The 134,214-nt window shown below is 49.8% G+C and overlaps 1 protein-coding gene and 1 long non-coding RNA gene across 27 annotated transcripts; one reads left to right on the top strand and one right to left on the bottom strand.

The window, feature by feature from the left end:
• Positions 1 to 58,274: 58,274 nt before the first annotated feature.
• On the bottom strand, positions 58,275 to 61,510 carry LOC109278793 (uncharacterized). Of its 2 annotated transcripts, XR_008424969.1 has the most exons (5): positions 61,375 to 61,510; positions 60,768 to 60,932; positions 60,388 to 60,424; positions 59,988 to 60,145; positions 58,275 to 59,724 (listed from the first exon to the last, which is right to left on the bottom strand). It is a non-coding gene; the product is annotated as an uncharacterized LOC109278793 (long non-coding RNA). The 2 variants fall into 2 exon arrangements; XR_008424967.1 differs by lacking the exon at positions 60,388 to 60,424 and having other exon boundaries at positions 61,375 to 61,504.
• On the top strand, positions 60,928 to 116,627 carry BIN1 (bridging integrator 1). Of its 25 annotated transcripts, none has more exons than XM_053909910.1 (20): positions 60,928 to 61,283; positions 87,941 to 88,021; positions 94,061 to 94,115; positions 94,349 to 94,443; positions 94,819 to 94,914; positions 96,004 to 96,111; positions 96,973 to 97,065; positions 101,504 to 101,589; positions 101,790 to 101,865; positions 103,200 to 103,282; positions 104,784 to 104,828; positions 106,401 to 106,545; positions 107,882 to 108,010; positions 110,838 to 110,945; positions 111,448 to 111,471; positions 112,435 to 112,542; positions 113,465 to 113,554; positions 113,808 to 113,918; positions 114,222 to 114,323; positions 115,873 to 116,627. In XM_053909910.1, the coding sequence occupies exons 1-20, from the start codon at positions 61,200 to 61,202 to the stop codon at positions 115,978 to 115,980; spliced, it is 1,827 nt and encodes a 608-aa protein (XP_053765885.1). In that variant the 5' UTR covers positions 60,928 to 61,199; the 3' UTR covers positions 115,981 to 116,627. The 25 variants fall into 25 exon arrangements, with proteins under 25 accessions (XP_053765885.1, XP_053765888.1, XP_053765903.1 ...); XM_053909908.1 differs by lacking the exon at positions 60,928 to 61,283 and adding an exon at positions 69,848 to 69,958; XM_053909917.1 differs by lacking the exon at positions 60,928 to 61,283 and adding an exon at positions 82,306 to 82,417.
• Positions 116,628 to 134,214: the final 17,587 nt, after the last annotated feature.

Here is a 134,214-nt window from a genome sequence, read left to right as displayed (position 1 = left end):
TACACAATATACATTGTGTATATATATATATATGTATACAATGTGTGTGTGTGTGTATATATATATATATATACATATATATATATATGTATACAATGTGTGTGTGTGTGTGTGTGTGTATACACACACACACACACACACACTGTATATACAATATATATATACACCGTGTGTGTGTGTGTGTGTGTGTGTGTGTACCACATCTTTATCCATTCATCTGTTGATGGACATTTGGGTTCTTACCATACTTTGGCTATTGTCAATAGTGCTGCTATAAACATTGGGGTGCATGTGCCCCTTTGAAACAGCACATCAGTATCCTTTGGATAAATACCTAGTAGTGCAATTGCTGGGTTACAGGGTAGTTCCATTTTTAATTTTTTGAGGAACTTCCATACTGTTTTCCAGAATGGATGCACCAGTTTGCATTCCCACCAGCAGTGCAAAAGAGAGCCTCTTTCTCCTCATCCTCGCCAACATCTGTTGTTGCCTGAGTTAATTTTAGCCATTCTGACTGGCGTGAAGTGTGGTATCACTGTGGTTTTGATTTGTATTTCCCTGATAATGAATGATGTTGAGCATTGTTTCAGGTATCTGTGAGACATCTGGATGTCTTCTTTGGAGAAATGTCTATTAATGGCTTTTGCCCATTTCTTCACTGGATTATTTGTTTTATGGGTGTTGAGTTTGGTAAGTGCTCTATAGATTTTGGATACTAACCCTTTATCTGCTATGTCATTTGCAAATATCTTCTCCCATTCCATCAGTTTCCTTTTAGTTTTGCTGATTGTTTCCTTTGCTGTGCAGAAGCTTTTTATTTTGATGAGGTCCCAATAGTTCATTTTTGCTTTTGTTTCTCTTGCCTCCAGAGACGTGTTGAGTAAGAAATTGCTGCGGCCAAGATCAAAGAGGTTTTGCCTGCTTTCTCCTAGGGATTTTAATGGCTTCCTGTCTTACATTTAGGTCTTTCATCCATTTTGAGTTTATTTTTGTGTATGGTGTAAGAAAGTGGTCCAGGTTCATTTTTCTGCCTGTCGCTGTCCAGTTTTTCCAACACCACTTGCTGAAGAGACTGTTTTTATTCCATTGGATATTCTTTCCTGCTCTGTGAAAGTTTAGCTGGCCTCACATTTGTGGGTCCATTTCTGGGTTCTTTATTCTGTTCCATTGATCTGAGTGTTTTTGTGCGAGTACCATACTGTCTTGATGATTACAGCTTTGTACTACAGCTTGAAGTCCGGGATTGTGATGCCTCCTATTTTTTTTCCCTCAAGATTGCTTTGGCTATTTGGGGTCTTTTCTGGTTCCATAAAAATTTTAGGATTATTTTTTCTAGCTCTGTGAAGAATGCTGGTGTTACTTTGATAGGGATTGCATTGAATATGTAGATTGCTTTGGGTAGTATCAACATTTTAACAATATTTGTTCTTCCTATCCAGGAGCATGGAATCTTTTTCCTTTTTTGTGTGTGTCTTCTTTGATTTCTTTCTATAGTTTTCAGTGTATAGATTTTTCACCTCTTTGGTTAGATTTATTCCTAGGTATTTTATGGCTTTTGGTGCAATTGTAAATGGGATTGATTCTTTGACTTCTCTTTCTGTTGCTTCATTATTGGTGAATAGGAATGCAACTGATTTCTGTGCATTGATTTTGTATCCTGCGACTTGGTTGAATTCATGGATCAGTTCTAGCAGCTTTTTGGTGGAATCTTTTGGGTTTTCCATATAGAGTATCATGTCATCTGTGAAGAGTGAAAGTTTGACTTCCTCTTGGCTGATTTGGGTGACTTTTATTCCTTTGTGTTGTCCAATTGCTGAGGCTAGGACTTCCAATACTATGTTGAATAACAGTGATGAGAGTGGACATCACTGTTGTGTTCCTGACCTTAGGGGGAAAGCTCTCAGTTTTCCCCCATTAAGGACGATATTAGTGGTGGGTCTTTTTATATGGCTTTTATGATCTTGAGGTATGATTCTTCTACTTCTACTTTCTTGAGGGTTTTTATCAAGAAAGTTTGCTTTATTTTGTCAAATGCTTTCTCTGCATCTATTGAGAGGATCATGTGCTTCTTGTCCTTTCTTTTATTGATATGATGTATCACATTGATTGTTTTGTGGATATTGAACCATCCCTGCATCCCAGGTATAAATCCCACTTGGTAGTGGTGAATAATTCTTTTAATGTATTTTTGATCTAGTTGGCTAGTATCTTGCTGAGGATTTTTGCATCCATATTCATCAGGGAAATTGGTCTGTAGTTCTCCTTTTTAGTGGGGTCTTTGTCTGATTTTGGAATCACCACTTTAACCAGAATTCTAATCAAATCACAAGGTCACATCCAGTCAACAAAGACCAGTGTCTGTTGTGTGGGCTAAGGTTTCCAAGTGTGTAGCAGCTAGAAGGCTAGTTTCACAGGCTGTCTGTATAACCTTGTTAATGTATCAGAGTTATCTATGATCAATTACATTTGGGGAACAATCAGGTTTCTTTCCTGCAGGACTTCTCAAGGCCTGAATATGTTAGCATATTAGTAGGCTTTGTGAATCTCTAAAAGTGAGATATGTCCAGATGTATTTGACCATGTAGTCTTTTTTTTTATAGAACATCTCAAGGAGAGATGGGCAACATCTTTTTAAGCTTCCTGCCATATATATTTTATGTGTATATATAATATACATATAATATATTTATATACAGACATATATGTGTACACACACACATATATATACTTTGTGTATGTTAAAAGAAATTTATTTTTATTTTTTAAATGTTTATTTTTGAGAAAGAGAGAGAGAGAGAGAAAACAAGTGATTAGGGAAGGGGCAGAGAGAGAGGGAGACAGAGGATCCAAAGTAGTCTCTGCTCTGACAGCAAAGAGCTGGATGCAGGGCTCAAACTCACAAACTATGAGATCAAGACCTGAGTTGAAGTTGGACTGAATCACCCACGCGCCCCAACAAAAATTTAATTTCTCTTAGATGAATGGTTAAAAGAGGGATTTCAAGGTCTTATGGTAATTACAATTTTAACTTTATAAGAGACTACCAGACTGTCTTCCAGAATGGCTGCACCAGCAAAGTATGAGAGTTCCAATTTCTCCACATTTTCTTTTTCTTTCTTTCTTTCTTTCTTTCTTTCTTTCTTTCTTTCTTTCTTCTTTCTTTCTTTCCCTTTCTTTCTTACTTTATTCATTAAATATTTATTTAGCACTCCACAGTGGAGCCATGTTTACCAAGGGTGGGGTCTCATAGACCATCAGCACCAGCATATCTGGGAATTTTTTTTTCCTTTATAGTAAGTGCACTCCTTAATCCCCACCGCCTGTTTAACCCACCCCCCCCACCCACCTCCCCTCTGGTAACCATCATTGTTTTCTATGGTTAAGAGTCTATTTCTTGGTTTACCTCTCTCTCTCTTTTCACCCATGCTACTATGTTTTGTTTCTTAAATTCCACATATGAATGAAATCATATGGTATTTGTCTTTCTCTGACTGACTTATTTCATTTAGCATTATACTCTCTAGATCCAACCACATTGCTGCAAATAGCAAAGATTTCACTCTTTATGACTAATATTCCATTAGTATGGAATAATATACTAATATATTAATATTCCTTTCATCTATACACCTTTCATGTATACACCTATACATTTTTCTTATCCATGCATCTATTTATGGGCACTTGGGCTGCTTCCATAGTTATTATTCATAATGCTGCAATAAATATAGGGGTGCATGTATCCCTTTGAATTAATGATTTTATATTTTTAGGGTAAATACCCAGTAGCTGCAATTATTGGATCATAAGGTATTCTTAGTTTTAATTTTTTGAAGAAGCTCCATACTGTTTCCCACAGTGGCTGTACCAGTTTGCATTCTCACCAACAGGGCAAGGAGGTTCCCCTTTATCCACATTGTCGTCAACGCTGGTTGTCTCTTGTGTTGTTGATTTTAGCCATTCTGACAGGTGTGAGATGATATCTCATTGTAGTTTTGATTTGCATTTCCGTGCTGATGAGTGATGTTGAGCATCTTTTCATATGTCTGTTGGCCATCTGGATGTTTTCTTTGGAGAAATGTCTGTTCATGTCTTCTACCCATTTTTTCACTGGGTTGTTGTTGTTGTTTTTTGAGTGTTGAATCATACCAGTTCTTTATATATTTTGGGTACTAACCCTTTATCAGATATGTCATTTGCAAATATCTTCTCTCATTCAGTAGGTTGCCTTTTAATTTTGTTGATTGTTTCCTTTCCTGTGCAGAAACTTTTTATTTTGATGTAGTCTCCTGTGATTTATATTAGTTATTTAAGAATCATAGGCATGCCTTGGCTTGTCTTTATTTCCCTGGTCACACTGGTTTGGGTTTAACAAGTTAAAAGCAGTTTATGCTCAAATGAAAAGATCGTCTGTGGGGGCAGCTGGGTGGCTCAGTTGATTAATCATCTGACTTTGGCTCAAGTCATGATCTCGCAGTCTGTGAGTATGAGCCCCATGACAGGCTCTGTACTGACAGTGCGGAGCCTGGAGCCTGCTTTGAGTTCTGTGTCTCCCTCTCTCTCTGCCCCTCCCCTGCTCACATGCACACTCTCTCTCAAAAATAAATAAACATTAAAAAAACAACAACAAAAAGAAAGATTGCCTATGAATATGAGTCTTAAGGTACGTTAGATTAAATATCCCAAATTTGTAGAATGATGCTATATTAGGGCTAGAAGACCCAGAGGGGATGCCTGGTTCCACCTCTCCTCTTCCGGCCCTCCTGAGCTTAGGCACATGGCTTGACTACCTCCTTCCCATGACCCGTGGTTGTGCAGAGAAACCAGCTCCTTCACTGGGGACCAACTGTTGATAGACAGTCTTTCCTTACCCAGGCCAGGTGTGTATCTTGGAGCATGTCCCATCCTTTCCACATGGCAGCCCCTCATTCAACACGTGTGGATGCTGCTTCTGTCTCCGTGAAGTCTTGTCTTTTCCAGGTCTTCTCTCAGCCATGACTCATGCTGTGGCTTTCAACTCCCTTGCCACCATGGCCCCTTCCTTCTTCCTTCGGATGTGCTCCATCTGATGTGTTCTTAAAGCATGATGCTCAGAGCTGGGTCCAGGACCCAAGGGAAATGCTGAGGTGGGCTTGGCCAATGCCTCCTTTGTTCAAGGTGTTGTCCACCTACTGAGGCAACCAAGATGTGGTCAGCCCTCTGGAAACCTGGCAAAGGCTTAGCCCCATCTTTCCTCCCACACGAACCACCCTTCACCCTGGGTCCTCCCCCCACATTCTGTCCCTGCCAGATTTTACCTTTGTTGGCTTCAGCCTGTTGGGCCGATGGGATCACTTTTATATCCTGGTTTTGTTAACTCAAGCGCTGCATGGCTCTGGCGGGCCCTGTGTGGGTCACAGTTTTGGCAACCACAACCCTTATGTCCATGCAAGTCCTTGACAGAAACATATGGAACTGATGGCCATAGGCTCTCCAGCCTCTGCGTGGGTACTGGGTCCTGTTGCATTGCTCTCCACTCTTCACCGCTCGGAGTCCCTGTGACTGAGGGCGTCTGCCCCCTCCTCTGTCTCCCAGGTCGGCTCCCCCTCCCCGCCACCGTAGCAGTTCTCTGGGGTTACTGCTCTTCTCGAACCCCCTCCGGATGCTCACCAGGCCCTGGCTGCTGTGGCCTGCATGGCAAACCCCCTGTCTGCCTCATATGCCCCCTCTCTTGCTGCCTGAGCTTCAAGACCCTGCCTGACATTCCCACTCTCCCTTTCTGTGGAGCTCTGCCAGGTGCAGTGTGGACAAGGGAGAAGCCACCTCTCCCCCACTCTGAGCCTCTCTTGGCCCCTCACTCTGAGTCTTTGCAGATGGGGCACAGACGTGGGGCTCATGTCCCCACCAGGGACTCTGTGCAAAACTTTCTCCTTACCTGCCTGGGGGGTTCCTCTGGCTGCGTTTAGTTTGGGACAATCATGGCTGGAGAATTGTTGCCTTTTCCCACGGGCTTTCTTCTTCTTTCTCTTAGTCTTCACCACCTGCCTCCTGGAATGCGTTTATTATCCCCAGATTTCAGATAAGAAAACAGAAGCTCAGAGATTAAATAGCTTGCTCAAAAATTATAATGACGGTAAATCGCAGGTCTAGGTTTGAATCCAAGTTGCCCACGCAGTCAGCAGATATTAACTGGGCACCTACTGCAAGCTGTCTGCTTCCAAAGTGCATGTGTTTTGTATGTAGTGAGCTGCCTCTCAAACTGCGAAGTAGGACTCGACGGAAGGAGAGGCCTGGGGCGGGGGCCAGGCCGGCAAGGGAGGCACTGCCCCAGTCCCACCACTAGGTGGAGCTGCTGGCCCGACCGTCCCAGGCCTGCGCGGGATAAACTGCCAATCCCCACTCAGCCCCTCTCGGGGCCCACGTTGTTCCTGGAAGAGGGGGAGCTCCAGTCATGCCAGGAGAGTACTTTCAAGCGGCCAGGAAGCCACCAAGAGAGTTACTGCATCACAGAAATCTGGAGCCTGAGGGGACTTGGAGATCCCAGTCTCAAGACGTGCACTTTGATTTCTCACAAGTTGCAGCTCTAGAAGTGTCCAGGAAGCTCCAGAAGACTCCAGAAGGCGGGTGGGGCCAAGAAGAAGATGTTGGCGGATAGACCTTTAGCCCCACTTCTACTGGCAGGAGGTCGATGGAGATGATCCTGGAACTGTGGAATTAATTTTTAGAGTTTCTTCTTTTTTTTCCTGCAAACTTAATTTTGAAAAATTTCAAGCCTATAGAAAAATTGAAAGAATAGTACAGGGAACACCTATTTCTGTCTCACCAAGATTCACTACTTGTTAACATGTGGTCATGCCTGACTGGTCTCTTTCTCACACTCTGTGTGTGTGTGTGTGTGTGTGTGTGTGTATAAAACATAACAGTTGCAGACATGGTACTTCTCTTCTGAACATTTCATCGTGTCTCCCTCTTTTTTTTAATAAGAACTCTATTTTACTATATATATATATATATATATATAGTTTCAGGAGGAGGACCCAGTGATTCATCACCTACATATAACACCCAGTGCTCATCCACAAGTGCCCTCCTTAATGCCCATCACCCATTTAGCCCATCCCCATACCACACTGCCTTCCAGCAACCCTCAGTTTGTTGTTTATTTAAGATTCTCTTATGGTTTGCCTCCCTCTCTGTTTTTATTTTTCCTCCCCTTCCCCTATGTTCATTTGTTTTTTTTCTTAAATTCCACATATCAACATGCCTCTCCTAAAGACAAGGACATTCCCTGACACAGCCCTGATGCTGTTCTTGGTGGTATTGCTTTTTAAGAAGGGAAAATGTACTTGGCTTAAGAACTTGAAAAATCCCCAGTGAGATCTGGTTGCCAAGAATGAAAACATTAGGAAGCCAGTTTAAAAGATTCATCCCTCCCTCATGTGTTTTGAGAGAAATTTTAGGCTTGGCAGCAGATTCGGCTGGGTGCCCCTGAGGATAGGCTTGTGTCTGACCACCACCCGCCAAGAGGTGGATTTACAAAAGATAGAGCTCCTGGGGCCTTGGCAGGCAGGGGCTCTGTGCATGGCGGATAACACAGGCATGGCGGAAGACACAGCATGGCGGCCACCCTGCCTTGGCCCAGCACCAGGCCAGTGGGCCCAGAGGCAGCGCTCACAAGGTTCTGAATGCAAGGACATAGCCCACCGTGGGGTCTAGGAGCAGGAAGAGGCTCAGCTGCCCCCAAAAAGGGCCTGGGGGAGTGATTCTCAGAGAAACATTGGCTGGGGCAGAACACTGAAGAAATGTCTTTTTCCAAAGCAGAGAACTGGGGTAGGGGCTAGTGATCAGCATGGGGTGCTAGCATTGCCCTTGCTTAAAGGAAGCAGGGAGTGGGAGCTTTGGAGAGGGAGTTTGACACCACATTTCCTCTTGGACTGGATAGGGGAGAAGGCAGAGCACAGAGCTGGGCCGAAGGCCCACTGTTCCAGACCCAGCTTGAGCTGGTCGGCACATGAGGGGCAGTGAGGAGCTGCCATTTGCTTTCTGGGAAGGAAACTTCCTTTGAGACATGTAGCCCCAGCCTGAGTGGAAGGTTCTAGGGACTACTACCCTAATCACTGCCCTGGCCAAGAAGGCTCTGTGTTATAATAGCTGGGCCTTGTTGGAAGACAGGTGGACCTTTGGGAGGTCAGGGACCCTCTCTAGGTTGCTGCTTGCATGTTCTGTGACCTCTGGAAGGATCTCTGAGTTTCTGTCCACACCCTTCAACCTGTCCTGGGCAGTCTGTCTTGATTGCACGCCATGAGATCAAGCTTGGTTTTCAGGCCTCTTGACATTTGAATGCAGATCAGGGAAGGAGGACACACATTCAAATTGTTCTTAAAATAAATATGTACATAGATATACTCAGCCAGGAATCAATCCAGACTAATTGGGCATTGTTATTCGGCAAAGGTCCCACACCGCAGAGGTGGGAAGGGGCCTAGGTGATGTCTGTTCCCCAGCACGCACAGGCAGCAGGGGCCTGGGCTCGCTGGGCTCTCAGTGCCCTGGGGTACATGGTCCATGTGCTTTGATGTCCCGGCCTGCCTTTGGTGGTCTGCTTTCCACCTGGTGTTCTCCTGGCAGATGCCATGTCTGGACAGAGGCCACGTCTCTTGGTGTGTGCTATTTCAGCAGAGGCACCCGTGTTCTGAGGGCAAGGCTGTTTCTGGAGTCTTTTATCTAAGAAATCTCCCTGGGGACTCAAAGCAGCTGGTGTCTCCCCTTCTCTTTGCAGCCCATCCCTAGCTTCTTTGGAAACACGCTACTGTTCCCTTTTGCCCTCCTCATGGGATGGACACACCAGCAGGGAGCTTGCACACAAACTTTTCTGCGTCCGTGTGTTGGCGGGCCCAACAGTGATGGAACTTCAGGGCCAATGGAGGACCGACCACTCCTACCGTGGGAACAGCCGACCTCCCGCTTCAGATGCTGGATGTGAAGCTGGTGGGTAATCATGGCTCCAAAGTGAGACCTAGGGATGCCTGGCCACCGCCACGGGGGAGTGGTTTCTCCCACTGTGTGGTCTTCGGAGCTCATTAAACTCTTGAAAGTGCTAAAAGTCCTAAAGAGCTTTAGCTCATGTTGATCATATTTATAGATATTTAGGATATTAGAAATTAAAATGAAAAATAACTAGAAAACTTAATCTTTTCATTGAGTACTTTTATTCTCTGGCCCTTAGTATCCTCAGCTGCTTCAAAATGTGCCCTCTGCCATCTGTCACCTCTGCTCTCTGCTCAGAGGCTGCAGGCTTTCGTATGACCTACCCCTTCTTTGCAGGTGCCCCGGCAGCAGAAGTCTCAGCCAGTGCAGCTGGTCTCAGGGAGGAAAAGTAATAGGTGATCTCAGTATGTCTTACTAAGGTGTACATGACTGCTAGCCTCATCTCATCTAGGAAAAACCTCATCAGAAGAGGAGTCAGATTAATACAAATAATCCCCTCCCTCTTTGGCTTTTCCAGCAACATGACAATAGAATGAACATTCTACCCATCTGTGTGGGAGTCTTTAGCCTCCAATTTCCTAGGCCCTGTCTGCTCTGCAGAGCTGCCCCTGCTCTTCCACTTTAAGCCCTTCCAAATGATTTCCCTGCCTTGGAGCCCTGCACGGTGTCTGCTCGTGAATGCATGTGCAGCCATGGGCACCATGCTTGGCACAAGGTCGGCACCTAACACCTGAGCCCTTGAGCGAATGAGCAAACTGCCTGCCGCGCATCAGGACGTCCATGAGGGCACAGCTGGGCTTCACATCTAGCCTAATGGAGTTTGGTTTGCATTAAAGCTGCAGGTCTCAAACTTTTTGGTCTCGGCTTCCTTTTCTTTTCTTTTTAAAAAAAAATTTTTTTTTTTAATGTTTATTTATTTTTGAGACAGGGAGAGACAGAGCATGAACAGGGGAGGGTCAGAGAGAGGGAAACACAGAATCTGAAGCAGGCTCCAGGCTCTGAGCTGTCAGCACAGAGCCCGATGCGGGGCTCGAACTCACGGACGGCGAGAGCATGACCTGAGCCCAAGTCGGCCGCTTAACAGACTGAGCCACCCAGGCGCCCCTCGGCTTCCTTTTCAATGTTCAGAATGACTCAGGAACCAAAGGAGCTTTTGTTTGTGTGGACGATATCTATCGATATTTTTCCTCTTCAAACCTGAGAACGTTTTAAATATTTATTTATTAATTCATTAAAAAAAATAAAGCCATTGCATACAACATACATTGCATACAACATAAAAAGCGTATTTTTTATGAAAAATAACCACGTCTCCAAAATAAATTTAGTGTCATTTTTTACAGTTAATATTTGGTTTAATATCTGGGGTGCCTGGGTGGCTCAGTCGGTTAAGCCCCGACTCGTGATCTCTGCTCAGGTGATGATCTCGCAGTTCTTGAGTTCGAGCCCCACATGGGGCTCTGCGCTGCTGGTGTGGAGCCTGCTTGGGATTCTGTCTCTCCTCTCTGCCCCTCCCCTGCTTGTACTCTCTCTCTCTCAAAATAAATAAATAAACATAAACACACAAAAACTATCTGGCTTAATGGGAAACAGTTGGGCCCTCCTGCCTCTGCTGGCAATACATCGTTGGAGGTTGTGCTGGTTGAAGTGTTGGGGAAAATATGCTGCTGGAGTAGGGGGTAGATTTTCTTTCATAGCCTTTCAGGTACTTGGAGATTGGCTTCTTTGTTACTGCACTGAAATGTGACATGTGGTGGCTTCTTAAAGGTTAATTTCCACGTGGAATCTGAAACCATTCATCCTGTTTGTCCTGAAGCCACTGGTCTAACTTGCCTTTTGAACAATATCTTTTCTCCCGACGTGTGCTGTCGTGCACGGGTCCTTAGGAAGATTCACAGAGTTACCCAGTGTTTTCCCGCTTCTGGCTCTCCTCTTCATCACACAGTATCACAAATCAAATTTGCTAACAAGGCCACCAATGTCAGAAAAGTCTCCAAATATCCGGAGGCTTGCCAAGCCTAGGATGGCAGGTACAGTTTTCACAAGATTCTAATTTTTGCCTGAATGCTCAGATTTTATTGTTGGCAACAAACACCGTCATGGTTTCCGTCGAAATGACAGGCTCACTTTGTTCATTTTCCAAGAAATGTCTGTCAAATACCCAAGTCCAAATAATCATTGTTTGTGAGATTTCGTTCTCTCAAGTAAAAATGGTATTCTACACAAAAAACAAAACAAAACAAAACAAAAACAAAAACAAAAGTGGCCAGATCGACTTGCAGTGCAAATAGTCCCACAGGTGATTTCTTGGCGACAACTGCCACACTTGGGCATGCAATAAATGTTCTATGCCAACTAGAATTTAATGCAATGAATATATTTTACTGCTTCCTCAAGGGCAATCTCAAGGAGAATGGGGACTCATAAAAATTTGCGAGTGTGCGTGGTGGAGAAGCAAAGCACTATGATTTGGAGCTGTTGCCCGAGTTGTGCAAAGCCTCAGCATCTTTACCCACCAATGTGTGTGACCTCCAGTGCAAGTGACGATAACATGAAAGAGGCAGGTTACGCTCCAATATTATTATTATGAAAATAATTCTGACCTTGTGCACACCTATAAAGGTCTCATAGGATTTCCAGCCTGCCTGAACTATACTCTGAACACCTGTAAATGGAAGCATCTTCAAGCCAGTATGTTCCCTCAATTTCTCTTAGCATGGCTTCAGGTTCCCGTGGGGGCTGGGCACCCAGCAGAAGTTCATAAATGTTTGCTGGCTGAATGCTTGGCGTCTCTGGGATGTAAATTCGGGAAATAGAGTCTGTAAAAGTACTTGTCATAGGGTATGTGTCATTAATGCCCAAAGCCTGAGAGATACCCCCTGGAGACTGGTTGGTTTGGGGCAGTGCCTGGGGAATTGGTATTTTTAAAATATTTAAAGTATTTGGAAATCCTGCAACAAGAGAACTAGCCATAGGACCATCAGGCCAACAGCAGAAAGGCAACCCAACTATAAGGGGCAGAAACCCACAGGCATGTCTTCCTTTCCTTGGCTTCTGCTGAAAGCAATCAAGACAGAACACCTTGACCTTGGACCATGCAGGCTTGGACATTGTCAGGTGGTTTCCAGGGCCTTCCTGCAGAATGGGTTGAAAGTGGTAAGGGGAGAAGTGGGCTCTCACAGGCACTGGAGGGGCTGGGGTGCTATCAGAATCACAGGGGAATGGGTTTTTGAACCAGGAAGGGATGGGGCCCCCGGGCTGATGCTTTGGTTCTGCTACAGAGTTTTGGAGCCATGCTGGGCAAGGTGCTGTTTGTGCAGCTCTGCCCTCCTGCCTTCCACTGGGGGTCTGTCTGCTTTTCTCACTCTGAGAGCATCTCCTGAATGTCCAGGAGTCCTCGCTAGCCCTGCTCCTTCCCGAGGGACTCTTAGCAAGTCACTACTGTTCCCAATTGGGAGTGATACTAATTTTGTGCCCACGTCCCACCTTGGGGCAGCCTCCTTACTCTCCAGCCCTGGGCACCCTCTGTCCAGCCACAGGGCTTAAGGCCTGGATCCCCGTAGGCTCGACCACTTCTCTGTGTGAACATCCCTCCTGTGCACATTTCTGTGGCTGTGAGGAGGCAGGAGGATTTGAAATCCTCCAAATCTGGCAGGAGGGGCCAGTGAGAGCAAGGCTATTCTTGTTCCTGGTGGTGCTTATAATTTCTTTTTTTGCAAGTGTCTTTTTTAAAAAATATTTTAAATGTTTATTTATTTTTGAGAGAGAGAGTGCAAATGGAGCAGGGGCAGACAGAGGGGGACAGAGGATCCAAAGCGGACTCTGTGCTGACGGCAGTGAGCCTGATGTGGGGCTTGAACTTGTGAACTATGAGTTCTCGGTCTGAGCCAAAGTTGGATGCTCAACTGACTGAGCCACCCAGGTGCTCCTCTTGTTTTGCAAGTGTCTTATGCCCTCCAGAAAGCAACTCAGGGTTGCGTGTCTAAAAACCTTCCCAGGTGGTTCTAATGTACAGCCAGGGGGAGAGCCTGGTTTTGTTCATTTGTTTGTTTGTTTATTCTTTAATATTGATTATTCAGTAAGGAAACCAGGGAAGATATTTTGAGATCCAGGTGGAAACCAGAGATATGTACCCCAAGGGTGGTTATGCAATTGGAAAAAAAAAGAAAGCAGTATGTTTCTGTGGAGTTTACATATATAGATTATTAAGCCAGAACTGTAGTTGAAGTTTGGTTAACCCTTTCATTGATTATGTTTGTCTCTCTGTGATCAATACCAGATAAGTGTATGAAATCTTGAGGACCAAGTTTCTCAACAGCACTGTAGGCTTATAAGAGAAGTAGTATTATTTTGTAACATTGTGGAATGTAGAGGAAACATGTTTGTGTTTCTGCAGGCTTTCTAGACAAATTTTGCTGAAACTTGGAATTTGGTTGTCTTAGTTGGCTCAGGCTGCCATAACGGAATACCACAGGCTGGGTGATTTAAACAACAGAAATGTACTTCTCACAGTTCTGGAGGCTGGGAGTCTGAGATCCAACTCGGTCTCTGGTGAGGGCTCCCTCCCTTCTTGTAGACGGCCGCCATCTTGCTGTGTCCTCATAGCACAGAAGCGAACTTGCTGGTGTCTCTTCTTCCACAGGCACTAATGCCATCATGGGGCCCCACCTGAATGAGCTCATCCAGCCCTAACAACCTTCCCAAGGTCCCATCTCTAAATATCATCACATTGTGAGTTAGGAGGTTAACACAGGAATTTTGGGGGTAGGCAAGCAGTCCATAATACTGGGCTAAAAGCAAGTTTTAGAAGTTAATTTAGTGTGAAGGTAGTGAGAGAACTCTAGAGAAGTTTACCTAAGCTGGGGGTATGTGTTTACACTTCAGCCTGCAGTGAGGCCTGGGGCTTGGACATAAGCCAACAGAAGTTACCTATCCTGGAGGGGTAAGCAGTTGGCCCTTGAACAATACTGGTGGGAACTGTGTAGATCCACTAATATGTGGATTTTTTCCCCCAGAACTACAGTACAGTTCTATAAACATATTTTCTCTTCCATATGATTTTCTTTTCTTTTTTAATTTTTTAAAAATGTTTATTTACTTTTGAGAGAGAGGCACAGAGTGCGAGTGGAGGAGGGGCAGAGAGAGAGGGAGACACAGAATCCAAAGCAGGCTCTAGGCTCTGAGCTGTCAGCCCAGAGCCCTATGCGGGGCTTGAACTCACAGACTGTGAGATCATGGCCTGAGCTGAAGTCGGACGCTTAACCAACTGAGCTGCCCAGGTGCCCCCCCCACCATATGATTTTCTTAATAACATCTATTCTGTAGTTTATTTTGTTTACTATATACTGCATATAGTGTAATTACTGTGTATCTACTATATAATGTATATAGTGTATTTACTGTATATTTAGTATATGTTGTATACAGTGTGTAACACCTCTGACATGCAACGTAGGTAGTAATCAACTGTTTATGTTATTCATAAGGCTTCCAGTCGACCATAGGCTGTTAGTAGTTAAATTTTGGGGAAGTCAAAAGTTATATGGTAATTGTTAACGGTGTGGGGGTGAGCATCCTTAACTCTGGCTTTGTGTAAAGTTCAGCTGTATTTACACTCCAGAAAGTAAGAGTAAGGATCCAGTATCCCTGACATACAGTCTAAGGAGCAAGGGTGTTCTGCTTCTTCTAGGAGAAGAGGGCCTCGAATACATCATTCTCCATCCCTCGGCCAAAGAATATTGTCTGCTCTTTGGGGTTCTTCCATCTGGCTCTCTTCATGTCGCCTGGCTAGAGCCAGGAGGGGCCCCAGGCTTCTTATTTACTGTAAGATCATAAGAAATCTGTCTCAGATCCAGGACACCTCATACATGCGTTTAGAATAAAATTAATACAGATGAATGTTAAAACCCCAAAGTGTTAAGTGAAATATACTGAATGTTGGCAACTAGGCAAAATACCTTCTAAGTAGAAAAAAGAAAGAAATAGAATCAAATGATTAATATGATGGCAGTTGCATGGTGACAAATGTGGTGATTTTAATTTGTCTTTCCTCCTAAAATTGTCTTACAGAGTATATATTAATTTGACAGCGGAAAGAATTAAAAAAAATTTTCTTTTGCAAGATGGTCATAATAGAGAGTACCTCTGTATTAGCCATCTATTGGTGCATTACAAATTAAGTCAAAACTTAGCAGCTTGGGGGTGCCTGGGTGGCTCAGTTGGTTAAGTGTCCGACTTCTGCTCAGGTCATGATCTCTCAGTTTGTGAGTTAGAGCCCCACATCGGGCTCTGTGCAGACAGTGTGGAGCCTGGAGCCAGCTTCGGATTCTCTGTCTCCCTCTCTCCCTCTGCCCCTTCCCTGCTCACACTCTGTCTCTTTCTCTCAAATATAAATGAATGTTAAAAAAAAATTGCGTTGTTTAAAAAAAAAAAATAACGCCCTGGCAGCTTAAAGCAACCCACCTTAATCATCCCACAGGGCCTGTGGTCAGGATCTGGGCCTGGCTGAACCAAGTCCCCTGGCAGCTCCATTCTAGGCCCAACCCCCTTAGCAGCACAGTAGGTAGATATGTCAATATTGAACTTGTAAAGAACATTATATTAAATCATGAACTATGTTTGAGGGCCTCGCTGTTTTTTCCTGTTCTTCTATTTTGGGGTTTCGTATAAGATTTCTAGAATGTGTCATTGTGACTGTGCTACCCCTCCCTTCCCAAGGCCTCCTAGCTTGGGCCCTGCTGCCTAGACGCGCTTGTGCTAACACAGCTCTCATGGGCGTTGGAGGCTGGTGTGGCAGTGCCTGGCCTTCCTGGCAGAGTTTGTTGTGTGTTTGGAATCAGTCACAGTAGTAGCTGGAGAAGCAGTTACATAATATGTTGGCAGCGCGTGTCTTCATTGGCGATCTGCATAATCAGGCATGATTACGTGAGTGGGGGGACGGTACTTTGTGGTAAGGCCAAAGATGCACATGAAACAGGAAAGCCGCTGTCAGGAAACACAGATGCTAACTACGCAGAGGCAGTGCCCTTTACCTGAAATCTTGGTGACTGGAGCTCTCCCAGCCTCCGTGCCTCACCTCCCTCTCCAGAGACCAAGGCCTTCTGACCTCCACCCACAGGAGAAGCCCTTGGGAGCTGCTCCAAGTTCCCAGCAAGGCCTTGAGGGACTCACAGCTCCTGGCCTCCCTCCCCATTGCTGGCTGGGCTGACCTGCCCCTGACCTAGACCCCAGTGGGCAGTGGGGGCGGGACCATGAATGAGCTCATTTTCCCATCATCGGCTCCTTTCCCCTTTGGGGAGCGCCATGCCCAGCCCTTAGGGAGATGCTTCTTAATGCATGCAGGAAAACAGCATGGTTCCCCCGAGGCCCCCCCTGCATACTGCCACCTTAGCAGCACGAGTATCACATGTGCACAAGTGTAGTTGTGTCTTTGAGGCCTCGACGAGGTTGACTTACAAGTCAGTGGGGAAGATGTGGGAGAGGGTCAGAAGGAATAAGGACCTGCAGAGACTGATGACGCCAGCATTTGGGGTCCTGGAAAAGCTTCTGGGATCCAGAGGATACCTGTGTACATAGGAGTTTATAAACAGAAATGAGTCATGAGCCCATCTTCTCCAGAGATCGAAATGCTACTGCTTAGATTCGGGACCAGTGGGTTCTTGGTTCTTAATTGTTAAGAAAATGTACAAGACTGTTAGGGTGGCCTGGTCACCACCCAGGCTTTGACCCAGAAGCCATCTGGGGATGGTGCCACCCTCCCTGGGTCCTCAGCTCCTCTACTGGAATGTATGGTGTCGCTGGCTCAGTGACCCTGGCAGACACAGCCAGTCAGCTGAGCCTGCGTCTCGTAACCTTCCCTGGCTACCAGGGAGGGAGGAGGGAGAGGGCCTGGCCTCCTTCAGCCACACAGTGGGAGGCAAAGCCTGGCTTCCACCAGACAGATAAGAAGACTACTCCCCTGGCTGGGTATCCCCAAATATCAGATGTCCACTACAGTGGCCAAGAAATTGTGGTACTTTAGTCAGGCATTTGAAATGACTGGTAAACGAATTCTGTATGTATATATGCTGTTGAATATTACATGTATATATGTAATTTATATATACTATATATGCTGTAATTATAGATAACAATATATAACACTATACTACTTGATTTTATTCACTTTGAAAGAAATTTCTCTCTTTTGGTGGCATCAGAGGCTTCTAACCTAGAATTTCAAGACCGTGATTCCCACCAGGAAACCTTTTAGAGCCCATGGCAGAGAACATACAGTTTGGGAATGACCAAGGTTTATGTCTGAGCTTGGAGTAAGTACTGAACTAAGTCTGTTTGGGTCATCTGGGCATTCTCCCCAGGGGTTATTGGGTTATCCTGTCCAATGTTGGGACATTCAGATAAATAACAACACGGACTATTAATTTTGGATCCACATTTATAATCGCCTTATTTCAAGTTTTGTGATAGGAATGGTTGACAGCAATGAAGGCTACTTGGCTCTGCAGCAGGGAGGTTACAGTCTGGTACAGCAGACCACACATAATTAGAATGTTATAATGAGTGATACTTGTTAGCAGTATGCTGGTGGGTGTGAAGTCCCAGAATAGACTACTCAGTGTATCTTTTTAGAGATTTGGTTTCATTTCATGTTAAATAATTTAAAATCAAATGCTGTTTTATTAAAACACTTGGAAAAAACACTTGGCTATATTGTGGAGTTGAATGCAAAATATGAAGTGAATGTTGGTAAAAATGGAGTAAAGACCTCTGACATTTCTCTCTATAAAAGCAATGAGAAAATTGGCAAAAATGGTCAGAATCAGTTTTTTTTTTTTAGAACCCTGGAAATTAACTACAAGCTTGCAGAAATTTGGGGAGCATTTATTAAAACAAATGCCTGAATCTTGGAAAGAATGGTAAGTTTAGTGGCATTTTATTTTGTCCTATGTCCTATTCCCTCCCCACCCCCACATGAAGGCCTTGAAAAATAACACCCGCATTTGGTGTGAAATTCAGCAGCCTGGCAGCCACCGAATGGAGCAGAACTGGCTTGGAGCACTTCCAAAGCCCCGTTACCAGAAAACTGTCATGATTTGCCCTGCTGGTGGTTTCTTGGAAGACCCTATTTGCTAAGCTGTCTGTATTTGACTTGACTGTGACCACTCTGAGCACACACAGTGTGAAAAGCCTTTTCCCAGGGAGCATTTGTTAAAAATAATTACAGGCAATTGATAACAGTTGGGTCAAATAACAGACTAATCAATAAGCTTAAGAGGAAAAGCTGGGGAATGCAATCTCCATAGGATATTGAAAAGCTCTAAAATGTTCCTGGGAATCTAGAAGGCCATGCTCATGAATAGGGCTGTAAGCATGCTAAGGGCTGTATGCACCCTCCAGAAAGACCTGAAAAGGCTCTAAGCCCTCACTTCTGGCTGATCTTGAGGCTCTGTGCAATCAGGAAGTAAAAGTTAGAAGAGTTGTAAACTGAGTTTTGAAGGCATGCCCAGCACACACAGAGCCCCTCAGCAAAGGCTGTGAGGCTCATTGGTTCCAGGTCTTTAGGGAGATTTCTCTGCAACCATTAACTGACCACTAGACTAACTAGACAGAAACTTCATTGTCCATATAAGACAAAGAATACCTACTCTCCAGAATTGGTTCAAAAAAGGCACTAAAACAAAACAAAAACCAAGTATAACAAACAGGAAAAATAAACTCTGGAGAGAGGGAGAATCTGATTTTCAGAGTTGCCATAGAATATTATTTGAAGTGTTCAGTTTTCTTTTTTTTAAATTTATTTTAACATTTATTCATTTATGAGAGACAGAGAGCACAAGCAGGGTAGGGGCAGAGAGAGGGAGACACAGAATCTGAAGAAGGCTCCAGGCTCTGAGCTATCAACACAGAACCTGATGTGGGGCTCGAACTCACAAGCTGTGAGATCATGACCCAAGTGAAAGTTGGACACTTAACTGACTGAGCCACCCAGGCGCCCCTGAAGTGTTCAGTTTTCAACAAAAAATTTGTGAGACATGGAAAGAAATAAGAAAGCATGACCCAGTCACAGGAAAAAACAAAAACAAAAACAAAAAAACAAATTATAAAAACTGTCCCCGAGGATGCCCAGATATTGGACTTACTAGTCAAAACTTTAAATTAGCTATTTTAAATACGTTCAAAGAACTAAAAACACCATATCATACTGAAAGAAAATATATATATTACTAATATATAATTTCCATCTCTTTATTGGTGCCCTATATTTGTAGTGCCATCATCATCCTCATATTTCATTTTAATACGACATGGCCACCCATACACACACACACACACACACACACACACACACACATATATATATATAAATTCTGCAGTTGAAAAGTGCACTTTTATAGTGGGGCACCTGGGTGGCTCAGTTGGTTAAGCATCGGAATTCAGCTCAGGTCATGATCTCGCGGTTTGTGAGTTCGAACCCCAGGTCGGGCTCTGTGCTGATGGCTCAGAGCCTGGAGCCTGCTTCAGATTCTGTGTCCCCCTTTCTCTGCCCCTCCCCTGCTCATGCTCTGTCTCTCTTTGTCTCCCCAAAATAAATAAACATTTAAAAAAAAGGAAGAAAGGTGCAATAAAAGGAGTGTCTGAGTGGCTCAGTTGGTTAAGTGTCTGATTTCAGCTCAGGTCATGATCTTGCAGTTCCTGACTTTGAGCCCCATATCGGGCTCTGTGCGGATGGCTCAGCCTAGACCCTGCTTCAGATTCTTTGTCTCCTTCTCTCTCCACCTCTCCCCCACTCACACTCTGTCTCTCTCTCTCAAAAATAAAATAAACATAAAAAAAGAAAAGTGCAATAACTAAAATGAAATCTTCACCAGAAGTGCTCAACACCATACTTGAGCAGAGAAGAAAAAAGTCAATGAATTTGAAGACAACTTAACTGAGATTGTCCAGTCTGAGAAACAGAAAGAACCTTTGGGTACCATCAAACATACCAAAATATGCATAATGGGAGTCTCAGAAGGAAAGAAGAGAGAAAAAGGGGCAGACAAAATAGTTGAAGATCTATTGGATGAAAACCCCAAAATTTGGTGAAAAATATAATTTGATATTTTACATGAAATATGTATAGGGACTCCTGGGTGGCTCAATTGGTTAATTATCTGACTCTTGGTTTTGGCCCAGGTCATGATCACATAGTTTGTGGGATCAAGCCCCATGTCAGGATCTGTGCTAACATCACAGAGCCTGTTTAGGATTCTCTCTCCCTCTCTCTCTCTGCCCCTCCTCTGCTCTCTCTCTCTCTCCCAAAATAAATGCTTAAAATATATAAATAATAAATTATAATACACACACACACACACACACACACTTAGATTTATGAGTGCTCAACAAACTTCCAAGGGGTCAACAAACTTCAAGTATGGCGAATTCAAAGAGATCCACACCTATACACATGATCATCAAACTGTCAAAAGAAAAAGACAAAAAAGGAAATCTTGAGAGCAATAAGAGAGAAGCAACTCATTATGTACAAGTGATCCTTAATAAGATTCAAAGTTTATTTCTCATTAGAAACAATGGAGACCAGGAAACAGTGGGATGATATATTCAAAACTAAGAAAGAAAAAAAAAGTCAAAGATTCTATATCCAGCAAAATTGTCCTTCAAAGATGAAGAAGAAATTAAGATATTCCCATATAAACAAACACAGGGAGAATTCGTCACTAGGAAGTATGCCTTACAAGAAATATTAATGGGGTTGCTTTAGGCTAAAATAAAACACCAGCAGTAACTTGAATCTGTATGAAGAAATAAAAAGCACTGGTAAAGTAACTACATAGCCACATAAGAAAGACATTTTAATATATATTTTTAGTAACTCTTTTTTATCATCCGACCTAAAAGACAACTGCATAAAGCACTAATTAGAAATCTGTGTCAATGGTCACAAAAATGTATAAAGATGTAATTAGTATGAAAATAAAATCACAAAGCAGAAGGAAGGGAATGGAGCTTTCTAGGAGCAAAATTTTATATATTATTGAAACTAACTTGGTATTAATTTGACCTAGATAGATATAAATTAAGATGTTAATTGTAATCCCCTGAGTAACCATTGAGAAAAAACTTGCAAAATATATAGTAAAAGAAACACTAAGAAAATAGAAATGGTACACTTGGTAGTATCTATTTAATACAAAAGGAGGCAGTAGCAGAGAAATGAAGGAACAAAAAATATATAAGAAATAGAGGAAACAAAAAAGGGCAGACATAATTCCAAACATATCAATGATAACATTGAATGTAAATGGATCAAGCAATCCAATCAAAAGGCAGAGATTGTCAGACTGGATTGAAAAAAACCCCAAAAAACCAAAAAACAAGATTCAACATATGCTGTCTACAGGAGACATACTTTAGATCCAACAATACAGATTGATTAAAAGTAAAGAAATGGAAAAAAAGATATGTGATGAAAACAGCAAAGATTAGAAAGATGGAGTAGCTATTCACTGGACAAAATAAATTTTAAAAATGTTAATGGAGTTAAGGAGGGACATTTTATAATGAAGGTAAGGTCAATTCATTCATAAGATGTAACAATTATAAACATATATGTAACTAACTGTAAAGCCCCTAAATACATGAAGCAAGACAAAATTGAAGGGAGAAATGAACAATTCAACAATTCATATGCCATACTCAAAAATAGATAGGACTATGCAAAAAGTCAAAAAATGAAAGACAAATATCACTATAAACCAAAGAATGGACATCTACAGAACTTTCCATCTGACAACAGTAGAATATACATTCTTTTCAAGAACACATGTGGCATTCTGAAGAATAGACCACATGCTAGGCCATTAAACAAACCTAAATAAATTTTTAAAGATTTTTTTAAATTCTTTAAGCTTTATTATTTTTTTTTCTTTTTAAAATTTTTTTTAACGTTTATTTATTTTTGAGACAGAGAGACAGAGCATGAACGGGGGATGGTCAGAGAGAGGGAGACACAGAATCTGAAACAGGCTCCAGGCTCTGAGCTGTCAGCACAGAGCCTGACGTGGGGCTCGAACTCACGGACCACAAGATCATGACCTGAGCCGAAGTCGGCCGTTTAACCGACTGAGCCACCCAGGCGCCCCTAAGCTTTATTTTTTAGAAAGAGAGAGAGACAGAGCATGAGCAGGGAAGTGGCAGAGAGGGAGGGAGACAGAATCCGAAGCAGGCTCCAGGATCCGAGCTGTCAGCACACAGCCCTACGCAGGGCTCGAACCCACGAACTGTGAGATCATGAAATGAGCCGAAGTCGGCCACGTAACCAACTGAGCCACCCAGGCGCCCCTAAATTTTTAAAGATTTAAATAACACAAAGTATATCCTCTCACCACAATGGTATACAATTGCAAATCAGTAACTGAAAGAAAGTTGAGAAATTCACAGATGTGTAGAAATTAACAATATACTTCTATACACTCAGTGGCTCTAAGAAGAAATCACAAGGGAAATTAGAAAATACTTTGAGATAAATGAAGTTAAGATGCAACATACCAAACCTAAGAGATGCAGCTAAAGCAGAGCTGAGGGGGAAATTTATAGCTGCAAACACCTATGTTAGAAAAACAAGAACTCTCTAAAATCAATAACCTAACGTCTACTTTAAGATGCTAGAAAAAGAACAAACTAAACCTAAAGAAAGCACAGGAAGGTGATAAAGGATAGAGTGAACATAAATACTGCAGGGTACAGGAAAACAATAGAGAAAAATCAATACAACCAAAAGTTAGTGCTTTAGAAAGATCATCAAAATGGAAACATCTACCTATTTTGGCCAAGGGGGAAAAAAAAGAGAAAATTCAAATAACTAAAATCATAAATGAAATAGGGGATATTATTGCTGACTCTACAGAAATAAAAAGGACTATAGAGAAATATTATGAACAATTACGTGTTAATCAATTAGTTAACAGATGAAATGGGTAAATTTTTGGAAAGATACAAATCACCAAAACTGACTAAACAAGAAATAGAAAATCTAAATAAACTTAAAACAAGAAAAGACTGCAATAATTAAAAAAAAAAGAAAGAAAGAAAATAAAAAAGAATAAACAACAACAACAAAACCCACCCAACTGTCCACACAGAAAAACACAGGCCCAGATGGCTTTATTGGTAAATCCCAGCAAACGTTTAAAGAAGAATTAATATCAATTCTTCACAAACCCTTCCAAAAAAATAGAATAGGAAGGAACTCTTCACAAATCATTCTGTAAGTTCAATATTATTATGATATTAATACAAGACAAGGACATCACAAGAAAAAAACTACAGACATTATCTCTTATGATGATAAATGCAAAATTCCTCAACAAAATACTAAGAAACCAAATTGAGCAACACATGAAAAGATTTATACAATTTAACCAAGTGAGATTTATCCCCAAAATGCATGATTGGTTTAATATGCAAAACACCAATTAATGTAATGCATTGTATCAATAGATTGAAAACAACAATCACATGTTTATCTGCTGTTAATAGACCAGACAGCAGAAAAAGCATTTAACAAAATCCAACAGCCTTTAATTATAAGATATTTAACAAACTAGGAATAGAAAGGAACTTCCTCAACCTAATAAAGGGATCTACAAAATGAACAAACCCAAATCTATAGTTAACATCATACTTCATAGTGAAAGATTGGATGCATTTTCCCTAGGATCAGGAACAAGACAAAGATGTCTGTCTTCACTATTTCTATTAAAAAAAAAAAAAATATATATATATATACACACACACATATATATATACATACATATTTGGATATATATATATACACACACATATATTTATACATATTTACATATATATGTAACATTTATAGTGTGTGTATATATATATATATATAGAGAGAGAGAGAGAGAGAGAGAGGAGAGAGAGAGAGAGAGAGAGACTCCCAAGCAGGCTTCATGCTGCTGTGGGGCCCAATCCTACCAACCTGGGATCATGACCTGAGCTGAAATCAAGAGTCAGATGCTGAATTGATTAAGATACCCAGGAAACCCACTATTTCTACTGAATATTGTAATGGAGATTCTAGCCAGGGAAATTAGGCAAGAAAGGGAAATAAGTGGAATCCAGATTGGAAAGGAAGAAGTAAAAGTTTCTCAGTTCACAGATGACATAACATTATAAGTAGCAAATCCTAAGTAATCCACCAAAAAAAATTGTTAGAGCTAATACATGAGCTCATCAAGGTTGCAGGATACCAGCACAATATACAAACAAAAACCAAACAGGTGTATTTCCATACCTTAGGAGTGAAGATACAAAAACAAAATTAAGAAAACAGTCCACTTACTATAGCATTAAGGGGAATAAAATACCCCAGAATAAATTTAACAAAAGAAGTAAAGCCTTGCACATGGAAAACTACAAAGTATCATGGAAAGAAATTACATAAAACTTAAGTGGAAAGACATTCCATGTTCCTGGATCAGAAGACTTAATACTGTTAAGATGACAGTGTTCCCCAAATAGATTCACAGATTCAACACAATCCTTATCAGAATCTGAACTGGATTTTTTGTAGAAATTAACAAGCTGATCCTAAAACTCATGTGGAAGTCCAAGGGACCCAGAATAGCCAAAATAATCTTAAAAAAATTTTTTAAAGTGTATGTATATATGTATGTATGTATTTTAAGTAAGATCCAATGCAGGGCTTGAACTCATGACCCTGAGATCAAGACCTGAGCTGAGATCAAGAGTCAGATGTTTAACTAACTGAGCCACCCAGGTGCCCCTCCAAAATAATCTTTAAAGAAAAAAAGATCAGACTACTGACATTTCCCAATTTCAAAACTTACTACAAAGCTGCAGTAATCAAGACAATGTAGTATGGGTACAAGAATAGACATATAATCAGAATAAATGAGAATCTGGAAATAAACTCTCACATTTACAATTAGCTGATTATTGACAAAAGTATCAAACTAATTCAATGGGCAAAAAACAATCCTTTCCACAAATGGTGCTAAGACAACTGGATACCCACATGCAAAAGAAAGAAATTGGACCGCTACCTCACATCACATACAAAATTAAGTCAAAATGGATTGAAGACCTAATGTAAAAACAAAGGCTATAAAAATTTTTAGGAGAAAGCATAAGGGTAATATTTATAGCTTTTGATTTGGTAATGGTTTTTTAATATGATGTTGAAAGCACATGAAACAAAATAAAAAGTAAATACATTTAACTTCATCAAAATTAAATACTTCTGTGCTTCAAAGAGCACCATCAAAGAAAGTAAAATCCAGGGCGCCTGGCTGGCTCAGTTGGTAGAGTTTGTAACTCTTGATCTCAGGGTTGTGAGCTCAAGCTCCATGTCAGTTGTAGAGATTACTTAAAAAAAAGAAGAAAGAAGGAAAGAAGGAAAGAAAGGAAGGAAGGAGAGAAGAAAGAAAGAAAGAAAGAAAGAAAGAAAGAAAGAAAGAAAAAGCCAACCCACAGAATGAGAAGAAATATTTGTAAGTCAGATATGTAACAAGAGACTTGTAATTAGAATATAAAAATAACTCTTATGACTCAGTAGTAAAAAGACAAATAACCCAATTAACAATGGGCAAAGAATCCTGTAACCCATGTTGGAAGTTAGGTAAGTCCGGGGTCCCAGGCAAAGTTACTGTGATAAAGATTAACTTGCTAGCGTTGTGTAGTCCGTTGGGGCAGGGTTCCTTCCAAGTTGTCAGGATGCTCCATCCTTAGATCAGCTCCATCCTTTGGGCTTTAAGAGTTCTGTCCATTGGACATATTTCCAGCTCAGGCATGCTCAAGAAACGTCTCCTGTAGCCCCTCGGCTTTAATCCTCAGTTGCAACGTGAGTCAAGTTCATTCTGCTAAGCTCATGAGCTTAAGCAGGGCAGCACAGCTGAGGGGCCAGCTCATCTTTCCCCCAGGCCGTGCAGCCACAGGGATCCTGATCCCTTCCTGGACCATGGCATGCTGCTAAGAATAGTGAGAGTACAGTATATGTGCCTGTGAAGATCTTCCCAGGGAGTCATGAGTGTTTCAGCTTTTCCTGGAATAAAGAGATCCTCAGCCTGCAGTACTGCTTTGAGAGTGCCCTGTGATCTTTCTCTTCAAAATCCAGCCTTAAATCCCCCTCCTCCAAGAAACATATCTTGATTTCACCAAACCTCTCTAATTGAATTTCTGGAATGATGAAACCTAAATCTGGCTGATGAATAGATCAGTGCTGCTTGAAAAGTAGGTCTGCTGGGCTATGAGGGAGAACTCTGGCCCCAACATTTCTTTTTTAGCCTATTTATCCTCTTTTTGGATAAACTGATATATGACATGAATATTAGTTATCACTCTTTGGTTGCAAGTGACAAAAACCCAACCCAAACTAGAGAAGTAGCTACAGTGCTGTGCTACTCTCCTTTGTGACTTCTGCTTCTCTTTTAGGGTTGCCTTCATTCTCTTCCATGGCACACTGCTGTTCTTTCAAAGCATGGCCCTAGAAACCTCCATTGCTGCCTCACGTATCTGCCAGCTGGCAGGAGTGCTCTTTCTTTCTGGCTCCCAGTTCAGAAAATCACTAAGAAGGGCTCTGATTGGCCCAAGCTGAGTCAGGTGTCACCAGTGAACCAAATACTGTGGCTGGGAGATGGGTCAGACTACATGGATAAAGGGAGGGGCAAATCCTCCAACGAAGGAGGTACAATAAAACCTTGGGTTGTGAGCATAATTTGTTCTGGAAACATCCTTGTAATCCAACAGACTTGTATATCAAGGCAAATTTCAAGAACCATTGGCTCAGTCGTGATCACGTGACATTCAGTGTCACCTACTACTCGTATTGCAAGACATTGCTCTTTTATCAAGTTAAAATTTATTAGAAATGTTTGCTCATCTTGCTGAACACTCAGAGAACAGGTTACTCACAATGCAAGGTTTTACTTTTTAAATGTTTATTTATTTTTGAGAGAAAGAAAGAGAGGAGGAGGGGCAGAGGGAGAGGGAGGCATAGTATCTGAAGCAGCCTCCAGGCTCTGAGCTGCCAGCACAGAGCCCTACGCGGAGCTCAAACTGACAAACCATGAGATCACGACACAAACTGAAGTCGGACACTCAACCAACTGAGCCATCCAGACGCCCCTGAGCATCTATATTTTTAATTAGTTCTCTAGTGATTATGGATGATTGGGTTTGGATATCATTGCCCCTCCATGTTTGTATACAGTAGGTGCTTTATAGCTGTTGGTGTAATGGCAAGGGTGGAGTCAGCTTCCCAGGTGTGATCATACTAGCTATCGTTGAGTTTCCCATGGAAATAGAGCTTCCAGGACTCTCCGTGTGCATTTTGAGGTGGTCCTGCTACTTTTGGTTGGTGATCCAGGCCCTCCTTGTTTGTGACATGCCACTTGCTGATGGGAACAAGGCCTCCCAATTCCAGGAGCTGGCAGAGCCCCCGAGGTCTGGGACACTTGAGAAGACAGCCAGCTTGAAATGGGCTTGCTGGTTTAGTTCCAATCAGGCCACTTCAGGATGACTCAGTTTGAATGTCAAGACCTTCTAAAATTAATCTGCAGCCACATCTAAAATCAGCACCTTGTATAAAGTCACCAGCTCCCTCCTTGCCCCATGCAGGATTTGGGAACCTGGGGGTGGGGCTGAGACGGGACCATCTCTATCTTTCAGCCCCTCAGACATTTGTCTGAATTTAGACTTGCTAACAGACAGTTTTCCTTCTGCTTTTTCTTTTCTTTTTCTTTTAAAATTCTTTCCCTTCCAATTGCAAGCAAAGGCTATTTTTATGGTCAGGGGTTTCATTTCTCAAAAGGAGGATGACGGGCAGCAGATATTTTAGTATTGCGTCCTTCGTTCTTGTTAATGGAATTAAGGTACAAATTTAAGCCAAAATATTCAGAGTTTTTTTTTTAATTAAAAGAGTTGGATATAAACATTGTAAAAAATTCAGATATCACAGAAAGTTCTAAAGAAGAAAGCAATAGTTATTGCAAATTCAGCATCCAGAGATAAATGATTGCTGGCATAATGCTTTTTAACAAATCCTTAAATTCCACAAATTAAAAAAAATAAAAATACATAATTTGCATAAATAGTAAGCCCAACAAAATCCTTGGATTCTTTGTTCAAGACAGTCCCCTAGAGGGAAGAAATCAGATATGTAGAGACCCTACATCAATGTTACATTTAAACTTTCACTTTCATAGTCTGTTGGCTAATTATAAATGAGAACCTTCTGAAGGCAATTAGGCTTATATATTTAAAAAAACAGTCCTTGACACAGCACATGAATTGTAGGAATTTATGCAGAGCTTCCCAAGCTGTCTTGGTTCTTGGTGCCTTCAGTGTCTCAGCAATGTTTTCACAGCTCCTCCTAGGCCAAAAGAAATGCGTCATAGGCCCACTTATTAAGTACTTAGGCCCAAGCAACTTAAGGATTTGTGGCCTAACAACTTAGAAGTCTACACGATTTCAGTCAGATTCTCCCTCACCGGTTCAGCTAAGTCAATAGACAACAGGAATAATGATTATATCTATTCTCATAGTGAGAATTAAATGAGTTTGACAGCATCCTGACATTTGATTAGCATTCGATAAATATTAGTTATTAATATTAGTGGCTAATCTCTTAGAACCACGTTTTGAACATGTAGTTCAGAGTAAGAATGGGAGAGGGCGCCGGTGGGCACGTTGTGAGCTGGGGTGCCTAGGAGCGCGTATCTCTCCTCCCGCCCCTGCCTCGCCCAGCGGTGGGCCAACTCCTTCTGTTCCCTCTGCTCCTCCTCTTCTCCTCCCTGTCTCCCTTTCTACATCATCTGCCACCATTCTGTTTTTCACTCCAAAGAGGAACAGGAAGCATAAGCAATAAAAGACAAATAAGAAAAGCACTTTTTTTTTTTTTTTTTTTTTGTGGGTAAAGATGTCTCCTGATTCAATGGGCTCCCATCCATCCTGATCTTGGATTTGGGCTCTTTGAGGACAGCTAACAGGCCTTCCTGTGTTCCGTGTAGAATTACCTGGAGAGTATGCTTAAGGCTTGAACTAGCTCTTGTAAGATTCTGGTCCTGACATGCCTTACTCATTCTGGAGTGGAGGGGTCTGACTGCCCACCTCCCTGCCATGCCCAGACTGCCCACTCCTGGAAATCTGCCAGGTTGCTCCTTGGCTGTGGGAGGGAACAGGAGATGGTGGCAGGGGAAAGCTAGTGACAGTGGATTCTCCTTAGCCTAGAGCTGGCTCAACTTGTATCATCCCTGGGCACGAGGCTCAAATAAGCTAATTCCTTTAGGATGACTTGAAATAGACCTGGGGTTCCCATTTACACTAGGCAGGGCTCTGAGGAGATAAAGTGGCAAATCTAATCATCACCATCACACCAGCTGTTAATTTAGCACCTACAACGAATCAAGAGCCATACCAGGTCTTTTATGTACCTTATCTCATTTAATAGTGAGAAATATCATGTGCAATGGATGTCATTTATCTCATTTTGCAGATGAGGAAACTAGACCCAAAGAGAATGAAATTTGTTCAAGTTCACACAGGAGGCAAAGCTAATATTGGCCACCATTTGTCTGACTTGGAGATGAGTATTATGAGATGTGAAAATATTATTTGAAAGGTTGTTGTATAACCATGAAAAATTGGAAATCAGCCTTAATTTCTAACAATAGGGTATTGACTACATAACATGTAATACACCCATACAATGGAGTATTGCATAGTAATTAAGAATGACAGTGTGGTATTTATTGATGTGGGGATGTTTGCACGGTATATTTTTAAAGAAGAATATATGGTGGGATTCCATTTTTGAAAGCTAAAACAAATGTTCTAAGACCTTACAAATATTGTTAGGTAAAAAAAAAAATTGTGTATGTGAAGAAAGATATCTAGAAGGATAAATGCCAAAATGTTAGTCTTAGACCTTTGCAAGGTGAGATTATGGGTGATCTTTACTTTCTTCTTCATTGTTCACATCTATTTTCTAATTTTCCAAAATACCCATGTATTACTTATTTGAAAAAGACAGAAGAAAAGGGAATACTGGTCTGGAAATAAGGAAATTCTGTGTTCTGATGCCAGCTCTGCCTCTGACTTATTTTAAGGAAGTCCTTTTCCTTCTGGGTTTTGGCAGCTTCACCTGTAACATGAGTGATTGCTTAGTAGACAGAAAGAGTAGGAACCATGTCTATTTTGTCCCAGAAGTGTTTGTAACAGAGGCTGTATTCAGTAAATAGGGAATTAATGAATAAATGAATGAATGATATGAGATTCAAGACTAAGGGGCTGTGGTGGCTGGAAGAGTTTCAGAGACATGACATACAGTCCTCAAATTCGGTCCAGAGGCAGAAGTCCTGGAGGTTGTGGGACTTCTTGTGCACACCATGAATAATAGTGAGACTGGTCCCTGTTACATTCAATTCACCAGCGTGGGAAGTTGGTTCAGAGCTCTCGGCTTAGTGTTGAACGAACTTGGGTTCCAGTGTCAATACTGCTCTTTGCCAGCTGTGAAATCTTGAGGAAATTATATATCTTTTCCTGAGCTTGTTTTCTCATCTGTAAAATGAGAGTAATAATTAACACTTAGCTCATAGGGTTGGTCTGAGCATTTAAACAGTGTGTTTAGAAATTAGTTCAAAATGGTAGACTGAATCTCAGCCATTTTTCCTATCCCCAATCCTTGGAAACACCAGAAAAGATAAATATATATAATCCATAAATGTCCTGGCAAACAAGAGGAGGCAACCTCAGTGGATTTGAAATTGTGAGGAATTGATGAAAGCAAAAAAGATAGTGGAGTTGGAAGAATGAAAGAACTGTCTAAAACATGTGCAGGAGATAACTCTATGAAAAGTGGGAGTGGCTTTGGAGGTGCTTCGAGCTTGAAGACAGTGGATGTGGGGGTGGTAGTAACTGACGGGGTAATGGGCTGGGATGTTGCAGTAGGAACAATTCGAGACAACCAGCTACTTACTCCTCTCACTCCACCTTCCCTGCTTAGCCAAACAGCAGCAGCAGCAGCAGCAGCAGCAGCAGCAGCAGCAGAGATATCTGCCTTCGTCATGTATATGTGGACACTCAGGCTGGAGAGGCAAGGCAATACCCAGGAAGAAAGGGCATTAGAGACTGGCACACCTTTTCCATCAGTTTGTTTCTTACCCTCTATCATCCCTCCCATACAATGACTGGAGACATCATCCATAGATTGGGTAACAAAGACTCTCAAATTCAAGATAAGCACACAACCAAGAGCCATTGGACACTGAGAAAGACCATTATGATGAAATAGGCACAGAGTACAATAAACAGAAACCCTGACACCCAAAGAAATAGAACCAGCAGAGAAGACATATTAAACATTTAGAATGAGCATAAACATCCTCAGAAAATTATTAGAGAAAATAGTCTGAGATCTCAGAAATAAAAAATAAGATTCTCAAAGGCATCCTCAGTAAATGGGCTACAAACAGGTTGGACAGAGATGAACAATAGCATATAAGTGAGCTGGGAGATCAAATTTATGAATTCTTTTACAATACGTTGCAAAAAAAGCATAAAATAAAAGTTAGAATATGTGAAGAGTAGATTCAGAAGTTTCAATAACCATCAAATAGAGGTTCCAGAAAGAGAAACGGAGAAGGGAAGTGAGGAAGACTAAATTAAGCACAAAAGGAAATTTCTCAAGTTGATGAAAGGCAAAGTTCTCATACTGAAGGGGTCCACCACATGACAAGCAGAACAGAAATCAACATGACAAATAGACATGCGATGGTGAAATTTGGAACATGAAAGATAGAGAAAAGGAAAACAGATTACTCATAAAGGAAAGCAGATAAATGTCAGATTCAGTTACAACACTGCATGCTGGAATATCGTCAGAGATCCAGGAAAAAAGGATTTGAACCAGCCTAGCTATCATTCAAGTATAAGGGCTAAAATATATAAAGACAATTTCAGACTTCCAAGGATGATAAAATAAATCACCTTCAGTTTTACTTGTAAGAGGTACTCCAATATGATGAAAAGAATCCAAGAGAAGCAGGGATGAATAAAGAAATCAGTAGAAATTGTTGATGTCTAAATAAGTGTTAACTGAAAAAACAAAACAAAACAGAACAGAACAACAACCTTGCCATCTGAAACTGAAAGCCTAAAAAGAACCATTGTAGGTGAGGAGAGAGGGAGAGGAAGGAAGCGTGAGTGGAACAAGGTCTATGTGGTGTGCAATGGCTGATCATGACAGGCACTACACTTATATGGACCATGAAAGGAAAAACAATAATGATCATATATTGGAGTTAAAATTTAAAAGTAAGCACTTGAACATCATAAATTAAATCAAGAAGGGGCGCCTGGGTGGCTCAGTTGGTTAAATGTCTGACTTTGGCTCAGGTCATGATCTCACAGTCAGTGGGTTCGAGCCCCACATTGGGCTCTGTGCTGACAGCTCAGAGTCTGGAGCCTGCTTCAGATTCTGTGTCTCCCCCTCTCTCTCTGCTACCACCTCCACCCCCCCCCCCACCCCTGCTCACAATCTGTCTCTCTCAAAAATAAATAAATATTTAAAAATTAAAAAAAAAAAGGAAATTAAATCAAGAAGATCTAATCTATCCACAAAAAGGAAAAAAAGTGGGGGAAAAAAAGAAAGCCTAGTAAATACAAACACAAGATAAGATGGCAATAACAAGCCTTCACATATCAGTAATCACAATAAACGTGAGTAGCTTAAATTAATTTGTGAAAAAAACAAATCAGGAGGAAATCTCGAACATGTAGCTACATGCTATTTCTAAGAGACATAGCTAAAACAATGACAGAAACATTGAAAATGAAGGAACAGAAAAAATTATGGTGAATATATGCTGATAAAAAAAGAAGAATGTTGGGGTGCCTGGGTGGGTCAGTCAGTTGAGTGTCCGACTTCGGCTCAAGTCATGATCTCATGGTTCATGGATTTGAGCCCTGCATCTGGCCCTGTGCTGACAGCTCAGACCTGGAGCCCACTTCAGATTCTGTGTCTCCCTCTCTCTTACCCCTCCCCCACTTGTGCTCTGTCTCTCTCTCTCTAAAATAAATAAACATTAAAATACTTAATAAAAAAAGAAAGAATGACTAATGAATTTGACATCAGAGAAAAAGTAGAAGATGGGGCAAAACAAATGTTATAAGGAATAAGGAAAAAAATTCATAATGATATAACAATTGTGAACTTTTATTCACCTAACAACCTAACATTAAAATATAGAAAGTACACATTAAAAAAAAAAAACAAGCCATATCCAAATAGGGTTTATTTAATAAATATATGTTAATAGATCAAAAGTTCAGAAGATTACAAGACATTTCTTGTAGATTCTTGGAAAGGTATTCGACAAAATTCAGTGTTATTAATAGAATAATGTAATGAAATAAGAGTTGATGGATTCCTACTTAATATAAAATATATATTATATATATTATATATATTATATATATTATATATTTATAGTATATATATATAATAAATATATATATTTATATATTATATATAAATATATAATATCACCACCAAGAAGAGAAAGCACTAGATATGTTCCTGCTAAGATCAAGAAGAAGAGAGGCTGGTCCTTATCACCAGTATTGTTTAACATTGTTCTAGATATATCAGTCAACATAATTGAACTGGAGACTGAAACAAGAGCTCTAAAAATGGGAAAAAAGTAATATTATTCTTACTTGTAAATATTATGGTTGATTACTGGGGAAACTCAAGATAATTTATTGGAAAGTTATAACACATGATAGAGAGTTCAGTAAGTTTGGGTCTGTACAAAATTAATACGTGGAGCCCAATAAACTACAAATATACAAACAATTATAACATTATAACAAACATTATAACAATTAAAAGTTATAATGGAAGAAACTATTCTACATCCAAGAGCAATAAAAGAGATGAAATGCTAAGGTAGATAGTGTCAGAATTGAGTTAAATTTGGACACACAGCTGGTGTTACAGGATTGCTTTGTGTGTGGAAAACTCACACATCTTGTGTCTGAAGTGAGGTAGTGTAGTTGTAGCAGATTAAGGGTAAAGGAGACATACAAGAGTAGTAAGTTTTTGCTTTGTTTTGTTTTTCGGGTGGAAAACAAAATATTCCATTAAAACTCTGGTTGGAACTAATAAATTCAACGAAGTTGCAGGATAAAAGGAAACACACAAAACCCAGTTGTGTTTCTATACACTAATGAGTAATCCAAAGAGGAAATTAAGAAAACAATTCCAATTCCAGAACCAAAAAAATAAAACAAAACACTTGTACCCTGAAAGTTACAAAACATTGCTGAAAGAATTAAAGAAGACACAGATAAGCAAACAAACAAGCAAACACATAAATTACCCCTGAGTCATGGACTGGAAGACTTAATATTAAGATAATGACTGTTACCCAAAGGAATCTACAGATTTAATGCAGTCCCTATCAAAATCCTAACAATGGCTTCTGCAAAAACAGAAAATTCCATGCTAAAATTCATATGGAATCTCAAGGGACCCTGAGTAGCCAAAACAAAGTTGAAAATGAACAAAGTTGGATGACTCATACATTTTGATTTCAAAACTTACTACAAAACTACAGTAATCAAAACAGTGTGGTGCTGGTACAAAGACAGACATATAGCTCAATAGAATAGAATAGAAAGCCTAGAAATAAACCCTTGCATTATGGCCAATTGATTTGGACAAAGTTGCCAAGACTATTGTGTAGGGCAAAAGACAGTCTTTTTAACAAAAGTGCTGCAAAAACTGGATATCCACATGCAAACAATTGATGGTGGACCCTTACCTTACTTATACTACACACCAAAATTAACTCAAAATGAGTAAAAACTTAAATGTAAGTGCTAAAACTATAACATATTTTAGAAGAAAGCCTAAGGAAAAAAGCCTCTTGACATCGAATTTGGCAATGATTTCTTAATATGACACTGAGAGCACAGGCAAAAAATGCAAAAACAGATTAAGTTGGATTACATGAACCATAAAAATAAAACTTTTGTGAATCAAAGTTCACAGTCAACAGAGTGGAAAGGTGACCTACAGAACAGGAGAAAATATTTGCAAATTATATATCTGATAAGAGGTTAACATCCAGAATATATATATATATAAACCTCATACAACTCAACAAAAACAAAACAAACAACCTGATTTTAAAAATGGGCAGGGCACCTGGGTGGCTCAGTCAGTTGAGCATCTGACTTTGGCTCAGGTCATGATCTCGTGGTTTGTGATTTCCAGCCCCACATCAGGCTTGCTGCTGTTAGACTGCCAGTGCAGAGTCTGCTTGAATCTTCTGTCCCCCCCTCTCTTTGCCCCTGCCCTGCTTGCGCTCTCCCTACAATAAATAAATATTTTTTAAAAATGGGCAAAGGCTTGCATAGACATTTCTCCAAAGAAGATATACAAATGGCCAATAAGCGCACGTAAAGATGCTCCACGTCACTAAATGGTGAGAGAAAGGCAAGTCAAAACCACAATGAGGTACCTTCTCATACCTATTAGATGGCTACTATATAAAAAAGCAAACAGAAAATAACAAGTGTTGGTGAGAATGTGAAACGATGCAGCAGCTGAAACTATGCTACAGTGGTTTCTCCAAAACTTTGAAAAGTAGACTTACCATTTCATCCAGCAATTCCACATCTGGATATATACCCAAAAGAACTGAATGGAGAGTCTCAAAGAGTTATTTGTACACTCATGTTTAGAGTAGCATTATTCACAATAGCCAAAAGTTGGAAGCAACTCAGTTGTCCATGGATGAATGTATAAACAAAATGTGGCATCTACACACAGTGGAATATTATTCAACATTAAAAAGAATGGAAATTCTGATAAAATCTACAACATGGATGTTGTACATTGAGTACATTATTCTGTGTGAAATAAGCCAGTTACAAAAAGACAAATAGTGTATGATTTCACTCATATGAGGTACCTAGAGTAGACAAATTCATAGGGACAGAAAGTAGAAGGGTGGTTGCCAGAGGCTGGAGGAGGAGTGAATGGGAATAATTCTTTAATGGGTACAGAGTTTCAATTTTGCAAAACAAAAAGAGTTCTGGAGATCTGTTATACAACAGCATGAGTGTACTTACCACTTACTGAACTGTGCAATTAAAAATGGTTAAGATGGTAAATGGTATGTCATGTGCATTTTCTTACAAGTAAAAATAGAAAAAATAAATGAGAATGAAGAACTTTTTCATCTACCATATTGGTAAGAACAAGAACCCAGGGGTGTCTGGGTGGCTCAGTCAGTTAAATGTCTGACTTCGGCTCAGGTCATGATCTCACAGTTCATGGGTTTGAGCCCCAGGTTGGGCTCTGTGTTGACAGCTCAGAGCCTGGAGCTTCAGATTCTGTGTCTCCCTCTCTCTCTGTCCCTCCCCCACTCATGCTCTGTCTCTCAAAAATAAATAAACATTTAAAAAATTTAAAAAATGAAGTGAATAATAATGAGATAGCATTATACCTTTGGTGGTTTAAACCCATAGCTACAGATTTTTGAACATTCCTCCCATTAAAAGGTGAAATCTATGTCCCACTTTGTGAAACAGGGCAGCAGTTTTTGACCATCTTGACCATAGTGATTTTAGGTGATTTCTGTCATAAAGAGTCATGCAATTTCTTCTGCTTTCCTCAATCTGCTTTTGGAGACCTGAGGCCTCCATGCTGTGAGGAGAGACCACACATGGGACACCTGGTCAAGAGTCCCGAGTGAGCACAGGGGCTAGCGAGGGAAGAAACCTCCAAGCAATTCCAAATCCCAACCTTTTGGGTCTTTCCAGTTGAGATCCTAGATGTGGTCAGAGCAGAGGAAAACCATTCCCCTAGAACCCTGAAAAACTCCTCACCCAGAATCTGTGGCTTAACACAATGGTCATTATTTTGTGCTGCTAAATTTGGAGTGTTTCATTACCCAGCAATAAAATACCTGGAAGATTGCTTTTGTAGGGAGGAAGGCAGGAATGCATGGCATTGTTTGCACACCCATGAACTATGTCTAGAAGGGCTCCCACAAAATTGGCCACACTGGCTACTTCCCAGGGAGGAATGTGATTAGGGATGGGAAGGAGAGAGACTGTCCTTCTTCCACTTAGGTATCTCTTGTGATACACATTCCTGTGACCCAAAAAGGAAATGCAACGTGAAAGTACTGGAAAGGAAGAACAAAAGCGTTCTTGTTGGCGGTTGGTACAACATTCTGCATGGCTAATCAATAGCGTTATTTGGCAATGGTTAAAGTGAATGACAATTTAGCATGCTGGTCAGGTTATAGTATCATCAGGTGCACACAGCCCTTTCTTAGGCCCCAGCGACAATCAGGTTGAAAAATGCCACAGCAGCAACAGTCCACCATCAGTGTTCTTTTTCTTCCAGACTGCCTTTTTAAAGTTAAATTTCCAGAAAAGCCATCTTTAATCCCCTAACATCCCAGATGAGATGGGTCTTCTCCGGAGTAGAGGGAGCAGCTGGGGAGAGGTCCACCCAGGGTGGACGCAGGGAGGACAGGTGGGGACAAAGGATACAGGCAGCTCCTTTGAATCCTCCTCACCCCGGAAGGGTTGCTGGTTCAGGCAGGACGAAGCTGGCAGCGAGGAGCACTTGGCCAGCGGTGAGAGCGCTGGAAGGTGGCAGAGGAGGGTGAGGGAAGAGGTTAAATAATGACCGATGGGACTGCAGCTGTGGTCACAGGCCTCACTGGACCAGATCTCCAGTGGGAAAGGGCCCCCCTCTCTTCCCTGGCAGGAGCTCATCAGGGGCCTCGGAGAATGAGGCAAAGTCCAAGAAATGGAAGATGTGTTCCAACAGAAGGGTTAATGCTTAAGCCAGTGCTTCTCAACCTTTGGTACCCCCCAAACCACTGGGCAGGGAGGCACAGCAGAAGGCAGGTGCCATGGTATCCCACTCTCAGGAGCCGACATCTGGGAGTCCTGAAGGGGCTCAGTACACAGCAAAGTGGAGAGGCCCAGTCGCCAAACTCAGGCACCAGCAGGTTTTGGGACCTCTCCTGCTACATCCACCCACAGGCAGGTCCAGCTGCTTGAGTTGGAGACTAGGAAGCGTGTGGTTTGTCCTCTCCTTGACATCTCAGTCCTGGGGCCCCATCACCTGCTCTCTCCACCTGTCTCCTGACTTAGTTCATTTTTTCATGACCTTCTCTTCATCTCCACCATTAATGATGGGAATAACCAATTTAAAAAAATCCCAATATCCACGCCAGTGCCCCAGACCAATTAAATAAAAATCTCTTGGGTAGGCCCCCAAGGTCATGGTTTTTTGAAGGCCCCTGAGTGATCTAATATGCAGCCGAGACAGCCATTAGTTATGGCTGATCCCACTGGTGTTGAGAGGGAGGGATTCAGAAATGGGCATGTGGCCCGATTCTGCCCTATGAGACTTGAAGAGAAGTCTTGTGGGGGAGGCTTTTGAAAATCTAGCAGTTCTGGAAGATTATTCAGTCATGAAAAGGAATGAAATACTGATACATACTACAACATGAATGCATGAGATGGGGAGTTACTGCTTACTGGCTGTGAGGGCTCGTTCTGGGGTGATGAAAATGTTCTGGAACTAGACAGTGGTGATAGTTGCCCAACATTGTGAATGTACTATATGCCATTAATGGTAAATTCCATTACGTGCATGTTACTAAATACATGTCTCCTTTGTGTCAGGGTGAGAAGAGCAGCCAGAGGAAGAAGCCAATCGCAAGAAACGTGGAGCAGAAAAACAGGGCAAATCTGGTCACAGATGACAGGGCTGGGCTGCTGAATCCATGTGTCCTGGGGTCTGTTGTACTTCCAGGCATCTTGTTACAGGTGATGATAAATACCCTTACGGTTTAAGGCTATTTGGGTCAGGGGTCAATATTAACAGTTTTAGAAGATCTTCCTCCTCTAGTCCCTGGGACTGGGTGATATCACATGGCCTCTGAGCCTGCCTGGCTGGGACCGCCTCAGCACAGCGTCCACCAATTCCCAGAGGCCACTCGGTCTCTTCCAGCTCTACTGGGCAGCATCACTGCGGGCTCAGGCATTAGTTCTGCAGGGGCTCTGAGAAAATAGGATGCTTTGGCCATTGAATGGAGAGGCACATCCCTCCCTAAACTGCCTCCTGTCTTTCTAGATGGAGAGCAGCTTCAGTCAGATTCCCCAGGAAGAGATTATTAGCGTGTCAGTGACTTCAAAGACTGAAGGGAAAATTGCCACGACTCTCATGACCGACTTCCACTCCAAATTAGACCTGTGGGAGATGTGGCATTTGGAAGACACAGGACTAAGGCTTTCAGACACCACAAACACTGTCATGGCTGTCGGACCAGGACCCTTCCAGGCTCATCCTCGGAGTTAGTTATGGCCAGTCCCTGCTGGAGAGATCTCTCAACCCTCTGCCTCCCACCCCCCCACCCCCCATCCGTACTGCCTGAGCAATGTGCAGCCCTGCGAGGGACCAGTCTGCCCATCCTGTTCCTTCTCCCTCCCGCCACCTGGGGTTCCTGTCCTAAGATGTACCTACACCATAAACTTTGTGTAAACTCCCATCCTTTCACTGATGCCGTGTCCCTCCCATTTCAACTCCTGCTAGCATTGGGGCCGATGGGGCACATGCTCCCATGGCCCCTCTAAACAGCCCCACCATTCCCTGACTTCCCACCTCTTATTATGGCTGATTAGTAGTGGGCACTGGCAGGGGCCAGGCCTTTCCCCCCTCACCTTACTGCCTTCTCACAGCTGACTCATGATGAAGCACCACTGTGGGCCTGCACAGTGGGGGTGAGCATGTGAATGTCTGTTCTTCTTATAGGTGAGGGCTTCTCCAGGGCCTGCCTGCCCCAGGCTTTCACAGAGTGATGCTCTGACAGTAGGGATGAGTCATCTCCTGGTACTAGGGACTCAGGGCTTGGACCTCAGGGCCAAAGGGGATGCGTAGCCAGGCTGACATGTTAGGATAGATACCCTGGAGTTTGTAAGTTGGCTGACAGGATGCTGGCCCATTTTCCACAGATACTTCCTGGACAGGCAGTTGATATCTTCTGAGCCCTTCCTATCCTTCCATTCATCCACCCATCCGTCCATCCATCCATCCATCCACCCGTCTGTCCACCCGTCCATCCATCCATCCACCCATCCGTTCATCCATCCATCCATCCATCCATCCATCCTTCCATCTGTCTGTCCATCCGTCCGTCCATCCATCCATCCATAAAGTGGTGTAACTTAGTGCAGGTTTTCAAACTGTGTTGTGTACAGGGCCATGTAGGTACCATGACTGAGTGGAGCAGACAAGGAGGAAGATGATCAGAGCCTTTTACACTGGCTTTTGATGCTGGAAGTGCAACAGGGAACAGTGAGGTCTGGGAAGAAAGTAGGGAGAAGGGTCTCATACAAAGGGTCAGCTCAGCCAATTATTACCAAGAGGAAATGTGGGCCTAATGGGGCCTGATATCCTGAAATGTGAGCTTTTATGTAAACTCTCTCAATTGTTAAATGTCAATGTGTTTAATCAAATCTAAAACACCGGGCAGGCTCCAGTTGTGCAAGTCAAGCAAAATATGTATATGGGCTGGAGTCAGCGCTGGGACCCCCTCTGACATGGGATCCAAAACACAGCCTTTGCAATTAGATCTAGAGCAGCTGAGAGATGTGGGGCAAGTAATTCAACCACTGTGGACCTCAGTTTCCTCTTCTGTAAGATGGGGTAACATCTACCCACCTCACAGGGTTGATGTGAGGGCTAAAGTGGATAATGCATGAAACGCTCTGCACACAGTGCCTACTTAGAACACATGCTCACATGGGAGCTGTTGTTATCAATAGCATTGTCTGCTCTGGGCTTGGCACGGTGGCAGGCGTGGGCAGTGAGGACCCTTGCAGGCCTGGAGGTGCTGACTTCAGTGGGGCTGGCCCCCAGCAAGCCCCAAGGATGAGGACAAGGATGGGGGGGGGGGGCCTCCCAGTCAGTACCTAGACTTCCCCTTCTCTCCTTCCACCTTCCCTTGGCATCTGCCCCCAGGTTTCTTTGGTTACTTCTGCTGAAAATGAAAAGGGGAAAAAGGCATTTCTGAAAAGCAGAAGAGGTTTTTGTTGTTGTTATTGTTGTTTGTTTGCTTGCTTTTTAAGCTTATTTGAAATCCCGGTTCCCAGAAAAGTCAGCATAGGTCACAGGGTAAGTGCAGGGAATAGAAAGAGGTAATCTTCATGGAGGTCAGAGCCCGGGGTGCCAGGAAGCCTTTCCTCCTCCAGACATCTGCTCAGCGAGTGTTGTGGGGAAGAGGGGCTGCGGTGAGGAGGCAAGGGCTGTCCCCCGATGCATAGTGAGCACAGAGGCAGAAGGTCCTTGATTTCCATCCGTGTCCACGTCAACCATCTCCCTGGTTGCTTGAGTTGAGCTCAGTTAGTTTCTGCTATTTGAATCCCAGACAGAGAGGTTTTGGTTCCAGGGAGCAGTGGCTAGTCACCATTCTTATGGACTGAGGAGGGGCTCACTGTAGGTCCCCAGCAGCTCTCCTGGGGGTGGGGCTGGGCACCCCAGGGCCTCTTCTTGCTTCCTGTGGTGTTGCTTCAGCTTCTGCCTCTCCTGAGACAGCTGTAGGTCGAGTTCCAACTCCCTCTCGCTGGGGCCAGTGGGCAGGGGTGGAACCTGGGCATGCCTGGGTCCTTGGCACTGATCTTGCTCCTGTTAGTATGCTCCCCTCTCCCCCTCCCTCTCTCCCCTGCCCTCTCCTTTCTTTCCCTCTCCCTACCTCCCTCCTCTCCCCACCTTCCTTCCTCCTTCCTCTTCTCTTCTCTCTCTCTCTCTCTCTCTCTCTTTGGCACCCCTCACTGACCAGCCCAACATGATCTTCCCCATGTTCCCAATTTAAAGAAAGACACCATGGGGGGTGGGGTCTGAGGAAGTTTCTGGTTGAGTAGCTTCCTGTCTTTTGTTGCTGGCCTGCTCACGGACTGATTGTGCTATATAAGTCAAGTGTCAATTCTAAGTACTGTGTGACATTAAGCAAATTCCTTCACTTCTCTGAGCTTCCATTTACCCCATCTGCAAATGGGCAATAATATTCATCTTACAGAATTGTGTGAAGAACACAAATATAATCCAAGTGCCAGGAATTCCTTGAGGTCAGGGACAATGTATTATTTATGTATGGATCCTTAGATTCAGGTTCATGGTAAGTGCTCAATACATGTCTATTGAGTCAACTTGTTTCTAAATGGTGTATGTAGGTATCAGTTAAGAATATTTGGTGGGTTGGGGAATGGGCAAAATAGGAGAAGGGGATTAAAAGATACAAACTTTCAGTTATAATAGAAATAAAGTTGTTTTTTTTTTAACATTTATTTATTTTTGAGAGACAGAGAGAGACAGCGCGTGAGTGGGGGAGGGGCAGAGTGAGAGGGAGACAGAGAATCCGAAGCAGGCTCCAGGCTCCGAGCTGTCAGCACAGAGCCTGATGTGGGGCTCGAACTCATGAACTGTGAGATCATGACCTGAGCTGAAGTCAGACGCTTAACTGACTGAGCCACCCAGGTGCCCCTTGGTTATCATAGAAATAAGACTTGGGGATTCAAAGTATAGCATAGGGAATATAATTAATAACATGTAAAGACTTTGTATGGTGACAGATGGTGGCTAGATTTATCATGGTAATCACTTCACAATGTATATAAATGTTGAATCATTATGTTGCACACCTGAAACTAATATAAGATTGTATGTCAATACACTTCAATAAAATTTAAAAAGTAAATAAAAATAAAACATAAAAAGGTATTGATTGAAATAATAATATTTAAATGTATTTACCAATTTTGCTTCACATAAGTATCACTGTAACTTGGGATTTCTGCATAAAATATTCAAACACACACACACACACACACACACACACACACACACACAAGAATGTTTTTGCTACAAGAAACAGAAACTCTTCTTTACAGAGGCCTAGTCATACAACAAGATTCTCCAAGTCATGTTGCTCGCATTGGTTCAGAAACTCATGGCATCAGTGCAAGCTTATGTGCGAATTTTTTGCTTGTTGCCTTGTGATCACAAAATAGCTGCTAAGGCTCCAGACAGTTTATTTGTGTTCAAGGCAGCATGAAGGAGGGAGGACTGCAATTTCCTTTTAATCAAGAAAAGCAGAAACCTCCTCCAATCCTAGAAAATGTTCACTCAAGTTTCGTTTCCCAGAGCTATGTCAAATGTCCACCCGGTTTCAGGGGAGGCTGGCAAAGTATTTAACTTCCCCAAGCTCTTTAAGGGAAGTGGCAAGGGACAAGGGAGAAATCCCATCCGTTTAGCCAACTGCAGTCTGCCCCAGATCGAGGTGCCTGTACCCACCCCTTTCTGAGGGAATTGTGGGATACAGCTTTTGTGAGCTTATCAGGATTGTGCTTAGAGTACACGAGAGAGAAAGTCAAGTGTAGGATTCGGGACTGGGAGGGGGGCAGAGGTTTGTATCACTAGATGTGTGTCCATCAGCTAGTCCATCCCTGCCTCTGTACTTTGGCTTCTAGGCTCCTGAATGAGCCTAACTGGACAAAACAGCTGTCATGCTAGCTTCACGGAACCACTATGTGAAGACCAGAAAAGAGGAAAGGGTAGGACAGAAGGCAAAGAGTTGAAAGCAACATGTATGATTATGTGCACATGGCTATAGATACATTTGTAGGCAATAGTAGCAAAAATGCTAGATTAAAGCATCCCCCACACCCTGTCAACTGAGGCAAGAGTGAGAAAGCTGTCACACGCAACTGCGCGTGACAGCGTCAACCCTGTGTGCAGCTCCAGGCCTCTGAGACAGTTCCAGCCACCCAGACCCAGGCTGGTGAGGAACAGAGGGCAGCATGGGCCCTCGGCATAAAAGAATCAGTCAAATCTTGGACTCCTTTCTCCTGCCTCCTCTTCCTAGCAGGTGCCTATTTATTGCCACCAGCTCCAACAGCAGTCAGGGTGTCTACTCTTCCTTGAGCTTGTCTGTGTTTTCCACTTTTTCTAAAGTTTATTTATTTACTTAGAGTGCATGAGCAGGGAAGGGGCAGAGAGAGAAGGAGAGAGCATCCCAAGCAGGCTCCACACTACCAGCACAGAATCCCCAGTGGGACTCCAACTCACAAACTGCAAGACCATGACCTGAGCTGAAACCGAGAGTCAGAGGCTTAATGGACTGAGCCACTAGGCGCCCTGCCCACAACCCCCCCCACCCCCCACTTTTTCTAAAAGCCAGTGTCTGCGTCTGTGGGTTTAAATTCCATTTTAAAAGTAGTTTTGTTTTTTTAATCATTATTTTTTAGTTTGTGAGAATGATCTAGGCTTATTATAAAGAAGTTACCACAGAAAAATACAAAAACTCAATTTGTGTATTTTTGTTGTTTTTTTCTTGTTTACTAACTTTGTACATATTTTTTGCTGCTCAAGAAAGAAGGGCGTATGCTGGCTTCCTTGTGAGATCTTTACTTGAAACTATGATGTTTCTCATACATATACAAATAGAAAATCAAGCATAAACTTCTTATGCTGATGGCTCTTACGTTACTGTTAAACCAAAGAAAATTTAGAAACCGTATATAACCAACATGACAAGACCACTAAGCTTCCAAATTATATTAATTTAACATGAGGGATGTTCATGTTTTACTGAAAATGAATGACTTAACATATGTCTGGAAGGCATAACGCTTTACTTCTTTTTTGTTTTTTGTTTTTTTCTTCATTCAGTACATCTATACTTCAATTCAAAAAATTGAAAAAAGTCTTAAACAAGCGGTGCCCTGGTGGCTCAGTCAGTTAAGCGTCTGACTTCAGCTCAGATCATGATCTCATCTCAGGTCATCTCTCTGTTGTGATGCAGTGTGAGGTACAGGGCCTTAGGGGTCAAGTGAGCCTGCTGACTGGTGGTTAGACTCAGCTTCCAGATGGTAGTAAGTAAGTCCAGGGGAACAAGTCAAACCAAACTTCGAGGAAACACAATTCAGAATATGGGACATTCTATAGGACAACTGACCTGGATTCTTCAAATGGATATCATACCCCTGCCTCCCCAACCAAAAGGTGGAGGGCTGTTCAAGGTGGACTAAAATGTCCCAGCAACAAATGAAACATGTGAACCTTAACCTGTTTCAAAAAAGGAAAGAAAAGAAAAGAAAAGAAAACCCTATAAGGGTAAAATTAAACTGGTAAAACTGGTTTTTTTTCATATGGAAATTTAATTTAATTTCATATGGAATGGATATTAGATATGGAATGGATATTAGATGGTATAGATACATTATTGTTAAATTTCTTAGGTGTGATAATGACAGTGTAATTTATGAGATGCGCACTGATGTCTCCATGAGTAAAGAAGTGTCATGGTACCTGCAGCTAAATTTCAAATGGGTCATATATATTATATATACATATTTAAAAATACATAATATATAAATTGTATATACATTATATATAATATACAAATTATGTGTATGTTACATATATTGCATATAAATTTTATATATAATATATTATATGTATATCTTGTATATGTAATGTTTTACCACATGTATAATATATGGCCAAGTTTCACAACTGTTGCATTGAGGTGATGGCTATATGACTGTTTGTTGTGTTATTTTTTCCAAAAGAAATTCTAGTATTTATTGATAAATGTAAGATTAATGCAGTGTTGCCTGGTCATGATCTCACAGCTTTTGTGTTAGAGCCCCGAGTCAGGCTCTGTGCTAACAGCTGGGAGCCTGGAGCCTGCTTCAGATTCTGTGTCTCCCTCTCTCCCTGCCCCTCCCCTGATCACACTCTGTCTCTCTCTCAAAAATAAATAAATATTAAAAATATTTAAAAAATGTAAGATTAATGCTAATGAAACACATTTAAGATTGAAGTATAATTGAGAAAAGTTGTATTAGTTTCAGGTGTACAACATAGTGATTGACAACTGTATACTTTATGCAGTACTCACCATGATAAGTGTAATCACCATCTGACACTGTAAAAGTTATTACAATATTCTCTATGCTGTATTTTTTCCCCTGTGACTTATTTATTTTACAACTGGAAGTTTGTACCTCTTAGTCCCCTGTATCTATTTTGCCCTTCCCCCTACTCCCTCCCTCTGGCAATCACCAGTTTGTTCTCTGTATTTATGGGGCTGTTTCTGTGTGTGTGTGTGTGTTTGATGTATTTTTTAGATTCCACCTGTAAGTGAAATCATATGGTATCTGTCTTTCCCTGGCTGATTTATTTCACTTAGCATAATACCCTCAAGGTCTGTCCATGTTGTTTTGAATGACAAGAGTCCATTATTTTTTATGCCTGAGTAATATCCCATTGTGTATGTATGCGACATCTTTATCCATTCATCATCATCAATGGACATTTAGGTTCCTTTCATATCTTGGCTTTTATAAACACTGCTGTAAACATAGGAGTGCATACATCTTTTCAAATTAGTGTTTTCCTTTTCTTTGGGTAAGTACCCAGCAGTGGAATTACTAGTTGTAATTTTTTGAGGAATCTCCATCCTGTTTTCCATAGAGGTTGCACCAAGTTACATTCCCATCAACACTACATGAGGGTTCTGTTTCTGCACATCCTCACCAACACTTGTTATTTCTTGTCTTTTTGATACTAGTCATTCTGACAGGTGTGAGGTGATATCTCACGGTGGGGTTTTTTTTTAACTCTTAAAAATTTATTTATTTGAATTCAAGTTGTTTTTTTTAATATGAAATTTATTGTCAAACACTGTGGTTTTTAAAAAATGTTTATTTATTTTAAGAGACAGAGAGAGCATGAGCGAGTGGGGGAGGGGCAGAGTGTGCACGTGCCTGAGAGAGAGAGAGAGAGAGACAGAGAGACAGAGAGACAGAGAGTAACAGAGGAGAGGGAGTCACAGAATCTGAAGCACGCTCCAGGCTCCGAGCTGTCAGCACAGAGCCTGATGCAGGGCCCGAACCCACAAACTGCGGGATCGTGACCTGAGCTGAAGTTGAACGCTTAACTGCCTGAGCCGCCCAGGTGCCCCTAGATACAAAAATTCTTAACAAAATATTAGCAAATAGAATTTAGCAATATATAAAAAGAATTAAACACCATGACCAAGTGGGATTTATTCCAGGGATGCAACGCTGGCTCCATATTCAAAAACCAATCAATGTAGGGGCACCTGAGTGGCTTAGTAGGTTAAACATCTGACTCTTGATTTGGCTCGGGTCATGATATGGTGGCTCATGAGACTCCCACGTTGGGCCCCTGGTTGAGCCCTGCGCTATCAGCACAGAGTCTCCTTGGGATTCTCTCTCTCCTCTCTCTGCCCTCCCCTACTCTCTCTTTCTCTCTCTCTCAAAAATAAATAAATAAACAAAAAAATCAATGTAATCTATCAGAATCTAAAGAATAAAAATTATATGATGAAGAAAAATCATTTGACAAAATTCAATACCCATTATGATAAACTCAGATAACTAGGAATAGAGAGAGCTTTCTCAATTCGATAAAGAACATCTTTAAAAAACCCTAAAACCAACATCATACTTAATGGTGAAAGACCAAATGTTTCCTTAATGCTGTGAGATCTCAAAGCAAAGGCACTGGGGCTGCCTGGCAGACCTGGGGAAGCTTTCCGGATTGGGGGGGGGGGGATTCTTGAATTGAGTCTAGAGGTGAGCTGGAAACAGTGAGGTAAAGTGGAAGAGGCTGGTGAGATGTAGAATAGCTTCTGCCAAGCTTGGAGGGAAGCTGGCAGGAGGGCCTGGGCTGGGCTTGAGCCTAGGAATTCGGGGACAGGAAGGTACGGAAGCAGGTGGGAGTGCCCAGAGCCACCAGGAACCTGCACATTAATATACAGTAAAACCTTGGATTGCAAGTAACCTGTTCTGCAAGGGTTCTGCAAGATGGGCAAACATTTCTAGTAAATTTTAACTTGATAAATGAGTGATGTCTTGCAATACGAGTAGTACATGATGTCAAATGTCCCGTGATCCCAACTGAGCCGATGGTTCTTCTCTCTCTCTCTCTCCTCTCTCCTCTCTCTCTCTCTCTCTCTCTCACTGCAGGATTGTGGGTGATCATCTCCCATACTTGGATGCTTGGTCTCAGGCTGTGGTGTTTGGCAGAAATCAGTGATTTTTCAGAACATTGGAAGGTGCCCACAACTGGCACTACTGTATTTTTTGTCACTTCAAAGCACCTACGGACAGTCCTTTGCTCTTCCATCCAAGACTAAGCTTAGGAATGCTTTGCTTCATTCTAGGTCTGGCAGACCCTTTCCTCTGTTGCTGTATTGCCAGTTACATTAAATACATATATGACAAGAGTTTATTAATACTGTACTATAGTCAACATCTGTGTGAGCGTACACAATGGCCCCCATGCAGAAAAAGGCTGCAAAGAAAGGTGGTAAGAAGGAGATGATTACAGTGGAAGTTAAGAAGGAAATCATCGAAAAGTACAAACAAGGTATGGGAGTGGTTAGAATTCCGAGATTCTGTGTGAAGTCTATGTCCTCATCTCGTCTGCAGAGGAGGAGGAGAAAAAGGCAGTGGAATCCCTCACTTCATATGAGATAAGGGAGATGTGTAAAATGTGGGAAACAGAGCAGAATTTTGTAGAGAAGCACTACCGAATAAGGCTGTAGCAGTGCAAGTGTGAATCTGTTTAACGACAATGCAATGTCACATTTTCACAATCCTCAAAAGGAGGCAAAAGCAGGTGTCATTGGACAGGTTCCTTGTTAAAGTTGCATGAAAATAAAAAGATTCCACTGAGCCAATAGGTAGCAGTGATTATGTTAATGATAGTGAAAGTCGTCCTACACAATCACCCTCCTCTCTTGTCTCCCTCACACCAGCCACAAAGGTAAATGCAGGTTAATTTGCTTATTTTTCTTATATTTTGTATTTTCTTTATTATTTTGTATTATATTCCAGTATTGTTATCATTTTTATATGAATATTTTTGGGTTGTGTAACGAATCATCTGAGTTTCCATTATTAAGGGAAATTTGCTTTGATATACAAGTGCTTCGGATTACAAGCATGTTTCTGGAGCAAATTATGCTTGCAAACCAAGGTATTATTGCATTTGGAATTTACTCTGGAATCTCAGGAGGCAGTGAAGGGCAGGAGAGTGGCATGGTCAGAATAATATTTTATTTTATTTTTTGTATGTTTATTTTTAAATTTATTTTGAGAGAGAGATAGAGAGTAAGCAGGGGAGGGGCAGAGAGAGAGAGGGAGACATAATCCCAAGCAGGTTCCACACTGTCAGCACAGAGCCCGATGCAGGGCTCCAACTCACAAACCATGAGATCATGACTTGAGCTGAAATCAAGAGCCAGATGCTTAAGCAGCTGAGCCCCCCAGGTGTCCCAGTTTTATTTTATTTTAAATGTTTACTTATTTATTTTTTATGCAGGGGGTGGAGCAGAGAGAGAGAGAGAGAGAGAGAGAGAGACAGAATCCTAAGCAGGCTCCGCACTGTCAGCCCAGAGCCTGTCATAGGGCTCGAACTCATGAACCTCAAGATCAAGACCTGAGTCAAGATCAACGGATACTTAACTGACTGAGTCCCCCAGGGGCCCCCATAATAACATTTTAGAAAAGTCTCCCTGGGCCGTGGAGAGGGCAAGTGGGAGGGCAAGGCAGATGAGAGGTGGGAGGTCTTAAGGGGGACAGGCTATGGGCACAGAGGAAGCAGTCTGGGGGTGGGGGCAGTTAACCAGGGCTGTGTGGACATAATGAGGCTATAAGGGTTTCAGAGCCCAGGCCAGGGCTCCTCCAAGAATCTCTGGAACACAGCTTCCTTCTGGTAGCCAAACTGTCCCCGCCTGGACCCAGGGGTAGGGTGGGTCCAGCTCCAGGCTACCTCATAGCATTCTCTGAGATGCTGAGCCAGGAGCCTGGTCATGGCTTGGGAATGTCTTCGTTTCTGTAGATGGCTTGCACCAGTGTCAGAATTTTAGAATGGCTATGTCAAGGTGTTCATTGCAGGGGCCTCCCGCTTGCCAGGGTGCTGCAGCTGCGGTTGGTGAAGACTTTAGGCATGGGTCCCACACGAGGCCGAAGGTTTCCTCCAATGGTGTATATGTTTGGGTGTCTGTAAAAGTGAATCAGTTCAAAATATCTACCTTGTTCAGGTTTTTTCCCCACTCATGGAATTTTGGGCAACAGGCAACAGGCAACAATTTAGTATGTTATGGGTTGTTATCTACCAAGGGTGGTTTATAGAGTATTGTCCGTATGCTTCCAGACTGAGGACTCCTTGTGGGCAGGGACCTGCTTTATTCTCCTCTGTGTGTGTCCACAGTGTCCGGGCCAGCCAGCTCAGCGCTCACTGATCACTGATCTGGAGATTTCACTGCCTCCTCGGGGGGCCAGTCTTGTTTCTGTATTTACAGGCAGATGTGATGTGGGTCTAATTAGACAGTAAAAAACACCTCCTTGCTTCATGTGGATGGTGGGGTTTACATAAACTATATATACTATATACATAGTTTGCATAAACTATATATGTACATGAACTATATATGACATACACAGGATAGTATTGGGAATGCTAACCACTGCTTTGCGAGGGACTGCTTTGTCCCTCGGCATTTCTGTTGCCTACAAACTTCCCTTGTTCAAACAGATGAGCTCTCTGCTTTCATTGCTTCAGGGAATGGGTCAAATTCTTGGCTTCTGACTTTGGAAAGCAGAGACCTATTCATAAGCCAGCAGACTAGGGGCAGTGCCTTGCAAGTTAGCCTAGATCAGGTCTTCCTTCTTTCAGATCAGAAAGCTACCCTTAGGGTGGGATTGTGGAGAGTCAGAGAGGAAGTGAACACAGCTTGGATGTGCTAGGTTCTCATAGAGGCCCTGGCTTTGCTCTCCAGACCAATCCTTGGGGACAAGGTCAGGGGGTGGGGGTGGAGACAGAAACCCTAGCCCGGTCTGGAAGAACCTGAGAGCAGAGTATATTTTTCCCAGAGTTCCCTGAGCAGCCATGCACAAGGTAGGAGAAACTCTGCTGTCTTGTCTGGGCGGTGGACTAAGGAAGCCTCAGAAGGTTACCCACGGCCTCAACATGCAGGGAGAAGCAAAAGAGATTTCTTACATTTGTCCCCCTGTCTGAGAGGTCCCCACGATGTTAGGTATCCTAAACCTGCAGTTGTGAGGGATGTGGGATGTTCCTCCCAAGACCTGGCCCAGACCTGGGATGCAGCTGTGTGGCTGATATGGCGGACCCCAGGCTGGAGAAAGAAGGGAAAGGCACACTATGGTGTAGAAGTGGTCAGAAGGTAGGTGTGAGGACCGGAGCTTTCTAAGTCTGGAGAAATGGGAAAGGGGTAGGAATGACCTTCTGGCGAAATAAGGCTTTGAGAGAGAAGAGAAAAGGAAGTCAATTAGTTCATGTACAGTCAGGACTGTGGATTGAGCTCTGTCCCTACTGCTATGAATGCCCATACATTTAGCCATTTTTTAAAAGTTTATTTATTGAGAGAGAGAGTGAGAGAGCATGAGCGAGCATGAGCAGGGGACAGGGAGAGAGAGAGAGAGAGAGAGAGAAAGAGAGAGAGAGAGAGAGAGAGAGAGAGAGAGAGAGAGAGAGAGAGAAGAGAGAGAAACAATCCATGCTGAGCACAGAGCCCCATGTGGGGCTCGATCTCACAAACTGGGAGGTCATGATGAGTCGAAATCAAGTGAGATGCTTAACAACTGAGCCACCCAGACTCCCCTCAGTCATTTTTGATTTAAGAAAGCATTGTGTTTTGGGAGCAGGAGCCATTGAATTGGACATTGTCAGATGTTTACTTAGAATGAACAAAAAACTATTATTATGTCCTGTGTTCCACTCCGTAAAATATAAAATGCAAGAAACATGATTTCATGGCAGGAGTGATGTTGGCCACCTGCACTCTGTGAATGTGCATCACTGTCTGCCCTGCGGCACCCGTCACCCGCAGGGCCACCAATCAGGGCTCGGCCATGCCCTTGGTTCTGCTACCAGCTCCTGGGGCCAGGAACTAGGCTGGGCTGGTAGAAGCTGGCTTTAGAAGCAATGCAGGTCAGCAGGAAATAAGTGAATTAAACATGACCAGTGACTTATAAAACCATAGGCAAATGCAGCATACTTAATGCAGCAAATGTCAGTAAAAGAGAGAGAGGAAGTGACATGGGTGGGACATATGTGAAGGCAGAAAGGCGGTGACTGTGATTGAATGCCGCTTGCCCACTTACAAGACACCAGCTGCAGGTAGGTCTCCACCCATTGGTGCCAAATGCCTTTGCTGACCATGCCTTGGGTGGACTATGTCCAGAGCCAGGAGCAGTGGCAACATTCTAGCAGCTATGTGCTGAGAGTCTTATCTATGCTTCATGGAGAGTAGCAGAGGTCAGAGTTACCTAGACCCAGTCCTTGCCCCCCCCAGGGCACCTGTTGAGGGTTGTGGTTCTCAAACAGAGCGTAGCCTCCACTCAAAGGCAACCCCAGTTCTGTGCAGGAGGTTGTCATTTCTTGACTTACAGTCTGAGAAAAAAAAGATTCTTCCCCACAAACAAGCATAACCTCCTCCACCACCAGGCCAGGAGGGACACAGTGTGTGCATCCCTACTCACTGTCAGAGTCAAGAATTGGGTACTAATGTGACTTCCCCCCACAATAACAGAATGACGTTTGGGAGGTGCCGGGTGTGGAGAAAGGCAGGTGCAGGGAGGCACAGAGGAGGGTCACTGATCCCTGCCTGAGTCAGATGAGTCAAGGATGACTTTCTGGAGGAGATGACCTGTGAGCTGGGTCTGAAGAGTGATGAGGGGCAGCCAGGTGGTCAGGTGAAGACACAGGGGAGAAGAGCTGGTCTGGTGGCATGTGCATGTGTGTCTTTGGGAAGAGTACATTCAAGGCCTCGGCACACATGACGGCCTGTCTGGACAAGGGTGACACCAGTCGGGCATCTCTGCCCCACCCAGGTGTCTGCTCACAGCCACAGGGATGCTCAGGGGCAAAACACTCAGCAAGGCACAGTTAGGTTTCAGGTACACATGATGAACTTGAGTAGAGTGGACAGGAGCAAAAGACGATAGGGGAAAATTTGTCGTCAAGAAAGGAGGAATCTGGCATACGGGGCGAAGCGGCCGATGGTGTTCTAGTTGTTCTGCTTCTTCACCAACATTTGGCATTGTCAGTCATTTCCATTTTAGCCATTTGTGTGTGTGTGTGTGTATATGTGAGTGTGTGTGTATACGTGGTTTTCTAATTTGCATTTCCCTAAAAACCAATGAAGTGTAGCATTTTCTCATGTGTGTTTTGCCATCTTTGGTGAAACGTCTCTTCAAATCATTTGCCTGGCTCTTTCTTGTTATTTGTTAACATGGGCTGTTCACCCTCTTGTCACTGAGCTACAGCAGTTGTTTCTATATTTGCAGTACGAGTCCTTTGCTCGTATGTGTCACGAGGAGTTTTTATCCGACTGGGTGACTTCTTCACTTTCATAATAGTATCTTTGGAAAAGCGGATTTTTTTAATTGTGAGGAAGTCCCATTTATCAATTTTTAATGGGAGTTTAATATTCAAAATATCGAGGTGCCAAAATTTAGATAGGTACTTATTTAACCAAGCCATGCTTGGACATTCAGGCTGCTTCCCACTTTTCACTGTTTCACCTATCTTGAGGAACATCACTGTACTGAAAACCGTGCTCTGAGGATAGTTTCACAAGCATTTCAGGATGCCAACACTTGCAAGGCTTTTGTACATGCCCTGAAAAGGCTTGTCTCAAAGGTCACCTGGTGATGTGTATGGGAAGCCTGGTTTCAAGGGACTGTCCAGTCCTCCTAAGAGTCCCCTAGCTTGTTAGTTTGCTATATCATAGATATGCCTAGAAACATACATATGCCATTTCGTCCCTGCACTTTGTGGGGGAAACCATTTTTTCCACAGATAATACAAAGGAAATGCTAGTAAATTTCCAGTGAGCATTTCCAAAGGCTGGAATCTTATTCCTAAAGGAAGTCAGCAGTGATTTATTGAAGGAAGGCTGGGCAAAGGGCTGTTTGCTTTTTGGCGCCTCTATTTGCCCGGCTGTAAAGCTGGCAAAGGTCAGCCTGCTGCTTCTCACCACGGGGAGGGCCACAGACCAGATGAACTGAGAGGCACTGTCCCTAGCCTGTGGGCCGGCATGTCATAATAGTAACTGCCATTTATCGAGGACACTGAGCCCTGGGCCAGGGGGCCTGTTACCTCTAATTCTCAACAACAGCCTTGCTTGGCGCGTATTATTGCCCCACTTAGAAGCTGCAGGCAGTGACTGGCCCAAGGTCACATGACTAATGGTGGCAGAGCCTGGCCTTCTGGCTCTGAGCTTACGATGGTGTCATTTTCTTGCTGTACTGCATTCGGGCCACACCATAGACAGCACACAGGACAAAAAAAGGTTTAAAGATATGGAGGCGAAACACAGGTGATTATCTTTTTGTTGTTTAAATATGTGTTTATTTATTTTTGAGAAAGAGAGAGAGAGAGAGAGCGCACGCACACATGTGCGGGAGAGGCATAGATCCCAGGCAGGCTCCCCACTGTCAGTGTAGAGCCCTACCCAGGGCTTGAACCCATGAACCTAGAGATCATGACCTGAGCTGAAATCAAGAGTTGGAAGCTTAACCGACTGAGCTACCCAGGTACCCCAAGCAAGTTGATTATCTTAAAAGTTTTGTTTTGCTTTTGGAGACTTCATTTGCTGGTGGCAAAAGGGAGTAGCTGGTTCTTGCTGGTTCTTTCTTGTTTCCAGAAGCCTTGGCAATATCCTGCAGCCAGTTGGTGGCCCAGTGACGGGCCTACTCTCCGGACTCCTTCCTGCAGGGCCTGGTTAAATACGATCAAGAATGGAGCTCAACATCTAGGGTGGTAGGTTTGGGGGCGAGGAGGCAAAGCCTGGGACAGGTCTTCTCTCAGAAGGTCCTCTGGAATATCACTCTCCCATTTCTGCAAGGATCTTTTCAATTATGGCTCATAGGCCTGGACAGTGGATAGATGTCAGTGTTCAGCACCAGATTGAGCACAGATTGTGAACTATATGTGTTTAATCTCCTTTTCCACCTTTATTCTTGATTCCTATCCTATCACTAGTACTCATATGTCCCGATTTGCCCAGGACAGCCCTGGTTTATGTCTACCGTCAATGTAATCTGCCTCTCCAACCCCCTTTGGTCTATATTAATTCAGACAGACCAGTTAGAGGCACTTCAGAGAAACTCTCACTTGAATACACATCAGGGAGTCATTAGAGTTGCCTCTCAGAAGGGCATTATTATGATAACATACACTAGCCATGACTCTTGATTGTAAATGACCTCAAATTGACTTTAATAAGAGAAAGATGTATTGGTTGGCATAGCTAGACAGCTGGAGGGCTCAAGCCTGACTGGAACCAAGTTCTCAAACAATTTTGTTACTTCTGTCCCTCTGTCTCTGTTCCTCTGTCCCCATCTCTCCAACTCTCAACTCCTGTTGATTTCACCTTATAGGCAGGATCATCCACCTGATGGGCAAGCTGGCCCCTGGAGACTCTAGATTCACACTCCCCCAATCTTAGCAACTCTCCCGGAAAGAGGAACTTTCCTTTCCTATGGGCATATATCCCTTCATGTCCAGGGAAGTCTGAGTGGCTCTGCTTGGGTCATGTGCACATCCTTGAGCCAATTGCTATGGCTTTGGGGTGAGTGGGCAGCTCACCTGGGCTATGTACACATCATGGCGCAAGGGGCAAGGTTGCATCAGTTCACACCAAACAAGGACGGAGTCCCTAAAGAAGTAGGTCAATTATCTGAGCAGACCACATTGACTGCATCTGCCATCCACTGTATACAGCCACTGTCTATGTTGTCACTTCTGATATCCCAGGGGCTTTATGGATAATGTTCATCATTTTCACAATTACTTAACGAGTATAATTTACCCCTGTATTACAGAGGCGGCTTGAATAGTTTAAATCCTATAGCCAAGGATGGAAAAGTGGTCAATGGAGAACCTGACCTCTGACTCCAGAACTACCTGCCCCTCCCACAATGTCCTGGTGGCATTTTACATGTGAGAGGGAGTGAGGGTAATCTGTCAAGGAGCCTTTCTTGGATGTGCATCACACATGTGCTGCCTGAAATAATGTTTCTGGACAGACAAATCCCCTTCTTGTTCTGCCTGTAGATTCTTCTGGATTCTTCCTGTTTCTCTAGGAGATGAAGCCTGCTGTCCCAGGAGAGAGGTAGGAAGCTGGTCCATTCCAGTCACTGGGGATGGCCAGGTGCTGACTGATCTCAGTTTTGGACCTACATTGTGCCCCGGGCCTTTGGGTAAATGCATCCTGTCTTCTCTGAGTCCTGATTGTTATATAACAAGGGCAAAAATGTCCTACTGCTGTAGAACACAGGATTCTTCTGACAGTCATAAGAATATAAGCAAAAAATCTTGCTTCGTAAGATAGGATGATAATGATGATGGATGATGATAGTTGTCATGGTGCTAGAGCAGGGCCCCCTATTCAATTCTTGAAGAACAGAAGGAAAACATGAGGGCGGTGTTATTTTCTCTCCAAGGGAAGGGAGAGAAGGCACTTTGCTTGCCTGCATCTTTCCTAATTCGCAAAATCACTTCCCCAGACCTTACGGTTCAGAGGTGCAGGCACAGGACACACGGTCTGCGTTTGTGTTTAGTCTTTCTACTCTGCCATATTGTGGTTTCCCAACCAGCGCCCCAGGGACAGCTTCCTCGTTTCAATTTGTATTTTCCATAGCTTTTCTTTCTGATGACAAAAATAGTACGTGCACAAAATTGGGAAAATAAAAAAGGGAGAAAAAAATCCTCACCCCGAAATCGCTCTACCCAGAGATAATCAACACCCAGCAGTTAGCCGTTGCTGTTATACAATGTAATATCCTGCCTTACTCTGTTAGCAACACATTAGCAGCATTTCCCCATCACAAAAAAACTTGGGAATCACTGTTTCCGCAGACATTGTATGCATGGCTACACCAGAGTTTAGTTCATTGCAGCTGGTAATAGGCCTTTGTGCAGAGGTCTGGGAGTGAGCTGGACAGCTGGGCCCCCAGGGTCTTCTGCACAGAGCTGGGGAGACACAGGGGGCGGGAGACCTGGGCCCTGAAGGGGCAGAGGGAAAGGCAGCCCATAATATGTTGCATATTTGCTTGTCTGTTGATTTGTTCCTGCCTGGATGTTTGAGGGCTCTGCTAGGCATCAGGTGCCCTCCTCGTTCTCGGGCCAATGCCCACTTCAGGTCTGTAACATCCCTCCCTCAAAGAGCCTCCCAGGCCGTTCCCAGAACCCCTCCTGTCCCTGGTGTGGCACACTCCTGGAAGAGGGGCTCCATTGCACCCACCACTGTTTCTGCAGAGCCCAGCCCAGCACTGGCATTTAGTAGGTGCTGACAACGTTTGGAGAGTGAGAGAGGGAGCAAACAATAAACAGTGAACATGCCAAAATAGTAATTTTGCATTATTACAATTAAGGTGACGAACATCTGGATGATTAAAGCTTTGCTAAAATTTCAAGTTATTTCCTAGACTTGAAATTCAAAGATTGAAGGATGCAGGCATTTTTAAAAGTTTATTTATTTATTTTGAGAGTGAGAGCGAGAGGAAGTGGGGGAGGGGCAGACATACAGGCAGAGAGAATCCCAAGCAGTCTCTGGGGTGCCTGGAGCCAGCGCAGAGCCCGACGTGTGGGCCTCAACCTCACAAACTGTGAGTCTTGATCTCAGGCACCTAGCCATGAGATCGTGACCTGAGCAGAGATCAAGAGTCTGATGCTTGGGGTGCCTGGGTGGCTCAGTCGGTTAAGCGTCCTACTTAAGCTCAGGTCATGATCTCACACTCCGTGAGTTCGAGCCCCACATCGGGCTCTGTGCTGACAGCTCAGAGCTTGGAGCCTGCTTTGGACTCTGTGTCTCCCTCTCTCTCTCCCCCTCCCCTGTTCATGTTCTGTTTCTCTCTGTCTCAAAAACAAATAAACATTAAAAAAAGTTAAAAAAAAAAAGTCTGACGCTGAACCGACTGAGCCACCCAGACGCCCTAAAGAATATAGACATTTTGATGGTTCTTAATACATATTACAAGACTGCTTTCTGGAAATTCCAGTATCTGTCATAATCTCAGAAGCAGTTTGTGTGAGTGCCTGTCTCTCTGGCTGTAGGTAATGTAGTTTAAAAAATGATTTGCCGATTTGATGAAAGTAGAGGCAGGAATGATATAATTCGTTGATTTAATAAACGCTTTTTTTTTTAAAAACCTGTTAATTGATCATTTGAAACTCCGATTTTGTGAATTGTCCATCTGTGCCATTTGCCCAGTTATAGTGGATCTTAGTGTTTTGTTTGTGATCGTGAAAACAATGGGCTATCATGGTAAAGAAAATCAGACATTATAGCAAATCATAAAGAAGAAAGTAAAAATCTCCTACATTCCTACCCCTTGGACTCGTGACTAACATTTTTGGAGTATGTCCTTCCAAACTTTTAACCTTAGGTGTTAATAGTAGTTTTTGAAGTTTAAAACATTTAAATTTCTATGTACTCTCAAACTAGCATTGTTTATTTCAGTAGATCTTCCAATGCCTTTGTGTTTAAAAAAGTTTTTCCAATGTAGATATCACATTAAGAGTTGCCATGTTTAGGGGTGTCTCAGTGCCTCCGTGGCACTGTCTGCTAAGCTTCCAACTTCGGCTCAGGTCACAATCTCACAGTTGATGAGTTCTAGCCCCACGTGAGGCTCTGTGCTGACAGCTCAGATCCTGGAGCCTGCTTCCGATTCTGTCTCTTCCTTTCTCTCTGCCCCTCTCCCACTCACACTCTGTCTCTGTCTTTCAAAAATAAATAGACATTAAAAAAAAAGGATTATCACGTTTAAAGATACAGCTATGCGTGTGTTTAGTTATTAAGGCCATATAGTATATTGTAGAATATTTAGGAAATTAAGAGGAAAAAATCAGCCATAATCTCTCGACCTTAAACAAAGCCTGTTTCCTTTGTGCATGGTCCTTTTGAGTCTTGGATCACGAGCACTTATATTTATTTTTAGTGGTTGCAAGGACAGAGTGCATGCACAGTGTTTTTTGTCTTCTCCTTTTTGCTCACAACTATACTGTAAGCATTATTTTCATGTTGCTACATCTCTGGATGGTTGTTTAGAATGATCCCCTAGCTGACTCCATCCTGCTGATAACCATCTAAGTTGCTTCCAATTTTTTTGTCAAGTGATATTTTGCAACACCAAAGCCCAGCGAAGCACAATCTCCCACTGTTCCCTGGGAACTGATTGTAATATGGTTTGACTTCTGCTTATTTCCTCCTTTCCTCCGAGGAGTGTTGGGAGACAGCGCTCTTAGAGAACGGTTAGAAAAACGACAATCATAAAATTAGGAGAAGAGAGACCATGAAGTGAAAGCACGTTGAGCTTTTAGAAAAAAGTCGCTTTAACAACTCAGGCTGTGCTGTTTACGTTTTGTTTTTGTAACTCATGAATCGGGCATGAGTTTATAATCATAATTTTGACAAAATGCTTTCCATTTGTGCAGTGCTTGGTGGTTTTTCTGGGACGCAGTTCGGTGTATCAGCTGAGGGCTTTAGTGCAGGAAGACCAGGGTTTGGATATCTGCTTCTCTCTTGTGATCTTCAGTTGCTGCAATCCCCAGTCTGTCTTTCTGCAAAATAGGAGTGGTAATAAGCCAGGAGGGAGGACTGGTTAAGATCATCCCTTATGGGCACTGAGCAGTAATGGGAAGAAGAAGGAGGAGGAGTGGCCAGAGTACAGGAGGCCTTCCATGCAGAGGGAAGTGAAAACCTTTTATTCCTGGGCCTCAGTTTCTCCATTTATATGGGGGCGGGGCTTGGTGTATGGTCTCCAAAGCCTTTCCTGCTTCTGGGAGCCTCCCAGGGACCTCTGCCCTGGCACCTGTCCACCCGCCTCAACAGGGCGTCCAGGACTCCTCTCTCTACTCAGCTCAGCCTTCGGTGCCTGAGAAACCTTGCAGGGCGGTGCCCTGGCCTCCAGGGCAGCATAGGGCTGTGGCATCCTTTATAGCCTCTGACATAATTTGGGGAAGGGGTGTGAGTGGGATCTGTAGATTCAACACATATTTATAAATCTCGAACAAGTGTCATTGATTTGTTGGCAAAGCTAGTTAGCAATAACCTTATCTTCTCTTTGAATAACGATCATTAATCATCCCCCTCCCCGCCTCACAGAAGAGAAGGCAGCCCAGTAGTATATAGTGGTAGAGAGCCTGGAAGGCAGAACCAGAGATTTGGTTCCAGGCCTCTCTGCGCCCATTTGTCAAATGGGAATGATAACAGCACCTACCTCATAGGGCTGTTGTGGAGACTGGAAGCTATACCGCCTGTTCAGGAGACAGCCGAGTGCCAGGCACACAGTAAGTGCTCAGTTAATGGTCAGTTGTTATTACAGTAATAATTATTGGCAAATGGGAAAACAGCGCGCTTTGTAGGCATGGGACTAGGTGCCAAGGACAGAGATGTGAAGATGTCCTAGAGGGCCCCCCCCCAGAACCCAGGTGAAAACTGGTGAGTCTATAGGCCAGGACGAGGCCGAGCGTCCTGCGCCAGGCCAGAGCCAAACCCAGAGCTGGAGAGCGGGTTCCCGCCGCGCGCTCCAGGCCAGGGCTCCCCGATCCCGGGGACGCGCCCCGATCGCCGCCCTTAACCTCTGGTTTTGGAACGCACCCTTTCTCAGGCTGGTCTCTTGTCCCGGGAGGACGGCGTCTTCGTCTCCGCCCCGGGGCAGTGTCTTCGGAGTGCCCCGGGAGACCCGCTCGCCGCAGCACCGGGCGCCCTCGCGCACCTCCCCTCGCTCCGGGTCTGCCGAGGTTTCCGGCGCCCGCGGAGGCCCTTTAAAAGGCAGAGTCTGGTCCGCAGGGGGCGGGCGGGGGGCGCTGACCGCCGCCCGAGGCCCGGCCCCTCCTCCCCGCCCCTCCCTCGGTCCGTCCCTCCCCGGGTCCCCGCGTCGCTCGCTCGCTCGCCGGGCTAACGCTCCGCCTCCGTCAGTCGGCTCGGCTGTCGAGAGAGCGGCGTGGAGCCGGAGCCGGGGCCGGACGCGCGGCCGGGGGCTGGGGGCTGGGAGATCGGCGCCCGCCGCCTGGCGAGGCCTGAGCCACGATGGCCGAGATGGGCAGCAAGGGGGTGACCGCAGGGAAGATCGCCAGCAACGTGCAGAAGAAGCTCACGCGCGCGCAGGAGAAGGTGAGGGAGCCAGATCCCCGGCCTCCGCGCGGTCCGGGCCACCTGTCCCCTCCCTCCCCCTAACCCCTCACCCCCAGGGGCTGGTCCTCACCCGGGATCAGGCCCTGTCACCTCCGGACGACCGCTGCTGGGAGTCTTCGGGGATCCACGGGCTGCAGCCCCCAGCGGTCTGGGCGCCCCCTCCGGTCCGCGTCTTGTCTCCCCACCCCCGGCAGGGGCAGGAGAGGGCGCAGCTGTCCCCTCAACCCCCCCCCCCCCCCGCCCTCGTTCCCCCCCCCCCCCCCCCAACCCGCTTTGTATCTCCTCCGCCTGTCTGCAGAGAAGAGGCGGCCCACGCTCTTCTCGGGGCGCGAGGTCCAGTAAACCCAACGTTGGAGACCGAGGGCCGGGAGGCTGGGAGGCTGGGTGGCGCCCCTAGCCCCTCAGCCCCACGCGAGCCACGCGGGCGGGGCCGGCTCCAGGGGGAAGGAGGGAGCCTGTTACCCGTCCCCCAGGGCCGCCGTGCTCCGGGAATCCCGAGGCTGCCCCGAGGCCCGCGGGTGCTGGAGCACTCGCTCTCCAGGCCTCTGGGCGCTTCCTACGCCCTCCGTTCCCTCCTCCCCGCCCGCCTCTCCACCTTCTGTCCCCGCCGGCCGCAGGAGGGATCGAGTTTCCTTTGCCGAGAGGTGCCCGCGGCCTGGCCGCTCCCGCCCGGCCCTCAGGGAGCACGGCGTTGCGCGCCCCTCGGGGAGGTGCTCCTGCTCCAGCCCCGGCTTGGCGTTTCCGGCGGCTGGGGAGGGGGTGGTGGCTCCGGTTTTGGGAGCCCACCACCTGGGTGGGGAGCTGGCTCGAAGGAGCTGGGGCTAAGCCGGGGGGCGTGGAGGGCGCCTCAGGAAACCCGACCCCTCGGCGCCCAGGGCAGCGGGCAGCAGGCGAGGGGGGACGGAGCTGGGGCTTCCCGCGGCTCCCTGACCGTGCCGGACGTGCGGGACCCGGGGGCAGGGGTCCGCGCGCGCTCACTTTTCCCTCCCAAGCCACCTCTGGTTCATTGAATTGGATCACGCCAGCTGCTGACGCCACTTCCCCTGCCGCCTCGGACTCTGAAATCTAGGATTGTAGAATCCGTGGTCCAGCCGGGGTGGTCCCCCAGTGCCCCCCAGCGGAGTCAGCCCTCTCTCCCGCCCGACGCTCAGCCGAGAGGAGGAATCTGGGGACCGGTCGGCCTTCCCCTGCCTGGCTGTGGCTGTTTATAAACAATGACTTTTGCAGCTAAGACCTGCGGGGCTCCCTAAGGATGCGGCCACGTGATTGGGGCCGGGAGGGGGGGGGGTGGGGGGGGGACGGCGGCTAGAGCTTCCCGGGCGCCTCCCTAAGTCCCGTCGCTCATCCTTAAGGTCCCAGGCTAAGGAGATAGGTGGGTGTGTGTGGAGGTTAGGGCCCTCAGCCAGTCTCCAGATCTGGCCTGGCCCCAGCAGCTGTACCACCCCCCCTCCGGGCCCCGGGCGGGGGGAGGGATTAGAGCACCGCAGATAGCTGGTGTGTGTGTGGGGCGGGGGGGGGGGGGGGGGGGGAAGCTGGGAAGGCTTCTATGAGCGTCGGTGGGGGTGGAGGGGCAGATGCTTCTGCCCTTGCTTCCTCCCCCTCCCCCCTCTCTCGCCCTAGACTGGGTAATCCATCTAGGTGCCTGGAGCCGGCAGCTCTGGGCTAAGCCTACTTCCTGCTGCTGAGGGGCTGGGAAAGATGAATGGGAAGCAGAAGGTTAGCTGAGACCAGGTCCCCGCCCCCACTCCACTGACGTCCTATTCCTCCCTAGCTCCCCTTGGCTCTTTTGGTGTCCCCTTTGTCCTGGTTTGCCTTGTCTCTGCAGCAGTGTCTTTCAGTAACTTCAGAGACAGCAGGCATGACCTGTGTCCCCTCCTTGTAAGTGGCAGTATGTCATTACTGACCCCACTGAGCTGCCACCCCTCCCTCTTCGGCTCCTGTTTTGTGGCATGGGCAGTTGGCTGACAGCTGGTCAGCCATGGGTGCTGGCCTTGGCCAAGGGCTGGCACTGCCCAAGCCTGGGCTCTAAGCGACCAGAGTTGTTGAGTGCTGCCTGTGTTCTGGCCCTCAGGCACTGGTGAGGAGACCCTCCCCCCATCGGAAGCCAGAGAGTAGCCTTCCTTCAGTCCCCTCCCTTGTGGGCCCTGCCGAGGTACCCCCTTCCCAGAAGCCTGATGCATCTCCCCTTTGCCCTCCTGTGGTTCAGAGTGTGTCATCTGCTGGTGGTCTTCAGGACCATGTCTAATTCACAGTGTCAGTGGTCTCACAGGCACCCCCCCCCCCCCCGCCCTTCCCCCACCTGGACTCTGCCATATCAGTGAATGATGGGGACAGTTCCAGCTGTCCGGTTGCCCTAGGAGGGCATCTCCTGGTCAGGGACAAGCAGTAGCTGGGGGGGAGGGCCTAGATTGTATCCGCATAGGTTCAAGGGCCCCATCTCTCCTTTTCTTCTTTCCCGATTTCCCCACATCCACTCCCAGCCCAAACATCCAGCAGGACTCCGAGGGTGACAGTGTGCTCAAGTTTCCTTGCTTGCCCTCTGGTGCCTACGGAGCCAGCTCTCCTGTGCCCCCAGCCTAGTGGGTCTCTGCATGGGTCTTGGCTTGGCGTTACCCATCTCACCCTCCCCCATCCCTGGGTCGCTGGTCTGGGTGCTGTCCCTGAGGGGAGAGCAGACCTGCGTGTGCACCCAAATGTTCACCTGGCCCTGGCGGAGGTACAGTGACTATGTATGAACAAACAAGGGCATTTGAGGGCTTGGCCTGGGAGTCCTGATGCAGGCTTGTGGGTGGGCTGACTTGTGCTGTGTGCTCCTCGTTCAGCAAATTCTGCCTTGGCATGTGCTGTGTGCCTGGCCCTGGGCCCCGCCGAGGGTGCCGTGGGGAGTGGGCTGTGCTGGCTTTGACTGCCGTGGAGCTTACTGTTGTAAGGTCCTGTGGCCTCTGGTCATGAGGATGGCGTAAGCGTATATCGGAGGGGCCAGCAGGGTCTGAGCTTGGCAGTGACACTGCTCACCTCCCAGCCGCCGGCTGCCCCAGAGGGCTGGGGTGCAGACCGTGTGCCTGGAGCTCGGCCTGGGGGTGTCATGAGGTCACCTTCCCATTGCGTCCATTTTTGGGCCTCAGTAGGGTGGCTGGACAGAGCCAAAGGTAGGGTGGAGCCCGGGTCAGATGACAGAGGATTAGAGGTTGGCGGGCTGGGCCCCTTGGGGGAGGGGATGGTGGGGGAGAAGGGACAGCTGGGGTGGGGGTGGAACCTGGCCTGCTTGCCCCTGAGGCCTACTGCTCAGGCGTCCTCACAGAGCAGAGCGGTGTGCTTGAGGGAGGCTGTGTGCTGGCAGAGCTGGGGCTGCTGATGAGCACAAGGAAGGAGGCTCCGGCAGGGGGTGGGAGTATGCACTCTGTCCCCCTAGGCCGCCTAGAGCCTGCTGGGAATGGGGAGGCCCAGCTGGGAGAGGGCAGGGCCCAGGGCTGGCAAGTCAGAGTGGAAGGTGCGGCAGTTATTTATAGGACCCTGACACATGGCCCCGATGGCACCACACTTGCCTGGTGGTCAAGGTCTCCCAACAAAGTGGCTGTGTTAGCCTCAGCTGGAGCCAGGCCTGTATGACCAGTCTTTATCCTCACGGCAGCCGTAAGAAGAGCCGTGCCATAGGGAGGAGCAGGTGCCCTGGGAGTGGGGCCTACCCGGGTGCCTCCCAGCCCCCTCTCACCTCCCCCCTTCCCCAGGCCCCAGCCACCCATTGCTCCCCTCCCTTCACATTCTGCATTTCTCTTTCCTCATCTTGGTGTCCATCGCTCTGTCCCTGGGTGTCTGAGGACTCTTCCTCCCCTCTCTTTTGTCTGTGCCCACACCCTGCCCCATGTCGCCTGTTCCTTGGCCTCTCCCTATCTGCCTGCTCTGTGTCTCTTTCCTCTGAGTTTGCACAAGGCTTTTGTACCCGCCTACCCTTGGAGCAGCTTGTCCCTGAACCTGAATTATTGATGGAGATGGTTCACCCACTGGATGGAAGGCTCCTGAACCAGGCATCATCTCTGGGAGCATGTCTATAGGGGCTCAGGACATTTGGCTAGGGAACGTGGGCACGGAAAGATTGGAAGCATGGCCTCCAGACTTCCCTGAGCTCTGGGGGTCCTGGCTGGGCTGGGGCCTGGGGGTGAGCTGGGTCCCCACTCAGCAGAGCCCTGCTGGCTCATGGCAGGACTCAGAATTAGGCAAAGGCCGTTTTGCCCAGGGGCCTGCAGACAAGGATGTGCTCACTGGGCTACGTGGGGCACGGAGGGTGTTCTGGGAGGGTCCTTGTGGGCTGAGGTATGGGGTGAAAGTGAGCACAGGAGGCCAGCAGCTCGCTGACCACGTCCCTTTCCCTGGACCAGGCAGTTTGGATTCAGCTTGTCCCTTACAAGCTGTGTGACTTTCACGATGTGAAGAGAATGTTTCTGTCCCTCCATCCTGCCGGAACCTAAGGCCAGGCCTTGCATTGTTCTTTTTCCATGAGTTTCTAGAATCCCTGGGTCCGCCCCTCAGTGTTAGGCCTCTTTCTTACTACAGGAGAAGAGACTACAGGAGCATGTCAAAAAGGCAGTCTGCATGGGCTTGGCAGGCAGGCAATCCTTGGTTTCCCTATAGGACCTTGGGCAAGCGGCAGGACCTTCATCTATAAAGTGTGGTAATAATGGTTCCTCTGCGCTTATTTGTGTTGGAGAGTAAAGCCTTGGATGGTGCCCAGCACATAGCAAGTGCTCACTAAATGCCAGCTCTGTGGGGCAGGGCAGTACAGTGAGGCCACCCTGGAGCCTGCCGTCCCTGCCTAGGCCTGCTTCCCAACCTTCTCCCTGTGAGTGTCCATTACAGGCCTCTACAGACAGCTAATCCCTGCTGAGCCCTTAGATGATCAGGGCTTATGATGGTGTGCGGTGTGCGTGTGTGTGCATGCCTGTGTGTGTGTGTGTGTGTGTGTGTGTGTGTGTGTGTGTGTGTGTGTTTAGAGGGGCAGCCGGCGGCAGGGGAGGGAATCAGCTCTGGAGTGAATATCAACTCTCCTACAGATAAACTCGGTGGCCCTGGGTAAGTTATTCCCCCTCTCTGGGCTTCTTCACTTTGGCCATCAGTAAAGTGAGGGGGGTTGCTCATCCGTTCTTTAATTCATGGAAGGAACATTGAGCACCCACCATGTGTTGGGCACTGTTCTAGGGACAGGGGGTACAGGGCTGAGCAAAACCAAGCCCCACCCTCAGGGAGCTGACATTCTAGCTTGGGGAGACGGTAAAGAAACAAACATGTACTGGCAGGTGGAGTGGGTTCTGAGAACTGGGCTCAGCGTTTCCCGAACATCCCCTAGTTACCACTGCTGAGGACTCAGGTGTGGATGTGAACATGGGCTCTCACACAGTGCAAGGGATTGACCAGGGAGAGGCTGACTGGAAGCTTCTGGGCTCCAGGTAAGAGGGCACCTGGAGGAGGAAGTCTTTCCATTAGATGTCACCCTTGGATGTTGTGTTTCTCTAAAGACTCTTTGGGAAGAGTTTCTTTTTGGGACTAAAAGCGCAAAGGAAAGGATGCCCATGCTAAAACTGCTCAGCAGGGCACTGACGGAGGACAGGCCCGGGCAGCTTGGAAGCGGGGCAGGGGCTCTGGGTTTGGAATGTAGAATGAGGGGGTCAGAGGGGCCACTGAAAGAGGAGGAGGGAGGCACCAAAGATGACCCAGACTTGGGGGTGGGTGCTTGTAAGACTTTTTAGAAAGCTGAGTCTGAATCTCTCCCTAGCATTACTGCCCGTGGGCAAGACTCATTGACCTCTTGGAGTCTGTTCCCTCCCTTGGTATCGGGGTGTGTGCCTTGCGGGGTGCTGTGCAGATTAAATGCACTGGGCTCGCCATTCCCCAAAGGAGCTGGTCTTGTGCTGTGGATGGGACACCCTCGTGGGAACTGGCTGACACCTAGGGGTGTTGGTGCCTCCCCAAAGGGGCTGTCACCTCCCAAAGAGGTCACTCACTTCAGGCAAAACGGACTCCATGCTAAGGGCTGACAGGGGTCAGGGCTGGGCAGTTGAAAAGGGAAAGGCAGGCCTCTTCTTGCTCCGAGGGAAGAGTTGGTCAAATATTAACTTGATAATAACAGCCATGGTTTACTGTGTACCTGCTGAGTGCCAGGTGCTTGGTGAAAACTCTCATCTCCACTGCAACCAGGTGAGGTCATTATGATTCCCATTCAGCAGATCAAAACACTGAGGCCCAGCAGTCGTATGACTTGCCCACGGGCTCTCCTGGTCAACTATCTGGGTTACCAGGTGTCTGGCAGAGATGTGAAATGAGAAGTGCATCTCTAGTGACCCCTCCTGACCCCTCCTGACCAGGAAGGCCTTGTCTATCAGGTGGATCATCTGACAGATTTGGATCCCCAAGACCTTCTTCCTTTCCCATTAAATGAGTTTTGGGGGCTCTTGTCCCCTCTGTCTAGCCGTACACTTGGGGTGTGACCTTCACTCTTTTGGGACGTGTGGTGGGCTCTGGGGTGTGGAAACTGCCGGAGGTTTCCTGATGTAGCCCAAAGCAAGAGTTTCTGCATGCAAATAAGGACTAACGAGGCAATGTGGTGTGTATTTATGTGAGCGTGTGTGTTTTCCCAAATATAAAAGCTGTATCCAGTTCATTCAGTATAAAGAGACACTCTCTATTCTGAGATTCTGTCTACTTTTGTTTGTATTATTGTAACAGTGTTTCTTTTATGAAATGATGTTAATAGAGTTGTTTTTTAATGTTACAGAGGAGGATATAGTCATGCAATTGACCATACACACATGCTGGTCTTTTCCTGGAGTGGAATCTGAAAGTCTGGGACCTACTACCCACCCCTGGGGGTGGGAGGGGGGAGGGGGACCTTGCTGCCCAGCCCCAAGCAATTGCTCTGGTGGGGAGGCAGGTCTCTTGGGTGCAGGCTTGAGGCTGGCCCAGGGCAGCCTGAGGCAAGCTCCCTAGAATATCTGCTCCACGAGGGTGGGTCCCGCCTCCTATGGTAGCTGTGGCACCTCCAGCTCAGCACATGGCACGTGCTCAGTGCATAACTTCTGCATGGGTGCGTGGATTCCTCAGGCAGGGCTGGCCAAGGCCTGGGAGATGCCCTGAGTGTTCAGGGTGCAGGGTGGGTGGCGTAGGAAAGCCAGGACTGCAGGATTTCAGGCCTTCAGAGAGCAGAGAAGGCCAGAGTTAGAGCTCAGGGCTTGGAGTCAGATGGAGGGGCACCTCCCGCACCGTGCAGGCCATTCCGAGGGACCCAGGCATCACAGTACCGTCTCCCCCAGTAAAATGGCCCAGGACCATGGCGGGGCGAACCTGAGCCAGAGGCTGCAGAGCTTGGGCCCAGAAACCGGGAGTGGGCTGGCGCCCTGCTCGGGAGCCCTGCCTGGCTTTAGGCCAGATGCCAGAGAGGACGTGGCCTGGGCCTCCTGCCAGAGTCTTCTTCCAACCTGAGAAAGCTTTTAGGTGACACAGGCTCTGGGGATCGCTGACCTGGGGGTCTGTGTGGTTTGCTGAACCCGCGACCTCGCTGTTAGGGCCGGCGAACTGCTGTCCTCAGCCCCAGCCCCGCTGTACTCTTTGCTGGACCTTCTCCCTCTGCTTCCTGGACTCACCTTCAACCACACTGCAGCACAGATGGGGTGGGATTGGGGGCCCAGCATGGGTGGGGGGGCGTTGGAGCCTGGCTGCGGGGATGGCCTCAGGGCACTGAGAGCCACTTGGTGCCCTGCGGGTGGGCATTTGTGCCCCTGCTGTGTCCAAGCCTGAGGCGATGCACTGGCCCCCCCCTCCCGTCCCCCCCAAGGGCAGTGAGCTGCGGCCACCTCCGCCTCTGCAGCACTAGGGCCGCAGTGTCTCTGGGTTGCGCCCCACAGGCTGGGAGTGAGTGGGCGGCTGCCAGCCACAGCGCCACAGGGCCGTAGGGAGGGACTCCTTGCGGCTGGTGCTGGGCCAGCGCTCCGAGGCCTTCTGGGCCCCTGAAGGCTCCCTGTTCCTGGCTCCCAGGGCACCTTCGTAGGGACCTCCCTGCTGGCTCCGTGTTTTAGATGCCTCTACCCACACTGAACTAGCTCCCTCAGCTTATTTTTCCGGCTGTCCTTCCCCTGTCTGTGGCTTGCCCACTGAGGGCCAGGATGCTGAGGTGCGGTGGGTGCTGAGAGAGAACCTGCCCTGCCCTCAAGGGGCTCCCAGTGCCCATCACGGCACTCGGGGAGACTGAGCAAGGGCACTGGTGCCCTGGACATGAGAGCCTCTTCTCATCCACCTGGGGCAATCAAGGAAGTCTCCTCAGAGGAGGTGGCACTTGAGCTGGGTTTGAAAGGCAGAGGAGGTGGGTTGTGGGGTGCGCAAGGATGTTTCTGGCAGCCTGTTGAGGGTGGCTGGAATGTGTGTGAGTAAGGGTGGTGGTGGGGGGTGTGGCCTGAGACTGAAAGGATAGGTGGTGGGGGGTGGGGGGGAGCAGGCCCGGAGGGCTGGGAGGGACCCCAGACCCCTATGCACCTCAACCTGCTTACCTTTCTTCCTCACGTGTTGCCTGAGCCATGGGTCTGTTGTCCAGTCTGGGCTTAGCTGAGGACCCAGTGTCTCACTGGCCAGGGCCCAGGGAGCCCCCGGCTCTGAGGAAAAGGAGCCCCAGGGTAAGTCCTGCATCCCCTGAGGGAATGGCCTCTAGCTTGGCCGGGCTGGGATCCAGGTGTGCCCGGGAAGGGGGCCTGGGGTAGGGCTGCCATCCTGGAGTCCACCCTGTCAGGTGATGTCTGTTCCCCAAGCTTGCCGGAAACCGCACAACGTCTTATACTCCCTGCCTCACATGTGTCCCTGCTTCTGGGTTTTGGGTCCCCAAAGTGACACTGAGGGTGAGTGACACCTCTAGGTTTGGAGAGCTTAACAGCCCGGAGGGGCCATCATGGCATCAATTCACCCTCTCCAGGCAGCCCTGTGGGCTCCGCCCTTCGTGGCCAGGCCACTGGTCAGATGGCCACGTGGGGGTCCCCTAGTTCCTGGGTTGGGGAACCCAACCAGGGGGGTTCTCAAGGGAGGAGGGGTCATGCCAGCGGCTGGGGTCTCTGGCTGTCAGCGCAGACTGCAGGGAGAGGAGTGGACAAAGGAATAGTACTGTTGTACGGATGGAGGCCCAGGGGCGGCTCTGGCTGGCGAGGCGGTTGGCCTTCTGCTCCGGTCTGTGGCTTGAGGGGCTCTCAGAGGCTGTGAGGCCGGAAGGTGGATTGGGTAACGGGAGAGCCTTTGTCAGACTGGCTGCTTTTCCAACAGCTGCTGCTACTTTCTTTGGACCCTCTGCTCAGCTCAGCCTCTCCCCAGGACTGTGGCCAACATGCCTGAGCCCTGGACAAGACTGGGCCCACCATTGGGCACCAGGGACAGACCTGGCACAGGCAATCTGGGCTGGAAGAAACCCCTCAAGGGGCCCCCCACTCCCTACCCCCATCCACTATAGAGCCCCTATTTCTCTGCTCTGAGGGGGCATCATCACTCTGCCAGAACACGATAACTATCTTGGGGGTCAGATACAGGTGGGGGTGATGCAGGTGCTAACCTGGGGCCCCGGGCACTGGCAGTGGAGCAAGGGCAGAGATTGAACTGGGGTTAAGAGGTGTGTGCGGGGAGGAAGACAGACCCTAAAAGAGAGGATGGAGTGTGGCCCCAGTGACCGCTCGCCTACTCTGCGGGCCTGGGCCTCTCTGCAGCTCCGTTTCCTCCTCTGTAAATGGGAACAAGAGTTCCTGCCCCACGGGCTTGTGTAGAGGGTCCAGGAGGAAGTGAATGCAATCAATGCCTGGTCCCTGGTGGGAGCTGACACATGGGTTTTTTCCCAGGGAGCATCTTGGGGAAGCACCTGAGAACCCACACGTATGGACCATTCTGGCTTTGGTGTTTTGAGCTGTTTTGCTTATGACAGGATTCTTGACATTGAACTATGGTGTACTTTTTTCCCCTTTTTTTTTCCTGTATTGGTTGAAAAAGCTAATTTGGGAGGTGGTGGTATCACCTCCTAGAGGAGGGAAGTCAGAGCCCCCGAGCCAGAGCCCGATTGAAGGAGGTGGTGGTGGGGGGAGGCAACTGGTTCAGGTGGGCTGTGCTTTCAGGGACCGGGCGAGGGGCACAAAGCTGGGGTCAGAGGTGAGGGGTCACCCATCATTCGTTCATTCGAGGAGCCTGATGTGCAACGGAAGACTCCAGGCTTGAGAGACCTGGGCTGAACCCTAGCTCGGCCTCCAAACCTCAGTGTGCCCATCTGGGAGTTGGGAAGCATGAGACTCTCCTCTCCATGAGACAAGGTGGACCCGGGGACTCCTGTAAGTGCTAGTGGCAGAGCTGTGTCCCTGCTGGCTCCAGCTGGCTCTAGAGAGTTTAGGAGGGAGCACAGTCTTCCTGTCTCTGTGGAATTTTGTGATTTATGAAGAACACTCATACCCGCCAATTTTCATTTTATGCATTGTCTTGCTGACCTGTGAGGTAGGCAGGACTGGATTATGGTTCCATTTGGCAGGTGAGAACACTGATGCTCAGGCAAACCCTGGGATTTCCTCCCTTCCGTTCATCAGACTTGGCCCCAGGTTGGTCTTTCCCAGGTGCTGCCACCCCCCTCCCTAAATCCAGGGCTAGGGAGAGACTGCTGAAGTGCACAGGTGCATGTCTAGGCATGGGGTGCACGCGCGCGCGCGCGCGCGTGTGTGTGTGTGTGTGTGTGGTGGGGAAGGCGGCCCCTGGTCGCCCCAGGAGGCTGGCACACCAGAGGAGAAGGTAAAGCTGCAGAACTAGCCCTTCCTTGAGTTGGGGGGTTTCCTTATTGCCTGGCATTCGCCAACCAACTTTACAAGAGGTGGGAGTGTGGCTGTCCCCAGAAACCAAGGGACCTCAGAGGGTCAGGTTTGGAGAGAGCGGGTCTGATCCGCACTCCCTGGGGAGCCCAAAGGTAGAGGGGGAGCTGAGCACAGGCACCATCGCTCCCATCTCCCATGAAGAAAGAGCTGGGGGACCCTGGGGCAGGGGAGACTTGAGGATGAGCTAATTGCTGCAAGTGTGAGCTGAGTGAGTCGTGATCTAAAATGAGAAACAAAATCCACAATTCATTGGATGCATTTGCTGAACCTGGGACAGGACCCAAATACTGTTGTTTTTCTGAAATAGTAAACCAAGCCAGGGGTTTATTTATTTGTATCCTCTCTCCACCTCTCAAGGATTCAGTCTAACAGTCTGTCCTGGCAGTGGGCTTGGCTCAGCTAGAATGTCACTGCCCTCCCCAAGTTGACTGCCTCCCCCTCCTGGCTGGGTGGACTGTGGGTCTGGAGGAGGCCACAACCAAAGGGGGGCCCGGGGCCCAGGCTGTGGATTTGAGGGAGGCCTGCTCTGGTGGACCAGTGGGGGCTTCCTCCTCGTGTCTGGTCCTGGCACTGCTGGCCTAGCGCACTGCAGAAACTACCTGGAGGGCGGGGCGGGAGGGCTGAGTCAGCACTGTGGGAAACCCATGGGCAGCAGCAGGACGGGACTCGGCGGCTGCACCCCCACTGGTGCCACTGCACTCACAGGTCACCCTGTCCGCTATGCACCCCAGGACACCTGGGGAGGCTGCCACCATGTTCTCCAGCTGGTGCAGTGCTACCCCCGAGCCACGCGGTGGGGAGAGAGGCCTCTGCACAGCCACGTGCTCTCAGCACACCCCGAGACCTGGGATTCTAGCTTGTGCTCTCCCTCCCCCGCTTTTTTAAGAAAAATAATTTATCTACTTATGTAGCACCACCCGGGGAGGGGCAGAGAGAAAGAGAGAGAATCCCAGGCAGGCTCCTCACTGCACAGAGCCTGACATGGGGCTTGAACTCACGAACCGTGAGATCATGACCTGAGCTGAAAGCTCAACCCACTGAGCCACCCAGGTGCCTCTCCTTCCCCTTACCTGGGCCTTGGGCCAGGCACTTAACCCCTTCCGGTATGGTTTGCTCCTTCATGGAATGTGGTAACCATCTTCCCTGTTTCACCCAGAGTCTTGGAGGGTGAAGGCTGGTCCCGTGGTGAGTGTGTGATCCTGGCATCTGCACCTAGTAGACACTTAATGCTAAATGAGTTGGAGTGTAAGGCTCCAGTGCAGAAGCAACGGGAAAGGTTTTACAAAGCACCTTCTCTAGTGTGTCAAGGTGGCAGGCTTGGGTTCAAATTCTAGCTGTCCTCCTCTCAAGCCCTAGACTTTGGGCAAGTTACCCCCCAGAGCCTCAGTTTTCCTATTTGTGAGGATTAAATGGAGAATAGTGTCTCCATTTCACACCAAGGGTACTGGAAGTTGGCGTGCCAGCTCACGGGCTCAGCTCTACACTGGGGCGGGGGTGGCTGAGGCACCTTAGGTGGGTGTGGGGTGTTCGACTGTGCCTTGGCACTCTGTGTGTGTCCTGTTGGGCCATCCTGGCTGAGTCCAGGGCATGCTTGGCCCACCAGTAGTGCAGGAGTCCAAGCCCAGCTTGGAATCCAGATGGTGGGTCCAAGGGCTCCGGGGAGGATGGAAGGAGGCATTGCTTGGAGAGGGCCTCATGGGGGCCAGGTGACTTTCATCCCTCCCACCCTGACTCCTTCTTCTTGTAGGCAACAGAATCCCTTCCAGCTTTTAGAAGATCTACAAGTGTCCAGAGCTGTAGCAGGGGATGGTCAGGGACCGACCTTCAGAATCTGGGGTTGGGCGTCCGTCCAACTTGCCCCTCTCTGGACAACCTTCCCCGTCAGTACGCAAAGTTGCCTCCTTTGGCACATTCCTGTGATTTTTTTTCTTTTTTTTTTGAGAATTGGTAACTCTGCCTCACTGTTCAACTTCCCCTTGGTGTTGAATTGTGTTTCTCCTGGCAAAGAGGGCCCCAGGGGGAGGAAGGGGCAGTAGGCATGAACCCAGCAGGCATAGAGGGTGTGCTGGTGTTTGCTATGATTTCTGGGGGTCTCTGCCACCCCTCCCTGTCCTCACTGCCTCAGCCTTCTTGGAGACTTGACTGGGAGCCCGGATGTGTTGAGTGAAGGGATGTGGGTCAGATCCCTAGGGTCCCTCCGTACTCGGTGAGACAGGGACTCCTGTGCTGATGGTCTGAACAAGCCCTGGGAAGCCGAAATGGATGGGCGTCTCACGGTCACCTGGTCCTCACCTCCCTCCTTTGACTATAGAGGTGGGACACCGAGACCTGGAGCGTGACGACCTGTCCAGGCCTCTGGCGGCCCCTGAATGATCACCCTGAGCTGCCCACTGAGCCAGTGAGGCTCTAGGCCCCTGTTCCTGCCCACTGCGTCTGCTGGGGCTGGGGAAGATAGCACCTTCCCCTTCGGTATGCCCCTTGCCCACCCTATCTCTCTAGCCTCCCCTCCCCCACAGAAGCACAGAAAAGCAGGTGCAAGGTTGTCAGAAGGAAACCTGAAGGGGCGCCTGGATGGCTCAGTCGGGTGAGTGTCTGACTCTTGATTTTGGCCCAGGTCATGATTCTGCTGTTCGTGCACGGAGGTCGCTTGGGATTCTCTCTCTCCCCCTCTCTCTGCCCCTCCCCTATGTGCACACACACATTCTCACTCTCAAAATAAGTAAATAAACAACAAAAAAAAAAAAACAGAGAAGGAAGCCTAGAAAAGCCTGCCCTGGCCCCTGAACATTCATTCCGCCTGCCAGGTGCAGGGGCGGCCATTTGGCACCCCCTGGTCTGTCGGTGGTCCCACTTTCTTCCCCCACCCCAGGATTCACCCTTGACCGGATTACCTGGTGGTCAGCCCCTCCCTCCCCTCTAGTCCATTCCCACTTCTCCTCCTGCCTCCACTGGTGGAATGCAGCCGAACTAGACTTGCTCCTCTGGGGAACCATGAACTAGCCAGTCCCCACCCCTTGATTCCCAACTGTGAAGTTGGGGGTCCGTGTGGTGCCCTCATGGGTACCAGGGACTTGTGGACAGTTCAGGGCTGTGGCAGGGGAGCTTCCGGGCAGATGAGGACCTGGGAGTCAGCACAGGGGCTGGGGTTAGGGCCCCCCCTTCCCCTGACTACTGGGCCAGGGGTGCTTGTCAGCACTTTGGTGGCTGCACTGGGTGGGAGCTATTTAAAGGTGATTCCAGGCATCCACTCCCTTGAATAACAAAAATAACAACAATAGCCAAAATAGTAGCAATAATGTGTTTGAAAAAAATACCACTATCTTGTCTCCTTTAGGTGCTATTTATTTATTTTTTAAGTATTTATTTTTGAGTGAGAGAGAGAGAGAGAGAGAGAGAGAGAGAGAGAGGGGATGAGCGGGGGAGGTGCAGGGAGAGAGGGGGCAGAGGATCCAAAGCAGGCTCTGTGCTCACAGCAGAGAGACTGATAGGGGGCTTGAACTCATGAACCATGAGATCATGACCTGAGCTGAAGTCGGACACTCAACCAACTGAGCCCCCCAGGCGCCGGTAGGTACTATTTAATAGTTACAGTTTCACAGATGTGGACACAGAGCATTCCAACTGGTGAAATAAATGAATGACCTGTTTGCGTACTTAGGTTGAACTTCTCTGATAGGAATAGATGTAAGTAAAGGGCTAAGGACATCCAGTGGGGCAAGTGAGCCTCTGTGGCGGAGGTGGAGTCAGGGAAGGCTGCCTGGAGGAGGTGATGTGAAGTAGCAGCATGGGCTGGTATCAGTAAGGAAGTAGGGTTTCCTGATGGAGATTTGGGGGCCCCAGGGCTGGCCTTTGCTTGGCCCTGATGCAGGTGGGTGCTGGCAGGGACTTCATCCTCCCTTCCCCCGGCCCTGGCTTCGTGCTGTGCTGAGCTGTGGGCTTTTTTTGCACAGGCTGTTCCCCCACTGAGCTAAGCAAGCAGCTGATGAGGGGTTTGTGGGAGGCCGTGCACTGGAGGGACAGATTCCACCCCCTCTGTTGATGGCCAGTGTCCTAGAGCCTGGGGCTGAGAATAGCACCCACACTTGCATGGAGGGGACAGGTGGGGCGGGGTGGTGGCTCTGGGGGTGGTTGTGCTGACATCTCTGAACAGGTGGTGTGGGGTGCTGGGCCAAGGGTGGGGTCGTTCCTGTTCTCTGCAGGCCCCACCCAGAATGACAGGAGGCCAGCAGGCAGCCCTGTGTCACTCACATGCCCTGGCTGTGAGCCTTCTCTGGACCTCTTCCTGGGGTGGACTGCATCCCAGGCTCGGGGCCAGCAAAGTCAAGGTGCATCAGGGCTGCTCATGGGGGCTGCCGCTGGTCACAAGAGGCCAGTACTCTTAGTGCTGTTCGGTTTCCTTGGGGCCTTTACCATTTTGCCTTCTTACCACCAGAGGGGGCCAGGGTAAGGAGGTGGCTTGCAGGATCCTAGCAGAGCTGGGGGGCGGAGGGTGCTGCTGGGGGGAGGTGGGGTGGATTGGTATTTGCTGTCCACCAGGAGCGTTGTGCATAAGCCTGCGTGAGTCATGGGGAACAGGTGCGCTGGGCGGCAGGCACCGAGAAAGTCACGTGTGGTCTGAGGGTGGGAGGGCGGGGTGGGGCCGAGGTGGGAGAGGCCGCCTGAACTTTCTGGCCTGGGTGTGAGGAGTCCCAGGTTAAGATGAGGGGAAGGGGACAGAAAGGAAGTCACCTACTCAAGCACACCGCATCCTTAATCCTCCCATGAGGGAGAGGTCTTGGCTCCATTTTACTGATGGGGCTCAGGGCTCAGAAAGGTGTACTCCCTGCGTAGGGTTGCACAGCCTGGGCCTGCTCCCTGAACCTTCTGCCCTGAGTCCTCTCCCCATGGAAGAGGTCCTTAGCCGGAGATGCTCCTCCCTCTCTCCCTCCCCTTGGCAGCTGTCCAGACCAGACAGATACTCTGAGCTGGCCCTCTGGAGTAGGAGTGACGGAGCAGGGAGGTGGGCAGGGAATGAGTGCAGAAGCCTGATGCGGGGTCTGCCCTGGCTGCCCTGGGCTTCCTGGCTGTTGTGTCCCCACCTCCCTCCTTGACATCTCTGGGCATCTCAGACTCACCATCTCTAGTGATGACAGCTCCTTCCCTCTTGTCATTCAAGCCCTGGAGTCTTCTTCACTTCTCTTAGTCACCCCACATTCGGCCACTTCTCACCATTTCCTGCCCTTGCCAAACCAGCTTTGGCTCTACCTGGGTCACTGCAGACACCTTTGAAATGGGCTTCCTGCTCTGTGAGTCAGATCACAGCTCCCCGGGCTTCCTATTCCATGGAGAGCGTCAAAGCCAGAATCTTCCAGGAGCCTGCAGCTAAGGCCCTGAGGTCTGGCCCTGGCTGCTAAGGCCGTGTGTGCAGTGGTTAGAGCAATGGCCTCTGGAGGCAGTCTTGGGGTTTGGATCCCAGCCACCCTTCTGGCTGGCTGTGTGACCCCGGAGAGATTTTAAAGCAGTGCCTTGGTTTCTTGCTCTGGCCTTGCTCTTCCCACCTCAGGGCCTTTGCACTTGCTTGCCCTCTGCTTGGCAAGTTCTCTCCCCTTCATCAGGTCTCAGGTGTCACTTCCCTGAGCTGCTTCCTAAGAACAGCACTTATCTGGCCTCACTCTTTCTGTGCATTGCTGTGTTTTTGCTCAGAGACTCTTGTATTACCACCAGACATGCCTCCTCTTTGGAGTGTTGGCTCAGGGACCTTGCTTTGTCCCCTGCAGAACAGAGCCAGGCAGGCTGGGGGAGGGTGTCCAAGATGAGCCCCAACCCAGGGGGCCAAGTCCCAGAGTCCATGGGGGTAGGGACTCCTCACTGTGGAAAGTCTGGGAGGGTCAAAATCAAGTGAGAGCCTTTTGAGGAGGGAGCAGCTTGGGCTGTCCTGGAAAAGTTGGTGAAAAGTTCCTTTCTCCCATGGGAATGTGGCCTGGGTGAGGTGGAGTGCTGTGTGGGGAGGTCTGGATAGTTGGGTGGCTTCTGATTGTGGAAGGGGGTGGCCAGCCTCGGTCTGGGTGGTTCTAGCCCTTCCAGAAGCCCTCCGACCCACTGTGGAAGCCTCCTTCTGCTGTTGACTAGGGATGGGCTCTGCCTGGTGGGTGACCCCTGAGGGGAGGGGAGTCATCCCAAGCCTGGGCCCCTCTGGCCCCCTTGGGGCTGTAGTGCTTCTTTTGGCCTAGACCTCCTCTTGGCTGACTTTTCTTTCTTAGCCCTGAGATCACGGGCTTTGAGCCTCAGTTTCCTCCCCTGTGGAACACCTCCCTCTTCTCACAGGATTCAGAGAACACTTGTAAGCCTCTTGGATGCCTTTGGCTGAGTGACTGCTGCTGATTTGTGGTTTCCACCTCCACTCTGGCAAGCTCAGCTGGGCCCTTCCGGGCTCTACACGACCTCTTCCCCCTCCGGACGTGGGCTCCTGCTGCCTCTGCTCCCCTGTGTTCTGTTCTGGGCTGTTCCCATCTCCCTATCCCAGCCCACCCTAGCTTCCTCTGGGCTCTGGGTGGCCCTACCCTGGCCGCTGGCCACAGGCTTATCTGCTGAACAGGCTGGAATTTCAGGCCCCCTGGGAGGGGAGGGGAGAAGAGAGAGGGGGAGGGGCATTCTGGTCCACAGTTGCCTGGGGTGAGGGCCTTCCGGTCCACCTGGACAGATGGGTGTGGAGGAGTAGGAGACACCCCCTCCAGGCTCCCTGCCATCTCAGGGGTTAGGCCTCCAGCCCCAGGATGGACCGCGTCCTCAGGACTCTGCATTCTGGCTTTTGACCAACCAATCAGATCTCAAGGCAGTGTGGTGGGGCCGATAGAGTTAGCGGGCTGAGTTTTTTATGTATCCAGTTAAGGACGTAAAAAAGAAAACCAAACATCACTCTTTACTCTCACCAGTGTTTTGTAAGGGAAAGGGAAAATTGCTGAAAGAGGAAGGAGATGATTTTAGACTGACCGTCTCCCAAGCAAGGCCAGTTGACTTCCTCAGCCAGGGGCCCACAGAAAAGGATGATGAGTCTTTGTGGCCTGGTGTCAGGGGCCAGTGACTTCCAAAACACCGGGACCTGTGTGTGTGAGGCAAGGAGCTTTCTGGGATGGGGGAGGGGTGGGCGGGTGCAGCCCAGCCTCCGTCAGGTTGGCCAGGAAGAACCTGGAAACGTTTTTCTAGTGTTGTATTTCCTTGCAAAAGTCTCGACAGCTTTGCATTCTGCTACGCAATCTGTTTATGTTGGTTATGTCACAAAAGTGCTTCCGTTACATCTCTGGAAGGCGGCAAGTATGCAGCAGCAGGATGAATCTTTTGCAGTAAACCCTGCACGTGCTGCCTGTTACTACCCGGCATCTGGGTGCCTCCCACTTGAGAATGACAAGTGCAGTCTGGGCCTTGGAAAACCATCAGGTTTGGGGGGATCTCTCTGAACCTCAGTTTCTTCATCTATAAAATGGGACAATAGCCCCCACCTCAGGATGTCCTGCTGATCTGAGCCCAGCTGAAAGCGGGGGTTAGGGTGGTGGGCTTCTCTCAAGGGGGGGTCCTTGGACCCTGCACCCTGGGGTCATGCTTTGCAATGTGATCTTTGTGGAGCTTAGAAGGAGGGGTGGTTGTGGTGCCCTCGGCTGGAGGCTGCCAGGAGCCCGGCTGGGGAGGAGAGCCCTTCAGAATGTGAGGTGAGCCGACAGCATTTTTTCCCCCGGGAGGAAGGCAGGATGTGAGACGCCTGTCCTCAGAGCCAGTCTCTCCTGCTACCACCTTGCAGCCAGCCTGGGGAAATGGAGGTCCTAAGACAGCGGTGTAGAGAGACCAAGAGAAGGGACGCAGGCCCCTGGCCGGGCTTGTCTTTTGGGGGCTGCAACATGTACGTGTGTGTGTGCGTGTGTGTGTGTGTGTGTGTGTGTGTGTGTGTGTGTGTTTGGGGGTAGAGAGAGGGAACTGGAGTCTAGAGGCTCCCTCTCGTCCCTGAGACCCACCTGCCTGGGGCTGCCGGGCCCGTTCCTGGTCTGGAGCCCATCTTGCCACCCTCAGCTACTGTCGGTTTCCCTTTCTCTGGTTTTCTCTCCATTTCCCCTTCCTCATTCTGGGTTCTCCTTGCACAGTGTCTCCTGACCTCAGCTCTGCTTCTTGCCTGGCTCTGTGGCCTCCTTGTGGTTCCCGCTGCCTTCCCACCATGCTGGGGGGCGACCAAAGGGCCGTGGGAGGGAGCCCCATCAGGAAGTGTGTGCGAGTGTGTATGCACAGACATGGGGGTGAGCATCAGCAGGTGAATGTGTGGGTGCTGGGTGTACCTGCCGCCTGTGCATGGGAGCCTGTGAGTGTGCACATGGGAGCTGCGTGGGGGGCCTGAGTGCCAGGGAGCGTTCTTGCCTCCTGGAGATGGAATGCTGTTCTTGGCTCTTGCCCAAGGCCAGTGTTTCCACATTTATCTTTCTTAAAAAGTCTTGGAGCCTCCGGGAAGTTGTAAGGGAAAGCCTGATGTGCGGCCAGCCTGGCTCTGCAGGAGGGCCTAGGAGTTTCACTGGCCAGGGCAACTCTGCCACGTGTTCCGGACTTGCTTTCTGGGACCCTGGGCTCTGCTCCCAAGCAGGGACCTGAGTGGCTTCTCCCTCTTGCTGGCCACAGCTGGGCTGGAGTGGGGCCCAACTCCTTCCAAGAGAGGTCAGGCCCCTCCTTCCATCCCTTTCCTCTTGGTCCCTGCCTAACCCTAAGGCACAGCAGGAGCTCTGAGGCTGCTAACCATGTCAGACTAGTCACTGGGAGACCACCAGCCTCTGGGGGAAGTGTTGCTGCTTGCTCTGAAAGCAGAGCCACCTGACTGCTCATCAGGGAGCTTGTGAGGCTCCCTGGAGGGAGGGGCAGACTTTGCTGGGGCTGGATGCTACATGAGAAGATGGAGCTATTTCCTTGTGCCCAGGGTCAAGAGCCACACTTCGGGGGTGGCACCCCGTGGAAAGGACCCAGGAGTCAGGAGCCCTTGGGTCTAGCCTTGGCCAGGCCACAGGCCACCTCAGCACTCTGTCCTTCTGTCTTCTTTCTCATTAAGTGGGAGTGCCTTATGGCCACGTTAGAAGAAGAGGCCAAAGAAGGAGCTCAGCCTGCAGCACAGCGCTGGGAAGGGTTCAGCAAGGCTGGTGGGGCATCCCTGGGCCAGACTCACCTGTTGGAGGGGCCAATTGTCTCTGCAACCCCAGCACACTCAGTCACTGGCTAGAGTAGGCCCATGGGTGGTGTGGCCTTGGCTGGAGCGCAGTGATGGGCCCAGAGGTCTAGTTCATTTGCCACAGCAGATGAGATCTGAGCCATGCTTGTTTACAGCCACAGCAAAGCCACAGAGTCCTGGGTGGCCAGCCAAATTACTTAATGTCACAGCCTTACTTTTCTTATCTCTAAATTGGGGGTACGAGTGTGCAGCTCAGAACATGGCCTAAAGATTAAGTGAGATACTCAGGAGGAAGGATACTCAATAGCAATGAACACACCTCCCCCTGAAGACAGCTAGGCTCCTTGGAGAAATGGTGGGCTTTAAGGGCATATGCAGGTGGCAGTGAGTGCTGGGCTTGGGGGCCTACCTCTGTCCTCTCCTTCCTTGCTCTCTCGTGGGTGCTGCTGGGGTCCTGCCCAGCTCCTGGGTTGCTGGAGGGTCTGAGACAAGCATGGGGTCAGGTTCAGGCCACTAGTGTCAGAGCCCATCACACGGGTCTAAGGGCTCGCAGCATCAGCGCGGGGGACCAGAAGGCCAGCTGTGCAGCTCCCTAGCCTGGCCCACCCCAGCTGTGTGTGGGAGAGAGGGTGGAGGAGGCATCCAGGCCCCATCACAGAAAGAAAGCCCCAAGGTGTTGGGGGTGGGGGGGCGGTGAACCAGAAACCCGGAGGCCCACGGGCAGAGTGGGCAGAATATGCCAGATTGGCATGTCTACCCTGGGGGAGGGGGCAGCTCTGGCCTTTCCACCCTTGAGGTGTCTCCCTCAGAACAGAGCCCAGTTGTGTGTGCTGAGCGACCTGTGGGAAAACCTGGCCTTCTTTCTGCCTGCCCATCTGTCTGTCTGTCTGCCTGTCCTGCCTGTTTGGGAACCTGTGTGTGAGGTGCAAAGACGCGCATCCTGTCGCTGTGGTCCCCTGACCGCAAGCTCTCCTGGGAGAAAGCTGTGAAGTGGCAGTGCTCAGCCCCCCTGGTGCAGCTCACTTCTCCGCCGACCCTGACAGAGGCAGCGACCGGGCAGGTGCCGAGAGGAGATGATGAGGAAGGTGAAGGCCTGACAGGGTCTCAGCTGGGTGGTGGGTTCTTGCTGGGGGAGCTGGATGAGTCTCCCCACTACCTCTCGTGTTGTGAATGTGTGTGGGGGGGTTGGGGTTTGGGGGACGCTCTGGGTGAAGTGTGGGTGGGTCCCCATCTCAGCTGGCTGTGTGAGACGCCTTTGCAGTAGCCATGACGAGGGGTGCCGTAGCTGCTGGAGGAGCCCCCGGCTTTCCTGCTTGGCCCAGAGGCTGGGGACCAGGGCTGATTGGGAACATGGACCTTGCCTCCCTTTGGGCTTCCCTCCTGGGGCCCTGGACTTGGCTCTTCTCCTCAGCCTTGGGTTCTAGAAAGCACTTACTCCTGCCATCTGCCATGCCATTCAGATGTGAGCATGTGTCCCCGCAGTGCAGGGGAAGCCAGCCCCTCTCTGGAGGAAGGAGACGTTAGAGTCCCCCCCTCCTCCCCATAGGGTGTTGTCCCGGATTCAGGGCTCCAAGCAGGGCCACCCGCTGTAGCCCAGTGGGTGAGTGCCTGCAGACCTCTTATCCACACTGTATCTGTGGGGCTGGAGTGTCCTGTGCTGGGTGGGGTCTACTGGGTTCCCCTCCTCCAGTTTCGGAGGTTAGGAGTGGCAGAGCAGCTCAGAGCTTGCTCCTGGCTGTAAGACCTTAGGCTACGGGGCCTGATTTACCCACGCTCACCTGCCACCTTGTCACACGGCGGTGAAGACTCTTACCTACAGGAGGGAGCACTTGGTGTCTGTAAAGTGCTTTGCTCAGTGCCGGTGAACAGTCAGTGATGAACTGCTCCTAGTTCAAACAAGACTGGCCCTGGGGGAACCTTCCTGTTCCTCTGGGTTTGGTGGTCACGCAAGCATGGCTGTGTAGAGGCACATGGGCCTGTCCCCAGGAGGCCCCAGGAAGAGAGGTGAAGGTTTGGCAGGACTTCCCATACTGGGCGGTGGGAGTGGGGTGCTCTGGGCTGTGAGAAAGGCCACAGCAGAGAGGCTGGGAAGGGGCCCCTCCCTCTTCCGAAGCTCCCCCCACTGAGCCCTGGTGAGCCTCCTGCCCTGTGCAAGGAGGGGCTGCTGGCCCTGGTTCACAGCACAGGCTCAGTGAGGCCGAACTGTGTGTGGATGTTGTCACAAGGAGGTTTGTTTCTGCCACCAGCTGCTCCTCTCTACCCTGCCCTGGACTGTTCCTTCTGAGGACATCAGCTCCACTGCTCTCGGGCTGGGCTGAGGATGTGTTGAGAAGAAACAGTGGCACTGATGAGGCTTTCCGGGCTGCTGAACTGCCCTCTCTCCCTCCCCCGGGCTAACACCAAGGTGTGGCAGGGTCTGTGCACCTGTCCTCTGCCCCATCGTGAGAAAGGCTCTCTGTGTTTATTACAAAGGGAGACACACGCGACAAGTGCGTAAGTGTGACACTGGTGTGTCTGGGGCTCTCCCCCTACATGACCCTGGACAGACCATGGGAATCCTGCCTCTGTCCCCACCTCCTGCTCATCCTATAAGGCCATCTTCATTGTCCTGCATTCTCTGGGCCCCTGGGGGCCAGGCCCCTCTAGATGCCCAGAGTCCCCCAGCCACTCTCAGTAGTCTGTGTGTGAGCTGGGCACAGGGAGGCCCCACTAACCACGTATTGAATGGGGGGAGCACCTGTGTCCCTAAGGCCTGTGGCCTTGGCCACGCTTGCCTCCTGGTGAGCAGAGGGCTGAGTGTGTGCATGTGTGTCCTAATGAAGGCACTGGATGAAGGGGGCTGAGTGTGTGCATGTGTGTCCTAATGAAGGCCCTAATGAAGGGGGCTGGACAGAGCAGCCCTGAGGCCTCCCCTGGGGACGGGGACAGATCTCAGCATGGCAGAACAGCTTCAGGTGGCAGGGAGGGGGTGGGTCGTGGTCTGGGCTCCCCAGCAGCCGGTCATAAAGGTCTGTAAGCCAGTGGCTGGGCCATGGCAGGAGTTCCAGTTACAGAGGTTGGAAAAAAGGAAGCTGGTAGCGGGAAGCTGTGGGATTTTTACCGGACCGAATTTTGTCTTTGTCCTTGCTCCGAGGCAGGCAGTGCTCGGCTTGCTTTTCCCTCTAGTAGCCACACCAGCAGCACCTTGAGAGCGGGAACCCAGGCTGTGTGACCTTCTGTCACCTATAAAATGGGGTAGGTGCAGGGGGCAGATTAACGAGGCCAAGGCCAGCATTCACTCACTGGGCGTTTTCCTGAAACACAGCCCTGCAGCCATGCCGTGGTTACCGTTCACAGTGTGGACAGGTTGTGGTTACCGTTCGTGGTGTGGACAGGTTAAGCAGTTAGCCTGAGGTCACGTGGAGCCAGGAGCCTACCCCACCTTCCCGTGCTGGTCACTCCCCTGCACATGGCCCCTTCAGGCTTGGGACCCGCTGGAGTGGGCCTGGGTTATTCAAGACCGGTCCTCAGGTCATGTGAGTGCCAATCCTAACCCTCATCCTAATGTTGACCTTTCACGGTCAGCTTTCTGTCTGTGTGTCTGGCTGAGTACTTTCTGTATGCAACCCTCCCATTTTGCATAAGAGGATACTTAGCCTGAGAGATGGGATGTTCTGTTGAAGGTCATGGCTTAGATTAGCCATCAGGCACCAAGAACAAATTGTGCATCTGCCCTGTGCCCAGCCCTTTGCAGGAACTGGGAACATGTAAAAGGCTGGACACTGTCTCTGACCTCAGACTGTTTGCATGGCTGGGACAGAGAGCCAGAGGCAGACACTTGGGCACATCCCACAGCAGTGAGGAGAGTGGATCCCGGGCCTTCAGTGGTACAGAGTGTTGTTGGGGAGAGAGAGGGCAGGGGCAGCTTTGCAGAGGTATCATATGAGCAAAGTTTTGAAGTGTGGATAGGAGTTTACTGTGTGCGCATGCATGTATGTTCAGTGTGTGTGCGCCTGAATTATGTCTCGTGTCTTGGGATGCTATCAGTCTGGGCTCAGTGTGGGGGTTGGTGGGTGTTAGGCTTGGCCCCTAATTGTGTGAAGGTTGCTCTGAAGGCCTTTTAGGAGATTGTTGTTACTCGAGTATGCCAGGTACAGACACATGTTTTATAGATATGAGCCTTAAGGTGGGTGCTGGTGTTCTGTTTATCCATCAGACAACGCACTTGAAGTTCAGAGAGGAAGTGCCTTTTCTAAACGGTCTTCTCACTGCCTGGCATAGCTCACTGTGGCTGGCTGTCCTCAGGCCTGCAGGTGTCCCTGGTGGGGAGCCGTCTGGGTGGAGTGCATTGCCGGTTGGGGAAGTGGGGGCCGCGTGTGCGTGTCTGTGTAAATCTGGGGGCTTGGAGCCCTCAGGAGCTCTGGTGGCAGGATGGGCACTGGGGACCTTTTGCTGACAGAGTACATCTCCTCGGGGAGAAGGGAGACGGGGGGTGGACAGGGCCACCTTCCCAGTCTTCCTGTCTCGAGGGCCAACCAGGCCTGGACCCTGTTCCCTGGGAGCCTCTTACTGTCTCTTGTGGCCTCTCTTGACTTCTGGAAGTTCTTTCCCACCTGGTGTTCCATTTCTGACTTTGGAGGTGGTGGGGCCAAGGGGCCGGTGTCTGATAGGGGGTGAGTCACCTACTCAGGCTCAGTGCAGAGCAGGCCAGGTGCCTCCACAGCTCCTCCCTGTTTCCCCAGGACCAGCTGGGTATTGCTGCCAAGGGAGGAGTGGGGGAGCCCGTGGACGGTGGGAAGTGCCAAGTTTCTTGCTCACGGGGGTTTAGTTTTGCTCTTTTCCTCTCACCTCAATATCAGCCTGCAGCTGCCATGGCCTGATAAACCGTGTTGTGACCATTATAGCACAAAGTTGTTGGTGGGCCGCCCTCCCATGCCCACCCTGCTCCTCCCACTGCCTACGTCCTCCCCCAGCATCCTCTGTGACTTCTGGTCACCTTGAGCTATTCTGAATTTCCTGGTAATGTTCCTCATCTCTCTGGTCTCCTCGCTTTGCTGCATGCTCTCCCCGGCCGTCTGAGCTGCCACTTCCCCCAGGAAGTCTTCCCTGATTGCGCAGCCTGCGTGGGATCCCTACCCCAGGCTCCCATAGTCCCATGTGCTTCCCTCTGTCTGGCTGGATCCATGTCTGATTGATGTCTGTTGCCCCAGCAGAGATGCCCATGGCTGTTGTACATAGCAGGCACTTGACGAGATGGCTAAGCGTTCTCCATGCGGAGAGTGGGTCTGAGAGCTAACAGACCTTGCCGTGGTCCCCGAGCCAGCTGGACAGGGTGCAGCAGGACAGCACGGGCCATCCCAGGTCCAGTCAGGGCTGGGAAGGTCCAGACTCTGTTCTGGGACAGGGCCTCCCTTGGTTCAGGCCACCTTTTCTCCCTCTACCTGCCACCCCCACCCACTGCCACCTTTCCTTCTCATTCTTGTGGGGTTGTGGCCACTGCTTCTGCTGAATGTCTCAGCGGGGTCCTCCTGTTTCCTGTGGGGGTGCTGTAAGTGGCGGCGGGGGGTGGGTTCTCTGCCTTCCCTGTCTTCCCATAAACCCACCTTGTCTCTGCTATAGCTTCCCCTTTCGGCACCCATCTTTCATCCTTCTCTTTCCTGGCCCTCTCCTCCCCTGTTGTCTTCACCCCTCCTAGCTTCCACCTCCCTATCTCTCTCGTCATACTTCCTCTCTGGCTCCTGCTCCTCCCTCTTTAGGTCTTTCCCCCTCTTCTGGCCTTGGGTCTCTCTGCCCTAACCCATCCGTCTCGGCTCCCCCCACACAGCTGAGAAAGCACAGTGTGACTCACCACGGGGAGAGTCCACCTCTGAGATGTCTAGCTGGGAGTAGAGCGGGTGGCTGCAAGCCTGTGTGTGTGTGTGTGTGTGTGTGTGTGTGTGTGTGTGTGTGTGAATGCATGTGCGTGAGCGTGAGTGTGTGGTGCCAGCAGTGGGCCTGGCACGGCCTGCTGGGCTGTAGAGAAGGGAGCAGGGCAGCTAGGGCAGGTCACTTCTGAAAGTCTAGTCAGATTGGGACACAAAGAGCCTGACCCCCAGCCACCCTTTGCTGCCTTCCTTGTCCTGGGGCTGTTCTGCTCCTCCCTCTGGTATTCACAAACTCTCGGCCCAGGAAATGGAGTTATGTGGGAGAAGTGGGGCTGCCCTTACCTGGCCCCTCTTGTGCTCAGCTCACATTTTAGCTGCCAGGGTTGGGGCGGAGCCCCCAGGATCACAGTGTGAGATCAGCAAAGAGGGGGCCCTGACCCCACAAGCTGCCTTTGGAGCTCCCCTCCTCCTGGTTTCAGTCACTACAGCAAACCTGACCCAAGTTGCTCCTCTTGGCCAATGGGCGAGCCCTGGATAGAGGATGGGGAGGTCTCAAGACTTGATGGACTCAGGGTTGCCTTTGGGGATCCCAGCAGCCACGAGACCTTCTGATGGTCTTAGTGCCCTGGGCTGGGTGATACTGGCGGTGGGCCTCCAGGACCCTGGTCGGGGTGGGGGGGCTGTCTGTGGTATTGGCGATCGGGCATTCTTGGTTTCGCACTCACTTTCTCATGGTAACACTCCCTTCTCTGTCTGCCTTGGCAGGTCCTCCAGAAACTAGGGAAGGCGGACGAGACAAAGGATGAGCAGTTTGAACAGTGTGTCCAGAATTTCAACAAACAGCTGGTAAGTGTGGGTGGCCTTTGGCCTTAGGGAGCTTGTGCAAAATGGAATTGTGGCTTCCAGGTAGAAAATGTCAAGAGCTGAATTTATGGAGTAAGAGAGCGTGGAGCAGGGGCCCGTTTAGGCTGATGAGGTTACAGAGGACTTCTTGGAGGATGGAGCAGTGGTTCTGGGTGTAGTCCATGGGAAAGAAGAAGGAGGCCTGGGGGAGGGGGGTGGCGTTCGGGTGGGAGCAGGTAAGGGGTTTTGGCCACACTCTAGAAAACCTTGGACGTCGAGGCAAGTGGGAGCTGAAGAAGCTTCTTGGGAGGAGAGTGGCATTTGCAGAGTGTACTGTGGGAGCAGAGCAGACAGGATCTGGTGTGAGCAGTTGCTAAGCATGGCCCGGTGTGCCTCCCAACATCCCTGTAAGGTATCTGGTGTCATCGTTCCCTTTTTATAGATGAAGCAGAAAGGCTCAGAGAAGCTGAGTAATTTGTCAAAAGCCATCTTGTTTTGGGAGTGGATTTAGATCCATACTTGTTTGGTCCCAAAGACTACAGTGGCACTGTTATCAGGTCCCTTTGCATAGGTCAGAGACCAGTGACAGAAGGGGCTTAATCACATTGGCAGCCTGGGGGCAGTGGTTCGATACAAGAGAGGACTTCTTCTATCTTCTTGACTGAAGGACCCTGAATGCCTCAACTGGGACGTCCCTGAAACTTTTTCCTCACATGAATCTGCTGAGTCTAGAATAAGCCACTTCTGTGGCTGTGTCTGAGGACATAGAAGTGGGGAATGAGATGACCTTGGTGACTCTCCCTTCCTGGGGAAGGGCTGAGGTAGTAGGAAGTGAGGGAGAAGTGGGCCGTGGCCCCATGGCTTCTGCAGGCCAGGCTCAGTGAGTGACAGATGGGGGTGGAGGCCAGGAGAGGCCACAAGGAGTAAGAATCGGCATGGGGGTGGGGTTAGGGCCTAAGCTGTCCTGGGAAAGGGGCCAAATAGGCCCAGACCAGTCTTCTTCCTCCTCCTTGTTCATGTCTGAGGCCACTGAAAGCACTGAAGGTGCCCACCAATGCCTCTGCAGCTGGAATGCAACCTGGGGGAGGGGGTCCTCTTTGGAGAACTTTGACAATTCACTGGCTGGGGGCTGGGGACCATGCTGGGAGATGGCTGGGGTGACAGGGGAGGGCCAGGGAGCATATTAGGAGAGTTAAAGAGCAGCTAAGGAGAAGGTCAGAAGGCAGCTGGGAGAGGTTGGGGAACATGTTGGGAGAGGGTCTGGAGGCATGCTGGGTCAGAGTTGGGGGCATGCTAAAAGAGTCCCAGGGAGCATGATGGGAGAGGGCCGGGGGCGTGCTGGGAGAGGGCTGGGGACATGCTGGGAGAGTCCCAGGGAGGATGCTGGGAGACGGCTGGGGAGGAGGCTGGGAGAGGGCTGGGGACATGTTGGGAGAGTCCCAGGGAGGATGCTGGGAGAGGGCCGGGGGCATGGTGGGAGAAGGGGATGCAGAGAGCAGCTTGGAAAGTCCCCAGGACCAAGTTTATCCTTGCCTGTCAGAGGAGCTCTGTTGAAAGGTTCCTTAGGGCAGGGATAGGAGCCCTCATGGCTGATTGTCCCCCAGGCTGCTAATGGGAAGTGTTTCAAGGCCCCAGTAGGTGCCATGACAGAGCCATCTACTGCCTCTGTGGCCCTGGGTGAACCCCTGCTCCTTGGGCCTCAGTTCTCTCACCTGCAAAATGGAGGTTTGGCTAAGAACCCTGAAGTCTTTGCTTCTGATTCTGTCACCTGAAAGCTCCAGGGGTCTGTCCCCTACTCAGCTGGCTTCCTCAGGTTGTGGGATGCTCTGAAAGCCCTTGGGGGAATCAGTGTTGCTAGAGTACCTACTATAGACTAGGCACTAGATATTAACCTTGCGTTCTTGACTATAGACTAGGTACTGCTTGTATTTTACAGACACTAACCTTGCATTCTTGAGGCGGATGCTGATATCTTCCATTTTACAGATGGGTACTTGAAGCTCAGAGGGGTTAAGCGACTCTTCCAAGGGCACACAGTGGTGTGGTGTCCAGATCTGTCCACTCTCAGGCACCCCTTCTGGAGCTGAGTCCCAGGCCTGAGGACAGCTGGCTGGGCTGGGGAGAAGGGTTAGGGCTCCTGAGCTGGGCAGGGGGTGATGGGGCTGCCTCAGAGCAGGCTGGGCTGTCTGGTGGAAGGAGAAAAAGCACAGGTTTGGGATCTGAGGTTCCCTGTGGTCTGGCCCCAGTGCTATGACCACAGCATTGCTTTCCACTTTCGTCCGTCACAGTCACCCTCTCTGGGCCCCAGCTCTGGACAGGGAGTCACTCAGTGATCCTTGGGCTCAGGGACCAGGCAGTGAGGCCAGAGTTAAAGATAGCTGGTGCGGGTGGCGGGCATGGAGTGGTCACTTGAGCTGGGGCTCTGTCTGTCCTCAGATTGGGGAGGGTGGCTGGCTTTTCAGGGGCCGAGCAGGAGGGGGTGGATTTGAGGTCTCATTTGAAGCTTGGGGTGACCCTCTCTTGGGGTTTAAGGCAGCCATGCAGTTCTGGATTTGATTGGTGTGTGGGGGTAACTGGGGCCCTGGGCTTGAGTGACCCCAGGAAAGGTGGGGTGGAGGCTGAGTGTGGAAAGTCTGGAAGCTGAGTGTTCTCCTGCTCTTTATCTGGGAATACCAAGCAGAGTGGGCCCAGTGCTAGCCGGGGACTAGGATGGCTGGGAATATGGGTTTCAAGGCAGCAAATCTACCCCTCCCTCTGGGTGCCCTAGGTGAGGGTGTAGGTCACCTGGCAGTCGCCGGCTCTCACAGGGGCACATCAGACCCCTTCCTGGCCCCACTTAGTGCCAGTCTAGCCCTTCTGCCCTCTGTCCCTGCACTGGGGAACCCCAAAGGGCCCATTCACCTCCTCCACTACCTCCCCGCAGCTCAGGTCCAGCTCAGGCCTTTCTGGAAGCCATCCTGGGTCCTCCAGGTGGGCCATGCTCTTTGTCCTGGGGCCACCTGTAGCTTGCACCCCAGGGCTCATTGCTGCTGTTTGCTTTTCTCGCTGAGGGGGCACAGGCCTGATTCCTTCTCGTTCTTAGGGCCTGCTTGGCTCAGAGAGGGCATCTCTGGCTATTGAGTGATGATCCTCTGAAACTGACTGCAAGCAGCAAGAGTCAGCCGGAGCCAGAGAGGGTCCATGTGGGAGCCCCCCGCACTCCCTGGGAAGATAGGAGCTTAGGTTTTCAGACCACTGGTCGGGGCTGATGTCAGGGAAGGCAGGGAGCACCCTTTGAAGGGAGGTCTAGCAGGGATATGGGGTGCTGGCCAAGCCACCCCCCATGCAACTGCCCTGGGTTTTGGTACTGGGTAGTTGTGTCCTTCCAGAATCCTCTGAGTCCAGAGCCCACAGAGCCAGGCTGGAGGGACTGTGCTTTTGAGCTTTATTCTTCCCCCAGCTGCTCTGCAAGGGGTGTTAGAGCCCTGGGAACCTCCAGAGAGTTGTTTCTTGGATGCTCTATTGGGGGGTGGGGGGGTGAGGGAACCAGTTTGGGAGCAAACACACAGGTTCTGTGTTGGCCTGAGCGCTGGCCTGCATGGGGGAGGGCTGTGTCTGGTCCCGGGGACTGACTGGGGAGTGTGGCTTAGGGGCCCAGCTGCGGCTGGCACATGCGAGGCAGAGCTCTGGGCGGCCCCTCGCACATCTGTGCCCAGTGTGCCTGCTCACAGCGAGGCCTTGTTTGGGAAACACAAGGAGCCCTGGTACGGCCTGAGGCCCGGGCAACCACGGCAAGCCACCCCACGGAGACCCCTTCCTCGGGGTGATGTGTATGATGCTGGGGAGGGGAGTGGGATGACAGAGCTTGGCAGGAAGAGAAGCTGAGTCTGGAAGATTCTGCCGGCTCAGATGAATGCAATGGCATCACATCATGAACACACTTGAATCTTCACCTCAGCTGCCAAAGCGTCAAGAGTGGGAATGGCCCTTCTTCATTCCCGGTCCTGCACGGTCCACATCTGGCCCGAGATAGAATTCCAGAGAGCTTTGGATGCTGTGGCCTGGCCTCCTTTGATCTCTGATTTCTTCCTTTGATCTCTAATTAACAAGCCTCAAACTCTAAAGTTCTCAGAATTAGGTGTGGCCACGGTTCTATAGGCTACTCTGGGGGGACTGAAGGAATTTTGGAGAGGGTTTTTTTTCTTCCCTAACTGTACATCTTATGCACTGCCCTGAAACCCTTCCTGCATGACACCTCTGCTGTTTTCTGGAAGCATTAATTGTAATAAGTAGGCAGCTGTGGTGGGACCCGAGTGTCCAGGCTGTGGGGGTCCTCACCGGGTCTTCCAGTCCGTGAACACCGGGCAAGCCACTGAACCACTCAGCTTCCTCGTCGGTCAGGTGGGGACAAATGATACCACGAAGATGGTGCAGGGAAAGAACCAGCTGGTGCGTGATGCTCTGGGGACACTGCGGGAGGAAGAGGAGGCCCTGGCTGTGAGGAGGGAGGGCCTGTTTGGGGGGCGGGGACAGGAGAGGTTTGAGGGTGCCTGGGTGAGCCTAGGAGGTTGGTTGTGTCCCTGCTTGCCCTCAGCTGGAGTAGAGACCACCTGTCATCTGCAGAAGCGCCAGGCAGGCCAGGAGTGGGGCTGTGGCTGCTTGCCGGGTCCGTGTCTATCTCGCCCTCCACCAGGGCAGGGGGATCCAGGGGTGTTGCTGACACGTGAGCAGGGAGGGCAGGGAGGCGCCAGGACGGTGCTCCTCCCCTGCAGAAGTCAGCTTCTGGCACTGCCACCCTTGGCTCTCCAGAGGCCCTGCCCTCCTCATGCTTCCCCCCCTGCCCCGCATCACCATCATCCGCATAAAGCCCATCTCCTGAAGCTGGGGGCCTGGCCTGGCTCACTTACGCTGTTCCCTGAGCACATGTGAGCTTGTGGTCTGCCAGGCGAGGCTCGGTCACCCCAGCTGGCAGATGAGGAGACCGAGGCTCAGAGAGGTTCGGTAACTTGCTTGAGGTTTCATGTCTAGTAAGGGCCTGACTTGGGCCTTCATAACTCTAAAGCCTGTGTGTGTGCTCTCCCACTTTACACATGGCCTCTGGACACTTCAGCATCTCACTGTTGGTGGTCTCGTACGTCACCTGTTGCCTCAGCCTGTTGGCCCCCTCTCTCCCCTGGGACTCCGCTTTCCTGCTCCTGCCTTGTGTGGTATTGATTATCCAGAGGGACTGGAGGCTTTGCCCAGGGGCCATCCTCTGTACCGGTCCTGCTGCCTCAGGAAGCTGCTGGGGCTGCCTCCCCAGCTCAGGGTCTTCCCTGCCTGGCCCAGTCCCCTGGCCAGCCTTTTCCTACCTCCTGCCTCCTCCCTCTTGGCTGGGCCAGTGTCCTGAGAGTCCCGGGCGTGACCCTGCACTTCTCTGAAGCCTGGCTAAGCCATTCCCTTCCACCTCTGCAGCCCACCTGCCCACCCCTTCCAGTGCCATCCTCTGTCTCTGGCGCGATGCAGTGGGAGCCTGCTGGCCTGAGCTTTCAGGACAAGGTGCTGGGTGTTCCACTCCTGTGTTCTGTGCTCATTGGTCACCTGGTCCCCGGTCGTGTGAGAGCATGCCTGGGGGCCGCCGACCCCATTGTATGTGTGTGCCATTCAGCCCGTGCCCCCCGTGTCTTATTCAGGGTGGAAAGGTCTCCATTTCCCTGCCTTCCTTACAGGGCTCTGAAGAGTGCCTGCAAGAGGCAGGTGCTGACGGGCTCAGGACAGATATCCTTTGGGGTCAGGGCCCCTGAGGCAGGGGTGGTGCTGAGGAACGCTGGAGGCCCAGTACATTCTGTCGCCAGAGAGGCAATAGCTGCTGTGCTCCGAGTGGTGCTCCAGGCTGGGTTGTGCTCGGGGGCTGTTCCGCATGTCTCGTCTCCTCTCATCCCGCTGGTGCCCTGATGAGGACAGCTGATCTGTGCCAGCTGTCAGGAGCAGCCTGCATTTGTCCACGCTGGGGTGCAGGAAGGATGGGGACAGGTATGGGGTGTGCCCCGGGCCCTCATGCTGTCCTTGTCATTCTCTCTGTAGACCGAGGGCACTCGACTGCAGAAGGATCTCCGGACCTACCTGGCCTCCGTCAAAGGTAAGGGGCAGGTGGGGCTCTTGGGGCACACCCGGCCTGGGGAGGGGGGCTTCATGGGACACTGAAGGACCTTTGCCATGTGCTGCTGATGGGTGCAGAGCTGGGAAGGGGAGCAGGGTTTGTGGTGGAGGGGTAAGGGCTGGTAGTGGGGACCCACACACCTCCAGGGCCTTTGGAGGTGGGGGCAAGAGTGACCGTGGCCCTGGCTGCAGCATGGCCCTTCTGCCCCACAGCCATGCACGAGGCCTCCAAGAAACTGAACGAATGTCTGCAGGAGGTGTACGAGCCCGACTGGCCTGGCAGGGATGAAGCAAACAAGATAGCTGAGGTGAGCGTGAGGCAGGTGGCCTCAGTCCTTCCCGGAAGGCCCTCCTTGTCTCAGCTCCCAGCCTGTTCCTCGCCCACGGGGACAAGCCCTTCTGGTTTTCAGGCATCCACATGCCATGTGCCCTTGGGCAAATCACTTCGGCTCCCTGACCTTGGGCTTATCCGTTCCCTTAGAGTTGCCCCATGAGAGGCCACAGGGCAGGAGTGATTTTATAGTACACCCATTCCACACCCAAGGAACCCAAGCTTCTGAGAAGCCTCTGAGCTGCGAAGTGATGGGGCTGAATCTGACCCCAGGTTGCTGGGAGGAGAGGGCGGGAGACTGGGTGCGGCCCAGCTCCCCGGCCGTATACTCAGGGACTCTTACGTCCTTCAGAACAATGACCTCCTCTGGCTGGATTATCACCAGAAGCTGGTGGACCAGGCACTGCTGACCATGGACACATACCTGGGTCAGTTCCCTGACATCAAGGTGAGAGGCACTCTCTATAGATCGGTCCTGCTCTGGCCTGGTAGCCTGTGCAGGGGAGTGGGAGAGGGGACAGAGGGGTGGGGGGAAGGGTCAGCCTCTGCCCCGCTCAGGCACTGAGGTGGCCATGCCCCGAAGGCAGGCATCTCCCTCACCCAGCAATTCATCCCTCCAGGGCTGCTCCCTCTGAGGCCAGCCCACCAGCCCCCAGCCCTGGGCCTTTCAGAGCTGACAGCTTTTGGGCCCTGAACCTTTGGGTCTCCGGACTAGGGGAAGAGACCCCGTGGTGCATGTATGCGTGTGTGGCCATGTCACTGTGGAACGACTATAGGGTTGTATAAGGTGTATTGAGGGCATGTAAGGCCTGGGCCTGTGTGCCTATAGGTGTCCTGCATTAGCCTATGTGTGCTTAGAAGGGAATGTATGTATCGTTGTGTGTATTCCCTCTTATCTGGGTGTATATGTGTTATTGTGTGTGTTCCGAGAGCCGGCCCCCAGGTACTGGGAACTGTCAGTGTGCCAGGGTCCCCACTGAGGCCAATGAGCCCCAGATGCTTCAGACGTGGAAGCAGAGATGTTGAGCCCAGATGCTGACTGCTGTGCTAGACCTGATCCCTGGGGAGTCAGGCTCCATGCTGGCCCCCATGGCCGCCCAATGCAGATGGCTCAGGCTCCTGAAGAGGCCTTATGAAGAGTATGGAAGGGAGGCTAATGGTGGTGGCCTGGGAGAAGAGAAGCCTGGGGTCCAGGAGGCGTCTTTAAGGAGCTGAGGGCCAGGCCAGGGTGGAGGTTTGTCCCACAGTACTGGCTGGAGGGTACTGACAACAATGGGTGGATACTGAAGGACATGGTTTCGCCTCTGTATGAGAAAGGACCCCAGAGGGCAGGGACTGCCTCGAAGGTGTGAGCTCTTTGCCACCGGAAATGTTGGAGTACGTGTTTCAAGCATGTATGAGATGCCCTTCTTGAGCCCGGGGTCGACTGCCCTGGGCCCTTCGTCTTCCCCCAGTTTCTTTGGGCCCAGCCTGGTCAGCATCTCAGCATGGGTGAGGCCCTGTTCAGCACCGCTCCCCCACCCCGTCTGTCCTCCAGTCACGCATTGCCAAGCGAGGGCGGAAATTGGTGGACTATGACAGCGCCCGGCACCATTACGAGTCCCTCCAAACCGCCAAAAAGAAGGATGAAACCAAAATTGCCAAGGTAAGGGCTGGATGGCAGGGCTGCGGGGGAGAGTTTTCAGGCTGGGTACCCACGTCCCTTGGAGGGGCCTTCCTCTGTGCTGCCCTCCCTGCACCCCTTTGCACTGTTGACTGTCTCTGCTCCCCAGGGGCAGGAACCATCAATCTCGCTTGCAGATGGCTTTATAGCAGGTGACTAGTCCCAGGTAGCAGAGGCGGGTGGAGGATGGTGCTGGACCCACGGCAGCGAGTGAAAGGCCCTTGCGGGCACCTGGGTGAGGGCCCACTTCCTGCCCATCCTCTGGTGCTTGCTCTGGCCCTTGGTTCCTCCACCCCACTCTGAGGCCACTTTCCAGGATGAGAACAGGCCTGGCTTGGGTTTCACTGGAACGGCCCTGCCCGACCTGGCGTGCTCTGAGTGGAATTCTGTCATGGGATCCGATGTGACCCTATCTCAGCTGGAACAAGCCTGGGGGCACAGGGCTTGGGCTGGCCACACTGTCCACAAGTGAGGGGCCGAGGGTGGGTCCCCCTCCCCTCCCCAGCCCACCCCCACCCTGGAGCAGGACCAAGCTTGCTGAGCCCCTCTGCCCCTGCTAACGATTCTCACATTTTGCTTTGCAGTTGGAGTGCAAGTTTGCTTGCACAGTTTGCTTTGCACCCCCTTCTCTGCCCCTTGCCTGGGGCTCCCCTTAATTCTCTTGACCTTGAGGGGCCTTTACCTGCTGGGGGGCTGGCCCCCTGGAGGGGCGGCCAGCTTGTCTGTCACTGTGTTTGGGACGTTTGGACTTGGTGTTTAATATCTGTGTCTCTGTTTCTCTCTCCCCATCTCCCTCCTGTTTCTCCACTCTCCTTCACCTTGACCTCCCTTCCCCAACCCCAGCCTGTCTCGCTGCTTGAGAAAGCCGCCCCCCAGTGGTGCCAAGGCAAACTGCAGGCTCATCTCGTAGCTCAAACTAACCTGCTCCGAAATCAGGTGACACTGGCTTCTAACCTTGCACGTGCTGGCGCCTTCTGGTCTGTTGTCCTGTCCTTGGCGCTGGGCGCCCGTCTTGCACTGCCCGGCGCGGGGGGAGGGCTCAGTCTCTTTCCTGGGTTGGTGGGGGGCAGGGCTGTTTTCAAATGCCTCTGCTGGGAGAGCTCCTGCTTCAGAGGAGACCTGAGGTCAAATGTGGGCGACTGAGAGGGGCCTGGGGCTCCGGTTAACCTGGGGTGGACCGCAGTCTGTTGCTTCATGCCTGGGTCTCTGGTAGTCCTGAGAATCTATGAAATCCGAGCCTCTGGGAATGCAGGAAAGCCTCCGAGCCATTTGCCCTCTCTGAGGGCTCCTGTCCGAACATGTGTTGTCCTTCAAGCCTAGTAAAAGTTGTGAGGTTATCCAGAATTTGCTGAGGAGACACACCTGCCCAGAGAGGCGAAATCTCCAGCTCGAAGGGACCCTTGGGAACTGTGGGCCCTCATGGTGCCCCTAGAGGGGAAACCTTGGGAAGGCTCTGCAAGTGTGTTTGGGATCTGAGACCTGGGGCCTGGAGGGTTGGCTCTTTGGGAGTTTCTCGAAGGGCAAACTGTGCACCACAGTGGTTCTGGAGGGCTTCTTGGAGGAGGCCTTTGTACAGAACTCCTAACTGATCTTAATACCCTGGTAATACTTCGCTCTTCGCAGACCTCTGCCGTTGGGATGGACTGGGTGCCTGGTGAGCGCAGTGTGGCCAGGGACGGCTAGATACACCCTGGGAGAGGTGGCCTCATGGTTTCTCTCCAGGGAAACTGGCAGGACTCCAGCACCCCTTCGTGGTCCTGAGGTGGGGGTGCGCAACAGAGCCCTGACCCAGCAGGTTGGGTTTCTCTTTGGGCAGTGGCCCCATTTTTTCTGGGCCACCTCCTGATTTCATCATCTTCAACCTGCACGTGTTGAACGCTTGTAATGTGGAGTGTTCTGGGCTCAGCATGGGCTCGCGGCCCAATTTCTTATCTGACCTGCTGCCTGATTTCTTTTAGACTAGAGTTATGGGGTGACTTTGGAGGCACTGAGTTGTTGACAGTCCTACCCTGAGGGTGGCTTGACCCTGGATCTCCAAAGTCTGGGGGAGATGGCCCTCAGGAGGTGAAGGAGGAGCTAGAGGTTGGGGCACCATCCCTGCCTGTAGAGTTCAGGACTCCTGGCTGGAGGGGGTTGGGGCCACTGACCCAGACCCAGGCTTTCTGCATAATTTTCCCTGAGATGGGTTTGGCAGGAGACCAGGTGAAGATTTTTGTTGCCTCTGGGAGTCTGTGGAGCTTGGGGTGGTGCCTGTGGCTGCTTTTGAACTCCCGGGTGGGGTGTGGATAGGGGATCCTGCTGGGAGGGCCCCATCCCCCCGCCTCAGGGGAGCCACTAGGGAGGCTAAGGCATATGATCTCATCTTTGGATGTTGGACTGCAGATGTTTGGCCTTTCAGCCCAATTGGCTTTCCCATTTGGACCCAATTTTTATTTGAGCAGATCCTCTTTCTGCCCCCACCCTGCCTCACGCCTGGCTGGAAGCTGGGGAGTCTCCTGAGTTCCCACGGGCAGCTGTCTGGCTGTGAGCTGGGGCACTGTGGTCCCGGGGCTGCCCTGCTGGCTGACTTGACTTTGGGGAGATAGTGTGACCTGGTGAGGCTGTGTTCTTTAAGCTGACCAGTGCTACATATTCCCTGGGCCAGTTCTGAGCTGCTCTCCGTACTGGCCACAGTCCCCTAAAACCTGCCTGCGGGACCCCAGTGCCCCGTGGCATGGTGAGCGGGCCTGTTTCCATCTGTTCCACGTGTCCGTTGGCGTGTAGCCAAGCCACCGGGGCTTCAAGATCTCTCCAGCAACGGAAAGCTCTTCCCCGACCCCCTGCCCCCTCCAGTGCTTCAGAAACAGCCAGAATATGAAGAATGTGACCCAAAGGGAATGACAGACACAGGCCCTGACTTCCAGGAACGCTAAAACGGAGCCACCCTATTCTTCACAGGATTGCTGGGTGTGCGAACAGAGTTTGGCCTACAGTAATGAGCTGCTAGGCCATCCTCAGTGTCATTGTCACCACTGTTCGTCTGGGGAGTCAGGACCAGTGTCGTGGGGTAGTGGCCGAATCGCCATGGAGAGGTGGTCTCTGGGGGTACGGGAGCTGTGCCAGAGCTCCTGGGGAACGTGGGTCTTCAGCCAGACCCGTGGCAGTTGGGTGGGAGGGGTATGTGACAGTGCCAGAACTCATTCTGTGGGTTCTACAGACCCACAGTACCTACCTGAGTGGCCGACAGTGGAGTATGGCAGGGTGGGCCTGCTGGGTCTGGTCCTCTCCAAGAGCTGCCGGAGGCGTGCATGCTCAGGCAGACATTTCTTTTCTTCCTTTCTTTCTCTCTTTCTCTTTCTTTTCTTTCTTTGTTTCTTTCTTTGTTTCTTTGTTTCTTTGTTTCTTTCTTTCTTTCTTTCTTTCTTTCTTTCTTTCCTTTCTTTCTTTCTTTCTTTCTTTCTTTCTTTCTTTCTTTCTTTCTTTCTTTCCTTTCCTCTTTCTTTTCTTTCTTTCTTTCTTTCTTTCTTTCTTTCTTTCTTTCTTTCTTTTTCTGTCTTTTGTTTTTCTGTCTCTTTCTTTCTGTCTTTTCTTTCATCTTTCTGTCTTTTGTCTTTCTGTCTTTCTTTCTGTCTCTTTCTTTCTGTCTTTCTTTCTGTCTTTCTTTCATCTTTCTGTCTTTTGTTTTTCTGTCTTTCTCTTTCTTTCTTTCTTTCTTTCTTTCTCTCCCTCCCTCCCTCTCTCTCTTTCTTTCTGTCTTTCTGTTTTTCTTTCTTTCTTTTGTCTTTCTGTCTTTCTTTCTTTCTGTCTTTCGTCTTTCTTTCTTTCTTTTGTCTTTCTGTCTTTTGTCTTTCTTTCTGTCTTTCTTTCATCTTTCTTTCTTTCTTTCTTTCTTTCTTTCTTTCTTTCTTTCTCTCTTTTCTGTCTTTTGTTTTTCTGTCTTTCTGTCTCTTTTGGTCTGTCTTTCTTTTGTCTTTCTGTCTTTCTTTTATCTTTCTTTCTCTTTCTTTCTTTCTTTCTTTCTTTCTTTCTTTCTTTCTGTTTTTCTTTCTTTCGTGTTTCTGTCTTTCTGTCTGTCTTTCTTTTGCCTTTCTTTCTTTCTTTCTTTCTTTCTTTCTTTCTTTCTTTCTTTCTTTCTTTCCCTATTCCACCTTTAATTTTTAAGTTAGATTTTAAACAGTTAGGCAAGGAGCTTATTCTAGCAAGCTCCAGCAACCTGAAGATAATTGTCATCAGGAGCAGGGTGGTCCCTCACTCCTCCAGCCCCACGCCCATCCCCGAGGCTGGGCTGGCAGGGAACAGCAGGGATAGTGGGCCCGGAGCTGGATGGGACAGCTGGGTGGGCTGCGGAAATCGTGTGCTTTGTGGCTCTGGTCTGTCGCTCTGGTCAGGTGGCTGCCTTTGCCAGAGGCCTGAGAATGTAAGGCTGCTGGCGGGGAGTGTTCCCCCGGGGAGGGGCCTGCTGCGTTCCTGGGATGTGACTCAGACTCTGAATCCAAGTCACCCCCCTGAGTCACTGTTTCCAGCAGTGTCCTCCCAATGAGCTAGCAGAGCCCCTTCTCTGCCTGGGCTCTGTGACTCACTGCCACCCTCACCAGTCTCCGCCTTCGGCTCTGGGATGGGGCCTTAGCGCCACCTGGTGGGTGTCAGCGGGTCTGGAGGGCGCTGGGCCTGCCAGGGTGAGGGCTTTGGGGGTGAGCCCTGGAACCCTGCCCGGCAACCTAGCTCCCTCCTCCCCTGGCCCTGCCCTCACCCCCATCTTTCCCCTGTCCTTCTTGGATGCCTGAGCAGCTGCCTCTGGGCTCTGTGTGGTGGGGACAAGTCACAGAGGAAATGCTGCTACCACCTCCTATAGGGAGGTGAAATGCAGGCTGGGGGCTGGGGCTGAGTAGGAGCCTACTCTGAGAAAGGGGTACTCAGGCAGGGACAGCAAGGACAAGGCCAAGGGAGCTGGGCAGCAGGCTGACACTTAGTCTGAGAGGGGTTCATGTGTAAGTGGTCAGGGTCCCTGCTGGGCTGGGTCTGTGACCTTCCTGTGCCCCAGCCTCTGGACCCCTTGTCTGGAGCCTTCTTGTTGTGCTCTGCTCATTCCTCCTCTCCCTCCTGGCCCACCTTGGCCTGACGGGGATGGGGGTGGGTGGGGTGTCCCTTTTACCATGGGGGTGGGAGGTTAGGGGGAGCAGATCTTGGGGCTGGGAGGTTAGGGGGAGCAGGTCTCGGGAGGTGGGAGGTTGGGGGAACAGATCTGAGCGGGTGGGTAGGAGGTTGGGGGAACAGATCTCGGGGGTGGGAGGTTGGGGGAAGCAGGTCTTGGGGGGCGGGTGGGCCTGGCCCGGTCCCAGCTGGCTGGGACAGAGGCCTGGCGGAGGGGAGGGGAGTGACGGGTCTTGCCCCTCAGGCAGAGGAGGAGCTCATCAAAGCCCAGAAGGTGTTTGAGGAGATGAATGTGGACCTACAGGAAGAGCTGCCGTCCCTGTGGAACAGGTGAGTCCCCAGGGGTGAGTCCCCAGAGGTGGTGGCGCTGAGCCTTGGCTTCCCTCCTGAGGATGTCTGTCCGCTGTGCCCTGTGCCCTCCCACGGTTGGTGTCTCTGGCGAAGGTGGAGGTGTGTCAGTGTGTGTGTGTCTCCTGGGCCGCCCGCTGACCTGTGTGTTCTCTTTGCCCCTCCCTCCCTCCTTCCCACAGCCGTGTAGGCTTCTATGTCAACACGTTCCAGAGCATTGCAGGCCTGGAGGAGAACTTCCACAAGGAGATGAGTAAGGTAGGTCCTGGTGACCCCTTTGGGCCACGCTCTGCTGCCAAGGGCCAGGGTCAGAGGCAAGGACGGGGCCGGCCAAGCTCCCTCTTTTCCTGCTGGGGCTTGGTGCACACTAGTGACCACAGTGCTGCCTCTGGGCCTTGGGGAGAGCCGCCTGGTCCTGGCCTCCAGGAGCTCCCTGCTCTAGAGCGTCCAGGCCCAGTGGGAGTGCTGGGGAGGCTGTGAGCAGGGCCCACATGCCTGGCCCCTGCGCCCTCCTCGCCCCGTCCTATCCTCCCTGCCTGGATGGAACCAGCCCCTCCTGAGGTTTCAGTGTGTTCTCAGGTGACACTGGCTCAGGGAGCTCTGAGAATGCTGGCCCTTTCCCTGTTCGTAGGCAAATAGTCAGTAAGTTCCTAGAATTTCTCAATTTTTTTCTCATGTTTCTTAAGACATTGAAACGCATCTGCTTTATCTGCCAGAATCCGGGGTAAGAAGGGGTCTGACTAGCTTGAATTCCTATGTTGTATTATTTTCATTTTAACTGGCAGTTAAACTACACAGCAGAGTTGGAGAGACCCAGTGTTGGCAGCCCCTCCCTCTGTGCACTCGAGGGGTCGCTGACTCTGTCTCTTGGGCCCAAAAGAACCAAGTGATGGCGGTGGAGTCCAGGCCCAGGGCAGGAGGAGAAGCAGCAGCTTGGGGCCTCTTCCTGAGCCACCACCCTGACTATGATTTCCTGCCTTTTAGGTCTTCCCATTCTTTTCCTTCCTGCCTTTAAACATTTGAGACAACTTATGAAAAGTTTAAAAAGGGAAGAGGTGTTTGGGGGAAGAAAACATTTATGTAAAGTAGGAGGAAAATTCAGTTCTGAGCTTCCTGGTAGCCAAAGCGAAAGAGGGAAATTTTTTTCAACAGTGAGAATCACTGTGTACATGGGATAAACCTCTTCTATCCTGTCTGTGGTTTTAGTGAAATCTTTGGCAGTTGTAGGGTGGCCTGAAAACATCTTGGCACAATGACCTTAATAATTAGAATCAACAGTTAGTTTGCAAAAACAATTTAAAAACATTTAAAAACCGTACAAGCTGCATGAGGCATTTTAGGAAATTTCTACAAGTAGAAAGAAGAGAGAGGATGGTCCTCAGAAGCAGTAACGATTAGTAATGTAGCCCACTCCCTTCATTCTTCCCCTTCGTTTTTCTGGGTTTGGTGTGCAATTCCCAGCTCCCTACTCCTGGTAAGGGACGGGGAGCAAGAAGGGGTTAGGTATGGGGAGGAGCAGGGATGTTACTGGGGAGACAGAGGTGTTTGGTGGCCCCAGAGGCTCTCCCCACCTGCTTGCTGTCCCCTTGCAGCTCAACCAGAACCTCAACGATGTGCTGGTTAGCCTGGAGAAGCAGCACGGGAGCAACACGTTCACAGTCAAGGCCCAGCCCAGGTGCGTGTAGCCCAGCACTGTCTGGCCGTCTGGCTGAGGGTGGGGTGGAGGGAGGTGTGGTCTGGGGCAGGGTCCTGGGGCAGAGCTTGCTCATTCCTGAAAGACCAGGGCAGGGCTGTGTCTGCCCCGCCCTGGGGGTTTGGCCTCTCTGCTCAGGGGGACAGGTTAGGGTACCCCACATTCCTCTGGTGTGTGGCATCAGAGAAGGAGCACTCCTGGACAGTCTGAGCGTCACCTGACACCTGAGCTGGGCCTGGGCCTGGCTTCCCCTCCTGTGGAGCCCAGCAGCCAGGGTGCCTGCAAAGCCTTGGAGGTGGGGCCCGGGGACTCCAAGCTTCCGTGCTGATGTGGAGCCACCTGGAAGGGGAGCCTTCCTCCCCCAGCAGGGGCATAGTGCCACCTTTTCCTTTCCTTGCTCCTGGGAAAGCCCAAGTCCCTGGATGGTGGCATCCTGTGCACGCACAAAATCATCCTTGTTCCTGTCCTTGGCCTGGTCTGGCCTCTCAGGGTCCCCTCCAGCTGCGAGGAGATTCCTGCTTCCTGAGGGGAAACCGTGAGGGAGGAGGGAAGTGCCTTGCCCTCTGGCTGCGGGTCAAGGGAAATGATAGCCGGTCTGGGATTTCCCTTCCGTTTTGGCTTGCACCTGTGACAGCACAGCCCACAGGGTATGGATGGACCTCAGCTTCCTCTCTGTGAAACGGGGAACGTTTATCTGCGTCTTGGGGCAACTGGGGGGCCACGGAGGACTAAGGAGTTATTCAGGGAATGTTGTTCTTCTTCTCCCTGAAAATGAACCAGAATGTGTGTGACTGAGAGAAAGGAGCCCACAGGGGGCCCTGAGGCCAAGGGGTGAGCAGGGGGCAGGGTAGGGGTGGGGAAGCAAGGCCAGGTCCCTGCAGGGAGGAAGGGTCTCTCCCTGTGCTGGGCCTACAGGTAAGATGGGAGGGTGGTGAATGGAGGCCACCTGGGCAGTGCAGCGGCTGGACCCAGGCTTCCTGTGGGAGAAGGCTGGTGTGAGCGGATGGGGAGGGGAATGGAGGGGATGGGGGGAGTGGAGCTCTATGAACCTCCTTCACTGCAAGGTGGCCCGTTTTGCAGCCTGGTTGCTTCCTTTCAGAGGCCTCCCAGCGGCCAGCTGCACCCCCCTCCAGGCACTGTGGGCCCCCAGAGCCCCTGTGTGCTGAACCACAGGCAGGGTGGGTGGCCAGCAGTCTCCCTCAGCTGGTCAGCCCTGGTTTGGGGCTGCACCCTCTCACTTTGTCAGCTCTGTTCCAAGGCGCCTGGCTGCATGCCCAGGTCAGTGGGGTTCCTGGGACTGGGCGATGGGGGTTAGGGTTAGGGCAGGGTCAGGACCTCTTCATGGCCTTTGAGCTTTAGGGGAGGCTTTGCCCCTTGGCACCCCTCTGAGCAGAGGGGTTGCTGATGAGGAAAGGGAGCAGGCCAACCTCAAATTGGGCGTTTCCCCAAAATGAAGGCCTCTGCGTCCCGTCCGTTCCCACAGAAAGAAAACTAAACTGCTCTCCCGGCTGCTCAGAAAGAAGAACAGGTACCGGCACCGAGTGCTGCATTGTGGGGGTGTCTGGGGCCGGCACCTGGCCGGCCGACCCCTGTGCATGCGCCTAGCATCCTGCTCCGAGGGTGCCACTAACCCCTAACCTGTGTCCCCTGTTTGGTGCTGCGGGCAGGGCTGTTGTGGGAGGGAGCCGGCGGGGTGGCAGGGCTATGCTGTGGCCTGTGTGTGTGTGTCGTGGGGTCGGAGGGCTCAGGGGCTATCCGGTGGGAATGAGGAGGGCAGACAGCCTGAACTCCGTTGAGTGGGTTCCTCTGTGTGCCACAGCACGTCCACCTGGCTGTGGCCCAGACCAGGAGGTTCCAGATGGGAACATGCGTCCCCAGACGGGAGGAATGTAGCCAGAAAGGAGCCTCGGCGAGAGGGGAAGGGGAAGGGGGTCTTGTAGCACAGTGGTGGGTTTTAAAATCTGTGTGTGTGTGTGTGTGTGTGTGTGTGTGTACTATGTTTATATGTATGCTTTAAGGAGGCAAATACATTCCCACGAAACACAAATTCAGTAGAGATGAGAAGGGACCACGATGTCTCTCACACGCCTGTCCCATCATCTCAACACCACCCCCCAGCCCCACCCCACCCCCCAGGCTGTGTGGTCAGTAGCTTCTTTGGATCCTTCTAGAACTGCCCTGTCCAACACTTGCCCCGGGAGGCTGGTGAACACTTGAAATGTGGCCAGTGTGACTGAGCAGTTGAACTTCTGGTTTCACTTAATGTAAATATAACCTTCAACAGCCATCTGCGGCCGGTGGCTAGTCTTTATCGGTACCGTCCCATGGTTTCCTTATGCAAGAACAAACGTACATTTTCATTTTCTGCCCCCTTGCCCCCAAGTGGTGCTCATGTGAGAGACTGCAGCCTCTCACCCCCAGATGCCACTCTGTGGCCCTCTGCCCCAAAGGGCCTGTAGGCGCAAAGGTGTGGATGGTGACCGCGGTGTGGGTGGGAGCATGGGCCCTGTGAGTCGGGCAGTGGTCAGTGTCCCGGTGTGAGTGGGTGGACTGGCGGGGAGGCCGGCTGAGGCCTTTGGGGGCTGGCTGAGGAGGGGGGCCCAGCTAGGCACAGGGGCCGCTGCAGGACGTGTGGGATGAGACTCATTCGCCTCTAGGATGTTTGGCTTTCTCGTGCTGTGGAGCTCGGCTCCCTGGTGGAGCCCAGCGGTGGCCTGTGGGTGGCTTCCCTGAGGACCGAAGACCTCCAGCTTGGAGTTCCTCCCGGGCCGTCACTGTCTCCAAGGCAGGCCCTGTGCCCACACCCTTCGTTTCCACCCATTCTGAATCACGCGTACACGAACTTCTCACCTGTAAGCACGGGGACACACTCATACACATGTGGACATTGCATTTTCACGGTGAATTTATGTGAACACACACACATACACGCTCTCCAATTCCCATGTTAACAGACACATGCTCATACGCGCATGCACATGCATTTCCATACGGATCCGTGCACACATCCCATCACAGGCACACCTGTGCATTTGCACATTCCCTTTTGTACGCAGTGACTTCCCTCCATTGAGCTTTCTCCCCCGTCTCGCCTCCACAGTGACAACGCCCCTGCAAAAGGGGACAAGAGCCCTTCGCCTCCTCCAGATGGCTCCCCGGCCGCCCCGGAGATCAGAGTCAACCACGAGCCTGAGCCGCCTAGCTCAGCAGCAGCAGGGGCCGCCCTCCCCAAGTCCCCGTCTCAGGTAGGCACCGTGCCCCCTCCCCTGCTCCCTCTTCTTCCTGCTTCTCTCTCCTTCCCAGTCCTCTCCCCAACACCGGCCTGGACTCCCCTCAGCGGCCCTGCCTTCTCCTGGGAATGCCTGTGACCGTGTGTCTCCCTCTGCTCCCCCCCAGCACCCTCTCCTTCCCTCTCTCCCTGACCCTTGGGGCTGCTGACCTCCTCATCTTCCTTCCCCCCCCTACAAGGGGCTTGGGGCCCTCAGCCCCAGGGCATCCAGATCTGCAGAGGCCGTTGCTTTCTGTCCTCCTCATCTTCTCTCTTGGCATGATGCCATGCAGGACCTCCACAGTGTCAGCGAGGGAAAGGGCTCGGGGAGGGGAGCGTGAGGTAGCCAAGGGGCACAGGCCCTGGGCTTCCAGAAGCCTCCCCCAAGAAGCTTGGCCCCCACTCCTACCCCCACCGGGTTCCTCCAGCTTTCTGCCATGTCCCCAGGAGCTGGCCTGCGGCCCCGTCTGAACTGATAGGCTTTCCCAGCTGTCAGCTCCTGGCAGCAGCCCTCTTGGTGGTTGGCCATGACCCTCCCCACAGCTGATTAGATGTGAAGAGTGTGACAAGAGCCCACACTTGAATAGTACTTGCTCTGGGCCCAGCACTATGCCACCACTTCCCACATTTTCATTCATTAAACCGTCACAGCCACCCTGTGAGGCAGATGCCCACCCCATCTCAACAAGTGAGGAAGCCAAGGCTGGGGGGCGGGGCATGGTTCCTGACTTGCTGGAGGCCCTCCATGGGCAGGTGTGTGGCCATCCTGCCTGGCCCTCTGCTGGGCCCTGGTTCCTGCTCCATGCTGGCCTCCACGGGTGACAGACAAGAGAGCCTGGGCCCCTCCCGCAGGAGATGCAGAGAGGGTCCTGGAAGGGCAGAGAGCCCAGGTCATAGCTATTTCTCAGCGACAGCTTCTCTTCTCAGTGTCTCACCCAGGTGGGTGACAGCCCAGAACTGCAGCCCCTCCCCCGCCGCCCTGCCCCCCGGGCTCTCCCTTCTTTCTCCTCTTCTTTTCTGTTCCCTCCCTGTCTCTCTCCTTTCACTTCCTCCCCCTCCTGTCCCCTTCTCTGTCATCCACTCTGTCTCTGCACAGCATTTCTGGACCTCCTGCTTCAGTCTCCCTCTAGGGGTGGCGCTGTGGTCCTGCGCCTCAGGCAGCCGTGACTCTTCTTGTCTTCCTCAGTTACCTGGGTGGGGCCAGGGCCTGGGGTGTGACTAACCGTGGCTTTGTCTCTGTCTGTCCCCCCTCCCCCACCCCCACGCTCTGCTGTGCCTCGCTGTGCGGCCCCTCACCTGCTGCCGACCCACAGCTCCGGAAAGGGCCACCAGTCCCTCCACCTCCCAAACACACCCCGTCCAAGGAGGTCAAGCAGGAGCAGATCCTCAGCCTGTTTGATGACACGTTTGTCCCTGAGATCAGCGTGACCACCCCCTCCCAGGTCAGCCGCGGCCGCCGCGGCCCAGCTCTCTCTTACTCTCTCGGGGCATGCATGGCCTTCTTCCTTCATCCCACGCCCTGTGCCTCTGCCTCAAGAGCCAGAATCTGGCCTGAGAGGTTGGCCCAGAGCCTCCCCCTTGCTCATTCATCCACCCCTCCATTCATCCTCCCCCATCCATTTCTGAGCATGGACTGTGGCTAGATGCAGGGACACAGGCGGGTGGTCCTCGGGCAGCCGGTCAGCTTGGTAGTGGCCTCATGCTTCCACTGGTGCGATGAGTGAAGAGGCATCAGCAGGGAGGATCCCGGCCAGTCCAGGAAGGGCCTCCTGGAGCAGGTGACATTTGCCAGGTGGCTGCAAGTAGACACATTGCTTTAGCCAGAGTCAACAGTGTGTGTGTATGTCAGGAGGGGTAGGACATGGGCTCAGGAGGTCAGAGTTCAGTGTGTGCAGAGTGCAGCAGCGGGGCAGTGAGAGGAGGCAGGGGGGAACACAGTTGGGAAGGCCCTGGAAAGTCTGGCCAAGGCACATAGACTGTAGCTCCCAGACATGCCGACTGGCCTTAGGAGTGGGACAGTGCTTGGGCCACGGAGCAGGGCTGCTGCTCGGAAGTGTCCTGAGAAGGCATGTAATGCTCATCCATAAGTGGACAGAAGGAGGGCTGAGCAGGAAGGTTACTGCGGAGGCACGGACGTGGGCTGTACAAGGTCAGATGGGTTCGCAGAGGCCACTGTGTGCTCAGCCCTCCAAGCCTGCCCTCCAGGCCTCGAAGCCAGGGCCCTTCCCACTACGGCCTTGCCTGTGGTGCAGGCTTGCTGATCCCAGGCTGTGGCTGGCCCGTGCTGGAGGGCTGCCCTAGAACTACTCTGCCCAGGGCCTCTGGTTGCTGCCTCCTGCCTGCTCCTTTGCACAAGCTCAGAGGCCTGGGGTTGGGGGGTGGGGAGAGGCGGTGCAGGGCAGAGGGTGAGTGTGGAAGGAGAGGCGGTTGGGAACTGAGGATGGTGGTCTCTGCTAAGAGTGGCCTAAGGCTGAGTGGGCTTTAAGCCGGGACAGAGTTCTCTGAGTTAGAAATAGGGACTTCCGGTATGGGGTGGCTGGGTGGGCAGGTGGGCGATTTGCTGGCTCGGGCCCGGCAGGCCTGGGAGCCCCTGTCTAGAAGGTGACCAAGGCCGGTTCAGGGGCCCCTGAGAGGGGAGGACACCGGGTGGCATGACCTCCGGGACAGCTCGCTGCTGGAGCACTCACCAGCCTGAGTAGGCCTCCGCCCTAGAGGTGCACATGAGGGACACGGGGTCACACAGAGCGCTAAGAAACGCTCAGTAGGGGATGGTGCCAGCCCCTTATTGACACGACCTTGTTGGGTTTTCACCTGAGCTGTTAGGAGGGGGTTCTTGCCCCCGTTCAGCAGGCGAGGACCCCGTGGGCCTGCCCTGCAGCCACACCGCCCTCACCGAGTGTGTTGGCCTCTCTGTGCTCACCGCATGCCTCCTTGCTACCCCCTCTGCCCAATCCAGGGACCCAGGTCTCTGCCCGGGGGTGGGAAGCCTACACCGTGGGTGCTGTTGCTGGGGGCTGGGATGGGCTGTCTGTGATGCTGTGCTCACAGGGCTGCTGGGCAGGGCTGAGGTGAATAGCCTGCATCCTTGCACCGGAGGACAGTTGTGGTCCTGCATGGTGGGTAGCTGGCTCGTTGGGAGGCAGGGAGGGAGGATGTGGTCTGCCCTTTGGTGCCCCTGTCCCCTTGGAGCACAAAAGGGCAGCTGTCTGGGCTTGAGTGACCTCTGAGAAGGAGCTGGTGGTGGGGCTACTTGGGGGAGAGAAACACTGCTACCAGCTGGCAGGGGTGGTGGGGCACCTACAGGCCATGCACCCACGGTGTCTTGAGCACTCACTCACTTAGAGAGGGGACAGAGCAGTGGCCCCAACCCCAGCCTCATTAGACAGGGATCAACCCAGGGAAAGTCACTAGTTGGGGGTGGGCTTGGGGCAGGGGCTTGGGACTTGGGGCCCCGTGTCCAGGAAGTGAGACCACTCAGCCCGGGCTCTCCGAGGTCTGTGCCTTGTCCCCTGAGCTGTGGGACAGCTGGCACCTAGTGTTCTCAGAACTGAGAGTCTCAGGTCTCTGCTGACAGGCCGCAGCTCCGCTGTGAAGTCCCGTCTGGGGAGCCCATTTCCCCAGGACCCAGGTCTTGGGTCCTTCTAGACGCAAGGCTTTAGGTGGACGTGGACAGTCTCCTGGGGCCATGCCTGTTACCAGCACATTCCTGGGCTGCACTCAGGCCCGCTGAATGGGAGTCTCTGGGGGTGGGACCTGCGGTTTGAGTACAGGTGCCCCCAGTGTCGGGGAACCCACACCTAAGATTTGGCTCCCAGGCGGTGTGTGTTGGCTCAGCCCTGTCCTCACTCTGTGGAGCTGGCGGGTGGGTGGGTGTCACCACAGGTGAGCTGTGTGGGGCAGCGAAGGGGGCCTGTCCTAGGGAGGGCGGTGGGCTGTGCTGCTTCTGGGGGGGCAAGGGTGAGGCTGGGAGAACCTGTGGGTGTGGGGAGCAGAGAGGAGCATGCACCGGGAGCCCACCACGGTCTGCAGGACAAGACAGACCTCTGGCTGGGCTGGGCTGGTGGGTGGCTACCCCAGTGGGCCTGCTGCTGATGTCTGAGGGGGGTGGCGGGTGCGGTCCTTGTGTGCGTGGAGCCTGTGCCAGGGTCATGGTGGGGGCAGTGCTCCCACGTGTGAGGCAGACGTGAGCATGTGTGCCTGCCGTGAGCTCCCCGTGGAGTGCTCCCAGCCTGTCACTAACTGCCTTCCTCCTCTGCCACTGCTGCCAAGTTTGAGGCCCCGGGGCCTTTCTCGGAGCAGGCCAGTCTGCTGGACCTGGACTTTGACCCCCTTCCGCCTGTGGCGAGCCCCGTGAAGGCGCCCACACCCTCTGGTCAGGTTGGTCTGAGCCCACCACCACCACCACCTGCGGACCTGCGGGTCTCTGGGGCGCCGGGCCGTGGGCTCATGTCTGGCCATGGGTGCCCATCTAAGCCACCAGGCCTTTAGGGTCCTGGGGTCAACAGGCTTTCCTCCCACTCACTGCCTTTCCCCTGGTGCCCTGGCCCCCTACCGCCCCCTGGCCCTGCGCAAGAGGAGGGGAAGAGCAGACACGTGTCAGGGAGAGGGCCCTCGGGAGGAAGGTCAGCTGAACACTCACTTGGTAACTTGCGGCCTCGGTCAGCCTCCTGCCCCTCTCCTCGCAGTGGCTCTGTGTCTGGGCACTCCCTGGCAGGTGTCCAGGACTTGGCCCCCTGGAGACCCTGGAGCCTGGCTCCGTGCTGCCCTGAGCCCGTTGGGCTCCAGGGCCTTGGGGTGGGGGTCCCTGGGGACTGCTCGTCTGCCCCCTGTCACTAACCTTTGCACTAACTCTGTCCTTCTCCCCTTCTGCTGCGCCTAGTCAATTCCATGGGACCTCTGGGAGGTAAGCTGTGTTTGCTCTGTGCCCACCCCCAGGGGGAGCTGCTCCTCCCTGGCCCACCCTGCCTGGTCCTGCACCTGGCCTGCTCACAGGTGCACACACACGCACGCCCGGGCTGGTGCTCGTGTGCGCAGGAGCTGGCCGTCACTGCCTGTCTCCAGGTGTCCCACTGCTTCCCCTCTGCCAGGCCCTGCGGGGAAGGGGCTCTTCGGTTTAGCCAGAGAAGGTCCTCTGTGGTTTGGCTCAGTCGTCGGGTCTGTGAGTGGCCCCGTAGGATGGATGTGGTGTCCTCCTGCTGGGCTGCGGCCTGCGAGGCAGGGCGGCCTTGGGGTGGAGGGTCTTCGTCCTTGAGAAGGTTTGTGTCTGTGGGGATCCTACAGGGCAGCGGCATCGGGGAGATGTTGGGATAGAGGACAGGAGGAGGGTGGCTCGAGGGACAGGAGAAGCAGGGTGAGGCCAGGTGCCCTTATGCGAGCAGGCCTGCTGGGCAGTTGTCCTCATCACCTGGGGGCTCAGGCACGAGGCTCAGGGAGGGCGCGGGGCCGCACTACCACTATGCAGCTTCTGAAGGAGCAGGAGCCGCTGTGTGCGAGTGCTGGGAGCACTTCTCCCAGGAGCTTGAAGGCTCCGAATAGCCTTGCTGTGGAGGAGGCCAGAGGAAAGCCTGGCACGGGCAGCCATTTTAGCGAGGGGCCTTTGGTGGGTGCTGAGCCGCGTGTGGCTCGTTTGCGCCTGCTCATCCCTTTGTCAGGAGTAGGAGCAAGGAGGTGGGAGTGGTTTTCCCTTCAGAGGGTCCACGTGTGTCCCTTGATGGGCCAGGCTGCCTGCCACAGGCACCCAGTCTCCCCTCTGCCAACGCTGGGCCGCTCATGACTCTCTTCTCTTGTCTTGTGCCCTTGCCCAACACCCCCTCCTCCCTGGTCTTCCACCCCTCCCGCCCTGCTCTCCCTGGTGGCCCATCACTAGCCCACAGAGAGTCCAGCTGGCAGCCTGCCTTCCGGGGAGCCCAGTGCTGCCGAGGGCACCTTTGCTGTGGCCTGGCCCAGCCAGACGGCCGAGCCGGGGCCTGCCCAAGTAAGTGCCCATCTGCCAGCTCCCAGTTGTCCCCAGTCCCTGGGGGTGTAGCAGTGAGGAAGAGCCTGGAGGAGGAGGCACAGGATGGACAAGGCCACTGTGGGCCTGAGGGTGAGGTCAAGGCGGTGAACCAGGAGGCCCCTAGGATGGGGCTTACCACTCCTGCTCGCTGTGATTTAGGCCAGATTGGCCCCTCTCCCCCTTGCCAGCCCCACCCCAGCCTCCCAGCTTAGGCCTCCTGCAGTGGGAGGGAGTAGCGTTCAGAGCATCTCTCTGTTTGTGGCAGGTACTTTCCAGAATTTTCTCATTTAACTTTCACCCTAACCTAGACATTTCCTCCTTTTACAGATGAGGAAGTGGGGGCTAGAAAGCTTGAGTGATTGATTGTGCCCAGAGCTCGGAAGTGGCCGAGTGTGAGTGTTGGCCCAGGTCAGCCTGACTGAGGCTGGACAGTGTCCACTCTGCCTTGGCCAGGCCCCTCCCCCCATGGTGCCCATCACTGTGCTGCCCCCCTCCTTGGGGAACAGGTGTCCAGGGCTGGGCAAAGGCTGCTCCAGCCTGCCCTGAGTTGTTTGGCCAGGGACAGGCACTTGTTGCTGTCCCCAAGCGTGGGGGTCTCATGGCTCAGCCAGCAGGCCAGGCAGGTGGGAAGAAGCTGAGGCCTGGCCAGGCCTTGGGCTTAGAGGACAGGACCTGTGAGGGAAGGTCGGGGTGGCATCCAGGGGCCCGTGTGGCACGTCACTTGGCATCTCTGTGCTGCCAGCACCTTCTCCAGCAGCTTCCCGTGACAGGCACCCAGCCTCTCCTCCAGGAGCTCCCTGTACTGCCCAGCTCTAGACACTGCTGCTGTCCATGGCCCTTTCCTTGTCCTGGTCACAGCGTCCGTCCCGTGTCTGACCCCATGCCGGCATTTGTGTTGCAGCCAGCAGAGGCCTCCGAGGTGGCGGGTGGGACCCGACCTGCGGCTGGAGCCCAGGAGCCCGGGGAGACAGCAGCAAGTGAAGCAGCCTCCGTAAGACGACAGGGACCAAGACCCTGTCTTTTCTTTCCTGCTGTCTGCCCGCCCTCCCGCTTGTGGCTCCCTAGCCCTGTGTGTTCCCTGTGCTCCTTGCTCTGTGCTGGTCCAGGTCATAGTTCCCGTTGAGGAACCCGGAGGCAGACCAGTCTGGCATCAGTCACAGAGACCCTCCCCTTCCCTTGCCCCTGTGGCCCCTGCCCTCTGGGACCCACTCCCTTACCACGCTGACTGTGCTTCCTCCCCTCAGAGCTCTCTCCCTGCCGTGGTGGTAGAGACCTTCTCAGCGACCGTGAATGGCACCGTGGAGGGCAGCGGTGGGGCAGGACGCTTGGATCTGCCCCCGGGGTTCATGTTCAAGGTACGCCCGGGCCAGCTTGACTCCACAGCCTCTGCTGCCATCTGAGCCGACGGTGCCCTGGCGGTGTGGTCACCCCCTTTTACAGATGAAGACCCTGAGCTGGGAGGCTATGTGGGTTTGCCCAGAGTTCCCCTGCCCCCACTCCCGCTGCTACCTAGTGGGCGGGGGTGGCGTCTTGAGCTTTTAGGATCTCCTGTCAGCACGCTGAAGCCCCCACAAGGCCTGGAGCACTGTGCTAGGTTGCAGGGGGGGACCAAAGGGGTCTGCGGGAAGGGGTGTTGAGCTCTTCCCCAACCTCTGCAGGTACAGGCCCAGCACGACTACGTGGCCACCGACACGGATGAGCTGCAGCTCAAGGCTGGTGATGTGGTACTGGTGATCCCCTTCCAGAACCCTGAGGAGCAGGTGAGGGCCCTGGCTGGCTGAGGCGGGAGTGGCCAGCAGGGGGCAGCAGAGACCTGCCAGCTACAGACCTGCAGGCACAGCGCCAGCTGCTCTTCCTTCCTCCTGTTAGCTCCTTCTCTCTGTCTCTGTGCCCTTCTCCCCTGACTCGTTTTCCCCTCCCTTCACCTCCCCCACTCTCTCCCTTCCCTTTGGCCCCTTTCCTGGGCCATCACATCCCCTACCCCGGTCTCCTTTCTCTGTTTCCTCGGTCAGCTCTCCTTCTTCCTGGGCTCTGCCTTTCTCTCAGTTTTTTGCATCCAAGTGGCTTTCTTTCTCCCCTCCTCCTTCCCCTGCCCCTGTCCTCCACGGCCTCCTCTCTCCTGGGACAGGATCCCTGGCCACCCCTCTGTGAGCCCTCCTGCCCGGCAGTGAGCTGGCGAGGTGCCCACTCTGCAGCGTCACATTGGGCCGCCTCCTCCAGGCTGGCCTTGCCCTCTGCCCACAGGCACAGTGTGTGGGTTCCAGCAGGCCCCCTTGAACACCCTCAACTGTGTCCCCAGCTGTTTCCCAGGCCAGATAACTCCCAGACCCTCCCCCTGCTGTGGCTTCTCCTGGTTAGTTAATGTCACAGTGAGCTCCAGCCGAGACTGGGGCTGGTGCAGAGCGGGGACTGCCCTCTAAATTCTGACAGGCTGCTGGTTCGGGCCGGGAGGTTTGAGTGCTGAGGGTTTCCTGGGCCCAGTACTAAATCTAACAGCTTCCTTCAACCCTTGGGTCTCCACTGGTCTTCTGGGGGCCAGCCCTGGGCTAGGCGGGATTTTAAGTGGAGTCCTGGCCCCCAACCCACAGTGGGGGTCATGTGGGTGGGTGGACGAGGCTCAAAAAGGACATACATAGGCTCTGTGACAGGCAGGTAATGACGTAACAAAGGCCTAGGGAGGTCCCAGGCAGAGCAAGGTCAGTGATGGCATCTGCCACGCCCAGAGGTGTATGGCCCCTGCGGACCTAGGGATCGGGGTCTGGGGCTGGGAACACTGCCAGAACTTGGGTAGATGGTCCCTGTGAGGCGTCAATATGAAAGCAAAGGCCAGGTTTGAGTCTGAGGGCTTGATGGGGTGGCCTTGGGTCACTTGAGGTGCGTTTAACTGGTCAGTGCTCACCAGAAACTTCTGGTATTGTTTGTAGAAGTCTGGAAGGACAGCCAATGTGCTCTGTGAGCACCAGACAGTGAGAAACTCCTTGGCCTGGGATTGAGAGATTTTAGACACATTCAGACCAGCACAGCAGTTAGGTTGCCTTTGTAGAGAGAGGAGAACTCACCCAATGACAGTTAAATCCACATGCTGAAGGGCAGATGTCTCCTGGCTTGGGCAGGTTTGGGTCTGGGATAGCAAGGAATGCTGCCTGGAGGAGGCATTCTTTCAGTTTGGGTGTGACAGGCTAGAGGAAACGATCAGGCAGAGGAGGGGACATCCTCCCAGCAGATCTTAAGTGAGCCCCATGTCCTGTAGGGTTTGAGTGCCCTCCGTCCCCATCCCTGCGTGACCTGGGTGCCCTGTTTTGCTCTCAGGATGAAGGCTGGCTCATGGGCGTGAAGGAGAGTGACTGGAACCAGCACCTAGAGCTGGAGAAATGTCGGGGCGTCTTCCCCGAGAACTTCACCGAGCGGGTTCAGTGAGGGCAGCAGCTGCTGCAGCTGTCTGGGCATGTGGAGAACACCTTTTCCCGAAAAATGTGTGTGTCTTTCTTTCTTTCTTTCTTTCTTTCTTTCTTTCTTTCTTTCTTTCTTTCTTTCCCTTTCTTTCTTTCTTTCTTTCTTTCTTTCTTTCTTTCTTTCTCTTTCTTTCTTTCTCTCTCTTTTTTTTTTTTTCCTGATTTTGTTTTTGAACTTTTGAAAAGCGAAGGGAAATCGAGAGAGAGACCTAAGCCAAGAGGTGTTCTCCCAGGGATTAGGTTGTGTTCCAAAGAGTCTGGTTTCGGCGATTCCAGTGGCATCACCAGTGTTCTTGAAGCTGCCGTGTCCCCTAGTTGAGTACCTGGCCGCCCCCACCTCCCACCGCGCCCGCATGTGTGCCTGGCCGCAGGGCCGGGGCCTGGGGGCCGCTGAGCCGCCTCGCTTGCCTGAAGCTTCGGGCCAAGCAGTCTGGGCAAGTGTCCTCTTTCTCCTGGCAGCTGCTGTGGGTGGGGTCGGGTCTCTCCAGAGACCTGGGGGCCCAGACATCAGGCTGGCCTGGCCCTGCCCCGCAGACCGTCTGTGTGCTGTTTGAAAATAAACCTTAGTGTTCAAAACGAAATGAAACAAACTGAACAAAAACCCTCAGAAAATGTGTGTTTGTTGTATTTGTTCTCCCTCCGTTTCTGTCTGCAGTGCAGTGGAACCGTGATTATCGGTGGCTTTTTCTACTGGGACAGTCCACCCCCCCTTAACCTGCTGCCAGGGCAGGTGCTGCTGGGCCGGAGGCTGCATTCTGGCTGTGCCCCCAGCAGCTATGGTGTGCCCGACAACACTTCCTTTAGAGCTCTTCTGGGTCTGGACCCTGCGGAGCCCTTCAGCCCCTGCCCCCTAGCGTTTTTAGTGGTGGTTGGTTGGGATACAGGAGATCAGGGGCTTGAAGACTCAGTTGCCTGCCGCCTTATTTATTAATTTAATACATGTGAGAACTTGGAGGTCAGGTGCCAGAGACTCCATTTTCCAGATGAGGAAACTGAGGCCCAGGGAGGTTCAGTTGCTTGCTGATCAGCAGCGGGACTAGGTTCTGAACCCGAACATTTGGCCCCAGGTGCATGGGAAGGTCTGAGCCTGGTGGCAGTAAAGACAAGTCAGCCCACCCAACTGCTCCTTCGTGCCACCTGCTTCCCTTTCCAGTAGGAAGGTCCCCATTGCATGCAGCCCCGTTCTTCAGCTCCTCAGTAGACTTGGGCTGCTGAGAAGCCTGTGACACATGCCTGTGGTGGCCTGGGTCCCTCCCAGCAGCCACCGGAGCTGTGCTCATGGGCCTAGGGACCAGCTGGACCTCCAGGTGCAAGGGACTTGTCTCTGCAGAAATCTGTATGGTGGTAAAAAGCCAGTGAAGGAGATGAACGTCAGAGTCTTAGATTTATTTTTGGGTAACACCCTTGAGCTGTGCTTCAGGTGGTGGCATCGTCGCTGCTGTGGCCCTGCCCTGTCTGTGGTTCGCAGTGTGGGCCCTGCCAACCATAGTTTCTATGAGCACAGGGAGGCACAGAGCTCATTTCCTGTCAGTTACCCCCGCTTCAAAAGCTTTACCTTTTCATTTGTTCGTCCCTTCCACATTGACAGCAATTGCTAGTGGAGCCGGGCCTGAAGACCAGACTTGGTCAGCTCCACTGTGCTTGAGAACCTGGGGTGTGGTCCCTGGGGCCTGGGGGTGTGCCACGAGAATCTTCATTTTTATTTCATGATGAAATACGGAAACATTATGCAGGAGAAAGCGTTTGTCTTAGGTTTTTCACAACATGAGATTCATGGATGTCTCAAATGGTAGCTTTAAGCAACACCCCCTGACCCTCAAGGGGGTCCTGCCCCCTGCACCTGGGCTAAATTTGTCAGGAAAAGCCCTCCTCTGTATCACAGGGGTGGGGTCTGCAGGGAGCTCCCTGCGGGCAGTGGGAGGAAACTGAACCTGCAGAGAGAGCTCCCAGAGGCCGGGAGCCTGGGTGCAGTGCGCCTGTCCAAGTGGGTGGGCAGTTGGCCTGAAGACTGAGTGGGGCTAAGTGGGAGCTGGGACGCTACCAGGTTTATGTCCACCTGAGAGAAATTGGAAATTCAGAGCCGAGCAGCGCACACCTTGTTGGTGCTAATGGTCCCTCCCTTTCTATGCCCAAGGCCACAGACTGTGCACACACAGTCACCAGGCTGTCTCAGAAGGCCCTGGCCCATCTCAGGGAAACCCTTCTGTATTCCTCTCCCTTCTGCCAGCTCCCAAGCCCTTCCCAGTGACTCAGATACTGGCCAGCTCTGGCTGGTCTCTTGCTTCTCATTCTTGGTTGGGTTTGGTAACCACACTGGCATTGCTTTTCTTGGTCCACTCCCCCTGACACCCTTGGTTCTGCCTCTGGGAATTTAAGTATTCGCTCTCCTAGTGTCACTCAGTCCCAAACACCAGGTCTGAACTGGGACACTGTGACAGAACATTGGGTTCATTTGCTCACAAAGCCTCGGCCGGGCGTTCTTAGCATCCAAAGTAGGTGGGTACCCAGGCTACAGCTCAGCCCTCCACGAAGCTTTGGGGTCCCCTGTTCCCTGGGCGCTGGCTTATCTTTGGACAGGTTCCCCAAGAGTTCCGGGTGTGATGTCTGTGCACTGCAGTGTGCAGAAGAGACTTCCGTAGAGAGGCATGAGTCTTCCTTCCCGGGAGCCCCTCAGCAAATCTCCTTTGTCTCATTGGCCTGGGTCCCCAGTGCTGAGCCAGTTTCTGTGGCTGGGGTCAGGCCTCTAATTGGCCTCAAAATTACAGGTGGGAGGTGGGACTGGGCTGAGTGGAGGAGGGTGGACACCTGAATGCAAATTTGGGGCGTGGCTTCCAAGGAGAAGGGGGATGGGTTGTAAGAGCCCAAACCAGTGAATGTGCACTGCATGGTGTCTTCCAGAAAAGGCCACGAGATCAGGGAATGTGAATGGATAGAGGCTACATGTGTGTGTTTGTGAGTGTGAGTGTGTGTGTGTGTGTGTGTGTGAGAGAGAGAGAGAGAGAGAGAGACTTGGGAGACCCTTACTTTACTCACTCCATGCAGCCTAACTAGGGCTGACCTCAAAAGGGTCAGGTGTGACCAGGGAACATAACCCATGTGGGGATGTTCTTCCATGATCCAGGAGGAAGTCATCTCACCCCCAGCCCAGAACTTGTCCCACCATGGGAGATGGTGTAGACAGTGTGCAACATTCTTCAGCATATGTGGTTGTATCTATACAGGAGAGAAGTGTACAGATCCAGTCTCCTGAACATTCATTCACTTGCTCATTCATTCATTCATTCACTCAGCCAGTTCCCACACAGTCACTGAGATTACAGAGAAGATTCAGGTGTTATTCCCACCCTGATGCCCTCACAGTTCGCAGCAGTTGGGGAGTGGGGGCGGGGTGGGGGGGGGGAAGCAAGCAAGAACAGGTAGGACCACAGCAGGGGCTGTCATGGTTGTGAGTTCAAGGCTCTGGAGACAAAAAGCAGCTAGCGCCCTGGAGGCACATGGGAGGAGGAGTCTCCCCTGAGCCTGTCAAGGTGATGGGTGTCCCCAGGAGCTGATGCGAGGGAGGCTCTTCTCAGGCAGGGAGAAGCAAGTAGAAGAGGAGGCAAGTCTGGGCAAGAGGAGGGGGGTGGTTGCAGAGGCGTGTGGGGGTTCAGGCTCTCACTGGGGGGCCCGGAGCTCAGGAGAGAGGTCAAGACTGAGGGGCACTGAGGTGGAGACTGGGACCAGGGAAGAGATGAGAGCACTAGGGTATAGGCGGGGTTTGGGGGGGGGGAACGTGTGTAGAGGAGGCAGGTAGAGGGCCCCGGCAGGGGTGGGGCTGGGGTGGGGGACTGATCACCAATGTCAGGAGGGAGGAAGAGGTTTCCAGGCGGGACTGCTGAGGAGCTGAGAAATGCTCTCCTGTAAGAAAAGCTCCTGGGGTGCCTGGGTGACTCAGTCGGTTGGGCTTCTGACTTCAGCTCAGGTCATGATCTCAAAGTTCGTGGGTTTGAGCCCCTCTTTGGGCTCTGTGCTGACAGCTCGGAGCCTGGAGCCTGCTTTGGATTCTGTGTCTCCCTCTCTCTCTGCCCCTCCCTCGCTCATGCTCTGTCTCTGTCTCAAAAATAAATAAAAACATTTTAAAAAATTTTAAAGAGAAGCTCCTTCTTCAGCAGCCACTTACGGTCTGTGAGGCTGGACAGGGGAAGGCAGTCAAGACAACCTACCTGGCTGGGGCTCCCAGGAGGGGCTGCCGTGGGCCTGGTGGACACGGCAGGCTGCCACCAGTGGCATCCCAGGCCCCGCTCTGGCTGCGGAAGAGCAAATCGCTGAGGAAAGGTGCTTCTCAGCGTAATTAAAAAGGATAATTAACAAGCAAGGAATGCCTTCCTGACAGCCCCTGATTACAGATGAGGACCCCGGCTGAGGCAGGAGATGGGGAGACGATCCTCTCTCCCAGTCAGCTAAGGTCACCGCAAAGAGGGACATCGAGTCTTGCTAAAGGAAAGGCTTTGTTGGAGTCCCAGGGCGGACCATCCCTGGCCCCACAGCCTGTCAACCCCCAGTGTTCATCTCACGTCTCCGAGGTAGCTTGCTCTGTGTGAACTGCAGATGGCCACCAGGAAGGAGGCACAGCTCCCTTCCCAGGGAGATGAGAAGCTGAGGGTAGGCCAGGGCTCATACACAGAACCACCCAGAACTAAGGAAATAGGGATTCTTTCCTCTGGAAGCCTCGTGCAACACTGCCATTCTTACTTTGGCAGTTCTGGAGGGTGGGTAGTTTCTATAGGGTGGAGTCACAAATGGCCTGGAACTTCTCTATGGTCATCCTCATTAGGAGCCAGCGACTCCAAATCTATGGCTTCAGATGAGTGTGCTCACTCAAGCTTTGGGTAGGTGCATCTATTGCCCATCTTCTCTGGATGTGCATGGGCACCTGTGTATGTGCCTCTAAGCCAGGCTTGTCAAACCTGGGGTACTCCCTAGACATCTCCTGCATCCCACATCCCCCTGGGGCAGACACTGCTGGGTACTCAGCCAATACTCAACTGTTTCTCTTCTCTAACCAAACAGATTTGTTTTCAGGTTACTGAAGAACTCCACTAAGGTCACTGGGCCTTCCTTGCAGCTATAGGTGGGGGCCTTATGATACAGTCCTGGCCAATAAGATAAAGAAGGACATCCCTTCCCAAATAAAAAGCCAAAACTTCCTCAAGACAAAGGTCCTTGCTTCCTTCCCTGCCTAGAATGAAGGCTGGAGGTACAGCAGCCATCTTGTGACCCAGAGGCCACATGCCTGAGGACAAAGAACCACTCGCTGAGGATTTCCAGGTGGAGGGATGGCATCCCAGGGCTGTGCTCATTCCAACCCACCTTCCATCTTCCGACTTTGAGTGTGAAACAAACAAGCCCCTCACATTTGTGGGGGGTTTTTGTTACTTGAAGTGTTCCTGACAGTGCCATGCTCCTGTGTCTGTCACCGGGTCCTCTGACTGGTCTCTTAAAGAGTTTTGAAACCAGTTTCTCTCTGTCCATCTCCCCTTCCTCCTGGTCGAGGCTTGTCACCTCTTCCTGCACTAATGTGACACTGTTCTGGTGGTCTCACTGCCACCTCAGCCTCTCCCTCTGGCCCATCCCAGGAGCACACCATGGCTGCCGGGACAATTTTTCAGAGACTCACTCCTGACCACATGGCTCTGTGTTTTCCCACACAAGTCCAGGTCCCTCACCCAGACCCTTCAGGATCTGGCCCCTGACCATCTCTCCACTCTGTCTTCCACTATTCCCTGCCTTGACATGGCTGAGCCACATGGCCTCTTCCCACCGTCCCACTTTTGGCTGCCATGCTGTGGCCCAGTGCCCTCGGAGACAGGCCTTCTCCTCTCCTTCTGAAACCCACTCCCCTTTAGACCTGGGTGTCCAGCCCCGGAGGTCAGCCATTTCCTCCGGGATCACCCTCATGAGTCTGTCTGTCCCGGCATTTGTCATGCTGCATGTAGTGGGCTGAGCTTAGCTGCTGCTCCCTCCCCCTACCTGCAGGAGCCCTCTGTGGCCCTTGGCTCCAGGTGCTCAGAGTGTGGTGCTCCACCATGCTCTCTGCTTGGACCCTGCCCCATGGCCACCAGAGTATTGCAGAAGCCACAGGGCATCATCTACTAAAAATGAGAACAGGTGAGTGCCAATCCCATCACCCCAATCCAGTGACCTATTTCATTTTTGCCTGTTTTGGAGTGTAGTTTTTATTTAAAAATTTTTTAATCATTAGTTTTTTTTTTTTAAGTTTATTTATTTATTTATTTAGAGAGAGAACAAGCAAGGAAGGGGCCCAGAGAGAGGGGGACAGAGGATCTGAAGCAGGCTCTGTGCTGACAGGCTGACATGGGACTCAAACTCATGAACCATGGAACCATGAGATCATGACTTGGGCTGAAGTCTGATGTTTAACTGCCTGAGCCACCCAGGTGCCCTAGAGTGGGGTTTTTAAATACTTGAGGGCAGACTGGTGCTTCTCCTGGCTGCCTTTCACCTGGTTCATTTGACCCAATGATAGTCTTATCAGCCCTCTGTGGGCTCTGAGTCTGCCACAGCCGACTTCTGGCTCAGCCTGTGTCCTAATGTGGGTGAAGCCCGGCACCCAGGATGGACAAGGAAACCCGTCCTGACTCTGCTCAGAGCCCTCTGTGGGACCTCCAGCAGTTTGGTTAGAGGCCTTGAACCCAGGTTCTCCGTATGTCAGTAAGGAGGTTGATGACAAGATCAGGTGTAACAAAATCGCTGAACTCCACAGAGCCACCCCCTGCAGAGCCCTGAGGCACACCACTACAGACTCACACTTGCTCAGATATTCTCTTTTGAAATGTTGGTTTCCCCACTTTGACACCCGTCCCCCTGCCCCACTGTCCTGTGAGCCGTGAGTCTTTCTTTTTTGCTCAAAAAATTTTCCGAGAGACCACAGGCAAGATGAGTGTCGGTAATTTCTTGAGCCATCAATTCATGCAAATGAATATGATCTTCCAAAATAGTATGCTGTGTGTATGTGTCCTTTTTTGAACAAAAGACTGCAGTTGCTCAGCACATTCTAGAATTTCCTCTCTGGGAAGCATCTTCAGGCTAGCGGCAACACTGTTTGGATGCATTCCATGCTGACAGATTATCACCTTCTGACGGGGAATTCGTTTTTTTGTGTCATAGGAAGAAAACAATTTCTATTAGAAAAGTTGCCTAGAGTTTGAAGCTGAAATGGATTGGGCTAGCAAGAAACAAAAAAATTCCTCTAACAGAGTCAAAAGGTCATTTGTTGGGGGGGGGGGGAAGCTTAAGATCGTATTTAGTTCTGAAACATGATTCCTCTACACTCTCACACATGGCCTGAGTAGCAGAAGCCAAAAGGGTGAGTTGTTCTTCATGGTAAAGTGATTTTACTTGTGCCTGTGGGAGATGAGGGAGGTGAGGACCCCGCAAGGGGAAGGGTGGAGGGAAAGGAAGAGTCTGGAAGAAGACAGGAGCCTGAGGAAGTGGCAGTGAGCCAGGCCTGAGGAAGGACCAAGGGCAAGAAATATCTTCGGTGGCAAACACCTGGTGTTCGTGAGACAGTGGAGACTTCTTAACATTCAATTTAACTTGCTTCTAATTCTGTGCTGGGTTGAAAACCCCACCTTTTGATCCTACACCTTTAGTGTGTCAATGTTGCTTTGAGGAAACCAAGGAACAGGACCCAGTTGCATGCAGAAGCTGACCCAGGGCAGAGAGGGGAGCTGCCGGGGACGGAGGTCGTGCTGGGAGCAGAGTGGGGACAGAGCAGTGCTTGGGAAAAAAGCCACATCCCCCCAGCCCTCTGCCTTGAGGAGGAAGCCCTAGGAGATGGTGGGGCAGGAACTGAAATTTTCAAAATACAAAGGGAAAGGACAGTGAGCTGTTTGACTCAGGAACACAGGGAAGGGTGATTCCAGAGGGAACAAGGGCTCAAGGCACTAAAAAGGCTGATGTGTGGGTTATATCCAGGCCCCTGCAAGCAGGCGTGAGGGTGCTTGAGAACTGGGTTCTGGCACTGGAGGCATATAGGCTTGATGGTGTGACCCCACCTTGGGTCTCTGTTTCCTATCAAATAGTGGTGACAACACTTAGTTCACATAGAGGTAGTGGGAATTAAGAGGCTTTGCAGGGGTGCCTGGGTGGCTCAGTTGGTTGAGCGTCTGACTCTTGATTTCGACTCAGGACATGATCTCGCAGTTCATGAGTTCTAGCCCCGCATTGGACTCTGTGCTGGTGGCATGGAGCCTGCTTGGAATTCTTTCTGTCTCTCTGCCCCTCCCCAGCTCATGTTCTCTCTCTCTTTCTCAAAATAAATAAACTTAGAATAAAGAAGCATTACAGAATAATTTTAAAAAGTAAAACCATGCATTTATATATACATGTCTTAAGCAAATAGAAACACAACACATTTTATTTAACTAATGAGGAGCCAGTGACCTGCTACAGGCAGTTTACATGAGAACTGGATTTACAGAGATTTATAGTTTCTCCCGCACAACTGCATTATGTGCATCTCAGTCAGCCTGCATTAACAAACTCTATCTCTACAGAGCTGCAAAACAGCCCAGCCCCAGACACTCAACGCTGTGCGCCCCATAGAGTCAGACAACCCCAAGGCCCACTAGGTCATGCCCAGATTTCCAGTGAAGAGACACACAGTAATTCTTTTGCCTATTTAAAGTGTTTCATATTTTTAAAAAAGTCTTCCTCCTTCTCCCCCAGGGTCATAATAATCTCAGAAAATTATTCTTGATCCTAAAACAATGGGTCTCATCAGGCTTGGCCTGATTATTTACACAGGTGCAGTAAAAATGTTCATTAAGTTACAGGCCTCCTTGACTGGGCTTTCAAATCCAGGGAGCTGTACAACATTGTGCGACGGCAAAGGCCCTGGAATTCCTGTGTGTCTAGAAGTTTCATTCTCAGCCTTGATATCTAGAAGCTTCTATTATTTCCCAGGAAATGGAGCTCAAGGAACCATTGACATCACATAATTGGATGATTTCCTCTCTGTTCAAAGTTCCTGAGACTGGGGAATGCTCCTGGCCTGCAGGAAACCACCTTATTTCCCACCTGTGAGGCTGGCCCTGCCACGCTCTCCCAGAAGGGCCTTGTGGCATTGATTCTGTACGTAAAATGGCTCATTGTACCTGGATAAATGAGAGTTATCCCCAGGTATGGCATCCCAAATGCACAATCCAATTATACTTTGGTAAAAAGGAGGACAGTTTCTCATTGAACGTATGACATTAACTACACTTCCATGAAAAGTTGAAAGAATGAAGTAAGAGCTTCTGAATTCTGGGGGGAAGGGGGCTGTCAGTGGGAATCAGAGGAAAATGTTTCTTTTCATGCTCAGCTGTGAGCTGTTTTAACAGCTAAACACAGTGTCCGTTTTCCATGGGAGGTGCTTCTACTCAGTAAGCAGGTCATGAGACCTGTACAAAATGTCTAGTGAGCACCACTGGCACTGACCAACAATGGCAGGGGCCTAAATGTCCACCAACAGGAAATGGATAAACTATAGTCATGCGAGGGGGAAATGAATGAGCAGGAGTGTATATATCAACATGGACGCATCTCAAAAATCAGTGTTCATCACCTTTTCCCCAAAAGAGAAAGCTGCAGATGGAGAGGTACAATCTGCTCCCGATTTTATGAAGATTAAAAGCTTGAAAACTGCACTATATATCACTGATGGATATCTATACATAACAAAGTGTTTAAAAATACATGGGGAGAATATATATTCAATTCAGATGAATAGCAGCTTCTGAGGAGGGAGGTACATGGGAGAAAAGGCACCCAGGGACTTTGGCCATTTCTAGGGGAAAAAAATGTTTCTTTTCAATATACAAAAGCAAAGTCTATTAAATTGTAGGCTAAGAAGGAAGAGAAAGGGCTTCCTGACAGATCTGTAAATGAAGATAACTAAAGCAACATCAACAATGCTCCAAAAAATAATCACAGTAAAATAGCCTCATTCAATAAAAAATAATTCTTGTTTGCTGTTGGCTTTCAGAAAGCTTCTTTTTTTTTCAAATGTTTATTTTTTACTTTTGAGAGAGAGAGAGTGGGAGGGGCCGAGAGAGGGTGGGGATAGAGGACCCAAAGCTGGGGCTCTGAGCCGACAGCAGAGAGCCCAGTGTGGGGGCTCGAACTCACCAACTGTGAGATCACGACTTGAGGCAAGATCATGACCTGAGCTGAAGTTGGACGCTTAACCAGCTGAGCCACCCAGGCACCCTGCTGAAAGCTTCTGCTCTGAACCAAGTCCTAGAACTCCTGATCCATCTGTTCGTGTGGGCTGAAGTTTGTGCAGGCAAGGTCAGCTGAGCAGCCTGTCCCAGAGGTGACTCATCAGGTGTCGGCAGTCGGAGCCACTGGTACAGTCCCTTCATGACGACCTCAGGCTGCCTTCTGTGCTGGACACAGCCTGCGGAGGATAGCAGAGCTCCCAGACAAACAGCAGAGAAACTAAGAGCAACTGGTGGAAAAACTGTGGTTAATTTTGTACAGTAGCCAGTAACACAAAGACAGAAGAGAGTAAAATACTATATTGGAAGTAACTATTTCACAAGAGTTCTGATGAGTGTTTCCCTGAGAATAAAAGACATGATGGACAGCAAGGGCACTGGCAAGGCTTCAGGGCCTTCCTGTAAAGCAGGCGACATCTGGAATATTCATGCTGATGACATTTACGGAGACAAACTTAACCTAGGGAAGGCTGAGGGTCTCTTCTGATGTGATAACCCTTCCAATGCAGCTCTGATACGGGAATATGGAACCCATTAAACAAACATAATTACTTAGCATCTCTTGTCCTCATCTCATAAGATGAAGGAACAAATCTTTGTGAGTTTCCAGGGGATTTCTGGGACGTTTCAAAGAACGTTTTCACTGAAGATATCTGAAAGTTTTGTTTTACTGTTTCTGTATTTAGGATTTGGTCTTAAGAAGGAGGAACCAAAAGAGTTGTCAGGGAATATTTGGGTGCTTGATTAAAAGAGTACCATGGGCACCCAGAAAGAATCCTTGCTCATCTGTTTAGTATTAATAGAAAACTGTGGGGTGCCAGGGTCGTTCAATATTTACAAATCAATCAATGTGATACATTACATTAATAAAATAAAGGATAAGAACCGTATGATTCTCTCAGTAGATGCAGAAAAATCATTTGACCAAGTACAACATCCATTCATGATAAAAGCCCTCAACAGGGTAGGTCAAGAGGGAACATACCTCCACATAATGAAACCCATATATGACAAACACACTGAAAACAGCATTCTCAATGGGGAAAAACTGAGAGCTTTTCCCTGAAGGTCAGGAACAAGACGAGGATGTTCATTCTTACCACTTATATTTCACATAGTACTGGAAGGCTTAGCCACAGTATTCAGACAACAAAAAGAAAAAAAAGGCATCCAAATTGGTAAGGTAGAAGTGAAACTTTCACTATTGCAGATTACACGTTACTGTCTGTAGGAAACCTGAAAGAATCCACTGAAAAACTGCCCGAACTGATAAATTCAGTAAAGTTGCAGGATACAAAATCAATGTAGAGAAATCTGTTCTATACAGTAATAATGAAGTAACAGAAAGAGAAATTAAGAAAACAATACCATTTACAAATTCACCAAAAATAATAAGATACCTAGGAATAAACCTAATCAAAGAGTAAAAGACTTATACTCTGAAAACTATAAAACACTGATGAAAGAAACTGAAGATGACACAAACAAATGGAAAGACATTCCATTCTCATGGACTAGAAGAACAAAGATTGTTAAAATGTCAACACTACCCAAAGCAATCTACACATTCAACGCAATCCGTATCAAAACACAAACAGCATTTTTCACAGAGCTAGATAAAACAATCCTAAAATTTGTATGCAACCACCAAAGACAAAGCAATATACATATATATTTTTAGGAAGACTCCACACTCAGCACAGAATCCAATGAGGGACTTGAAGTCACAACCTGAGATCAACATCTGAGCTGAGATCAAGAGTCCGATCCTTAACTGACTGAGCCACCCAGGTGCCCTGCCAAGGCAAAGCGGTAGGCAAAAAGAAAAAGCAAAGCAAAGCCAGAGGCATCAAAATTCTGGACTTCAAGTTATGTTACAAAGCTGTAGTCATCAAAACAGTATGGAACTGGCACAAGAATAGACACATAGATCCATAAAACAGAATAGAAAACCCAGAAACAAACCCACATTTATATGGCCAATTAATCTTTGAAAAAGCAGTAAAGAATATCCAATGGGAAAAAGACAGTCTTTTCAAAAAACGTGTTGGGAAAACTGGACAGCAACATGCAAAAGAATAAAACTGGACCATTTTCTTACACCATCCACAAAAGTAAACTCAAAATGGATGAAAGACCTAAATGTCAGACCTGAAACCGTAAAAGTCCTAGAGGAGGACATAGGCAGTAACCTCTTTAACATCAGCCACAGCAACTTCTTTTCTAGGTATGTTCCTGAGACAAGAGAAATAAAACCAAAAATTAACTATTGGGATTGCATCAAAATAGAAAGCTTCTGCACAGTGAAGGAAACAATCAACAAAACTAAAAGGCAACCTATGGAATGGGAGGAGATATTTACAAATGACATATCTGATAAAGGGTTAGTATTCCGAATATATAAAGAACTTATAAAACTCAACACCCCAAACCCAAATAATCCAGTTAAAAATGGGCAGAAGACATGAGCAGACATTTATCCAAAGAAGGTATGCAGATGGCCAACAGACACATGAGAAGATGCTCAACATCACTCATCATCAGGGAAATGCAAATCAAAACAATGAGATACCACCTCACACCTGTCAGAGTGGCCAAAATCAACAACACAAGAAACGAGTGTTGGCAAGGATGTGGAGAAAAAGGAACCCTTGTGCACTGTTGATGGGAAAGCAAACTGGTGCAGCCACTCTGGAAGTAAGTATAAAGGCTCCTCAAAAAGTTAAAAATAGAACTACTCTATAATCTAGCAATTGTACTACTGGATATTTACCCAAAGAATACAAGAGCACTAATTCAAAGGGATACACATGCCCCAAAGTTATAGCAGCATTACTGACAATAGCAAAATTATGGAAACAGCCCAAGTGTTCACTGACTGATGAATGGATAAAGAAGATGTGGTATACATGTATATATGGTATATACATACATATATATATATATATATATATATATATATACACACACACACACACACACACACACACATACAATGGAATATTATTCAGGCATAAAAAAGAATGAAGTCTTGTCATTTGCAACAAAATGGATGGATGGAGCTAGAGAGAATAATACTAAGTGAAATAAGTCAGTCAGGAAAAGACAAATACCATATGATTTCACTTATATGCAGAGTTTAAGAAAACAAATGAACAAAGGGGAAAAAAAGAGAGAGGGAAACCAAGAAACAGACTCTTTTTAATGTTTACTTTTATTTTTGAGAGAGAGAGAGAGTGTGAGTGGGGGTACAGGTAGAGAGAGAGGGAGACACAGAATCTGAAGTAGGCTCTTGGCTCTGAGCTGTCAGCACAGAGCTGGATGTGGGGCTTGAACCCACAAGCTGTGAGATCATAAACTGAGATGAAAGTCAAGCACTTAACTGACTGAGCCACCCAGGCACCCCAGAAACAGACTCTTAACTACAGTGAACAAACTGATGGTTATCAGAGGGGAGGTGAGTGGGGGGGGGGATGGGTGAAATAGGTGATGGGGATTTAGGAGTGCACTTGCTGTGATGAGCACAGAGTGATGTATGGTAGTGTTGAATCACTATATTATACACCTGCAGCTAATATTACACTGTATGTCAACTAACTGAAATTTAAATAAAAACAGAAAGAAAGAAAGAAAGAAAGAAAGAAAGAAAGAAAGAAAGAAAGGAATGTATTGTAAAGTGAACATACAACTAGGTGATGTCATTTTGAAGACCTACATCTATTTCACAAGTGAGGTTTTGTATGTATTTCGTTTTTTAATAACCAGGGACATAATAAAGTCAACATAAAGCACATCTGTTTTTATGGTAGCACTCAAGCTATCTGTTATTTGGGCAGATTACACACAGGTAAAAAATCACCTTCTGCATTGTAGACAAAGGCACTTACCAATAAACCAAGGCAGCAAACCCATCAACAGTGGCTGAGTTTTGCCAAATTTTTAAACGTACTTCATTGTTTTATTTCAGACTCATGTGCTATAAACAAAGGCAAACACAATGTACTTTTTCACTTTTGTCCTTCACTGCTCTCTTCCACATTCCTGAATGAAATCGCTCTCTACGGCCTCACAAAACAAAAGCTCATACACAATTGTACTTCTTTGTTGGTATTGCTTGTGTATAGCATCAACCATCCACACTAATGATGACTTTTATCCAAAGTAACCAACTTCAGTTTTACGGAAAAAAACCTGGAGGCGGGGGAAAATTGAGAACTACCTCTGGCCAGTCTGTGAGCAGATGTGCAGCGTGCGCGAACACACATGCACATATTTCTGCAGCCGCGTGCATCCATTTTACTTTTTTTTTTTTTTTTAATTTTTTAACGTCTATTCTTTTTGAGAGACAGAGAGACAGAGTTTGAGCCGGGGAGGGGCAGAGAAAGAGGGAGACAGAGAATTCGAAGGAGGCTTCAGGCTCTGAGCTGTCAGCTCAGAGCCTGATGTGGGGCTCGAACTCACGAATTGCGAGATCATGACCTTAGCCAAAGTCAGATGCTTAACTGACTGAGCCACTCAGGTGCCCCCATATTACTTCTTAAAGTGGGAAACATGAATACATTTATCAATGTAACTAAATATATAGTCTTTGTGTAGCATATGAAAATAAGCAAAATAATATAAACAAAATTATGCTTAATAATTATGTTTTAGTATCGTATCTTAGAAATTACCTAGGTAGCTAATGATCATCCATTAATTAGCTCCATTCAATATCAGTTTAGGGTTTTAAGTTATCTGAAGATATTGGAAATTTACTTAATCAGATATACCAGAAAATATATGATAAATTTGTGTAAAGAATGATTCCATTTAGAGGATCATCAATTTACGGTTTTCATCATTGTATAGTGTAAAAGAAGGCCAACTTTTTGATCATTCACCAGTAAATATTTAGGAAGTTCAGATGAACTATTCTCTTCATGATAAAGCAATGGAAAGCAAACAGGTCCTTGCATTATACTTAACAATAATAAATCGAAGAAAAGACATGCCTTTTCCTTTAAAACCAAAGTTGTTAAGCTAATGTGATTTACTTTATGTGAATATGGATTTACAAAACATTTCTAAGTTAGCAATTTCTTTATGAAGGATATTTTTCAAAGATTAACACTCAAAAGTATTGTTAAGTCAGGAATATTAAGATTTAATAAGTGCTTACTTCTTTCCTATAAATGAATCAGAATAGGGCTCCTTTGACTTAAGAAACATAAGAACCTAATGTATTTTACACTCATACACCACGAGGTTAAGGCCTTTTTCACAGTAGGCTCCTAGACACATGGATGGACAGACTCATCAAGAGATTTTGGCTTTTGTTCCATAGTTTCAGCCACAGGCCAAAAATGAACACAAAATTTGACCAATCCTAGATCTCAAAGAGATATTCTTCTCAGGGGGCATGAAATTCTTAATGGACTTGAGCCCCAAACAGACAAACAAAGACTAACAAGCTGGATTTTCTGTTGTTTCTCACCCAAAAGTGGCTAGATCACTATCATCTGTCTACAGCGATCATCAAATGGTCAGACTGAAAACCAAATTTCCAACCACTATTGCCAAGAATGGAGACATTAGCTGTCATGCAAGAACCAGAAGAAAAACACAAACACAAATTCAGTAAAGATTAGAAAAACAGAACCAGAGAAACAGAGGGTGAGCAAAAGCAAAGTTCTGTTGCTGGTTAGGACTCACTCTGGGGGCCTAGAAGGGCTAGGTTTGAGCTCAGCAACCCAGGAAGTGCCCTCTCCGGCAGCTCATTTACCCGGGTCTGGCCAGTGAGTCTACTGGGTATCTCATGGGACCTTGGAAACTACTAAAGAATCATTTTCAAAGAGGTTTAATTTTAATTATGACTCTCATACAAATGTAAATACTTTGAAGAGTGTATTTAACTACTAGTGAACAAGGGGGCCAGTTCAGATGACAATTGGGCTTACTGAGATTGTATTCTCCACTGGATACAATCCATTTGCATTGCTAAGGACAAAAAAAAATCTTTATCACCACCAGCCTTCTGAAAATTTCTCTCTCTCCAGGCTTGCCAAATAGCCCAACTAAAAACAACCAAAGGCCCACGTCCTCATAAAATCAGATAGTTCCTGGAAGGTCTGCTAGCCAGAATTCTGCTGAAAGGATACCCTGTAATCTTTTTACCCAAGTTCACCTGTCACAGAGGATAGCCCAGGTAAATGGCAACCGCTTGGTCAAGTCCAGTGACTAGCAGTCATCAGGTGGTCAACAATTTTTTCAGGCAGGAAGGAACCATAGCTCCAGGGCATTGTCCAGACCTGGCTCGTGCCCTGACTTCTCTGAGTTGACTTCTGTTTTCCTGGGAAAGAGAAGAACTCCTGAGGGTAGGGTCAAATAGGGGAGAGAAAGAGAACTCCTGAGGGTAGGGTCAAATAGGGAGACACCTGCTAAGGACGTGGGTTTGCTGGCTTCCTGTGGGAACATAGAGTTGTTTCCCTATTCCCCCAGTTTCTCTGGAAAGTTGCACATTCTTCACAAACAAACATTTATTTTGAATGCACTGGAATTTACACAGAAGTGAACAGTATAATAGTTAAAAAATAAATACAACATTTTTCTTATTACAGAAGTGACTTAAAAAGTTTTTAACAACCAAAATGGTACAGACAGTGACAATTAAGTCCCCATACTGACCAATGAGAATCGATGTGGGCTGCAGACGCACTAATTCATTTTGGTCATCTGGTTCCTTCCTGGAAATTTCAGCTTGCTCATCCCAGAAAAATTGGAAAATGCTTTAAAGGAATACAGCCTCAATTAATATTTTGTGCCTATATTTTGAGGTTTTCTATTTATCTGTGTTTCACTACATCTCTACTTTCAAATATGGATTAACACTATCTGCTATTTTGCAATTAAAATGAAATATGGAGAAAATTGGCTATATCTGAAACACGCTTTGTAAGTCTGATAACTGTCTCTAGGCCATGTGGATATACTGTTGACCAATATCTTCTGCTGAATTCTTACGCTATTTCTAATGTTAGTATTACAGACTTCACATGCATAACTTGTTCTCTGTTTACATCCTTATTTATTTCCTCAGGATACATTTCCCCAAATGGAATTTCTGGGTCAAAGGCCATGCATTAAAAAAAAAAACAAACCACTCTTTATTTTAGCAGTTATAGATTTACAGAGAAGTTGTAAAGATCTATCTAACCTGCACCCAGTTTCCCCTTATTAACATCTTGCTTGAGTGTGATGTATTTGTTATGATGCACGAGCCCATTATTATTAACTGATATTCATACTTTATTCACATTTCCTCAATTTTTCCCTAATGTCCCTTTTCTGTTCCAGAATCCCATGTAGGATCCCACATTATATTTGTCATGTCTCCTTAGCCTCCTCTTGGCTGTGACAGGTACTCAGGTTTTCCTTGGTTTTGAGGACCATGACAGTGTTGAAGTGTTCAAGTATTTTGTAGAATGTCCCTCAGTTGGGATATGTCTGATGTTTTCCTCATGATTAGATTGGGGTTATGTGTTTTGGGGTTGAAGACCACAGAGGTAAGGTGCCATTTTCATTATGCTGTATCAGGGGCACATATTATTGATATACCTTCACTGTAGGGATTGACCTTGATCACTTGGCTGAGGTAAGGTGGTGTTTGTTAGGTTTCTCCACTGTAAAGTTGCTCTCTTTTCCCCCTTCTTTTCATGTCCCTGGAAGGAAGTCATTATGCACAATCTACACTTAAGAGATGAGAAATTATGCTCTACTTCCTTGAGGGAGGAGTGTTATACAAATTATTTGGAATGCATGGGTGATTTGCCTGTTCTCCTCATTTATTTAATCACTTATTCATTCAATTGTTCATTTATATCAGAATGGACTCATGGCTATTGAGTTTATACTCTGGGTTATTATCCAATGCTACTTTATTTTGTCTGCTCAAA

This window comes from Panthera pardus, unplaced genomic scaffold (genome assembly GCF_024362965.1).
Source record: "Panthera pardus isolate Hobbes unplaced genomic scaffold, ASM2436296v1 HiC_scaffold_10, whole genome shotgun sequence".
NCBI classification, from domain to species: Eukaryota; Metazoa; Chordata; class Mammalia; order Carnivora; family Felidae; genus Panthera; species Panthera pardus.
This window is presented reverse-complemented; position numbering and strand designations above follow the sequence as displayed.

Bases quoted from the DNA above. Each gene is read 5' to 3' on its own strand.
- BIN1 (XM_053909908.1), top strand. From the start codon at position 69,863: ATGGGTCTGTTGTCCAGTCTGGGCTTAGCTGAGGACCCAGTGTCTCAC. The intron at 96,112-96,972 runs GTAAGGGCTGGA...CCCCAACCCCAG, and splicing joins ATGAAACCAAAATTGCCAAG to CCTGTCTCGCTGCTTGAGAA. The intron at 101,590-101,789 runs GTGAGTCCCCAG...TCCTTCCCACAG, and splicing joins CTGCCGTCCCTGTGGAACAG to CCGTGTAGGCTTCTATGTCA.